Below are 144,179 nucleotides of genomic sequence, written 5' to 3'. Positions count from 1 at the left end.
TCTAGCTTCTGTCTGTTTAAATCTACCATTGTAAGTATCAGTTGTTTTTCCCATCTTTTCTACTTTATCCTTCACTTCCATGAGTTCTGTGATTTGTTTTTTCAGATTTTCTATTTCTTGTTTTTGTTCAGCCCATGTCTTCTTCATGTCCTCCCTCAATTTATTGATTTAGTTTTTGAAGAGGTTTTCCATCTCTGTTCATATATTCAGAATTAGTTTTATCAGCTCCTGTATCTCATTAGAGCTATCGGTTGTTCCTTTGGCTGGGCCATATCTTCAATTTTCCTGGTGTGATTTGTTATTTTTTGCTGGCATCTGGGCATTTAATCATGTTTCCCCTTGTGTGGGACCCAGCAGGTTGAAAGACTTTCCTGTGAAGTCTCTGGGCTCTGTTTTTCTTATTCTGCCAAGTATGTGGTGCTTGTCTGTCTGCAGGTCCCACCAGCGAAAGATGTTGTGGCTCCTTTAACTTTGGAAGACTCTCACTGCTGGGTGTGTGGTGGAGACAGTGGAAAGTTTGTAGGTAGGTTTTAATGGCTTCAAATTGTGCATCTTTGGGAACAACTGATCTGAGACTCCCAACTGGCCCATGAAGCCACACGTTGGGGAGGGTCTCTGGTCACTGGCCGCCACAGCTTTGGAAACCACTGATCCGAGGCTCCCAGCCGACCCAGGAAGCTGCATGTGGGAGGGCCACCACAGCTTGTGGAACCACTGATCCAAGGTTCCCAGCCAGCCAGTGAAGCCATGTGTGTGGAAGGGGCTCTGGTCACCAACCATTGCAGCTTGGGCAACTGCCAATCCGGGGCTCCCAGCTGGCCCAGGAAGCCACACATGGGGAAGGAGTGCCAGGTGCCATGGCTTGGGGAACTGCTGATCCAAAGCTCCCCGCCCACCTGGGAAGGAGGGAGGGGCTACAGCCACCAGCCTCCGCAGCCTGGGGAAGCACATACCTCTCAGGGACCTCACCACAGTGGAGTCTCTTAACCAGTTCAGCCATTCCAGAATGGGGTACACTGTGTGTCTGGTCTCTGTTGTGGCTCCAGGAGCTGTTCTGTACTGTTTCTAATTCTTTAGTAGTTGTTCTGGAGGAGGAACTAAGACCCATGCACCTTACTAAGCTGCCATCTTCTCCCCAATAATATTTTCGAGAAACTTGTTTGAGAAGTTATGAAAGCAAACCATTAGAAGCCTCCATTCCTGTGAAGTGTGACAATTCCTTGAGTAAATATAAATATTCCCATTCCACTGACAGTGAATTGCCCATTATGATACCTAAAACATAAATCCAAAAGTCCCTCAGCTATTCTGGAGGAGCTTACCCTTTCAGTTCCACAGTGATGAATGCTTCAGGGCTTGAATGAATTCCAGGGTTCAGGGTCCCTGCACAGTGATGAGTGTTCCATGGAGCCAGGCCAGCTGGTCCCTGTTCAGGTGCATTTGTTGTGTCCCTGTGAAATGAGAAACAAAGACACAGACACTTGTTGCAATCTTTCAGCAACCCCCTCGGAATGAGTCACACAGACATACAAGATGTACAAGATGACTGCAGCCCTGAAGAGCTCCAGCTGCTTTATTTTATATCATTTCTTACAGCTCTTTTGCTGACCAAGACTGTTTTTCAGTATATTACTCCCTTGTTTCTTTTGTTACTTTCAATCTAGCCTCCCAGATATCTGGGTAGCAAAAAGGGAATATTCCATACTTTGTGTGCAAAGGTAGGAACAAAACAAGTGTGTTTGCAGAACGTGTTCTTCCCCTTCATCCCCAGATAAGGCTCATGGCCAGGAGCTCGCTGTCTTCAGCAGAGCTCCTCAAGGCCACTCTGAAGCCAGTCAGTCCCAATAAATTCCAACAGGTTTTCTATTAACCCTTGGCTCCTACATCAATTACTTCTGCATTTTAAAAGAGGGAATGCTACCTGAAGCCAATTGACCTCAGAAAGCTGCTAAAGTGTTTAACATATATTTACCAAATGATTAAGCTTTCCTATTTTGGAAACCTGAGGAAATAAAAACATGTACATGTGTGAGTGACACACATTTATTCTCATGCAATCATTGCACACAATGCCCTAATTTGATGGACACATATCTCTCCCAAGAATGAAATAGGCAAATCATCAGTAATATTATCATTACACAACCATGGACTAAATCCTAAATGAGGGCCAGATGCACATACACAGAACAACACGGACGAAACACAAAGGAACATTTCAAACTCAAGTTTGAGGTCAGAAAAGAAAATGTCTGTTACCCTGGATTGTAGGAATGGGAATATATGGCTAAATTCATGCATGATGACAGAAAATCATTAAGAGTAAATATGCTTGCAGGTGGTTACTGATGGAAGGAAAAGATTTTAATTTCTAGATTCATGAAAATGATTACAGAGAGGATAAATTATGTGGCAGGACAGTGGGCAAGTGATGAATAGTTGGGAAATTAAGCCAATCATTCATTTAAGACCAGCCCATTTTGGTAACTTCATATTTAACTCACTGAGAGCTGGAAAGAATGATCATGATGGTATTATGCAAAGAATCACAGTTTCTTTCCAGAAAATTTGCCCTACTGATCAGATCACTGATCACCAGTCCCAACTGTCAGTTGCTGGTGCATTCTAGTCAGAATGTTTGTGAGTTTTTTCAGGTATGTTGTAGGGAGGTGGCACAATGGTTTCTGGACAGAGTCCTGTGGAGGCTTCAGTGCCTCAGAAGGAGTGTTAGACTCTGAGAAGCTTGTGTTTTCCATGATCACTGTGAATCTGAGAGAGTGTTTTATGTATCTGCTGACCAATGAACTGAGTCCAACCAAGACATTCAACCACTTCCCATGGGAGTCAGGAGTTTGCCTAGCTTTCTCTGGTTTGGGGTTGGTCCCTTACTGATCATTCAACTCATTCAAGCTCTTAGAAACTGGCTTCATTTAGGACATGAAAAGCAGCTTCTGGACACACTGGCTGAAAATATTGATGAGAAATTTCAGCACCTTTTCAACTTAAGTGCTATGCAGAAGCAGCCTGCAGTGACTCAGTCATGTCTACAGAAGACCAGTCTGAAGAAAGTGTCTTTAAACATGCCCAGCATTCTCAACAACTACAGAAAGACAAAGACAGCCAAAGTGATGCTGATGGAGGAATTTACTTGCTGGTCCAAGGATTAAAGGGAAACAGTCCAGAGGCCCCAGGCAAGATGAGATAGTAGAGATGCTTTAAACTCTGCAGCCCTAAGAATACATCATGGGAACCAAGACGACACAAGGTGCTTTCCCAAAGCCACTAGGCAATCACATTTCAGTGTCTCATGGTCTTCCCACCAGCATTGGGCCTGAGGGTTAAGAAACACTGACCTTCTGCTCTACTCCAGCCTCCTTTATGTCTACACAAATACCCAAGAATTCTCCGAGAATCTCTGAGAAGAAGCAATAGAAAGGAATCACTCCCATGGGCTGGATTTCTTCTGCATCTGCCCCCCAATCACTAAAACGATGATTTCCATGGACACTTCCAACTTCAATCAAAGAATATTGAAATTCCAGGGACACATCCTGAAATATATGTAGTGTATCAACAGAAAATAAATAGTGTGGCTTGGCCTTAACTAAGGTTCTACTCTTTAAGAACTTGATGATATGATTTAAGAGTATTCTTAAGGGTATACTGACATGTTTATAGGTATTCCCTGCCATTCCTTTCCTTCTGTATTCTTATGTTAATATTTTGGAAGTCATCAAAAATATATATGTATATCTATATATATCATAAGTATAATTTCAAACCACATGCCATTTAGCAGTGAGCATGTGAGAAATTGAAGCAACGTTCATTTTCCAGCATACATTCTCAGCATGCCTGATGTAAATAAACGTATTTACTGAAACACATATTAGTTGAAGAATTTAAGAAACAATGACAACTGGAAATACATGTCTCATTCGGAAGTATATTATGCTTGAGGGAACTCACTGAATTAAAGATATGCCAAAAAATTGTAAAAAGGATGTAAAATTAATTGATATGTGTGAATGGAAGTTTTATTTCCCACAATGTCAGGGTCTGTGGGGGGTCAGGAGCAGTAAATCAGGTAATAAATCAGGCCCTAGCATGAAGAAGGTATCTGGAGTCACAAGATCCATGACAGGAAGTTCCCAAGAGTTAAAAATTGAACAATAATCATTGTTAAGAAAAAAAAGAATGGGATGTATTGTGCAAGAGAAAATGGCATTTCTCTGCTTCTATAGATAAGATTGCTTGCTTACAGCTGTAAAGCAAGATGTGGCTCAAAAAGATAATGTCGGGCGGGCCGCGGTGGCTCAGCGGGCAAAGTGCTTGCCTGCTATGCCGGAGGACCTCGGTTCGATTCCCGGCCCCAGCCCATGTAACGAAAACGGAGAAACAAAATACAATAAAACAAGAAAATGTTTAAAAGATGTTTCCCTTTCTTCCTCTCTTCCTTCCTTCTATCCTTCCTTCCTTCTCTCTGTCTTTCCTTTAAAAAAAAAAAAAAAAAAAAAGATAATGTCCTTTTTCCTGCTTCTGTGGATACACTTGTGGTTTTTACCTTTATAAGCCCCCCTTGAGATCTCCTTGGGGCTCCTCTGATTCCTCCTTCTTGAGTTTCTGAGGGAGTCACCTACAGGCTAATAAAGACTCCTAATTGGCTTGCAAATTGCTTTGACTTGTGTAGTCTCTCTTTTTGTGTGCCCCACAACAGGTCCTGCATTGGATTTTTTCCACAGGTTTAATAACTCACTCATGGATATAGAAGGAAATGTCCACAACCCCAACCTCATCCCTTTTTTATCTCTCAAGTGGACACAACTCAGAAGAAACTGAGTGAAGCCCAAGGATCTTCTCTCCGAGAGACACATTAGACATGCCTAACACATGAAGGTTTAGTAAAACAAAAGGCTCTGGTAGAGATCACAAAATAGAGATTGTTCTTGCTGGTGGAGGACAGAAGAAATTCACAGTAAGAACAACGGGAGGATCCACAAAACACGAAATAGTGAGAGAGTAACATGAATTGTCTTCTCAACAGACAAAGAAAACAGAGTTTGGGCCTTTTGTTGCACCAGCGATAATGAGACAGTCCCTGTTCCTGCAAAGCAGATGAACTGAAGATCAGAGATGAAATTAATAGAATGTAAAATATGTCAGGACACAAGAGGGGTGATGGGGAAGCAATGAGTCGGGAAGGGTACAGAGTGCTTGATGCGGGGAAAACAACTTCTTGGTTGGAGAAGAAAGGAAAGGCTTCTGATGAGGAGATACCTAAGTAATGAGGGAGACTGGGGCAGCACTGAAGAATGAGTGGCTGGGATATGTGACACCCCATAGCAGGCACTATAAACAAAGTGGGCGTGTCAGAAGAAATCAGGATTGAGGATGATTTTGATCAGTAAATCATTATGCAAAGAGTCCTTTTTGCTTTCTGAAAGGTAGGAGAAGATAGGGAATTACCTGACATCTCTGAATTGGTTACCAAGTGCCTTTGATACCTGAAATAACTGTAAATGTAATTTACATGGACCTTTGTGATAGCAAGGGCTGGTCATTCTCTGGTAAACAACTATTCAAATGTTAACAGAGTCAGCCATTAATGACTTCCTCCCTTTGGTTTAACCTTTAGCATTGAAGTGATAATTCTGCTTTCCCTCCTTTCCCATTTAGGATCTCCCATGCAAGCCATAGTGAGAACACTTGTATTCATTTCTGCTTTGAACATTGCTCTCCAAAATGAACTCAACTCACCACTTTATTTTCATCCAATCTTTAGAACCCTGAACTCTTGGAGAAACGATGTTCCACCATCTATCTCTCTCCTCTTTTACTACATGTGTAGTAATAACAAACTTTCTCTCTCTTTGAAGCCACAGTGTCCCAGGAATTGGTTATCAAGTGCAGAAGGCTGAAGAATCCAAAGACTTTGCTGTTCACCACTGTGAGGATGAGCCTGACAGCAGAGGGGCTGGGAGATAGTGCAGGATGACCCAAGTGAGGCAGGTAGGGCCCTCACTGGTGAGATGACAGCATGCATTATCATCACAGTAGGGAATTTTATTTGAATTTGCAATAACTGTGATGCAATGTGAGGAGCAAAGGAAAGCAGACATGCTGGGTGAACACTTGGTGAGAGCCACATGTAGTTATGTAGTGTGAAAACCAGGAACGAGGCTGCAGACCTCCAGGAACATTCCACAAAGTTAGAACAGGCTGAGACTAAGAAACTTCAGTTTCAGGAAGTAGGTTTTATTAGCTTGTGTGCACGACAAGGGCCCAGCTAAGTCACCTCAAAAGTCTGATCCCTGAACAAAAGGCAACCTTAGCTTTTATAGACTTTTTGACATGATGAAGACAAAGTACACAATTGGCTGATTTAAGTTGAGAATGGCCCAGAGCTGAACCATTGAGGGCCCCCCACCCCAGGAATGTCTTCTTTTGCCTATGTGCATTTTTACCCGTTCCTGAAGTCTAGGGGAGGGGGTTTCTATACCAGAAAATGAAACTTATCTCACTTACCTGCAAGGAGAGGGGAGGCGGTTTTGGGATTTTCCACAGAGAGCACAGCTAAACCAGAAAGATGGCAAGGCCTGCCTGCTACATTTCCCCCCTTTGATGCTTACCCTGACTTTTAGAGTGGGGTTATAGCATCACTTATATTTCATTTTATTTATTTACTGCAAGTGCTGGTATGTTTGATCTGAGTGGGCATGGGAAACAATGTAGCAATGCAGGGTTTAGGCCCTAGTGAAATTGGGGAGGTAAAGGTCTGTGTTCTCCCTCTGTTGGCCTCATGATTTCTCCTGATGGCCCCTTTTGGACTGTGACTGTCTTAGGTTGTTCCTCCACTGAGTAACCAGCCATCTTCCAGGGCCAAGCAAGGTGGTATGAGTTGTGCATGTGAGGGAGCAGTAACAACCCCTGAGAGAGTCTGATCTGTCCCTTTGACAGTCTATGCACAGTACTGCTTTGGGTTTTTTTTCACCTGCTCATGGAGCATTAGCTTTGGTTACATGCTTTTGGGAGCCCATGTTTTTTCTTTTTCTTCAGTGAAGGCTTAGCTTCATAACTTTTAGGCAAGAAATAAAGTTAGCACCAGCTCCCAGGAGGAATTCACAGTTTTACCATTCTAGAGTAACAACAACAGCATTATTGAACTTGGTGAGGTGGAATTATAGTATACTGGTGCATATTTTTAGTCAAGTACAAAATTATTTACTAGCAAGAAAGATGATAAAGGTTGCTTGCATGGAAAAGCTATACAATACAAAAACAAGTTCTGGGAGGTAAATATTTCTAAGGCTAGGATGTTAATTTCCCTTAAGCAAGTCTTTTCCACACCTCATTGTGTTTTTATCTGCATATCTCAGCTTCTATTGCAGTTCCAGATCCTGAAATCCCAAATCTGCAGTTCCTCATAGACTTGTGTCTGCAAGCATGGGGTTAAACATCAAGCTCTTAACTTTTATAAACGGTGACTTACTTTCTATCCTAAAAACCTTTTTATAATATTAGTGTAGACACACACACTGAGCAGCAGCTAGTAAGGGGGAAGTTACCCAGGTAAGAGGGATTCCATCAAATTAGGGTCAAGTTGGTTTTCAGGAATAACTCCAGGAGACCTATTTCCAGGAGGACTAAAACTGCTAAATGAAAGACAAATACAAAAAACAAAAAAAGACAGTTAGTCCACAGACCCAGCAGGCTGGGATGTCCATGTGTTGATTTTCTAATTTTTGGCCCTGCATTGATCAGTCAGCTGCCGGAGTGACTGAGGCAGGGCTCAGAGGTCTCCTCAGACTTCACCCATGCATTAACTAGCTGCTTCCGGTGAGCTAGAGCAGGGCAATGATGGTCATACTCTGGCCTCAGTCACAGGCTGGTCAGCTCTTCTCAGCTGTGATGGAGAAGAGCACAGTGGCTCCCGGAGGATGGTGCATCTCAGTTGTTCAGGATCAGGGGTGCACTCCCAGGGGTGGTCTGCAGTGGCCCTTTTGACCTGAGAGTGGTGAATTTGTAGGATGCTCCTCATGGCTTTAAAACCTGTTGGAATTACTAAAACACCATTGTCAGGACCTTTTATTAAGACTGGAGGGAGAATCTTTTTAAAATGTTTTTTCCTCTTCAGCTTTTTACCCATACAATGTTTCCTGGTTTGACCTCAGGTAAGGGAGGGTAGATGCTAAAGACGTTTTTAATATCTCTGCTTTTAGTTCATTTAGAACTTTTCTTAACTTTGACCATAATTTTCTCTTCACAAACCTCTGATAACTTATTATATTCATTCAGGCATTGTCCCACATTTTTTCATTCTGCAACAGCCAGTTACTTCATGTTAGGACAAAACTACTGTTTTCCTCTCAGCAAAAAAAAATCCTTTATATCCTTCAAACTTAAGTTACCACTTCAAGCAAACATTTCATTATACACAATTATTATGAAAATTAAATTTGTTAGAATAATGTTCAATACACAAACACTCCAGTTAATGCACAACCAAAATTCCAACATATAAAAATTTTTGCTGTTTGTTCATTTTGACTTTTCCTTTTCCTGTATTCCAGTCTCCCATGTTTCCCAGCTTTGCCATTTTATGAAGTATCCCAGAGATGACTGTTTTGTAGCCACAGTATCAGCAGGGCATTGCTTATTAAACCTTTTCACAACCAATGCCAGAAAGCTAGAACTTTTTCCAGTTTGCCAATTAATTTTTTTAAAAAGCAATCTATATGATGGGGTTGGTGCCAATTTTTATAAATTTTATACAATTTGCATAGTTCAACACCATTCCTTCAGCCCCTGCATCAGCAATTTCGACCATTCAGATAGTTAATTTTTCCCCTTTTCTGATAAACCTTTTTTATTTAAAAATATTTTATTGTCTGTTTTATTCTATACATTAATATCCTACTTATCAGGGTTCTAATCACAGTGGCAGTGGGTAATACCATATGTACTTTTCCTTTGTTAATTTTACCTTATCCTTCTTACATTTGTATTGCACTATATGGGCTATGGCTCTCTCAGCTATTGATTGATAATTAAAACAATTTCTTCAAAAAATTTTTTTGATCCTGCAGTATTCACAGTTTTTCCTGTAATTCTACCAATTCCTTTTCATAGACTTATCCTGTTTTATTTTATTTTCCTAATTTTTTCAGGTTCTTGTGCATTTTGCTCATTCCTCCCAAGTAAGGAGTAGGGTAAATTATCCCATCCTGGGATATCTTGGTTTTTTAAATTTCATTTTGAACTTAGAGGATCTTTTCCCTAAAAAATGACATTATTTCCTAATCGATGTTAAATGCCCATGGCTTACTGTTAATTCACTTTAAGTAAACTTTGAAGAGGGTCAACTGACATAAAAATTCCCAAATGTCTTAAAGTACCAGAAAGTATAACCCAGGGGGGCAAAATATTTAAATTTAAAACAATTCTGCATACAAAAAGACGAGAAAACAGCAACTTTCAATTTATCAAGTATAGTCCTAATAAGGCATCACAATATTTAGAAGAACATATTCCACAGTTTCTGTATAAATTTTAAAACTTGTCTTATTGATCTCTATTACTATGAAGCCATGCTGAAATGCGAATCCTGCTCCCAGTGCCAATTTTGTGCATAAAAACAACGTGATATTTGGGACCATTTAAGTTATACGTTTGGATTCACAGACAACACTGACTCAGTTTCATAAAAATAGATTTTTTCAGGAAAATAAGTAAATAAAATAATTAAAAGATAGCAACTGAGAGTCTTAAAAAAATAGAGCATAGTTACACCACCAGGTAAGATGCCATTACCACCTGAAGAGAAGTGCTGGAAAATTTCAGAAGCAGCATTATAACCCTCAATAAAAATCCATAGCAATTTTGGTGACAGCCTTCAGAGTTTCCTTAGTTAAGATACATAGCAAAGCACAAGATTTTGATGAGGTACAGTCCCATTCTCATAAGATTTTTTTCTTCTTTACTCTTTTTATGATAACTTCACAGAGTAGTGGCCAAATTCTAATTAGCTTGCTTTACTAGGCCCAGTTTGGTCCTCTGGGAACTAGCTAGGGACCAAGAGGAGCTTCCTGGGACCTAGATATTTTTATTAAGGTACACCTCCTTCTGAGAGAATAGCCAGTTCTCCCAGCTAGGGTGCACATTTTAACTGTTTTGTTTGTTTTACCAAGGTTACACAATGGCAGTGTTAATTGTACAAAACAGACTCTTTATGAAACCAATTTTAAAACCCTTACATAGATGTTTTCCTTTTACCCTGAAATGTGTAAGATTTACTTCATAAGACAGAGTAATGATAAGCTGTAATATAAGAAAATTTCTTCTTTTTATTCTTCCTAAAAGTGGTCCACTTTAATTCATACAGTTTCCTAAGTCAGTCAGGGGTCAGCTTGATTCCCCAGTCATTAGTGAAAGCCTTTTTTAAAATTAGAAATCATGCATTTCAACTATGTCTTACTGACTTGACCTCTCACATCTGCAGCACCAATGATCAGTGGGAGGGCTTGCAGACAAACAGCAAAGGGTTTTGAATAAACTGTTACTTCCTTCAGTCTGGCTGTTCCCCCATGGGGACACTGGGAATCTAAACCACCAGCCAGCCCCTCCCCCCTTTCAGGGTTGCTCACCCTGAACCATAAGAGGTTTGCCACAAACTTGCAGCATCTGAACTCACTCATGGCCTGGTGTGCAGCCCAGGACTTCCTTCAATTCACACAATTCCACACACACAAACACACACATTCCAACATTACCCCCCTGCACTTCCCTTTCCAGAACCAGACCTGAAGACTTCCATTTTCCCTGGTCCTCCAACTGGAGACTGGTACTCACGTAGTTTGGGAGTTTATCAGGCTCCCCTTCCACTCAGGCCCCCTAGCCTTTTATGAGTGGACAGATAACCTGACACATTTGAGTGCTTACAAGACAAGACCGGTGGTGCTCCCAGAAACCTGGTTCCAGAAACTGTCCCAGATACATTGCCACTCTGGCAGTGACAGGCACCCCATCCAGGGAGTTCAGGAATACCAGAGCTGGGGAAATGCCCCACTGCCAGCACTGGATTCCATTGGGTCTCAAGTCAGGGCACCACCACCACCATGGGTGAGGGAGGTGACAGTACACCTGCCTCATATCCCAGATGAACCCCAGAAATGTAGTACAAAAACCAGGAATGAGGCTGCAGACCTCCAGGAACATTCCACGAAGTTAGAACAGGCTGAGACTAAGGATCTGCAGTTTCAGGAACTAGGTTTAATTAGCTTGTGTGCACAAGGGCCCAGCTAAGTCACCTCAAAAGTCTGAGCCCCCCAAAAAGGCAACCTTAGCTTTTATAGACTTTTTGACATGATGAAGACAAGGTACACAATTGACTGATTTAAATTGAGAATGGCCCAGAGCTGAACAGTTGAGGGTCCCCTACCCCAGGAATGTCTTCTTTTGCCTATGTGCATTTTTACCAGTTCCTGAAGGCTAGAGGAAGGGGTTTCTATACCAGAAAATAAACCTTATGTCACTTGCCTGCAAGGAGAGGGGAGGGGGGTTGGGATTTTCCACAGAGAGCACAGCTAAATCAGAAAGAGGGCAAGGCCTGCCTGCTACAGTTAAAAGTGGTGAGGGATGAATGAGGGGCAGCATGAGCCGAGATACCCATGTAGAGGTAAGGTTAGATGCACGATGAGAACTTAAGCCTGTGAGGCTGGCTATTGATGCATATATTCACACAAGAGATAAGCAAAAAGTTTGTCATGGGGTGTGATTTGGGCATCTGCATGAGTGCAACCATCCTCCATGAATAAGGTAGAGCTGGCCAAGGAGTGTATTTGATGGGATTTGAATAATATTTTGGTGGGAAAAGTAAGACTTTAGAAGACCATATGACATGAGATTAGAAATTAATGTGCTCAAAATAATAGAAGCAGATTGGGTACAGGGTGATCCAGGGATCCCAAAAATGTGTTGAGTCATCACTCAGTGAGATGATACTAACACTACAGACTTCTATGTCCTGGAGAGATAGTAGTGATGAAAATAGTGAATCAACTCTTTGTCCAGTAATCTGCATGCTTTCCCATCATCAAAGTCACTTGCCTTTGGAGTGCCAATAAGGTTTACCCAGCTTTGAATATTGAGTTTGCCTGAATCATCTCTCCAGTCCCTTTCTCCACCACGTGGAAGAGCAGGTTTCAGCAGCCCTTTCACCATCATAAAAAGTATTAAATCTATTAGCAAGGATAATCAGAAAATATGTTAATAGTCATGGTTCTAATGCCATCCATTCTGGCATGGTTGTTAACTATATCTCACCAGCACATGTTTCCACACATCCCAATATCATGCAGAGATATCTCCATAATATCCTCGCTTTCTGCTAATGTGCAGAATCTGCATTGTGGCCCATTCACCAAAGATGTTCAGGCTTTCTCTTTCTCTGGTGCATGTAAAGGGATTCAATTCTGATAGGTGTTCAGACCAGAACTTTGTGGTCTTTCTTGGCTTCCTACTTTTCACCTCACAGCTATTCTGCATGACCTTTCCACATCTGACCCTTCTCCCTTGTGTTTGTTATTTTCTACATTCACAGACAACTGCATCTCTGACACGATGACTGCATTTGCATCCTAAATGTGTTCCTCCTGCTTTTACTCTACAGTTCCTGAATATGTGTGTTTTAATGTTTCAACATTTGTGCACATGTATTAAGGATTTTCACACAATATATGCATCACAAAACATGTATTCAACATGATGATCTTTTTGTGTATAATCTGCTGACATTTTGCCTAATTATCCTGTCAACTTTTGAGAGAGTTTTTCCAAAATAAATGTTGTGATTTATGCAAGTCATATGTAGGTTTTAGCTCTAACTGTTCTTAAAGAAATGAATAGATGTTCAAAGCAAAGATAAATTTGCTAGGTTTTTTCCTGGAGTGGATATACTATTGCATCAGAAAAGATTTGCATGCTTGGTTACATTTTTGTGAATGTATGCCTTACTTGTATTGATGACCTTCTTCCATGATCCTATGGTCCTTGCACCTCGGGCCACCAATTTGCTTGCTGTTCAAATGTGGTCCACAATAAATGAAATTTAGCATTGAAATTATATTTGACAGTTCTAATTCAATACAAGGTGTATATTTCATATAATTCTGTGAATCTTTCAGTATAATCTACCTTCTTTATATGCAGATTGCATGGGTGTTCAAAGTTAAAAACTTATCAAGGAGCAGAACGGGTTACCTGACTCCAGTCCATGAATACAGTCATGAAAATCCCTTATTTCCTTTCTCATAGTTAAAGGTTGCTATGGTTGTTACTGTGGCTTCAGCTAAAATTGGTCAGCAAAGATATGATGACAGGGCATACAATGATATCGTCTAAACATGGCTTTAAGATAAAGTATTCATGTGTCAGACAGTCATAAAAGTAACCCATTCAAATATAGAAAGACACACAAAGACAAAGGTCATGTCAGCCCAAATCTTGTAAGCTTTTTCCCCTTCTGTAAATAAGAATGAGGAAGCAGGAACACATGATCTATGAGGAAAGAGGTAGAATGAAGGATGGAGGAAAAGTATGTGCTGGATCAGGAATGTGATGGAGTAAAATATGAAAGAAACAGAGTGTATATTAGAAAAAATATACCGATGCATTATAGTGACAAAATAAAATGTTGCATGAATTAAAATATGTGTATGTATTCATATAAACACACACACAAACACCACACACACTAATGACAGGCACAAAGTCATATATATATTTGAATACGGGCACATGGATATTGTTATCTGAATTAGAGAATATTGAGTCCATGGCTACTGAGGAACCACACTGACAGGGTTATTAAATTCATGTACTGAACATCTTGAAACTAGTAGGAAGGGAAGCCAAAAATCTCACCCTTGAATGCATTCAAGCATACCCCAGCTTTAAAGGTCTATGCATGCAACTGGCCTCATTCTGCCCTCTTGAAAGTTTACCTCAAAGACAATGTCAGGAAAGTAGCTTATCAAGGGCCCTCTGACACCACTAGCACAAATGGATTCAAAAGAAAACCTGTACATGTGAGTTTATGAAACTCATTTCACTGGTGGGTCTCACCTTCCATGGAATGTCAAGTGAACATTGGGTCTTGATCTCAAAACTGGTTAATTAGTGATAAATTCTATGATACTCATAATGAGAATGAGAGAAAATGTGGATACATAGCCTAGCTGTAAGTTAATTCCAAAATCTACATTAAGCACTCAGTCTCATAAGCTCTGATGTTTGGTGATCATATACATTTTAGAGGTCTAAGAAAGTCTACCAGAACTAATTTTGAATACCAGACCTAGAAATATTGAGTACTATAATTGATTCACAGGGGAAAGGTCAAAACTTGGGAATGAGCTTCCAAAGAATCCAGGCTGTGGATGATCCATAAATAGCAGCAATACAGTAGTGTCAAGAGTTTTAGTGTTCTTGAGTGTCAGTACAAAAAGTCCATTCCCAGAGAGACATATGAAAATAATGCCCCAGGTAAAACATTAGATGCCATGACCTTTCCATAGCCAAGTGCAAAATCATCATCCACTGCAGAAAATAAGTCTGTGGTTGTATAAGCACGTTTCCTCACCTCTTTGCAAATCTTTGTGCCTATATTCGCTATTCCTGAATAGAAAAGATGAATAGGGATTGAAGAAGGGGTTTGGAAAAATATAAAACCTATGTGTGAAGGTACTAGTGCTGGGATATTTCCATTCAAGAGTAGTGTGAAGGGCAGGCCAAAGTGAAGGAATGGTTGTGCAGATGAATAAAGAGAGAGAAGAATGTGGGTTACCAAAAAATTAGTGAAGGGAGCACTTCAAGTAGTGAAGAAGATACTCTTGTGTCAAGTACAGCTGACTGCAGTTAAAGTGACATGAAGGAAATTTGTAGGGTGGTTGAAAAGTCTGAAATCCATGTAGGGTGCTAACAATTAGCCTGAAACATACATCAATATTTAGACACATCAATTACTTCTACAGATTAATGCAGGGAATGTTACTTAAAGTGGATTAGACCTAAGTAAGTTGCTAAAGTGTTTAATATACATTTCCAATGTGATTAAGCTTTCTTTTTCTGAAAACCAGAGGAAATAAAAACATGTCCATGTGTGAATGACATATATGGATACTCATGTAATCATTGCTCACAATGCCCTTAGTAGATGGACACAAATATTCACCAAAAGTAAGATGGGGAAGGCTTCAGTAACATTATTCCACAACAATGGACTAAATCCTAAAGGACAGGCTGCTGCACATACACAGAACAACAAGGATGAAGCATAAAGGAACATTTCAAAGTCAAGTTTAAGGCCAGCAAAGAAAATGTCTGATGCCCTGGATTGTAGGAATGGGAATATTTGGCCAAATTGATGCATGATGACAGTAAATCAGTAAGAGTGAATATGCTTGCAGGTGGTTACTGATGGAAGGGAAGGCTTTTAATTTCTAGATTCATGAATATAAATCCGGTGGGGACAAATTGTGTGGCAGTTTAGGGAACAGGCCATGGAATGTTTGAAATTAAGCCAAACATTCAGTTAAGAACAGCCCATTTCTGTACTTTCAAATTTGCTCACTGAGAGATGGAAAGAATGATCATGATGATATTATGCAGAGTAGCACGATTTCTTTCTAGAAAATTTGCCCTACTGATCAGGTCACTGATGACCAATCCAGGCTGTCAGTTGCTGGTGTATTTTAGGCAGAATGTTTAAGAATTCTTTGGGATTTGTTGTAGGCAGGAGGCTCCATGGTTACTAGGCAGAGTCCTGTGGAGTCCTCAGTGCCACAGAGGGAGTGTCAGCCTATGGAGAGCTTGTGTTTCCATGATCATTGGGAATCTGTGAGAGTGTTTTTTTAAAATATTTGCTGCCTAATGAACTGAGTCCAGACATGAAATTCTACACCCTCCTGTCAGAGTCAGGAGTGTGTCTAGTTTTCCCTGGTGTTTGGGATGATCCCTTACTATTCGTTCAATTCATGCACACTCTTATAAATTGGGTTCATTTAATGCATGAAGAGCAGCTTTTGGACACACTGGCCCAAATGATTGAAAAGAAATATCTGAACTTTTTCAGGTTAAATGCTGTGCAAAAGAGGCCTGAGGTGACTCAGTCATCTCTAGAGAACACCATGTTACAGAAAGTGTCTTTAAACATGCCCAGTCATCTCAACAACTACACAAAGTCAGAGACAACCAGAGTGATGCTGATGTTGGAATTTACTTGCTGGACCAAGGATTAAAGGAAGAACAGTCCAGAGGACCCAGGCAAGATGTGATAAAACCCTGCAGCCCAAAGAAGTGGTCATTAAAACCAAGAGAGCACAAGGTGCTTTCCCAAAGCCACTATGCAACCACCTTTCACTTTCTCATGGTCTGTGCACCAGCATTGGGCCTGGGGTTTAAAACACCCTGATATTCTGCTCTACTCCAGCCTCCTGTATGTCTACATTCACACAACCAAGCATTCTCAGAGAATCTTTGCGAAGAGGTGATGGAAAGGAATCACTCCCATGGGCTGTATTTCTTCTGATTTTGCCCCACAGTCACTCAAATGATGATTTCCATTGACAGTTCCAACTTCAATCAAAGAATATTGAACTTTCAGGGACATGTCCCGAACTGTGGGGTAGTGTCTCTACAGAAACTGAATAGTGTGGCTTGGCTTCAACTAAGGTTCTGCTCCTTAAGAACTTGATGGTATGATTTAAGAGCACTCTTAAGGGTATGCTAAAATGTTAAAATGTATTCCCTGACATTCCTTTCCTTCTTTATTCTTATATTAATATTTTGGAATTCATCAAAAAATATATGTATATATCTATATATATCATGAGTAAAATTTGAAACCACATGTCATTTAAGAGTGAGCATGTCAGAAACTGAAGCAACATTCATGTTCCATCATACATTCCCAGCATGCCTGATGTAAATAAATATATTTACTTAAATACATATTAGTTGAAGAATTTAAGAAACAATGAAAACTGGGAATGCATGTCTTATTTTGAGGTGCATTATGCTTGAGGAGAACTCACTGATTTAACAATATGCCTAAAAATTGTAAAAATGATGGAAAATTAATTGATAAATGTGAATGGAGGTTTTATTTCCCATGATGTTAATGTCGTGCATTGGAATTATTTCCCAAGATTAAGAATTCACTCATGGATATAGAAGGAAATGTCCACCATCACAATTTCCTCACTTTTTTTATCTGTCCAGTGGACAAACCTCAGAGGAAAGCTGAGGGAAGCCCAAGGATTTTAACTCTGAGAGATGTATTTGACATTCTTAACATATGAAGGTTAAGTAAAACAAAGGCTCTAGTAGTGATCACAAAATTGAGATTGTTCTTGCTGGAGGAGGAAAGAAAATATTAACACTAAGAACAAAGGGAGGACCCACAAAACATGAAACAGTGAGAGAGTAACATGAATTGTCATCTCAACACACAAAAAATGGAGTCTGGGCCTTTTGTTACACCAGCAAAAATTAGAAAATCCTTGTTCCTGTAAAACAGATGATCTGAGGGTAAGGGATGAAATTAATTTTTCAAAAGCAGTCAGAATTTGGAGGCTAGGATCCAGGTATAAAGATTGCATGAGGAAAAAAGAAATTTGAAGGCTGAATTACCTTAAATTACTAAATAAAGGATAGTCTTGAATGCTAAATTGAGGCATCTTAATGTGCCTAATATTTTGATGGTATGGAAGGCATAGTTTTTCTGAGAGTGGATGGAGAGAGAGAGAAATAAAGATCCAGAATAAGCCAAGAGAGAGACATCCACAATTAGAGTTGAGTTGAAGTAAAGGAGCAATAAGAAATGATATGTTTGGAGTTATGTGAGAATAACTTATACCATACAAAGCTGTGAAGCTAAGGGAGATCATTCTTAGGTAGAAGAGAGAATTGCAGAGTCAGGTCCATATTAGCTTTGAGTAAAACATGAGGAGAGATAGAAACTTAACTCAGATTTCAGTGAGGATAGTCTTAAGGATATTATCTGATTGAAAAAGAAAAGGATAGAAAGGTAGTGAGAAAACGAAGGCAGCTTCCTATCTTCCAGAAGTTTGGCAATGAAGAAAAATAGAGAAAAACTTCCAAAAATGTTGGGATGAAATTTGCTTAATTGCATTTTGCAAATTCTTGGGGATTTTTATCTTTCATCTGTAGTTTGTCAAAAGTTATGATGGCTTTAAACATTTCCTGTTTTCTCAGATTTGGCACCCAAATCATGTTGGGAGTGGAGTTATCTTTGGATTTTGGGTGTGTGATGTTGCATGTTGGACCACAGATGCTACTCATTTCTATAAAGGTTTTTCATTAGTTTGCTTTTATTTTATTGTAAAAGTTTGCATTTCACCTTTCTCACTTTTCCCTCAGTTGTCAGAGATTACCACAGTGAGCTTAGATCTCTTAGCAGATGGTTCTCAAGAATGACTCCTGCAGAATCTCTAGGTTACAAGAAACCCTCTTCTATTTTTATTATTGTTATTTTTTTTACATGGGCAGGCACTGGGAATCATACTCCGGTCCTCAGGCATGGCACACAAACGTTCTTGCCTGCTGAGTCACCGTGGCCCACCCAGGAACCCTCTTCTTGATTTTACTTCTATAATTGAAATTCTTTGGCCTCCCTGCCCTATAACTATGGAGACTGAAGGGAACAACTTATATTTCCTAAGGGGAGCAAACAGACAACACTCATAAAGGCATTTGAAGCAGGGTTTCCCCTGAAGAGTCATCAAATTCTAATAATAGAACACAAAATAAATGGTACATATGGTGCTAAAGACTTTCCAAAATTTAAACTCTATTTTTATATCCTCTTTGCATAATCAAAAGTTGTTTTTTCTTCTTTCTCAAAATGCTTAGTTCAAAAATTAAAAGCATATTTTAGATGATATATACATGCAGATATATAAATACTTCTTTCCTTCAATATTTTGAAAGATATAATGCTCAATTTAAAAAGAAAAATAATTGTTTTTATGTTAAATGAAAGACAAGACAAAAGAACATTAATTTCAATTAGATTATTTGGTTTTCCTTCTTGTATAATATATATATATATTATTTACTGCTACCTAACATTATTCTCAGATTACTGGTTAAAACAACAAACGTATTGTATCATAGTTTCTGTAGGGCAGGGATCTGGATGGGACTCAGCTGGATGACTCTAGTTCAGGGTACCTCACAAGGTTGCAGTTAGGTTATCATCCAGGGCTGCCACCATCTCAAGATTCAGTTTAGGGAGAATCCAATTCCAAGTGCCCACATGTGTCTGCTGGCCCCAGGACCTCACTGGCTGTCAGTGGGAGACATTGCATTTTGTCAAGCAGACCTCTCCATAAGGGAGGTCACAACATGACAGCAAGCTTCCCTGAGATAATGAGCTAACCAGAAAGAGAGTGATAAAACTCAGAAGTGGCATTCTACCACCATTTCCATTCATTGGGAGCAAGTCACCAAGTCCATACCCAAGGAGAGAGGAATTACACAAAGGACATAGGAGTCATGGGGAGCCATTTTAGGGATACTTACTACATTTAATATCCAATAAAATAATTGTTTTTTACTAATTAAAAAATTTTACTTTTGAGAGTCATAATTTATACCAATACCTGTCCAACACAGACAAGGGAGCATGATTTTAATTTAATAAGGAAAGTGTGATAGTTCTTTTTCTTTTCTCTTGTTTTTTTATTTATTTGTTTGCTTTTTGTTGTTGTTGTTGTTTGACTTTAATCCCAAGGCTGGTAGCATTTTTCTGTTCTGATTCCACCTGATGTTGCCTATTTCATTACCAGGAAAAGTATAATGACATTTTATCAAAAAGTTCGTTAAAAACATCCATATTCTAGATATTCATAATACCTTTCCTTCATTTTTAAAGGTTTTTTTATTCAAATGATGTAGTTGGAGCATTTTTTAAAGATAAAGAAACATGAGAATTTCTTCAGCTTTATAGAATCTGAGATATTGCCTGTTTAGCTGTTAGCAAGTGGACAATCTGGGTGGCATTGGTAAGATGTTGAAAGCTCTGACTAAAAGTGCTGCTCAGTTAGAGAGGCTGAGATACAGTCTCTTGGTGAATCTAAGCTGGACATGAAGTACATGCTATTCCAACAGCCAAGGAAGCCATTTTCCTTGTTGACTTATTTCTGATGATCTGCTACAATTGTTGTCATTACTCCTTTGAGAGTAAGCTCTCTTGACCTCATAGTTACTTATATATATATCTGCAAAAAAAAACTATGAGAAATAGTCAGTAGCAAAGAGCGGTGTCAAAAAAGATGAAATTTTTAAAAATTATAGCTTTTACTGTTTTATAAAGAAAGTGTCATTGGTTCTTGCCACAGAAGTAACTGGATATATAAATAAATTCTAGTTTAGACACCTAACTACAAGAATTGATCATATTTAAAATGCATAAAATCAGATATTTTATATTTTTAATTTTATAAAAGTTTGTTATAATTATCTTAGACAAGTAATGGTAATCTGCTTTCCTAAATCAGGAAAATGGCAATAAAAGAGATCTGCCAGTGCATGGAAAAACAGGGAATACCATGATTATAACTTATAAATTTAGATCCTTAATATATATTGATAAATATTTATTTTTCTAAAATGGAATTAAGTTACAATCCAAGAACATCTTTCCATTTTGTATTAGTTTTTACTCCTGCTCTGAGTAGTGTAAAAAAACCTCATAGATAAAAAAGTAAATTTCTTATGTTTGCATGGTGCAGAAAATGTATATTTATATATCACATCATAAAATTATAGAAAGACTCATAATTCCTCCAAGCCTACTTCTACACTAAGCATCTTAATAAACTAGAGAATAAAGACGTCAAGTGAAATTCTGAAAGCTATACCTAAATAGCTGAAATAAAACCAAATTGTAAGTATTCCTTGTAAGTCTGTGCACACACTATCCTGTAAAAATCCTTGATGTCTTGCCATCATTGAAAATACCTTGCAGATCCTTTGCATAGAAGCACAGGATCAGAATAATTTTTAATTGCCTACATATAGCCAGTATGTACCTTCTCATCACAAATCCAATAGTGGAGCTCAATCTCAGCCTGTAAGTTTCCTTCATTTTATTTTTGGAACCCCCTTTGTTCTCTGTATTTAGCCAGCCCACTCTCTAATGCTTGACATTGCATAGCATTGTTCCTGTGAATTGAAAGTGGAGAACATCGTAGAGTTCCCATGGCGTCCCATCATTTTGTATACATACTTGGAGGTGGGGTGGTGGTATTGGAGAATGGCAGAAAAATAGTTGATTTTAAAAACTATGCAGATATTGGTGTAAAAGGTTAAGAGAGGAGAGCAGCCACAGTTACAACCATGGAGATGAAAAGAATGTCTTGAAGGTGTCATTCTCCTCTTCAAAAACTTCAGTACCATTCCATTCCTTATTTTAAAAAAAGGCCAAATTTCTTAACTAAACTTTTAAGGAAACTGAAGATGAAGATTTTCACTATTTTTTCTTTCTTTCCTCCACTCCACCTGAAATTCTCTCTCCTGACCTTTTGTTCTTTAAACAGTCTATTCTTTAAGGCCTTGTTCAGATGGTAACTTCTCCAACAAGACTTTCCTTTGGAGCCCAATAATTATGATCTCTCCCATCCTGGAGCTCTCCAACATATCTTTCCTTTCATTTTTTTGTGTTTTTCCCAAATCCATCATCAGATATTACCATTTATCAGATCTGGGTTATCTGTCTTCAGGCATTTGTATTTCCAGTGCCCAGCTCTGAGCTTTCACAAAGTACATGTTTAGTAAACACACATCATAGGACCAAGAGAATTAGTGGATCTACTTCTAGAATTGAAAGTACATCAGGGGCAACTGACTGTGAATATGTTTGTACAGAGGTCAACAGAAGTGGAGACAATGACCGGTTTTATATCTCTATTTCATTATTTACATCAGTTTCCAAAACCTAAAATGAAATTATTCTTATTGTGCTTAATTTTATCATGTTATGTATCAATAATTTGATAGATGTTATTCATATCACATTTATTTATAGCCTTATGTTATATGTAGTATCAACTGCCATATGCTTTTAAGCAAGAATCTTATTATCAAGAATTGCTAGACTAGTTATTGACAGTGTGTAACCAAGAAAGACATTATTATTATTATTACTAGTATCAAGGTGAATTTTATAATTATTGTTAATTTTACCAAATGCCTCACTACCTTTCACAGTTAAGAAGTGGCATAAGTAAAAAATATAAAACAGAGAGGAAAAATAGTCCTGTTAATGCTGCTGGCTATGCATGAATCAAATTATTTCAAATAGGTGATTATAAATTCATATAATGCAAACAGGAACTTATTCCCTATTTTAAAATTGGTTTCAAAATTTCAACTGAGGCCTCTAGTTTGTATAAAAATAAGAGAAGTCATTAATATTTTATGAGCCCTCAAGGCCCAATCATAACTCAAGTTGTTGCAGAGTTCTCAAAAATATGGAGAAACAGTCATTGCCTAATATTTAACTTTAAATTTTTACCCAAAGTAAGTTTTCTATAGTTTCATTAAAAGAAAGAGAAGCAAATCACTGTCACTCTTAATTTACTGTAATGTTTTCCTAATAGCTGTATTATTAGAATGTCTTTGGTTTTACATTATTGCTAAGGAACTGAAGTATTGACATGAAATGACATTTAAGGAGCTCTAAATGAAGGGCCAGTTTCCTTTTACCTAGTGGGACATACAGCACCATATTTCCTTAAATGTCTGTTGAAGGGGATATCTGAAGCCAAATAATTTTGAGAAAACTATACATTTTATCCCACTTTTGGAGATTTAGGAAGGATATTAGTATAACAGAAGCTTTTAAAAAATCTTGTTACACTTTAACTCAGCATTTCTTAAATTTGTATATTACTGCTTCTTTGTTTCAAGTAATAGCTCTTATCTTTCTGCAGAGTATACTTTGGAATTATTGGGAAAATAGGAATATACAAAATATTTGGGAACAGACGGGCTTGTTTTTGGAAATTTTTCTTGACTGCTTAATTATTAATCTCATGATACCTACCTAATCCCTGCAAGGTTGTGATGCTGCATTTGGCAAAATGGGAAACACCTAAAACAGTGTAGGCATTACAAATATGTTAACATGCTTCTTCCACAGTCTGTTTCCCCAGGGGACCACGAGTTCGATTGTTTCACATGACTTGGTTTTTCTCTCTTCTTGAGGAAGGAAACTGGTTGATTGTATGTTTTCCATACTCTATACTATCTTCATACTCTAGGTGTGGGCTATATTAGTTCAGCTTGGGTGAAAGCATTACAATATGATTTCATTATTTAGTTTAAATTCAGTATTTATCATATAAAAGTCATAATTATTATATTTGCTGAATATAATGTGTTTTTTTGTCATTAGTCCCAATTTTGAAGATCCAGTGTCACTATTCCCCTACATTAGTCATAAAAATTGGCTGTAGTTTTTTGGATTGTCTATATGTTCTTAATGTATTTATTTAATTTCCACATATTTTTTTTCCCCCTTGACAAAGTTTGGATAGCAGTTTCAAAGAAAATTTGTTTGACATTTGAATCCATTTCTCACAATTAGTCTAATGATCGATTCTTGCCTGGAGGGCCTCATTTGTGAGTTCTCTCCTTCTGTAACAACATGAAATCTTCTTGGAAAGAACAAGCTAAGTTTCTCTAGACTGAGGCCATCACAATAAAGAACAGGGAAAATTTTGTGCTTTGCTCTGTATGCAATAGATGAAATTACTCAAATTTCCTCTAGGTTAATGGGTACTGGGTGACATTTAAATGATATTGCAATCTTCTAATAATTTTCAGTGCGAATTAGTAGAATTCCAAGCCAGCAGTGAACATAATTAAAAACTTTTCCTCTATTTGAGTGTAAGTACCATAACTTTGTGCTAATCGAATTATAGATGTTCTGTTAAAGTTTATGCAAGTATTGACTTTAACTATAAATATTTTAATCAGTTATGTTTCAAATTTAGCAGCATTAGCTGCTTTCATTTCAGCCTACCCACTCAGGAAAGCTGGGAGCTGCTAAATTCTACACCCAGTTGAGCCTCACCTAGAGATGTTTAAGAATATAGTTTAACAATGTGCATAATGGGAACCTGTGCATTGTAGTCCACACAGCTTTGAATCTTAGCTCTGCAAATCACAGTTTCCTTCATTGTTCCACAAAATTTTAAAGAATAAAGTAGGATGAATACTGACCAAGTGCTTCTGGTATGGAAATAGACATATTTATTGATAATAGGTAATGTGGGCATATTATCTGTGGTTCTTAATTATCCAGACCAACTATCTTTTTCATTGGCATAGATTTTGTGAAGTTAATACAATACTTTTCTCATGAATTTGAAGCTGCTTTATGAATGCTACTGACCTTTGTGAAATATGATTTATAGATTGATTTTGTAAAAGATTAAATTGCAATCTCCACATCATTCTCCCCCTTTCCAGTTTAATGATAAAAAAGAGTAAGTTTTTAAGGATTACGTATTTTGCTTAAGATTTTGGAGAGCTCTGAAAGTGATAAGGTGTGAGTAATATATAAAACAAAAAATCCTTGGGCTGGAAAATTGATTTTATGCTTACAATAGATGAACACTCTACCAAGCCATAATAGGGAGAGTAATTTTTCTGTAAGAGCTACTATTTTCCTTTGTCAATGTAACAGGGGAGAATTATGCATAATTCTAATTTTTCCACTCATTCCCAGGATATAATTCTATGAGTAACACTGATACTCACACTTCAGAGTAGTCACATACAGAGACAGAGGCACCTGAAAGTTTCCTTCTTTTTGTTCTCTAGTGGCTGCTTAGGATTTTCTCCCAGTATTATAAATCTCTTCCTTTGCCAGATCTTTAATATGTTACTAAGGTATAAAGGCAGGTGACATATAATTTTTCAGAGATCTATGTAAAATGGAGTATATCTTAAATATAATGATCTCAAATTGCCTAATCATATACTTTCTATTATCCTCCCTCTTGTACTGGTCTTCTCAATCATCCTTATTTCAATCTACTCATGAACCATGGTCTCTTTATATAAAGTAAATTCCTATCAATATGCACCATACATTCATTACTTCCATAAGAGCTTTTGGTGTCCTTCCTGATCTCTTCTCCAAGAAATTTTCGAACTAGTTTGTGCCTCATTCATGGAACCTTGCCCTGTTTTGCCTGGGAAGTACTGATTTGAAAATTCTCTTCTGGGTTGACCCCCCTCACAGAACTTACCCTCCAGGCAAAAGTTGCTACAGACAAAGAAATGAGTGTTAAGCAACAACGACTATAGAGGCAAAAAAAGAATAAAAATAACAGATCAAAATTCCAGGAGAAAGAACAGAGGAAAGTAAGCATTCTCCTGGAGGTACAACAAATGCACAAAAAGTGCAATCTGAAACATTGTACCACATATCCAAATCAAGAGGTAGTCAAATAAGAGCTGAAAAAATCGGATCTGTTAAACATGAGCTATTCTAAAGGCTAGGATGAGTTTGAACCAATTGACAAAAAGGGCCTTAACACAAAGTCATTTAACAATAATACCAAAGGCAAGAGAGAGAAACCAATATTCAAAGTTAACTTTTAAAGATAATCAGACCTTTAGATATCAGCAAAAAAATCAATGAGGCATATTAAGAAACAGGAAGATAAGATCCAGTTAAGTGAACAAATTAAAACTTCAGAAGAGACAAAGAATTTGGAACAACCAATAAAAGATGTTTAAACAGTCTCCTAATTCAATTCATGGAGATGAAGGAAAATATGGCTAAAGAGATAAAGGATAATATAAATATAAATTATATATAAATTTATATAAATATAAATTATGGAGATGAAAGATACAATAGAGGGGATTAAAAATACACTGGAGACGGGCGGGCCGCGGTGGCTCAGTGGGCAAAGTGCTTGCCTGCTATGCCGGAGGACCTCGGTTCGATTCCCGGCCCCAGCCCATGTAACAAAAACAAAGAAACAGAATACAATAAAACAAGAAAATGTTTAAAGATGTTTCCCTTTCTTCCTTCCTTCCTTCCTTCTATCCTTCCTTCCTTCTCTCTGTCTTTCCTTTAAAAAAAAATACACTGGAGACATACAACAGCAATTAGACAGGGAGAAGAAAGAATCAGCAAACTAGATAACAGAACAATCCAAAGTTTATACACAGAAGGGCAGATAGGGAAAAGAATGGAAAAAATTGAGCCAAGTCTTGTGGATATGTATAACAATACTAAGACATATATATTATGGGTGTCCCAGAAAGAAAAAAGCAGGGAAAGGGATTAGAAAAGAATATTTGAGGAAAGAATGGCCAAAAATTTCTCAGTGCTTATGAAAGACATAAACATATACAAATCCAAGAAGCACAAAGTAATCCAAACAGAATAAATCTGAGTAAACTGACCCCGAGACTTTAATAATCAGAACATCAAATGCCAAGGATAAAGATAGAAAACTGAAAGCACCAAGAGAAAAGAGATTTGGCACATACGAGAGTTCTTCAATAAGATGGAAGTTCCAATTTCTTATTAGACTCTATGGAGTCAAGAAGGCAGTTTATAATATACTTAAAGCACTAAATTTAAAAAATACCTGCCCACCACAAATTCTTTATCTGACAAAACTACCTTTCAAAAATGAAGTAGAGTTTAAAATATTCACAGATAAACAGAAACTGAGAGAGTCTGTCAAGAAGAGAACTGCCCTATAAGAAATACAAATGGAAGTTTGGCACACTGAAATGATAAGACAAGAGAGAATGATGAAATAGTATGAAGAAATGAAGACTAACAGTAAGACAACTGAAAGGGTTAAAAGAGAGACAATAAAAGATATGACATAAAAACCAAAAAATAAAAAGGTTGAAGTAAGTTCTGTCCTTGCAATAATAACACTGAATGTTAATGGTTTAAACTCTCCAATTAAGACAGAGATTGTCAGAATGGATAAAAAAGCATGATCTAACTATACACTGTTTACAAGAGACTCACTTTAGCCACAATGACACAACTAGGTTGAAAGTAAAAGTTTGTATAAACATATTCAATTTAAACAGTAACCAAAAAAAGAGCTGTGGTAACTAAAATAGCATTGGACAAAATATACTTTAAATGCCAATGATCATAAAAGTCAAAGAAGGGTGCTATATATTTTTAAAAGGGTCAATCCACAAGAAAGAAATGACATCATTACTGTTTCTGCATATAACTGTTGTGCCCAAAATGGCATGATACAAATACTGGTAAAATTAAAGAGAGAAATGGACACCTCTGCAATAATAGATAGAGATTTAAGTGCCCCATTCTCATCAGAAGATTGAACATCTAGATAGTGCCTCAATACGAAACATAGAACTTGAATAATATAATAAATGAACTAGACCTAGCCATCAAATACAGAACTTTGCACCCCCAAAAACAGAAGGATATATATACTTCTCAAGTGCTAATGGATCATTTACCAGGATAGATCCCATGTTGGGTCATGAAACAAGTCTCAGTAAATTTTTAAGGATTGAAATTATACAAAGCACTTTCCCTGACCACAATGGAGTAAAGGTGGAAATCAATAACAGTTAGAGAACTCAAAATTAGAAAATATTTGGAAGTTAAAGAATAACTCTTAACAAGAAGTAGGTCAAAGAAGAAATTTAAAGTGAAATCAGTAAATGTCTTGAGACAAATGAAAATGCAAATACATATAAAACTTTATGGGGCACAAGAACAGTGCTGAGAGGCAAATTTATAGCCCAAAAGGCTCACATTTTTTAAAAAAGGAAGATCTAAAATCAAAGACCTAACTGTACCCTGGGAAGAAATAGAAAAATAACAGCAAACTAATCCCAAAACAAGAAGAAGAAAAGAAATAATAAATATAAGAACAGAAATAAATGAAATTGAGAATAAAAATAAAATTAACAAAACTAAAAGTTGGCTCTTTGAGAAGACCAATAAATTAAACAAACCCTTAGCTGGCCTGCTAAGGTAAAGAAGAGAGAAGATGAAAATAAATAAAATAAGAAATGAGAGGAGGGGCATTACTACTGATCTCGCAGAAATGAAGTGGATCATAAGATGTTATGAACAACAGTAAGCTAACAAATTAGGCAACTTAGATGAAACAATTTCCTAGGAACATATGAACAATGTACACTGACTCTTGAGGAAATAGAAGACCTCACAGATCACTTACTAGTAAAGAGATAGAATCCATCATCAAAACTTCCCCAAAAAGATGAGGCCAGACTTCACAGGTAAATTCTGCTAATCATTTCATGAAAAATCAACACAAATCCTGGTCAAACTCTTTTAAAAAATTTAACAGGATAGAACACTAAACTCATCCCTTGAGGCCAATATTACCCTAATACCAAGACAGATAAAGAGACTACAAGAAAAGAAAATTAGACAGTTTGTCTTATGAATTCAGACAAAAAAACTGTCAACAAAATACAATAAAATCTAACAAAATATTAGAAGAATTATGCACCATGATCAAGTAGGATTTATCACACGTATATAAGGGTGGTTTAACCCAAGAATATTAATTAATGTTAAACATCACATTAACAAAATGAAGGGTAAAAATCACATGATCATTTAGATTCTTGCAGGACAGACATTTAACAAATCCAGCACTGTTTCTTGATAAAAACACTTCAAAAGACGGGAATACAAGGAAACTTCCTCAACGTAAGAGGCATAGATGGAAAAAACTTGCAGTTGCTTGTACTTAATGGTGAGAAACTAGAAGTTTTCACCATCCTCACCCCACCACATCAGATGTGCTCAGGGTGCCCCTTGCCATGCTGCATGCAGCCCAACTCTTTGGGGTGCCTTCTAGCAACCTGCCCCCTCCTGCGAGGCCGACCCCAGCTGCTCCTGGAAACATGAACAGCCCATGGAAACACCATTGTACAGGTGCAGCTTTGCCCCACCACTGCTTCCAAAAGGCCAGTGCCCCCTGCCGCTTGGTCCCCTGGGCTGGGTGCAGCACTGTTCGGGGCCAGGCTCCAGCCTGGGACTGGGAAGTGACTCAGCAGGAAACCTATCCCTAAAGCAGGGATGTCCCACCCAGCAGGACATCAGACAGCCCTTTGCAAACAACCCTGACTTTGGCCGCATGCCTCCAGTCCTCTCAGGAGTCAGGGAGACCTTGCAGCTCTGCTGCCCTCAGCTCTGGCAGGAAAACCCAGCTGGCACCCCAGGTGTCAGCTAGCCCATCATGCTCTAGTTGTTGAGTGTCAGGTAGGATGTCCAGTGGCATCATTCCCTGGCAGCAAGATCGATGCCTTCATGCTGGACATGCCAATTGGCCTCCAACTGCCAGAAACCTGGGATTGTTTTTAGCGGTGAGGCCCCAGACCACCCAGGGGTTCCCTCGCCCACCACTGCATTGGTTGGGGGCTAGGCAGTGGGCATGTCTTCCTGCTCAGCTCCATCTCCTGCAGCCCCTGTCCTCGATTGTCAGCAATCAATGACCTTTGTGAAACAGGGGCTGTGGGCCCTATGATTTTTTCTCATTTTATTTTCTTTTTTCAAATACCAAAAACGCACCAAACAAATACAAACATTCTTGTTTCGATCATTCTGTTCTGCATATATAAGGAGTGATTCAGAATATCATCTCACAGTGGCATATTCATCATCATGATCATTTCTTGGAACATTTGTATCTGTTCAGAAGAAGAAATAAAAAGGAAACAGAAAAAAATTATACATACCGTACACCTTACCCCTTCCTTTCATTGATCACTAGCATTTCAAATTAAAATTGATTTTAACATTTGTTCCCTCTATTACTCATTTTTCTTCTATATGTTCTACCTGTCTGTTGACAGGGTAGATAAAAGAAGCATCAGACACAAGGTTTTCACAATCACACAGTCATATTGTGAAAGCTGTATCATTGTACAATCATCTTCAAGAAACATGGCCACTGGAACACAGCTCTACATCATCAGGCTTCTCCCTCTAGCCTCTCCATATCATCCTGCCAGTCATCATCATTTGTGGTTCACAGGGGCCTCCCCTCACTCAGTCAACTCAGCAGGGAATCCCCTTCCCCCCAGCTGCCTCCAGAACAAGCCCACAGGGGTCCAAATCTCCCTCGAAACATGGGACAGAACTCACTGGAAAAGAGAGTACCCAGCATCGAGGAAACGAGAAAGCCTACTTGACTCAAAGGGGAAGAGGGAAATGAGACGAAAGAAGGATTCAGGGGCCAAGAGATTTCATGCAGTCCTCATACTATGCTGTTGGTGATTCATTGGCATTCTATGGATATCCAATTTTCATTAATGGTGGAGTGGAGTGGCTGGAGGGAATGACCTGAAACTGTTGAGCCCTGTTCCCAAAGCCTTGACTCTTGAAGAAGATCATTGAGAGATTCAACTTTTACCATGGGACTGTGGTCTTTGGAAACCCGTTTTTTTCTGCTGCTCCTTTCATCCAGGGTATGGATTGATGTGCAAAAATGGTGTGGAGAAAGAATCAATAAATAATAGAGAGCATGAAGTTTAAAGCAATTTGCATCTTTGCATATACCAGTAGTGAATGGAAAGGAGGGAGAAAGGGCAGGGCTTGTATGGGTTCTTTTCCTCTTATTCGTTCTTATCATATTCTACCAAATGATCACAGTCCTAGGTCTACACCAGTGTGATGATGCTATGAGGTGTGTATTATCCACATGGATAGAATACACTGGTGTCAATGTTTAAGGACAAAAATAATTTTCTAAAAACTTAGAGAGAGTGCAGTTGATAAATGCAGATTCATTGCAAACTCACCACGCTACCCAGACTGGCACCCTCAGCACAGGTGTGGCCAGTTTGCAATCATTCAATTCCATACACAGGCAATACTGGTTATGAGTTGTCCGTCACCTTCAATTGAATCAAGAAACCCAAAAACAGATGCAAATGGCAGGGGTCTCCCATCCAAACCCAAACCTCCCCTGACCCTGCTTAGCTTTGCTCTTCAATTGCTAGCATACGCACTGAAACAATTTAGGAACTTTTCCACAAGGTCCACTACTGGCAATACCAACAGCCGAGGCTGGGGAGGGCTTTGCCCCCTCACCAGCATTGTGGTGAGGGGCCCTTCCCAACCTGCTGTCTGGCTCCTTATTGCCGGTTCCTGATGGCCACCAACCCTGTGCCAGCATATCCCTCGGTCGGTCTCCTACCTGCATCCTGCCACATAGGGAGTGCCCAGGGAACTGCACCTTGCCACCCTGCATGCAGCCAAGTCTCTAGGGTCTCTTCCAGCAACCTGACCCCTCCTGCCAGCTGACTCCCACCACTCTCGCCACCCTGCACTCCCAATGGACACACCACTGCCAGGGTGCAGCAACTCCCCACCACCACTCCCAAACGGCCAGTGCCCCCTGCCGCTGAGGCTGGGGAGGGCTGTGCTGCCTCACTGGCATTGTGGCGAGGAGCCCTCCCCAACCTGCCATCTGGCTCCCGACCACAGGGCCCTGCTGGCTGCCAACCTGTGCAAGTGTCACCCTCTGTTGGCCTCCCACCCACACTGTGTCACATCGGGCGTGCTTAGGGCACTGCACCTTGCCACACTGCATGCAGCCCAACTCTCTGGGGGCCCCTTCAGCAACTGATCCCCACTGCTCTCGCCACCCTGCACACCTGATGGAGACACCACTGCCAGGGCATGGCATTTCACATCACCACTCACAAACAGCCAGTGCCACCTGACTCTTGGTCCCCTGGGCTGGGCACAGCATCCCCCAGGGCCAGGCTCCAGCCTGGGGCCTGGGAATCAGCTCAGAAGTAAACCAATCTCTGAAGCGGGGACATCCCACCCATCAAAACAGCAGCCAGTCATTCACAAACAACCCTGACTTTGGCCATGTGCCTCAGGTCTTCTCAGGTGTAGGGGAGACCTCTCAGCTCTGTTGCCCTCAGCTCTGGCTGCAAAGCCCAGCCAGCATCCCAGAAGTCTGCTGTCTGGTTGTTCTGTTGGTAGTGGGTGTCTTGTAGGACAGCTGGTGGCATCATTCCCTGGCAGCAGAGGTTGATGCTTCATGCTGGGCATGACAATTTGCCTCTGCCTGCCAGAAGCCTGTGAGATTGGAGAGGTGGGGCACCGGACCCTCCCTGGGTTTCCCTGACCCGGAGTTGCTGCCACATTCACGTCAGCTAGGTCTGGGCAATGTGAGGGGCCTCTTGCTCAGCTCCACCTCCACGGCCCCTACTTCTGACTGACTGCGACAGACAACATGTGAGCAACCAAAAATGTTCTCTAGGGGTGACTCTTCGGCCTAATTTTAAGTAGGCTTAGCCTATTCTTTGCCAGGATATATTTCATATGAACAACCCCCAAGATTGACAATCAATATTTGGCCTATCAATTTTGCTGTCCTGTTTGCGAGAATATCAGAGATTCTCCATATGGGAAATTGAATTTTCCCTCTTTCTCACCATTCACCCAGGGGGACTTTGCAAATACTTTTTTATTCAGTATGCCAATCACTCTGTGATTTATCAGGGAAATACTGGACAAATCTACAAAATCTCATGGCTGACTCAAGGTTCCATGTACTTAGTGTTGTTCAATTAAGCTGTCCATATAAGTTATATTAGGTGATGCACTAGTCAAAATATAAATTTTGTACCAGGTAAGCATTTTTTTGCTTTTGTCTCACATGTAAGTTAACATTTTAAAATATGTATTTCCATCTTTTTTCAACACCCTGTAATATGGCATTCCTTTGTTCTACCTCATACAAAAACATTTTTAACTTGTACGTTTAATTCTTAAATATTTCATTATCAAATAATATGATTTCTTGCAAAGTGACTACATTTTGAAGGAAATATTCTAGTTTTCTAATAAGTACACATCTATAATTAACAAAGACTACTGTATTAAAATTTAGATAAGCACTAAACATTTCAAAAATCCAAAATGTTTAAAATAGTGGTACACTGAGATTTTACAAAATTGAATAGCTACATTTCACTGCTAAAAGGTTTTAAAAATTGATAAAATAATATTTCTCCAGAAATGCTTAAAGTATTAATGTGTTTCAATGGTTCTGAAATAGAAATGTCTGTACTGCTAATATTTGACTATTCATATTAGCTTTTCTGCTTAAGCTCAAACATTTCAGCAAGAAAATCAATATGTAGAATGTACAAATCAGACATCAAAATGAACTTAATAAAATGCTCTTCCTCCTTTCTGCAAATTGCATCACCATGTCAAGCTGTGGAAACTGAAACCCCATTAAATTGAATTACTTGGGCAAAAGGCAAACCATGAGCTTTAGAATAATACATACCAAAAACAAAGTTGCTTAGAATTTTTAATAGCTTATTAAAGTGTTTTATACCTCATGGCTAAATTCGTTTCCTTGGGGGTGTTTCTTTAAATTCTTATTGGTATCTGTTTTTCTTGAAGCAGGTGATATTGCTTTTTTTAATGGAGTTTTCTGACTTAATTCATTGTATATCAGTTGAACTTCCTGTCCAAAATCATTGAAATGATTGCCTAAGCTACTTACAGACAATTCACAATTTTCCTCCTTGGTCTTGTGGCTGTTTCATACATCATGTACATGTGTCAGAGATAAAGAGAACAATAAAAAATAAAAAAAACAGGATGTCACCATCTTTTTTAAAACTCAAGGTACCATTTATATAAATTGATGGAACCATTTAAATTTCATAAATAAAATAACCTATTATTTGTATGGCAGTCTTGCATTTTGTTTTTTTCCTTCTATACTTATATTTTTGTCATAGGTGTATGCTCTTAATGTTTGTACCAAATTTTCATTCACTGCCATGCTGCCTATTTAGAACTATTTTCTTTTCACTTAAATGAATCCCAGCAGTGCTGTGGGGTAGTCTGTGTGTATTGTCTTCTTTGCTCTGATATAACCCTTGTGGTAGTTAGATTCAGGTTTCAACTTGGGCAGATGAAGCTGCCTAGTTCTATTGCTGTAGACATGCGCCAATGTTACATGAACCTCATCTGTTGCTCATTACATCTGCAGTTGGCTAAGAGGTGTCCCTGCTGCTATGAATGATGCTTGATTTAATTGGCTGGTGCTTAAATGAGAGAGCTCCATTAGCACAGTCCAAGCAGCTCAGCATACCTCATCTCAGTGCTCATAGCTCAGCCCAAGCCTTTGGAGATGCAGAAAAAAACCCTGAGGAAAGTTGTTGGAACCCAGAGGTCTGGAGAGAAGGCCAGCAGAGATCACCCTAAGCCTTCCCTAGTAAGAAAGAACCTCAGTTGAAAGTAAGCTACCTTTCCTCTGAAGAACTATACATTTTTAACTAAATGAATCCCCTTTTATTAAAAACCAATCCATGTCTGGTGTGTTGCATTCTGGCAAGTAGCTAACTAGTACATCCTCAAGAAGAAAAACATTAGTTGCATGGAGGTGCCCTTTTAAAATATATTTCCCTTGCAGTCATTCATATGGTATCCCATGAAATTGCAGTCAATAGGTAATAAATTGCTTTTGTTTTACTACCAACTCTTAGTGATAACACAATAGCACATCCTGCCTTCTCTCAAACATTGGTACCATATATGGTGGCTGTTAATGTAAAAAAGAGACTTTGGTCTTGATTTCCTCGTAGTGCAGACTGAGAAAAAACTTCCCTACAACATAATAAGTGCTGAATAAATGCTCATTTAAGAATTTATGAATGCTCATTAATGAGTAAATTAGCACAGGTGATTTATTTGCTTATCTATTTTACCCAGTATTTTTTTGGCAAGTATGCAGATTTTATGTCATTTTTCTACTTGAACAAGTAAGTCAATTTCATTCTTTCAAAGAGTAATTACATATTTTTGAGATAAAGTTTGTAGAAAATAGTAAGACAAAGTAATAACCAGAATGTCACTTGGCCATTCTGTATCAGAGACTCCATATTTCTGTATGTGTGCATTTGTTTAGTTATGATAATATTGTCATTATTAAGCAGCTGTATCAGGACATAGGGATTCTGGATATGAGCAAGAACAAGTCACTCATTATTTAGTAGTAGTATTCAATATTTATATAAGTATATTATGTGCCAGGCACTCTTCAAGTGTCCCCATCTCTTAACTCATTTGATCTTCTCAACAACTCTCTGAAGTGGGTGATATTATTTTCCCCTTTGCATCAGTGAGAAATCACAGCCTAGCCAAATGGACACTAGCAAGTAGCAGATGGGCTATTTGAATCCCAGGATGCCTGGCCCTAAAAGTAGATATTCTACTCATAATACTATGCTGCCTGTCAATTGAGTGGTGATGGGACATCAGTGGAAGTCTTCCCTTTACCTCCAAGTACCATTCCAGCAATAAAATGTAGGTAGATTCCTTCTAAAGCTTCTGGTCCTTACCTGAACTTTTTCTTATGTATTCAAAATCTTTGTCATCTATTTGGATGAAGATAATTGAGGGGGTGTTCATTACATTTGCAAGTTACCTAAGACTGAGAGGAAGAAAAAGAATTTATGCCAAAGTATAGATGAGGGTACAAAAAGAGCAATGGGATAAATTCAACAATAAATGTCTCAGGGTTAAATGTAAGATATGTCCATTGAATCCAGTAAGTGATGAAATAGGTTGCAGTATAGAGAATAGCTGATTTAGGAACAAAGTAAAAAAGCTTTAGGAATTTTATGAGTCTAGCTCCAGTGTGGTATAGTTCCCCCAATAGAGTAAATCTAATCTTAGGAGAGGCTGCATTAATATGTTGTTCTTGATTTATTGAGTAGTCTTACCTTAGTTGGGGCATAAAATTGAAGTATTTTCAATCAGTGTTTTTGGCTATGCTCTATCTGTTAATCACTTTCCATGCTTTAATATCACTGAAGTGATGTTATATTTTTTACTAATCTATTTCATTACTAAAACTCTTCTCAGTTTAAAACTCACCTCAAATTTGACTTAAATTTCATGTCTTCCTCTCTACCCAGTGTACTCTTAAACAAAAAAATATATTGCATTCCAGATAAAATTTTTGTGATAATATGTTGTCTCAAAACCTCAAAAATATTTCCGGAGAAGATGGCAGCTTAGTAAGATGCACGGGTCTTACTTCCTCCTCCAGAACAGCAACTAAAGAAACATAAACGATACAAAACAGCTCCCAGAGCCACAACAGAGACCAAAAAGACAGTGCACCCCATTCTGGAATGGCTGAACGGGTAGGGAGAATCCGCTGTGGTGAGATCACCGAGGGGCATGTGTTTCCCCGGGCAAGGGTGGATGGCGACTGGGGTTCCTTCCACACACATGGCTTTCTGGTCTGACTAGGAACATTGGATAGTGGGGCCCTCCCACCACGCTTGGAGTCTTGGGCCGACTGGGAAATTTGGACTGGAACTCACCCAAGCTGCAGTGGCCACCACCCCATCTCCACATGCAGTTTTCCAGGCCAACTGCGAGATTCGGATTGACACCTCCCCCAAGCCCCTTCAGCTGGTGACCTGCCCCCACAGCAAAAGTTTTCCAAAGTTAAAGGAGCCACAGCAGGTTTTACTGGTGGGACCCACAAACATATGAGCGCATGAGTGCCACCTATTGGGCAGGATAAGAAAAACAGAGCCCAGAGATTTCACAGAAAAACCTTTCCACCAGCTGTGTCCCACACCCAGGGAAATCTGATTAAATGCCCAGATGCAAGCAGAAAATAATGGATAACACTCGGAAAATTGAAGATATGGCTCAGTCAAAGGAACAAACCAATAGTTCAAATAAGATACAGGATCTGAGACAACGAATGCTGAATATACAAACATAATTGGAAAACCTCTTCAAAAACCAAATCAATAAATTGAGGGAGGACATGAAGAAGACATGGGCTGAACAAAAACAAGAAATAGAAAATCTGAAAAAACAAATCACAGAACTTATGGGAGTGAAGGACAAAGTAGAAAAGATGGAAAAACGATGGATACCTACAATGGTAGATTTAAAGAGACAGAAGCTACAATTAGTGAACTGGAGGATGGAACATCTGAATTCCAAAAAGAAACAGAAACTACAGGGAAAAGAATGGAAAAATTTGAGCAGGAGATCAGGGAACTGAATGACAATATGTAGCGCACAAATATATGTGTTGTGGGTGTCCCAGAAGGAGAAGAGAAGGGAAAAGGAGGAGAAAACTAATGGAAGAAATTATCACTGAAAATTTCCCAACTCTTATGAAAGACCTAAAATTACAGATCCAAGAACTGCAGTGGACCCCAAAGAGAATAGACCCAAGTAGGCGTTCTCCAAGACACTTACTAGTTAGAATGTCAGAGGTCAAAGAGAAAGAGAGGATCTTGAAAGCAGCAAGAGAAAAACAATCTTTCATATACAAGGGAAACCCAATAAGACTATGTGCAGATTTCTCAGCAGAAACCATGGAAGCTAGAAGACAGTGGGATGATATGTTTAAATTACTAAAAGAGAAAAGCTGCCAACCAAGACTTATATATCCAGCAAAATTGTCCTTCAAAAATGAATGAGAAATTAAAATATTTTCAGACAAAAAGTCACTGAGAGAATTTGTGACCAAGAGACCAGCTCTGCAAGAAATACTAAAGGGAGCACTAGAGTCAGATATGAAAGGACCAAAGAGAGTGGCATGGAGAAGAGTGTAGAAAGAAGGAAAATCAGATATGATATATATAATACAAAAGGCAAAATGGTAGAGGAAAATATTATCCAAACAGTAAGAACACTAAAAGTTAATGGACTAAATTCCCAAATCAAAAGACATAGACTGGCAGAATGGATTATGACCCAGCAATACAACTGCTAAGTATCTACTCAAAGGACTTAAGGGCAAAGACACAAATGGACATTTGCACACCAATGTTTAGAGCAGCTTTATTTACAATTGCAAAGAGATGGAAACAGCCAAAATGTCCATCAACAGATGAGTGGCTAAACAAACTGTGGTATATACCTACAATGGAATATTATGCAGCTTTAAGACAGAATAAACTTGTGAAGCATGTAATAACATGGGTGGACCTACAGAGCATTATGCTGAGTAAGGCTAGCCAAAAACTAAAGGACAAATATTGTATGGTCACACTGATGTGAACTGACATTCGAGAATCAACTTGGAATATATAATTGTTAACAGAGACCAGAAGGAGTTAGAAACAGGGTAAGATAATGGGTAATTGGAGCTGAAGGGATACAGACTGTGCAACAGGACTAGATACAAAAACTCAAAAATGGACAGCACAATAATACCAAATTGTAATGTAACTATGTTAAAACACTGAATGAAGCTGCATCTGAACTATAGATTTTGTTGTTGTTTGTTTGTATCTTTTGTTTTTTTCTTTTTCCTTTATATATATATATATTTATTATTATATTATTGTAATTTTCTTCTCTATATTATCATTCTATATCTTTTTCTGCTGTTTTGCTAGTTCTTTTCCTAAATCAATGCAAATGTACTAAGAAAGTATGATCATACATCTATGTGATGATATTAAGAATTACTGAGTGCATATGTAGAATGGAATGACTTCTAAATGTTGTGTTAATTTCTTTTCTTTTTTTTTAATTAATAAAAAAATTAAAAAGAAAGAAACCTCAAAAATAGATTTGCTTTTTTGGAGTGGTTTCCTTCTGCTGGTAAAGTGGCAGCTTTGATTGGAGAAAGAGGTGGGATGTGGTCTGACTCCAAGATAAATCTTCTTCTCTCCTTGAACTCATGATTCCTCCATTGTGTCAGGCAGAGTAGAGAGAACTAGGTGCTTTGTATCTATTTATTCCACATTTCCTTCTATTGTTTTTTCTTTGTTGGTCTTCTCTGCTTTGCAATCTTCTGAGTGATTCTCATATGGGGCTCATATGTGAACTCTTTAGAGGCTCTTACCATATACCTCTCTGGTTTGGGAGATTCAATTTTTAAACCAACCTAGAACCATTAGAGCCACTAGAGTTAATTCTCAACTCTGTAATCTATAGCCCGTTATTGTTGGGATCCCCTCAATCTTCACTTTCCTAGTGACTGACTCCAATCCCTCTCTGTTTAACATGTTCAGTTGAATGAAAAGAAACTGATGGCACAGCAATTCTAAGTTTTCAGACTGCTTCATACAACACCTCACATAGATGAAAGGACTACTTGGGTGAAACGCAGAAAATATCAGTCACTGCCTGGATGATTTAAGCAGTGATTCTCAAATTTTTTCTTGTAATCTTTGTAGTAATGCAGTCCTAGATTTGCTCCTGCATCATTCCTTTTTGGATGCATCAATCGATCTGGGAAAACATCTGAGAATGTTGTTTTTTTCTAAAGCAACTCAGCTAATCAGCTAGAGTTGGGAAACACTGCATTTTATTACTTTACTTACAAATCTAAGATTTCGTGTACATTCATGAACATGATATTCAACATCTAAAAGCAAATATAAATTAGATATGCAGGTGTTAATACATTGAGTTTGCAAAAATAACTAAATATATAATAAATAAAAAAATATATTGCATTCCAGATAAAATTTTTGTGATAATATGTTGCCTCAAAACCTCAAAAATAGATTTGCTTTTTTGGAGTGGTTTCCTTCTGCTGGTGAAGGAAACTAGTCAAATGAAATAAATGTTTAAGACCCATTAGAGGAGAAAAAATCTTTAGAAGGAGGTATGGTGATATTTCTGAAGGTAAACTACTGGCATCCTAGTTAAGGGCAGATTATGTGCATCTATGTGAGTGAAGATCAGCTGAAAGGTGACGAGTGCTCTTCTGAGGTAGAACCCCTTTACATTTATTTCCCAAGCCAAGTAGTAGTTGCCCTTTCCATCACCCACACATTCCAATTATTTTCAACTTTTTGCTTTGTAAATGGCTGGCTATACCTCTTAGCTTCTATGGAAGTGCAATCAAATAACTAGACTTTTTTTCAATTTTATTATCTTATGTCCAAACTATTTTACGTGGAATGAGCAGCTCAAAGGTGTAATTAGATAAGCTTCTTTTAAGGAACAGCAATATTGATTTTAAATTTGAGTGAAATAATTCCTTCTAAAGTACTTCTTTGCTTTACTGTACACTAAAACATTATGCACTGAGGAATTAAGAAAGCAGTACATTAATAATTAATCACATGTGAAAACTGATATCTAAAAAAACAAAATTTATATAAATTAGAAAGTAAATGTTAACAATAAGGAATTTTTAATATAAATAAAATTATTATATCAATTAAAATTATATTTTGGTAAAACATTACTGACATATTGAAACATTTTATTAAAAACATTGCTCACACCAAAAAACAATTCTTTAAAACATACAAGAATAAATACTAATTAATGACTTTCTATCCTATTATTCAAGCTAAACTACTGTGAGCATTGTGGGGCCTTAGCCTCCAGTTCTTCATTCTATGATTAGTTATTTGTAAAGATTATTGCAGTCATACTGTTCATGTAACATAGATTCTCTAACAACTGACATTTTATCATAAATATTTTCAACATAACTACTTCTTCCTCATAACCATAATTTAAAATTATTATCCAGTATTTTATTAGACACCATTATTTAATTAGCCGTTTCTTTAGCAATTATATATTATATATGGTTTGTTCTCAGTTTTACTATTATAAATAGGACTGTTTTGGGCATCTATATGCCTAAAGTTTTACAATATTTTGGATTATTTCCCTAGTATAGATTTCTATAAATGAAGTTATTTGATGAAAGAGGATAGACGGTTTAAAGTTTTTTTTTGTTTCCTAATGCAAATTCACTTTCTACAAGTTATAGTGCTGCCAGCAATGTAGGCACATACCCAACTCAGACGTCTTTGCTCATCCTCCTTTTAAATCTTTTAAATATGATAGATGAAAAATGATTTTTCATTATTTCTCACATTTTTTGTTGAACTGAAAATATTTTTCCATATGTGGGAAATCTATTGTATTTCTCTTTTACACAATTTCCTTGGACACCTTTTGTAATTTTTAGTACAGTTTTCTTAGTATTTTTTTCTGATCAATTTGTATGGCTCTTTATAAAATAATAACACTTTATCTGCTATAATTCAAAAAATGTCATTCCTTGTGGTATTCTTTTTCATTTTTCTTACTTTTATTGATTTATTATACTCAAATTGTTACTTGTTCTCTGATAAAATCTATCTTCTCTTGTTGATGTATGTAACTTAAGCCAACTTCATTTATGTCCCAGTCAGAAATCTCTAGAGACTTCTTAAATCTTTCCTACCATTGTGTTTAATTTTGTAAGCCAAAACTTCAGTGCTCCAGTGGTTAGTTGGAGTAGTTTAGTCAGTGAGAAAAGTAGCCACCTTTTGGGAAAAGAATCTTTATCAAAGCACTTGGATCAAAGCTGGCTTTGAGGCTGAGAGAGAGCAATTAGTTTAAAAGAAAACTAGGATCTTGTCTCACAGTAACAGCATACAAAACATAATTCAACTTTCTTTAGAGTTTTTAATCTTATGTCATGAAGTAACAGATATGTCACACAAGAGAAATAATATCAGCTCTGTTTTCAAGTTTGCTAAGTTTGGTCACTGCTCCTTAGAAGCAAAAGGTTACATTCTACTTATCTGGGAAGATCATGCAGAGTCATTTTAAAAAAACAACAACCACCTTATCAAAAATTGCCCCAAATTCTGATAACATCTTATGTGTTGAGGCTCTATGGTGCCCATCTTAATGCCTGACATATAATAGGTGCAGAATCTACAAGTGCAAAATACTGAATGTATTTCACACAGTAGAATGAGGGGCATCATTAAGCATGCCTTTATAATACCTTTTGGATTGCCAAAAGACTTGCTAGAAGTGGAAAAAGAAATAGAAAGAAAATGATAGGACCTCAAAGGAACAGGGGAACACAACACAATGAGCACTGAAAATCAATTACGTGAAACTGGTCTGCCACTGAACAATAGTGAGGTGAAAATGGACCATTTTTGCCTTCATTGATTTTCACAGCTCATTGAGTTGTGTCTTCCTGTTCTTTGGTGTGCTTTATTCTCTGTCTTTTCAGCTTCACTTTTGTATTATTTTTGTTTTATTTTATACTGTGGTTCCTCTAAGGCAGATTCTGATAACAGAGTTTTAGCTCAATGAGACCATTTTCATTGACTTGATTTTTTTCTTTTTTGCTCTTGATGGTATTATTACATTTCCATAATCGTTTATAGTACTTTTCTGCATACAATCACCTATAAATATTTTGTATTTTACTTTTTGTCAATCGGGTTATCTCTTTTGATTAAAAGGTTGTCATAAATTTGAAGGTGAGAAAATTCTATTATATGAAAATTTGAGTTTATTAGTGTGATGATTCAAAACAGGTAACTGTTTCTGTCAATCCATAATTTAGCAATATAATTTAACAAACATATGTTCCACACCCACATATGCAATGAACTTTTGTAATCCTCAAGTATCATGATTAATATAGGGTCCACCCTTGGCATGCTGTAGGTAAAAGTTCTGGTTTTTGAGAACTGCAGAAATAGATTAAAGTAGGAAAGCTAACCTGACTATGGAGCTGGCCAAGAAAGAATGGAAAATGGTCCAGAGCACAGTATCCAAGACAACTGGAAAATAAGTATTTGAGTCAGACAGATTATTTCTGGATGAGATATTAAAGTAGGCACTTTTAAATGCTAATGATATTCATTATCATCAAAAGTTGCTGCATATTCACTCTAGATTTAGGGAAAACTGATCTTGAAATTTGAAGGCAGGGAGAGGGTAAGACCAACATTTTGAAAGACAATATTGAGTGAAAAAAATTTTGTGAGCTTTAGGGATTTACAGATTTTTGAGGGTATATAAGTCATTTACAATATGAAGACACACACACACACACACACACTCAAAAGATTTGCAACAAAGTACAGCTGATCTTCAATTATTTGAGAATAATAAATCCTGTTAAATTATAGAATTTTATAAATATATTTGTTCTAGCTTGCTAGCTGCTGGAATGCAACACACCAGAGATGGATTGGCTTTTAATAAAAGGGGATTTATTTTGTTGGTTCTTCAGAGGAAAGCCAGCAAACTTTCCACTGAGGTTCTTCATTACGTGGAAGGCACAAGATGGTCTCTGCTGATCTTCTCTCCAGGCCCCTGGGTTCCAACAACTTTCCCTGGGGTGACTTCTTTCTGCATCTCCAAAGGCCTGGGCTGAGCTGCTAGTGCTGAGATGAGGTATGCTGAGCTGCTAGGCTGTGCTACATTGCAATCTCTCATTTAAGCACCAGCCAATTAAGTCAAACATCACTCACTGCAGCAGACATGCCTCCTAGCTGACTGCAGATGTAATTGGCAACAGATGAGGTTCATGTACCATTGTTTTATGTCCACAGCAACAGGATTAGGTATGCTCACCTGGCCAAGTTGACAACTGAATCTGACTAACACACATGTTAAGGGAAGAGGCAAATCCTTTTCAATGTTAAAAAGAGGAACAATTCATTTCAACAAATATGCAGGAGATCATCTTTATTCTCTGCTTTAAATGAAGCCTCTTACTGACAATTCAGGACTTTCTAAGCTAAGAAAAGAGTGAGAGTGAATTCATGGAATTGAGGGGATACAACAGCATGCTAGGCAAGCCTAAATATTTATCTTAAAATATACCTGGAAAAGTTGGCTCTGTGAGGTCCTAGAAGATGAATTGTAAGGGTTTGGACCTTTTTATGTAGGCAGAGGTGAACCACTAGCAGTCAACCCACGATTAAGCTATCTCATGATTTTGATTTCAAAATTGTAAACCATGATTTTCTATGAAGGTGACGCTTCTATTGGTTATGGTTGAATCTCTATGTTAAACTTTTTTTGTTTACTTGATTGTCCCTATCACCTTTTCTCCTTCCTTTTTCTCATAAGCTCTCTCTTTATTTTGTCATTCCTGCAGACTTATAATAATCCCAAACACAGCTGCTGCCTAGTCTTTGTGAATGACTTTTAGCATCCATAAATGAAATTTTACAACTGATCTTTTAATTTTCTGTAAAAGTTTCATTAATCTTCTTATACAGGTGGAAATTACTTAAGCTATGTATAGGACCCTTATATAAAGGGTAACTTAGGAAAGCTAAATTATACTGACCTTTTCAAAAATTAAGACCACTGACTGTTTCTTGCTTAATGAAATCAAAATAAAGATTATGGCTTGAGGATAACATTATGTAACTGATAATAATTGCAAGTATGTATGCACTTAATCACAGCATGTACACTTTGGTCATAGGCAAAACATAATTAGGTTTCTTAGTGATACCTCCTACTTGATAAGAAAAATAGTAATGCATCAAACAATGGTACATGAGCATATAAATGGCGTGGCTTTCTTAGAGAAACAGATGATGAAAAATTACACATTGTTTGCTCTGGTAGTGATATCAAAAAGTCATAGCAAATGTTTTTATATGCATTTAAACAATGAGAAAATCATTGCATTTTTATCTTTTTACTCTGTGCAGTCACTTGGATTCTTAATTTTATCATTTATAAGTCAATCAGCAAGGAAAGCAGTGACAGGTGCCAGAGAGATGGAAATTAGCATGAAACAAAATGATAAATTTGTCCATGCCTTACAAGTTTTTGATAGAAAAATTTTCAAACAAAAGGCGCCTTAATATGGATTTTCTAAATGAATACAATTTGATAAAGTGAAGCATAGCTAAAAACTTATTGCATTTAAATAGTTTTTGAAAGACATTATGCAAATGTTGCATACATGTAAATGGTGTGTTTCCATGTGGCATGGGAAACATTCACAACAAATATGTATGGCTTTTCAATAATTTCACACATTTCACACATGCACATACACACACAATAAGAAAAATATAGCAACAAAAAGTAAAAGGTTGATTTAAAAATGACATTTGGTACACTTTTTTTCTCTAATTGGTGTACATTTTACTACATTTCTGACCATCAATGTTTTACAACTTCACAAGTAAGGAACAAAATCAGTCTTGCTTTTTTATGATACTGCTTATAATGCCTATTAATTAAAACACTCTTTAAGGGGAATTATTTCTCAATTACACTAGTGGAAATACTAGAAAAAATCCTAACAAATCATCCTTTAAAGGCCACTGGAATTGACGTAAAAGAAAAAATATTACCTGCATTTTTTTGGTATCATCCATGGTAGTGTTTTAGTCTGTTATTCATTCAAGAAGTGTTCATTAAGATTTATGGACAAAATATTATAAGTTGCTAGGCAAGCAATAGTGCTATGCCTTGCTCTTGTGGAACTTACATTCCAGCTTTCTTATATGCATCAAAAAACTATTTTTCTAGTTCTTTTACATTCTTCAAATGATCCACCACGGAATAATTATTTAATTAAAACTAGTAAGAGTGCAGGAAGAAAAAACTTATCATGTTAGGAGAGCTTATAACCTGGAGGCTAGACCCAGTTTGGGGTCTGAGGAGTTATCCTTGTGGGAGTGGTTTTGGAGGAAAGAGCTGAAGAATGAGGATATAGTAACAAGGCATAAAGATAGATGAAAAGTATTTGGGAAAGGAAATAAAAACATGGAAAACATCTTGTAAAGGGAGGCACCTGGACTTGAGAAATGAAGGAGAACATTACCATGGGCTTATGAATACAAGCAGAAAGTGAAGTAAGGCTGAAGTAGGGTGTGGAAGAATCTAAACATGTCCTAATTTAACAAATTCATGGTAAACTTTATTATATTTGGGGGAGCTTCATAGACCTTAGATCAATGTTTTATTAACAGCAGTAAATTGTAAGCTCCTAATGTGCTTATTACTGCCTGAGATCCTATTGATTAAATCACAGAATGTTTCTTCCCCAAAAGACACAACTTGCTGCCATCACATGAATTTTAAAAAGTTTCTTAATTAGCAAGTTTGTAAAGATTGTATCCTTTGTAAAATTCTCATTTGCTTGGAAATGGGTCACATCAGTTGATGGATGATACCTTGGAAGTTTAAAATTTTCTTCCATCTTTTCAAGTTCCTTAATTACAGTACAGTGGAAAGTTTTCTTTCTAAAGTGCTAAAGGTGTTTCTCAATGGAAGCAATAAGATGAACTTCTTTGGTGGCTCTCCCAGAAAAAAAATCCCTGTAGCATTTTTCGAAATGATGATGGGAAAGTTATAAGTAAACTGAAATAAATTCACATTAGAAGTTTGTGTGAAATATTATACAGTGTGTATTGGGAACCACATTTTTTCCCATAATACCTTTAAGATTTTGTGTCTCTATAAGAATGGGAAAATGCACTCCCAGGAGAAATTGGACATTAACATCAAATTCTGCAGTGAAAGATCTTGAATGGCACTATATATCAGTTTGAAATCTATTTTAAAAGTAAGACCTGGTGAGAGAGTGATAAGGTTTGATGATTAGATCTTCTGTTCTTCCTACTAAATTTAACCCACAATAATGGTGCCTGGTGAATACATTAGGTAGCTGAGAGAATGTAGAACTCATAGGAAAAAGTGGGAGATCATAAGGTCACCCCACATTAATGAGAAATAAAACACATATGTGAGGTATGGCTTTAAAGTGAAGGATCTAATTTACCTGTCACTTCTGGGATCTATACCATGTATTAACAGATATGTCTGATGCAGAAAGTGACAAGCAATTATGTAAGCTACAGCAGCATATAAATGACTGTGCATTAGTGGGGAATGCAGTTTGCATTTCTCATTAACTTGATATGATAGGCCCTAAGTGGTCATCCTATTTCTCTGTGTCTCCTCCATTGAATCTACATTAGGTACACATATATTATTCTTCTTAAATCACAGGCATAATATGCAAACTTTTTGTCTAGAATTCTCTAATGTTTCTTTTATGATTTATATATTAGGTATTAATGCATCTTCTGTTTTCAACCTGTCTCTCTAGGCTCATTTTTCCCACTCCCTATAGCTGGCATGAACTTGGTATTAGAGTCTATTTAAATTCCATGTGTCCTTACCTTTTAAACTTTTGCCCACATTATTATTTCTGCTTGTCATTTTATCTTCCCTCTGTCTCCTTTTCTTCATCACCTCAATTTCTGACTGCCCTTAAGACCAAGTTCGAATGGCTTGAATTCCATGGGTCCTTCCTTTATTTATGGAAAATAACTCTCTTCTTGTCAGAGAATTCTCTATGACACACATCAGCTATGCTAATTTTATAGCGCTTGTCACTGTTTTCATTGCTTATACTTCTTTGTTTTTATCTACTAGATTGTAAGGAATTTTAAGTCATGAATTATGCATAAGTCATTTATTTCAGTGCTTTGCATAGTAAATACACATTGATTTGCTGAATGAATGAATAAATGTATTATAATGCAAGATGAATCACTTCATATGCAACAAGTCGAATGTCTCACTGTGGGGAAGATTAAAATCCATCAATAATTTATCTATTCATCCGTTTTCATTTTTTGCACAATTATATACTGAGTATCAGCTATGGGCTAGGAATTTATATGAGTAGCTTATAACTGAAAAGTTGATATTAATCTGCATCTGAATTTTTAAAGAAAATGGCATTTGTATTCAAGAGAGGTTTAAGAGCATTTCACTCAAAGAGTAGAAAAGAAAGCACACTCAGAATTTAATTGTAATGAGCCTGTATCAATCAATATATGGAGTTTGTGTTGAAGTCTTGCCCCATCCCTTTTAAAAAAATCTCCACTATAAATTTTCATTGCTTTGAAATGAAAAATAATTTCTGCCATTGTTAAATTGTCATTGCAAATAATTTTAGCACCTCAAATAAATGAGGTCACTTTTCTGTATGCAACTATGACATACAGAAAAATCATGAGTTTAGTCATGAATGGTACAGTTAGAATAGCCTAAAGGACTTTTCTTTCAATGCAATTGATATTTTTGAGCTATACCTGGTTGAAAAATATTCATGTGTTTTCTTTTGAATAGTAGTGAAATGCTTTGTACTTTTTTTAACTTTCTCTCCAAAATAAACATTTAGATAAACCAAAAATTTTTTAATCTATCAGTCTACATGACATGCACAGAGACAACAGAATGGGATAGTGAATCAGATGATCTAAGTTCTAGGGCTGGCTGAGCCACTGAATTAAATCTGTGACCTTGGCCAATCCGTTGTAAATCTTACAGGCCTCAGAAACTTTATCTGCAAAATTTAGAGACTAGTTTTTAACAGTAATTTTTAAACTATAACCTGAAGACTCACAGTGGTTCAGTGGGGTCCCCTTAGGAGTTACCTGGCACGGAGAGAACTCATATGCCAGGCAACAGAATTATTAGTACTTCCATTTGTCTTCTGCTTGCCTTATCTATTATGACTCCCTTTGTGTCAGCAGACATAACAACAAACAAAATCAGAAATTCCCTGGATTGGATGCATATATTAACAATCTTAACTTTTACCTTCCAATTTGACATGAATAGTGGCAAGAAAAAATAATTATCATTTCATCCATTGATTTTGTCACTCACCAAACATTTATTAAGAAGTTGCTAAATGTTAAGGGCTGTGTCCAGTGTTGTGGGAAATTCAGAAGTGACAGAGTTCAAAATTTTGGGGGGAAATAAACACATAAATATCTTAGGAAAAGAAAATTGATGCAATAAGTGCTACCAGAATTACAAGCAAAGTCTCCTTGGAACATATAACCAGAGACTTCATACTTCTATATATTGAGCAGGTAAAAAAACCCACAAGAGCAGTTTTAGAAAATAGTAAATTTACTTTAATTACTTTGTTTTTTCATTTCTATGTGGGAATTGAGGATGCACATTTTATTTTAGGATTATTAATTTTAAGCAGATGTCTGGAAAAATGCTATTTTTTATTATATTTTCTATCTAAAAAACATGTCTTAATCATATATTACTTTATGATATAGCTTCACCTAGTATCTTCATATCTCTTGTTCCTGTAGCTTGCTGAATTTTTGGATGTGCATTTATAGTTTCAATCCAATTCAGAAAAATTCAATCATTATTTCTTTAAGTAATTTTCTGCCACCCTCACCTTTGTAGACTCCAACCATGATAACTTCTTAAAGTTGATAAAAAATGATAATTATTTTTTCTTGCCACTATTCATGCCAAATTGGAAGGTAAAAGATCACTGATTCTGTGGTTTTTTCAGCTATTTTTCCCTGTTTATTCCATTTTTATTAATTACTAATGAAAATTTCTTTTTCAAGTTTACTCGTTTGTTCTGCTGCAAACTGTTCTCAATACTCTAGTTGTCCTGTTAATTATAGGGTTTTCCAATATGGCATTAAGGACAATCAATATTCTCAGTCACATGTATTCTGCAATGAATGGTACTTCTAAACCTGTCAGATGGTGCTTTCTGCAGCCTCTGATATTTTACTCACACATGGAAGCTGAGCACTACACTGATCTATAATGGAGGAGACTCTGTAAAGATCTCTAGAGTCCTTTCTGCTAACTCTGCCTTCTTTCCGGAAACCTCGACCCATTTCCTATCACAGGGAATGTGCCAGCCTTCCCCCTTCAGTTGCTGATGTCTAGAATTTTTTCCAGTCTGTAAGTTAGGACAATTATTGGACTCACTTTGTTTTCTTTTCCTCCGACATCACTGCCCTTTACTGCCTGATGTATCTTTCTTTTTTATTAATCAAAAAAGAAAAGAAATTAACACAACATTTAGAAATCATTCCATTCTACACATGCACTCAGTAATTCTTGGTATCATCACATAGATGCATGATCACCATCTCTTAGCACATTTGCATTGATCCAGGAAAAGAACTAGCAAAACAGCAGAAAAAGATATAGAATGTTAATATGGAGAAGAAAATTACAATAATAATATACATATATATATATATATATGGAAAAAGAAAAAACAAAAACAAAAGATACAAGCAAACAAACAAAACTATAGTTCAGGTGCAGCTTCATTCAGTGTTTTAACATAGTTACATTACAATTAGGTATTATTGTGCTGTCCATTTTTGAGTTTTTGTATCTCATCCTGTTGCACAGTCTGTATCCCTGCAGCTCCAATTACCCATTATCTTACCCTGTTTCTAACTCCTGCTGGTCTCTGTTACCAATGATATATTCCAAGTTGATAATTATTCCAACTTGGAATGTCAGTCCATATCACTGGGACCATACAGTATTTGTCCTTTAGTTTTTGGCTAGACTCACTCAGCATAATGTTCTCTAGGTCCATCCATGTTATTACGTACTTCATAGGTTCATTCTGTCTTAAAGCTGCATAATATTCTATCGTAGACATACGCCACAGTTTGTTTAGCCACTCGTCTTTTGATGGACATTTTGGCTGTTTCCATCTCTTTGCAATTGTAAATAATGCTGCTCTAAACATTGGTGTGCAAATGTACATCTGTGTCTTTGCCCTTAAGTCTATTGAGTAGATAACTAGCAGTGGTATTGCTGGATTGTAATTCATTCTGCCAGTCTAGGTCTTTTGATTGGGGAATTCAGTCCATTAACTTTTAGTGTTATTACTGTTTGGATAATATTTTACTCTACCATTTTGGCTTTTGTATTATATAAATCATATCTGATTTTCCTTCTTTCTACACTTTACTCCATACCTCTCTCTTCTGTCTTTTCATATCTGACTCTAGTGTTCCCTTTAGTATTTCTTGCAGAGCTGGTCTCTTGGTCACAAATTCTCTCAGTGACTTTTCGTCTGTAAATGGTTTAATTTCTCCTTCATTTTTGAAGGACAATTTTGCTGGATATAGAAGTCTTGGTTGGCAGTTTTTCTCTTTTAGTAATTTAAATATATCATCCCACTGTCTTCTAGCTTCCATGGTTTCTGCTGAGAAATCTGCACATAGTCTTATTGGGTTTCCCTTGTATGTGACAGATTGTTTTTCTCTTGCTGCTTTCAAGATCCTCTCTTTCTCTTTGACCTCTGACATTCTTACTAGTGTCTTGGAGAACGCCTATTTGGGTCTATTCTCTTTGGGGTGCCTGCGTTCTTGGATCTGTAAATTTAGGTCTTTCATAAGAGTTGGGAAATTTTCAGTGATAATTTCTTCCATTAGTTTTTCTCCTCCTTTTCCCTTCTCTTCTCCTTCTGGGACACCCACAACATGTATATTTGTGCACTTCATATTGTCATTCAGTTCCCTGATCCCCTGCTCAAATTTTTCCATTCTTTTCCCTATAGTTTCTGTTTCTTTTTGGAATTCAGATGTTCCATCCTCCAGTTCACTAATTGTAGCTTCTGTCTCTTTAAATCTACCATTGTAGGTATCCATTGCTTTTTCCATCTTTTCTACTTTGTCCTTCACTCCCATATGTTCTGTGATTTGTTTTTTCAGATTTTCTATTTCTTCTTTTTGTTCAGCCCATGTCTTCTTCATGTCCTCCCTCAATTTATTGATTTGGTTTTTGAAGAGGTTTTCCATTTTGTTTGTATATTCAGCATTAATTGTCTCAGCTCCTGTATCTCATTTGAACTACTGGTTTGTTCCTTTGACTGGGCCATATCTTCAATTTTCCGAGCATGATCCGTTATTTTCTGCTGGTGTCTGGGCATTTGATCAGATTTCCCTGGGTGTGGTACCCAGCTGGTTGAAAGGTTTTTCTGTGAAATCTCTGGGCTCTGTTTTTCTTTTCCTGCCCAGTAGGTGGTGCTCGTGGCCCTCATCTGCCTTCAGGTCCCACCAGTAAAAGATGCTGTGGCTCCTTTAACTTGCCAATCTGAATCTCGCAGTCGGGCCTGGAAACTGCACGTTGAGGGGGGGTTGCCGGCCACCACGGCTTGGGGGAGTGCCAGTCCAAATTGCCCAGCTGGCCTGAGACGCCAAGCGTGGCGGGAGGGCCCCGCTATCCAATGTTCCCAGTCAGACTGGGAAGCCACGTGTGTGGAAGGGACCCCAGTTGCCAGCCTCCCCGGCCCGGGAAAGCATGTGCCCCTCAGGTATCTCACCACAGCAGATTCTCCCTGCCCATTCAGCCATTCCAGAATGGGGTACGCTGTCTTTTTGGTCTCTGTTGTGACTCTGGGAGCTGTTTCATATTGTTTCTGTTTCTTTAGTTGCTGTTCTGGAGGGGGAACTAAGACCCATGCATCTTACTAAGCCACCCTCTTCTCCGGAAGTTCCTGATGTATCTTAAGAAATGTTGTTTCATGTTTTGCTCAGTCTTTAGTTTTTCTGGGAGGCATATAATTCTGCCCCCTGTTTTTTCATATTGGCTAGAAGTGAAAAGACCTTACTCATTTTTAAACAAAAACTAGAATTTTTCAGTAATTTGGAATATCTTCTCTTACATTTCAAGCTCATTCACAAAATAGTTTTTTTAATTTTGAGTTATTAATGCTAAATATACATATTAAGAACAATCCTTTTCATGTTTCTTAGAAATTCAGTGATGATAAAATAATCCAATATTTTGTTTAATCTTTGAATTTTCTCTACAAATATTATTTTTACAAGAAATTGTAAAGGAATAATATAAGGTCAGTGTTTTATTTATTGCACTCAATGTTTCTGTCCAGTGCAAGTATATTAAAAAATTTCCTTTAAAAAAACATACTAAAATATGTCATGTAGGAATACATTTATTTTCAAATATTTAATTTATAGAAAAATAACAGTAACATAATATCTAGTATTTATTTTCAAATATATGAAATTTTAATATTCTTACAAGGATTCATTAAACACTGGCTTAACCACTATTATATTATCCAGTGTTGTAACTGTAAAAGTGAGCAAAATTGATGTCCGAGATATTTAAAAACATAAAAATAATAATTGGCCTGGAGATACAAGATTAATATAAAGTTTAATAGTTTAAGTAGTTACAATCCTTATGTGATAACTTAGTTAATATTTCATAGTAATTTTAGATACTGGCAAATTTTCTTTTAAAATGTTCTTTAGTAAACTTCATTTTTCTTTACATTAAGCTAGGGCATTATTCTAAAAGTTTTACAAATATTTTCTAGTTTAAGCTTCATAACCCATGGTAGTATATTCTCATATTATCATCAGGGAAGGAAACTGAGGAAATATATAACTTGTTCAAGGCCACAGAGTAAATTTTTATGCTATTTTAAAATAAAATTATATAATACACTTACATATCCTTAATACTGAGTTGTTTTGCTATCCAAAATGTTGGCAGTTTAAAAAAAATGACTAAAATATTAAATTTTTTAATAAGGAGATGTAATAAAATATTCTGAAATTTACTTTCATTAGACCATTTATTAAGTGAAACACATTTAGTACTATTTTCCTAAACACCATGATATATTTAAAGCTGTATTCCTAAAAATTTATGCATATCACATTATGATTTTACCAAATTACTAATACAACACGTAACCAAATATGGATGTTTAAAATGTGATATTGTAGAATGATAAGATTTTTTTAAAATTTCAATTCATTTCATTTAAGAATAAAAATATAATATGTATAGCTAAGGCTGGTTTGTATTTTTAAGAATGCCTTAAATTATAATTAAAATAAACTTGGTATAAAACATTGTTTTTGTTTGCTAACAATGCTGGAATGCAATATACCAGAAATGGATTGGCTTTTACAAAGGAGGTTTATTAAGTTACCAGTTCCCAGCTCTAAAGCCTTAAAAATGTCCAAACTAAGGCATCCAGAGAAGAATAACTTGACTCTGAAGAAAGGCCAATATTTGTCACATGGGAATGCACATGGGCTGGTGTCTGTTTGTCCTTGTTTCTGGTTCATGGCTTCCACCTTATGCACGCCCTCACTTTGCTTCTTTGGGGCAAAGCTCTGGATTTCATTTCTCAGCCTAGCAACTCCCAGGGCCAGAGATTTCTTATCTTCAGGTTTTGGCTATTTCTGTGGGTCCTTGCTTAACACCTAGGCTACTTCTCTCTCAGTCTCCAAGTGTCTGTGTCAGCCCTGAAATCTCTCTCTCCCTAAGCTCCCTTAAGTGGTCCATTAAACTAATCAGGACCCACCTTGAGTGGGCAAAGTCACATCTCCTTCTACTCAAAAGATCCCACCCATAATTGAGTGTATCACTCTTCTGTGAAGCAACCTGATCAAGAGATCCCACCCTACAGTATTGGCTCAGTATTGGAAGAACATAGCACCCCCACAAGAATGCATTAAGATTAAAAGAACATGTTTTTTCTTGGGTACATAACAGTTTCAAACCAGTAAACCAACTTTTCAGGGGGGGGTAATCCAAAGTGAACCACATAAAATGCCCCTTCTTAATAGGGCAGGAGATGGGGGGGGATAAAAGTGCAAAAACTGAGATGGCCAAACAATTTGATTCATATCCTTGAGTGTGTGCTTGGTTTTTGTTTGTTTTTTAGTATTGTTAAATGCATAGTGATGTACCTAAATCCTTTAGGCAAAGAATATTTTGTCATAATACCACAAATCAAGCACTACAGAAAATCTTACCTAACAGTTTTGAAAGTGTAATTGTTTTGCTCTGCTACTGTAGTGTTAATTTTCCCATATGCAAAGAAGCTTAAGGTCTCAATGGTTAACATTAGTATCCCTGTAGAGAGAGTGCCAATTTGACTTTGAAATCAAGTTATTTAGTTTAGAACAAAATGGACAGACACATTTTTGTAGTTCAAAACCAGTTTCCAGTGACCCAGATTGGGCATGTTAGTTTCATCATTCACTCTAAGTTTTTGAAATAGTGTTTATGTGCTTACTGAACCAGAGACAGCATGCTCAATATGTCATGTATATTTGAATACATTTAATATATGGTCCATGAATCCTATTTATCAATTATCACTCTAACTGACACACACACATATACACATCTCTTTTGACACTTTTCAAAGTATCACAAATACCTTAGGCTTTATTTTGGTTTCAATAAATATTGGAATATTTAAAAGAGAAATACTTTAAGCTCCATTTCTGCAGAAACCTAATCTTTTAAAAAATGAATTTGAATTTGTTAAAATATATCTAGAAATAGTAAATACTCAAGAAATATTTGCTGATTCAATGACTGCCTCAGTAAATGAAATCACATAAAATTATCTACCATCTTCGAAATTAATTGACTCTCATCCAACATCATAGAATAATGTTTTCGATATTGCTCTAATTGCAGTTTATCTTGTTTTCCTTAACACCCAATTTATTTATACAGTTCCCCTTGTCTATAATGTTCTCCTTCTCCATTTATCTGACACAAGTTGAACATACAGCTGAAATCTAAAATTTAATTTACTTTGAAGGGCTGTACCATGAGAGTTCCTTAGTTTGATAGTTTGATAGTGGCTTCATACCTCCACCCGCAATATTTCATATTTTCTACTTATTCTAATTATTTGTATGATTCCCATAAAATTTTATTTTAATAGTATAACTTGAAATTGTTGATAAATTAATGCAGCATTTTAATGCTACAAAATAGCTTAGTGTACATTTAAAGCAACATTGCAAATTTCATGGTGCATTTTTCTTTAGTGATTTTCTGGCACCATTGAATCATGTGTTCACATTTACTTTGAACGTAGCATGTAGTCTCAATTATTCCAGGTGCAATTGTGTTAATGGTGGGTAATTTAAGTAATATAGCCTAAATAACATCACTTTGTCCTTTCGTTATGACAAAAAGCAAAGCAAACCAAAATGCACATGGAATGTTATTGTGGCAGAAACACACTATTTTGTCATTGCCCCTAATATACTATTTTCATGTTAAATAGAATCCTATACATTGCTAAAGTAGACAAACTTGAGAAAAAGATAAGCAGATTTCTATAAAACGTGGAGAAAAGAGATTTGCATTGCACTACTTTCAACATAGTTTCTGTGAAATTTACAATTATTCCTCATTATTATATATAGAATATACATACAATAGGTTTTATGATATATATAATATAATATATAATCTTGAGGTATTCACATACAAACCACTATTAAATATTTGCTGAACAAAACTTGAATGCAAAAGCCATTTTTAAATTCCTTTTATGTATGTAATAATAGGAATGGTGTCCTGGACTATTAAGATGATCAAGACTCCTTATGCCCACAAGAAAGTAATGCATTGCAGTTAAACACTGAAAAGTATTCAACATGTTAAAAAGGCTTCCACACATTTTAGATTTCGATTTGCATAGCTTTCTTCAGGTTATCAGGTTTGATGTAATTCCTAATGGCCTTTGGGGAACACCTTCTTCATGACTTGAGCAGCCAAAGAAAAAATATAAAATAAATTTGGCCAACATGTCATGATTATATTTCCACAGCATCATTAAACCGATGGCTTGCTTTGGTCACTTTAACAACATAAATCTCTTCCCCTTTTTGTCACTCATACTTTTTTATCTCATCTTGATGAATGTTATCCTACTTCTGTCTCCTACTAACAGTCCAGTGTTCCAAATTTGGACTCACTTTCTGTCCACTTTTATGTACCTGAAAAGTTTTCTAATGATATTGCTACTGATGGAAGCATTCACAGGACTGCTTTGTAGGGAAAAATTTCTGATTTTAAGAACCAAAAGTTGGCAGCTGTAATGGCTTCCCAAGATTTCCCAGCTTTACCATTTTAGCTGGCTTACTTTGGAGTGCAGCCCCTTTTCAGAGAATCACCATATTGTCAACATGCATCCCAGAGAAGACTGTAATGAGAACCAGTGGAAAAGAAAAACATAATCCAAGCTAATCAATGTTTATTTAACAGTGTGATGATTTCAGAAGTAAATTAATGGAGGAAGACACTACAACTGGTCTATAATAATGGTACCATATTAATGGATAGCTTTCATGTTTATTTTGCACAAGCTAGGGAGAGATTTTCATGGCTATAAAGAAGTCTGACAGTCTATTCTGAGCTAATATGAATTAGGTTACTAGGGCCAAAGTGGGATTCATAATTAAATTTAACTTTCTAATACTGATGAACAATGAAAATGAGTCATAAGGGGATAGGAAAAAAATAGGAGGAACAGAAGTTAAATCTATTGAGTAGATGGAAATACTAGTGGTCAATGAGAGGGAGGGCAAGGGGTATGGTATGTGTGATTTTTTTAAATTTCTTTTTCTGGAGTAATGCAAATGTTTAAAAAAATGATAATGGTGATGAATATACTACTATGTGAATATATTGTGATCTATTGATTGTACACCATACATGGAATTCTCATATGTTAAGAATGTTCATGTTTGGATGCTGTTGTGATTTGATAATACAAAATAAATTAAATTTAAAAATATTTGACTTTCTATTTTACTAATTATGGTTATATGAAGAAATGTTTGAATTCTCCAATGAACATTCCTTAAAACATTCTTAATTTTTAAGTTTTTACTATATTAATCAATCAACAGATAGCTACAGAGCATTTACAACATTCCAGGTATGTGTGACTTTAGTGCATACATAAGCCCTTTAAAATAAATATTATGATATTGCTCATTTTACATATGGGAAAACTAAGGGTCAGAGAGTTTGATTAATGTGTCTTAAGCTCATGCACAATAAAGCACAGTTAGATTTTGAAAGAAGGTCTGGATAATAAATATGCTGTTTAGATGAAGAGTATAAAGAAATACTCATTAGACCTTTTCTAAAATTTAATTAATGAAATAGATCATAGGCTAATTGACAATTAGAAACAAAATATTCTACATGAGAAATAAGTCATTTCAGAGGAAGAAACTGCTTCAGTGAACTGGAAGGATATTAAAGGAAATGAAACTTGATCTGGACTTAAAAGATATCAGGAAGTAAGGATAATATTATCTATGTGTAAGTTAATATAGTATTCAGACAAATATAAAATATTATTAAAGATTTCATGAATGAAATTTTAAGGGTAGTAACATAAGAATCTGAATCTTTTAAACTTTGCTGCCCAAAGGGTAAAATTTTCCTTTATATATTGAGTATTATTATAGTTATTCTGGGGCACAACTTCCTTCTGAATAGTTTTTTTTTGCTTGAAATTTTTAAAAATTAATTAACAGAAAAAAAGAAATTAACCCAACATTTAGAAATCATATCATTCTACATATGCAATCAGTAATTCTTAACATCATCACATAGATGCATGATCATCATTTCTTAGTACATTTGCATTGGTTTAGAGGAACTAGCAACACAACATAAAAAGATATGGAATGCTAGTATAGAGAAAAGAAATAAAAGTAATAATAATAGTAAAAAAAACCCTATAGCTCAGATGCAGCTTCTTTCAGTGTTTTAACATGATTACTTTACAATTAGGTATTATTGTGCTGTCCATTTTTGAGTTTTTGTATCTAGTCTTCTTGCACAGTCTGTATCCCTTCAGCTCCAATCACCCATTATCCTACTCTGTTTCTAACTCCTGCTGGATTCTGTTACCAATGACATATTCCAACTTTATTCTCAAATGTCCGTTCACATCAGTGGACCATACAGTATTTGTCCTTTAGTTTTTGATTTGACTCAATCAGCATAATGTTATCTAGGTCCATCCATATTATTACATGCTTCATAAGTTTATTCTGTCTTAAAGCTGCATAATATTCCATCGTATGCATATACCACAGTTTGTTTAGCCACTCTTCTGTTGATGGACATTTTGGCTGTTTCCATCTCTTTGCAATTGTAAATAATGCTGCTATAACCATTGGTGTGCAAATGTCCGTTTGTGTCTTTGCCCTTAAGTCCTTTGAGTAGATAACCAGCAATGGTATTGCTGGGTCATATGGCAATTCTATATTCAACTTTTTGAGGAACCGCCAAAGTGCCTTCCACAGTGGTTGCACCAATTGACATTCCCACCAACAGTGGATAAGTGTGCCTCTTTCTCCACATCTTCTCCAGCACTTGTCATTTTCTGTTTTGTTTGTAATGGCCATTCTGGTGGGTGTGAGATGATATCTCATTGTGGTTTTGATTTGCATTTCTCTAATGGCCAGGGATATTGAGCATCTTTTCATGTGTCTTTTGGCCATTTGTATTTCCTCTTCTGGTAGGTGTCTGTTCAATTCTTTTTCCCATTTTGTAATTGGGTTGGCTGTCTTTCTGTTGTTCAGTTGAACAATCTCTTTATAATTCTGGATACTAGACCTTTATCTGATATGTCATTTCCAAATATTGTCTCCCATTGTGTAGGCTGTCTTTCTACTTTCTTGAAGAAGTTCTTTGATGCACAAAAGTGTTTAATTTTGAGGAGCTCCCATTTATTTATTTCCTTCTTCAGTGCTCTTGCTTTAGGTTTAAGGTCCATAAAACCGCCTCCAATTGTAAGTTTCATAAGATATCTCCCTACATTTTCCTCTAACTGTTTTATGGTCTTAGACCTAATGTTTAGATCTTTGATCCATTTTGAGTTAACTTTTGTATAGGGCGTGAGATGCAGGTCTTCTTTCATTCTTTTGCATATGGATATCCAGTTCTCTAGGCACAATTTATTGAAGAGACTGTTCTGTCTCAGATGAGTTGGCTTGACTGCCTTATCAAAGATCAAGTGTCCATAGATAAGAGGGTCTATATCTGAACACTATATTCGATTCCATTGATGGATATATCTATCTTTATGCCAATACCATGCTGTTTTGACCACTGTGGCTTCATAATATGCCTTAAAGTCAGGCATCACGAGACCTCCTCCTTCAGTTTTTTCCTGAAGATAACTTTAGAAATTCGGGGCACCCTGCCCTTCCAGATAAATTTGCTTATTTGTTTTTCTATTTCTGAAAAATAAGTTGTTGGGATTTTGATTGGTATTACATTGAATATGTAAATCAATTTAGGTAGGATTGACATCTTAACTATATTTAGTCTTCCAATCCATGAACATGGTATGCCCTACCATCTATTTAGGTCTTCTGTGATTTCTTTTAAGAGTTTTTTGTAGTTTTATTTATATCGGCTTTTTGTCTCTTTAGTTACATTTATTCCAAGGTATTTTATTCTTTTAGTTGTAAATGTAAATGGGATTCATTTCTTGATTTCCCCCTCAACTTGTTCATTGCTAGTGTATAGAAATGCTACCGATTTTTGAATGTTGATCTTGTAACCTACTACTTGGCTATATTTATTTTTAGCTCTAGTAGTTTTGTTGTGGATTTTTCCGGGTTTTTGACATATAGTATTGTATCATCTGCAAACAGTGATCGTTTTACTTCTTCCTTTCAAATTTGGATGCCTTGTATTTCTTTTTCTTGTGTAATTGCTCTGGCTAGAACCTCCAAAATAAAGTTGAATAATAGTGGTGATAGTGGACATGCTTGTCTTGTTCCTGATCTTAGGGGGAAAGTTTTCAATTTTTCCCCATTGAGGATGATATTAGCTGTGGGTTTTTCATATATTCCCTCTATCATTTTAAGGAAGTTCCCTTGTATTCCTATCTTTTGAAGTGTTTTCAACAGGAAAGGATGTTGAATCTTGTCAAATACCTTCTCTGCATCAATTGAGGTGATCATGTGATTTTTCTGCCTTGATTTGTTGATATGGTGTATTACATTAATTGATTTTCTTATGTTGAACTATCCTTGCATGCCTGGGATGAATCCCACTTGGTCATGATGTATAATTCTTTTAATGTGTGTTGGATACGATTTGCTAGAATGTTATTGGGGATTTTTGCATCTATATTCATTAGAAAGATTGGTCTGTAGTTTTCTTTTTTTTAATATCTTTGCCTGGTTTTGGTATGAGGGTGATGTTGGCTTCATAGAATGAATTAGGTAGCTTTCCCTCCACTTCGATTTTTTTGAAGAGTTTGCGCAGGATTGGTACTAATTCTTTCTGGCATGTTTGATAGAATTTACATGTGAAGCCATCTGGTCCTGAAATTCGTTTTGGGAAGCTTTTTAATGACTGATTCAATTTCTTTACTTATGATTGGTTTGTTGAGGTCATCTATTTCTGCTTGAGTCAAAGTTGCCTGTTTATGCCTTTCTAGGAAGTTGTCCATTTCATCTACATTGTTGTACTTATTAGCATGAAGTTGTTCATCATATCCCGTTATTACCTCTTTATTTCTGTGGGGTCAGTGGTTATGTCTCCTCTTCTATTTCTGATCTTATTTATTTGCATCCTCTCTCTTCTTCTTTTTGTAAATCTTGCTAAGGGCTTATCAATCTTATTGATTTTCTCATAGAACTAATTTTTGGTTTTATTGATTTTTTAAATTGTTTTCATGTTCTCAATTCCATTTATTTCTGCTCTAATCTTTGTTATTTCTTTCCTTTTGTTTGCTTCGTGGTTAGTTTGCTGTTCTTTCTCCAGTTCTTCCAAGTGGACAGTTAATTCCTGTATTTTTCCCTTTTCTTCTTTTCTGATATAGGCATTTAGGGCAATAAACTTTCGTCTTGGCAGTGAATTACTGATTATGTATGTTGTTTTAATTTCTTTCTTTATTTTTTAATTAATAAATAAATAAAAATAAAAAAATTATGACACCAATTTCATGGAAACCTAGCACTGTGGACTGAGATTTGTACACTATCTATCAAGCAAACTATTATTAAAATTAACTTTTAGAAATATTGTAATAAATGATAATTGAACAATTTTAGCAGGTGTATCCTGCTGTTGTGGGGTGTAATGTCCTATAAATGTCTAAGTCTAGCTCATTTATAGTAATATTAGGATTCTCTATTTCTTTATTGATCCTCTGTCTAGATGTTCTGTCCATTGATGAGAGTGGTGAATTGAAGTCTCCAACTATTATGGTATATGTGTCTATTTCCCTTTTCAGTGTTTGCAGTGTATTCCTCACATATTTTGGGGCATTCTGGTTCGGTGCATAAATATTTATGATTGTTATGTCTTCTTGTTTAATTGTTCCTTTTATTAGTATATAGTGTCCTTCTTTGTCTCTTTTAACTGTTTTACATTTGAAGTCTAATTTGTTGGATATTAGTATAGCCACTCCTGCTCTTTTCTGGTTGTTATTTGCATGAAATATCTTTTCCCAACCTTTCACTTTCAACCTATGTTTATCTTTGGGTCTAAGATGTGTTTCCTGTAGACAGCATATAGAAGGATTCTGTTTTTTAATCCATTCTGCCAGTCTATGTCGTTTGATTGGGGAATTCAGTCCATTAACATTTAGTGTTATTACTGTTTGGATAATATTTTCCTCTACCATTTTGCCTTTTGTATTATATATATCATATCTGACTTTCCTTCTTTCTACACTCTTGTCCATACCTCTCTCTTCTGTCTTTTCATATGTGACTCTAGTGCTCCCTTTAGTATTTCTTGCAGAGCTGGTCTCTTTGTCACAAATTCTCTCAGTGACTTTTTGTCTGAGAATGTTTTAATTTCTCCCTCATTTTTTAAGGATAATTTTGCTGGATATAGGAGTCTTGGTTGGCAGTTTTTCTCTTTTAGTAATTTGAATATATCATCCCACTGTCTTCTAGCTTCCATGGTTTCTGCTGAGAAATCTACACATAGTCTTATTGGGTTTCCCTTGTATGTGATGAATTGTTTTACTCTTCCTGCTTTCAAGATCCTCTCTTTCTCTTTGACCTCTGACATTCTAACTAGAAAGTGTCTTGGAGAATGCCTATTTGGGTCTAATCTTTTTGGGGTGCACTGCAGTTCTTGGATCTGTAATTTTAGGTCTTTCATAAGAGTTGGGAAATTTTCAGTGATCATTTCTTCCATTAGTTTTCCCCTCCTTTTCCCTTCTCTTCTCCTTCTGGGACACCCATAACACGTATATTTGTGTGGTTCATATTGTCCTTGAGTTCCCTGATACCCTGTTCAAATTTTTCCATTCTTTTCCCTATAGTTTCTGTTTCTTTTTGGAATTCAGGTATTCCATCCTCCAAATCACTAATTCTTTCTTCTGTCTCTTTAAATCTATCATTGTAGGTATCCATTGTTTTTTCCATCTTTTCTACTTTATCCTTCACTTCCATAAGCTCTGTGATTTGTTTTTTCAGTTTTTCTAGTTCTTATTTTTGTTCAGCCCATGTCTTCTTCATGTCCTCCCTCAATTTATTGATTTCATTTTTGAAGAGGTTTTCCATTTCTGTTTCATATATTCAGCATTAGTTGTCTCAGCTCCTGTATCTCATTTGAACTATTGGTTTGTTCCTTTGACTGGGCCATATTTTCAATTTTCTGAGCATGATCCATTATCTTCTGCTGGTGTCTGGGCATTTAGTCAGATTTCCCTGGGTGTTAGACACAGCAGGTTGAAAGATTTTTCTGTGAAATCTCTGGGTTCTGTTTTTGTTATCCTGCCCAGTAGGTGGTTATGCGGCACATGTTTGTTTGTGGGTCCCACCAGTAAAAGGTGCTGTGGTCCTTTAACTTTTGAAAAGTCTTGCCATGTGGGAAGTTCACCAGCTGAAATGGCTTGGAAGAGTGCCAGCCAGCCCGGGGGTCTGAACACGGGGATTGTCGCTGGCCACTGCAACCTGGGACAGTGCCCGTCCGAACCTCCCAGTCAGCCCGGGACACCAAGCATGGTGGGTGGGTGCCAACCACCGCAGCCCAGGAGAGTGCACCGTCCCCATCCAGAACAGGGAGTCACATGTTTGGTAGGGAACCCCCTCAGTAGCCACTCCCACTGTCCAGTGATTTCTGATCTAACTCTCTCAGTTGGTCCGGGGGCCTCACATTGTGTTGGCACCAGCTGCCATGGCTTGAGGGGACTGCCTGCCCAATTCTGCCCACTGGCCCGGGAAGGAGGAAGGGAGGGATTCTCACCACTCGCCACCCCGCCCGGGAAAGCCCACACCCCTCAGCAATCTCAGCAGATCTGGCTCTCTCAGACAGTCAGCTGCCCCAGAATGGGGCACGCCATCTTTTTGATCTCTGTCGTGGCCCTGGGAGCTGTTCTGTATCATTTCTACTCCCCTAGTAGCTGTTCTGGAGGAGGAAAGGCAACGGCAGCAAGGCTGTTGAGGATGGTCACAGAGGAGCCTGTGAAGGTGGAAGAGGGCATGGTGGTGGTTGGAGCGCCACTGGAGTAGGAGGAGAAATGGAAGGATAAGATGGTGGAAGGAGCGCCGCTGGAGAGGAAGGGGAAAGAGAAGGGCAAGATGATGGTGGAAGTGATGCTGGTGGAGAAAGAGGAAGAGGAGGGCCAGATGGCAGCGGGAGCACTGGTGGGGAAAGAGGAAGAGGAGGGCTGGATGGTGGCAGGAGTGCCGGCAGAGAAAGAGGAAGAGGAAGGCTGGATGGCGGCAGGAGTGCCAGCACAGAAAGAGGAAGAGGAAGGCTGGATGGCGGCAGGAGCACTGGCAGAGAAAGAGGAAGAGGAGGGCTGGATGATGGTGGGAGTACCGCCAGTGGAGAAAGAGGAAGAGGAGGGCTGGATGGCATTGGGAGTGCCGGCAGAGAAAGAGGAAGAGAAGGGCTGGATGTTGGCGGGTGTGCTGCCGGTGGAGAAAAACTTAGTTTTTTAATAATATTTTCCATAAGCAGAAATACAATAATTTCATTAAAAACATCTAAGTTCCATTATAATGGAAGTTTAATATTATCAGTATTATTAACATAAAAGAAAAAGAAATGGTCTGGATATACAAAAGGAAAAAATGGAAAGGGAATATAATTTAGCTGATGTTGTTGAAGTGAATGTCATTGCTTATGTGCTCTAACTATCTACAAATCACAATTGAATTTTCATAAGTAAGTTTGTAAGTCTTGGTTAATTGTGTTTTTGAGTTATTATAGTGTCATAATACAAAAATGTTTTAACATTTTCCTCTTAAGCAGGAAAGATTTATATAACAATGTGGAGTCCATCATTACAAACGCAAAGAAAATGGGACCATTTTTTGGCAAGTTTCCCTGCTTAATTTACTGGGGTTGCTGTGTGTAATGAGGTGAAGCATAGTTCATTATGGGAACACAGGCTCAAGTACCACAAACGCTTTCAGCAAATGACCAGGTTATTAGTCGTGCTGCACAAAGGTCCAGAAGAGCAAAGGAAGAGAGCTCATCATAACTGGGCTCCTGGGGAGGTCAACTGCTCAGGACAGGGTGTTGGTGGATGATAGCCTCTCACTACTTGGGTAGAAGAGGAATTAGTGATGCCTCAGGGCAGGATATTTCCACAAACCCTGTGGGATGGAACACTGCCACTAAGAGTTCCTGCCATGATAAGCAGCTGGAACGTCTTGTTCAAGGTTTTGGGTTCAAGGTATGGTCAGGCCATTCTATCAGATGCTGAATGTAAACGAATTGAAACATCTACACACAATAGAAAAGGAAGGGGGCTAGGCAATGGCTGGGAGATGGCCACTAGGTGTGTCAGTGACTTCACCAGCAAGCTGTATCAAATCATCAAAAACTTGAGTGCTTAAAACAACAGAAATTTATTATCCCATAGTGCTGGTGGTTAGTCATCAGAAAGCTGACAGGGCTGAGGCCCCTAAGGTCTCTAGAATAAAATTGATTTTTTTGCCTCTTCCAGCTTTTGGTGCTTATTGTCATTCCTTGATTTGTGACTACATCACTGCAATCTCTGGTCACATTACTTCCTCTCTTTCTGTTTGGTTCAAAGTTACCTCTACCATTCTCTTATATGACACTTGTTATTGGATTTAGAGCCAATTTGTATAAAACATGATTATCTTCCAATTTCAAAATTATCATTAACTTCATTGCTTCTGAAAAGATGCTTTATCTAACTAAGTTAATGTTTATGGGTTTCAGGTATTAAGATATGAATAAATCATTTTGTTGGGACATCATACAACACACTGAGGTCCCTATTTTCTTTTGACCTTTCCTCAAAACCCCTACTTTACCTCCAACTGATACTTTGAGCTCTGTAGTGAACTGTATGCAACTGTTACCCCACTGAAGCCCTAAGAAAATTGTCAGTTATCTTCATCACAAACCATTACAAACTTTCCAGGCTTGTAATTATTCCTGCATGTTATCTAGTTCACTGAGGTCAATATCTTACAAATGCACACAAGAGTGGTAACTTAACTGTTCTCCATACAATGGAATCATATTTTAAAACACAGTTAAAGCTCTGCTGTTAGGAAAATAGCACCAAAAGTGTAAATAATATTGGGAAGCAAGAATAAATACATCTGTTAATAGGTAAGTACACACACTTTGAAAATTAATTAACTTAAAGGTCTTGAGACACTTGTCTACAATCTTTCATTTCATGCACCTTTGTAAACTTCTATTTTTTTTCTGTTGTCCTCAGTATATTTCTAAACTTTATGGAAATAAATGAGTGTTGCTTTTTTTATTCCAACTATTATAAAGAACAAATGCAAGTTTCTCATCTCATGAATGCTGAGAAGTGAATACTCATTTAATGGAATGGTAATATTGAATGGCAATGAATAATAAACATTTTTAAGTTAATCTATTCTTTCTTCTCTCCCAGACTTGGACAAATATTGTCAAATTGGTCAAATGGAAATAAATGTATGATTTGATTTGACTGCTTCTAGTTATGTTAAGTGTCTTAGATAGCATGATTTTTTCACAGTTATAATGTACATTTCTTCAGTCCAGAATCAAATGCAGGTCACAAGAAATTTGTTTGCTCATCTCATCTTATAGCCTCTTCCCAAATCATATCCCATGAAAAGCTGTCCCCTAATTCTGTGCTATCACTGATTTGTCTGTGCCTAAGGGAATCCAGAGATAAATGTGAGTCTCCTAAGGGGACATAATATCTGCCAATTGATTCATGCTTTTTAAATTTTTTATTTTTTATTAGAGAAATTTACAGAACAATCATGTAGAAAATAGAAGGTTCTCCTAAATGCCCCAAACCAATGCTCATCTTTTCCAATTATTGAAATTTTGCATTACGTGATGTCTTTGTTATAGTCAATGAGATAATATTGTTTTTATACTATTAGCTCTAGTCCATAGTTCATATTAGGGTTCACTTTTTCTGTTGTACAGTACTATGGTTTTTAAAAAATATTTTATTCTACCAACATACATCTGACATAAAATTTCTCCCACAACTGTATTCAAATATATATTTCAGTATTGCTAATTACATTCACAATATTGTGCTTCCATTTTCACCATCCATTACAAAAACTTTTGCAACACAACAAACAAAAAAGGTGAACAGTACACTTCATGTCCTACCCTTCCCTGCCCCTGGTAATTTGCATTCTAGGGATTTTACACATTTACTTATTTTGGTTATTTTTTATTGATAAGACCCTACGATATTTTTCCTTTTGCATATGGTCTTTTTCACTCAACATGGTATCTTCAAGTTTCATCTATGTTGTCATATGTATGTATCAGATCTTCATTCCTTTATGGCTGAATAATATTTTATTTTAAGTATATGCCATATTTTGTTTATCCATTCATCTATTGAGGGACATTAGATTTGCCTCCACCTATTGGCAACTATGAATAATACTGCAATGTATATTATTGTGCAAATATCTGTTTACATCCCATGTACAATTCCTTGGCATATACAAAATACCTGGAGGTGAGATTACTGGGTCATGCTCTAAATCTATATTTATCTTTCTAAGGAACAGTCATATGTTTCCACAGTGGTTGTACCATTTTGTATTCCACCAACAAGGAACAAGTGTTCCTATTTCTCAACATTCTCTCCAACAGTTGTTATTTTCCATTTTCTGGAAATAAACCATTAATTTTTGTTGAAACCTTATCTCCTGGCTTTGACTTTCACTTACCTAGTGGCAAATGATGTTGGGCATCTTTTCACGTGCTTTTGGCCATTTTCATATATTCTTTGGAGAAATGCCCATTTAAATCATTTACAATTTTTAATTGGGTTGTTTTTCTTCTGTTTTTGAATTGTAAGGCTTCTTTGAACATTTTGGATATTAAACACTTCCTGGATAATTGGTTTCCAAATATTTTCTCCCATTTTGTAGATTCTCATTTTACTATCACAAGGAAATCCTTTGATACATAAAGCTTTGCAATTTGCATGAAGACACGTTTATCTATTTTTTTATGCTCAGTCTTCTGATGTAAAATCTGAAAAATATTGCCTAACATAAGCTCTTGAAGATGTTTCTTCATATTTTCTTTGAAGAATTTTATAATTTTTACTCTTATATTTAGGTTTTGATGCATTTTCTATTGGTTTCTGTATTAAGTATTATATGGTGGGTCTAGCTACATTCTTTGCATATGGATATCCAGTGTATCTCTACCAATTGAGATGGTAATGTGCATTTCATCTCCTCTCTTCTATTAAAGTTTTGTACATTATGTAAGTTAAAGTTCTTATGTTGAAAAGCCCTTATTTTCTTGCATCATAGTTTCTAATTATTTTAATGAGTTGTTGGGATTCATGTTGCTTGTATTTTGTTGAAGATTTTTGCATCATTATTAAAAGGAATATTGATCTGTAATTTTCGTTTTGTGTACTATCTTTATCTGACTTCGGTGTTAGGTGATGTTGGTCTCATAGAAAGAGTTAGGGAGTTTTCTCTCCTGTTCAATTTTCTGGAAATGCTTAAGCAGGATTAATGTTGGTTCTTAGAATGTTTGGTAAAATTCATCAATGAAACCATCTGATTCTGGTCTTTACATTGTTGGGAAATTATTGATTACTGAGTCATTCTCTTTGTTTGTTACTGCTGTGTTTATATGATCTATTTATTTAATTAGTGTGGGTAGTTTTCATGCTTCTAAGATTTTCTCCATTTCATCTACATTATCTACATTTTTGTTGTCTAGCTATTCACAATACCTTGTTATAATCTTTTTTTAAAATTTATGTTGTGTTTATAGCAATGGATCCCCTTTCATCCATAACTTAGCTATTAGTGTCCTCCCTCTTTTTTGCTTTGTCAGCCTAGATAAGATTTGTTTATTTTATTGATCTTTTCAGTAAACAACTTTTAATTTTGTTGATTCTTCCTATTGATTTTATTCTCTGTTTCATTTATCAGTGCTCTAATCTTTGTTGAGCCTTACTTTTTATTACTTGGATTTACTTTGCTCTTCTTATGGATCCTCCTGTTGTGAGGTGGGTCTCTGATTTGATATCTTTTGTCTTAATTTTTTTATTAAAGAAGTTATTAGTTAATAGAAAAACATGCATAAAATGTGTAGTTTCCTTATACCAATCTGTTAATAACACCTTTCATTAGTGTGATATTTTTGTTATAATTCATGAAGGAACATTTCTGTTTTTCTACAATAAACTATAGTTCATAGTTTTCTTTAATATTCACTGTTTGAGTTGCACTGTCCTAAGTTTTTTAAAAAAATTATTTTAACATATATACCACCCAAAATTGCTTCTGACCACATTCAAATATAGAACTCACTGCTGCTTGGTTACATTCACAATGTTGTGTTGCCATCAGCTCTATCCATTACCAGATATTTTCATCAATCCCAAATAGAATGTTCTTTTTTTAAACATTAAATCCCCACCCCCTATCTCTGTCTTAATCTTAGGGAACCTATATTCTAGTTTCTGACACTGTGAATGTGCTTATTCTAATTATTTCATATTGGTTAGACTATACAATAGTTTTCCTTTTGTGTCTGCCTTATTTCATGCAACTTGGTGTCTTTGAGGTTCATGCATATGGTCACATGTATCAGAACTTCATTTCTTTTTACAGCTAAATAATATTCCACATTTTATTTATACATTCATTGGTTAGTGGACACTTGGTTGTTTTCATATATTTGCATTTGTGAAGAGTTTCACTATGAATATCAGTGTGCTTACATCTGTTCAAGTTGCTGCTCTCATTTATTTTGCATATACACCTAGAAATGGGATTTCCTGGCCATGAAAAACTGCTATACTTAACTTTATGCAGAGTTGTCAAATTGTCTTTCACAGCAGCTGCACTCTTTGGCATTCCTAGAAAAAATGAATAAGTGTTCCTATTTTTCCATGCACTCTCCAACACTTGCAATTTTGCTTTTCTTAAAAAAAATAGTAGCCAATAATAGACAGGTGAAATGGTATCTCATGGTTTTGATTCTTTTAAGAGCCAATGATGTTGAACCTCTCCATGTGCTCTTAGGCCATGTGTGTATCTTCTTTTGGGAAATGTCTGTTCAGATCTGTAGCACATTTTCTTATTTGATTGTTTGTATTTTTCCTGTTGAGTTTTAGGATTTATTAGATATTTTGTATATTAAAACTTTATATGATTTCTAAACATTTTATCCCATTGCATAAGTTGTTGTTTCTCTTTCATGATAAAGTCCTTTGATGCACAGACGTTTTTAGGTTTAATAAGCTCCCATTTATCTATTTTTCTTTTGTCACTTCTTCTTTTGTGTAAAGTGAAAAAATCTGTTGTTTAACCCAAGGTCTTGAAGTTGATTCTCTACATTTTCTTCCAGGAGTTTTATAGTCCTAATATATTTATTTAGATCTTTGATGCATTTGAGATGACTTTCCTATATTTTGTGATACAGGGTTTCACCTTAGCTCTTTTGAATATGGATATTCAGTGTTCTCAGCACCATTTGTTGAATAGACTATTCTTTCCTAATTGAATGGAGTGGGCATTTGTGGTAGTTTGAAATTTTATGTACCCCAGAAAAGACTATGTTCTTTTAGTCCATTCATATGGGGTTTGATCTTTTGTAGGTGAGGCCTTTTGATTAGGTAATTTCAATTGAGATGTGACTCACTCCTTCCTTTCAAAGTAAGTTTTTCTCCTCTAACTGGAGACCTTTTTAAGAGGATAAAAGATAGGGAAATCCCAGAGGGAAGTTTAGAGATGATCCTGGAGATATGAAGAGAGGACCCACAGAAAACAGAAAGGGAGCTACTATAACCACAAGCTGAAAGCAATGAAATCCAGGAGTGAAGGACCAGCAGATACTAGCCATGTGTCTTTCCATGTGACAAAAGTCTCCTGGCTGCTGGAGGGTTGTCTTCAGATCCCAGTATCATCCTATTGATGTTTTCAGTTGGAGATTTTCATGGCCTAAGAACTGTAAACATGTAAGTTAATAAATCTCCATTGTAAATGCTAACCTATTCTTGTATATTGCAGTTCAACAGCTTTAGCAAACCGAAACAGTATGCTTTTCAAAAATCAGTTGTTCATAAATGTAAGAGTGGTTTCCTGAACTCTTCTTGTTTAATGTAATTTTTTATAAGTATAAATTTCCCTGCCAGTACTGCCTTTGAAGCATATCGTAAGTTTTGGAATGTTGTGTTTACAGTTTAATTTGCCTCAAATTATTTTCTAATATTCTGAGATTTCTTCTTTAATCCATTGGTTGTGCTAGGCTGTGTTATTGAATTTCCACCTTTGCAAATTTTCTCCCTAGATGATATCTTTGGCTGTTTGTTGGACATAGACACAACCAACTAACTTTCCGGATTCTTCACTGACTAGCAGAAATACAGAAAGCCTATGAATATGTTAAAATTTCTCCTGTCTTAAAAGAAAAACAAACAAAACTTTTCTTGACTCCACAGCCTCCTCCAGCACCACCTCATGCTTATCTTTATAGCAAATATTTTCAATGATTTATTTATTACTACTAATGTTGTAAGAAATGACCACATTGATGAATATGCAGCTATGTGATGATATTGTGAATTACTGATTATATATGTAGAACAGAATGATCATATATTAAGAATGTTTGTGGGAATTCCTGGAAGATGGCGGCTTAGTAAGATGTGCGGATCTTAGTTTCTTCTCCAGGACAGCTACTAGGGGAGTAGAAACGATACAGAAAGCGCCCAAAGCCACAACAGAGATAAAAAAGACAGCATACCCCATCCTGGAACGGCTGGCTGGCTGAGAGAATCAGCTCGGATGAGATCGCCAAGGCACGTTGGCCTCACCGGGCGGGGTGGCAAGTGGCTGGAGTTTCTCCCTTCCCCCTTCCCAAGCCAGCTGGGATAATTGGAGAGGTGGTCCCCTGAAACCAAGGTGGCTGGCGCCCACACAATGTGCAGCCCCCCGGACCAACTGAGAGAATTGGATCAGAAATCCCCAGGCTGTGGAGAACGGTGACGGGTGGGGGAGGCCCCTTCCAAACCCGTGACTCCTAGGGAACATGCACTCTCCCGGGTGGGCTGCTGCTGCTGGTGCCCTCCCACAACGCTTGTCGCCGAGGGCCAACTAGGAAATTCAGACAGGCTCTTTCCTGGGCTGCGGCGACCAGCAACCCTCCCTGCATTCAGACCCCGGGCTGGCTCAAGCTGCTTCGGCTAGCGAACCCCTCGGATGATGAGAGATTTCCAAAGTTTAAGGTCCCACAGCACCTTTTACTGGTGGGACCCGCAGACAAACGTGTGCCACGAGCGCCACCTACTGGGCAGGATAAGAAAAACAGAACCCAGAGATTTCACAGGAAAAATTTCCAAAATTTTGGATCCAATACCCAGGGAAATCTGTCTAAATGTGCAGACGCCAACAGAAGATAATGGATCACGCTCAAATAATTGAAAATATGGCCCAGTCAAAGGAACAAACCAATAGTTCAAATGAGATACAGGAGCTGAGACAACTAATGCTAAATATACAAACAGAAATGGAAAACCTCTTCAAAAACGAAATCGATAAATTGAGGGAGGACATGAAGAAGACATGGGCTGAAAATAAAGAAGAAATAGAAAAACTGAAAAAACAAATTACAGAACTTTTGGAAGTGAAGGACAAAGTAGAAAAGATAGAAAAAACAATGGATACCTACAATGATAGATTCAAAGAGACAGAAGATAGAATTAGTGATTTGGAGGATGGAACATCTGAATTCCAAAAACAAACAGAAACTATCGGGAAAAGAATGGAAAAATTTGAACAGGGTATCAGGGAACTCAAGGACAATATGAACCGCACAAATATACGTGTTGTGGGTGTCCCAGAAGGAGAAGAGAAGGGAAAAGGAGGAGAAAAACTAATGGAAGAAATTTTCACTGAAAATTTCCCAACTCTTATGAAAGACCTAAAATTACAGATCCAAGAAGTGCAGCATACCCCAAAGAGATTAGACCCATATAGGTGTTCTCCAAGACACTTACTAGTTACAATGTCAGAGGTCAAAGAGAAAGAGAGGATCTTGAAAGCAGCAAGAGAAAAACAATCCATCACATACAAGGGAAACCCAATAAGACTATGTGTAGATTTCTCAGCAGAAACCATGGAAGCTAGAAGACAGTGGGATGATATATTTAAATTACTAAAAGAGAAAAACTGCCAACCAAGACTCCTATATCCAGCAAAATTGTCCTTCAAAAGTAAGGGAGAAATTAAAACATTCTCAGACAAAAAGTCACTGAGAGAATTTGTGACAAAGAGACCAGCTCTGCAAGAAATACTAAAGGGAGCACTAGAGTCACATATGAAAAGGCAGAAGAGAGAGGTACGGACAAGAGTGTGGAAAGTAGGAAAGTCAGATATGATATATATAATACAAAAGGCAAAATGGTAGAGGAAAATATTATCCAAACAGTAATAACACTAAATGTTAATGGACTGAATTCCCAAATCAAACGACATAGACTGACAGAATGGATTAAAAAACAGGATCCTTCTATATGCTGTCTACAGGAAACACATCTTAGACCCAAAGATAAACATAGGTTGAAAGTGAAAGGTTGGGAAAAGATATTTCATGCAAATAACAACCAGAAAAGAGCAGGAGTGGCTATACTAATAGCCAACAAGTTAGACTTCAAATGTAAAACAGTTAAAAGAGACAAAGAAGGACACTATATGCTAATAAAAGGAACAATTAAACAAGAAGACATAACAATCATAAATATTTATGCACCAAACAAGAATGCCCAAAAATATGTGAGGAATACACTGCAAACACTGAAAAGGGAAATAGACACATATACCATAATAGTTGGAGACTTCAATTCCCCACTCTCATCAATGGACAGAACATCTAGACAGAGGATCAGTAAAGAAATAGAGAATCTGAATATTACTATAAAGGAGCAAGACTTAACAGACATTTATAGGACATTACATCCCACAACAACAGGATACACCTTTTTCTCAAGTGCCCATGGATCATTTTCAAAAATAGACCATATGCTGGGTCACAAAGCAAGTCTTAACAAATTTAAAAAGATTGAAATCATACACAACACTTTCTCGGATCATAAAGGAATGAAGTTGGAAATCAATAATAGGCGGAATGCCAGAAAATTCACAAATACCTGGAAGCTCAACAGCACACTCTTAAACAACCAGTGGGTCAAAGAAGAAATTGCAGGAGAAATTAGTAAATACCTCGAGGCAAATGAAAATGAAAACACGACATATCAAAACTTATGGGATGCAGCAAAGGCAGTTCTAGAAGGGAAATTTATTGCCCTAAATGCCTATATCAGAAAAGAAGAAAAGGCAAAATGCAGGAATTAACTGTTCAATTGGAAGAACTGGAGAAAGAACAGCAAACTAATCCCAAAGCAAGCAAAAGGAAAGAAATAACAAAGATCAGAGCAGAAATAAATGAAATTGAAAATATGAAAACAGTAGAGAAAATCAATAAGACCAGAAGTTGGTTCTATGAGAAAATCAATAAGATTGATGGGCCCCTGTCAAGATTGACAAAAAGAAGAAGAGAGAGGATGCAAATAAATAAGATCAGAAATGGAGGAGGAGACATAACTACTGACCTCACAAAAATAAAGGAGGTAATAACAGGATACTATGAACAACTTTACGCTAATAAATACAACAATTTAGATGAAATGGACGGGTTCCTGGAAAGACATGAACAACCAACTTTGACTCAAGAAGACATAGATGACCTCAACAAACTAATCACAAGTAAAGAAATTGAATTAGTCATTCAAAAGCTTCCTAAAAAGAAAAGTCCAGGACCAGATGGCTTCACATGTGAATTCTACCAAACGTTCCAGAAAGAATTAGTACCAATTCTCCTCAAACTGTTCAAAAAAATCGAAGTGGAGGGAAAACTGCCTAATTCATTCTATGAAGCCAACATCACCCTCATATCAAAACCAGGCAAAGTTATTACAAAAAAAGAAAACTACAGACCAATCTCTCTAATGAATACAGATGCAAAAATCCTCAATAAAATTCTAGCAAATCGTATCCAACAACACATTAAAAGAATTATACATCATGACCAAGTAGGATTCATCCCAGGTATGCAAGGATGGTTCAACATAAGAAAATCAATTAATGTAATACACCATATCAACAAATCAAAGCAGAAAAATCACATGATCATCTCAATTGATGCAGGGAAGGCATTCGACAAGATTCGACATACTTTCCTTTTGAAAACACTTCAAAAGATAGGAATACAAGGTAACTTCCTTAAAATGATAGAGGGAATATATGAAAAACCCACAGCTAATATCATCCTCAATGGGGAAAAATTGAAAACTTTCCCCCTAAAACCAGGAACAAGACACGGATGCCCACTATCACCACTATTATTCAACATTGTGTTGGAGGTTCTAGCCAGAGCAATTAGACAAGAAAAAGAAATACAAGGCATCAAAATTGGAAAGGAAGAAGTAAAACTATCACTGTTTGCAGACGATATGATACTATATGTTGAAAACCCAGAAAAATCCACAAGAAAACTACTAGAGCTAATAAATGAGTACAGCAAAGTCGCAGGTTACAAGATCAACATTCAAAAATCTGTAGCATTTCTATACACTAGTAATGAACAAGCTGAGGGGGAAATCAAGAAACGAATCCCATTTACAATTGCAACTAAAAGAATAAAATACCTAGGAATAAATTTAACTAAAGAGACAAAAAACCTATATAAAGAAAACTACAAAAAACTGCTAAAAGAAATCACAGAATACCTAAATAGATGGAAGGGCATACCGTGTTCATGGATTGGAAGACTAAATATAGTTAAGATGTCAATCCTACCTAAATTGATTTACAGATTCAATGCAATACCAATCAAAATCCCAACAACTTATTTTTCAGAAATAGGAAAACCAATAAGCAAATTTATCTGGAAGGGCAGGGTGCCCCGAATTGCTAAAAGCATCTTGAGGAAAAAAAACGAAGCTGGAGGTCTCGCACTGCCTGACTTTAAGGCATATTATGAAGCTACAGTGGTCAAAACAGTATGGTATTGGCATAAAGATAGATATATCAACCAATGGAATCGAATACAGTGCTCAGATATAGACCCTCTCATCTATGGACATTTGCTCTTTGATAAGGCCATCAAGCCAACTCACCTGGGACAGAGCAGTCTCTTCAATAAATGGTGCCTAGAGAACTGGATATCCATATGCAAAAGAATGAAAGAAGACCCATCTCTCACACCCTATATTAAAATTAACTCAAAATGGATCAAAATCTAAACATTAGGTCTAAGACCATAAAACAGACGAAAATGTTGGGAGATATCTTATGGATCTTACAACTAGAGGCAGTTTTATGGACCTTAAACCTAAAGCAAGAGCACTGAAGAAGGAAATAAATAAATGGGAACTCCTCAAAATTAAACACTTTTGTGCATCAAAGAACTTCATCAAGAAAGTAGAAAGACAGCCTTCACAATGGGAGACAATATTTGGAAATGATATATCAGAGAAAGGTCTAGTATCCAGAATTTATAAAGAGATTGTTCATCTCAACAACAAAAAGACAGCCAACCCAATTACAAAGTGGGAAAAAGACTTGAACAAACACCTATCAGAAGAGGAAATACAAATGGGCAAAAGGCACATGAAGAGATGCTCAATGTCCCTGGCCATTAGAGAAATGCAAATCAAAACCACAATGAGATATCATCTCACACCCACCAGAATGGCCATTATCAACAAAACAGAAAATGACAGGTGCTGGAGAGGATGCAGAGAAAGAGGCACACTTATCCACTGTTGGTGGGAATGTCAAATGGTGCAACCACTGTGGAAGGCAGTTTGGCGATTCCTCAAAAAGCTGAATACAGAATTGCCATACGACCCAGCAATACCATTGCTGGGAATATACTCAAAGGACTTAAGGGCAAAGACACAAACGGACATTTGCACACCAATGTTTATAGCAGCGTTATTTACAATTGAAAGAGATGGAAACAGCCAAAATCTCCATCAACAGAAGAGTGGCTAAACAAACTGTGGTATATACATACAATGGAATAGTGTGCAGCTTTAAGACAGGATAAACTTATGAAGCATGTAATAACATGGATGGACCTAGAGAACATTATGCTGAGTGAGTCTAGCCAAAAACTAAAGGACAAATACTGTATGGTCCCACTGATGTGAACAGACATTCAAGAATAAATTTGGAATATGTCCTTGATAACAGGGTCCAGCAGGAGGTAGAAACAGGGTAAGATAATGGCCAATTGGAGTTGAAGGGATACAGACGGTGTAACAGGACTTGATACAAAAACTTAAAAATGGACTGCACAATAATACCTAATTGTAAAGTAATCATGTTAAAACACTGAATGAAGCTGCATCTGAGATATAGGTTTTTGTTTTGTTTTGTTTTGCTTTGTTTTGATTTTACTATTATTACTTTTATTTTTTTCTCTATATTAACATTCTATATCTTTTTCGGTTATGTTGCTAGTTCTTCTAAACCAATGCATATGTACAAAGAAATGATGATCATGCATCTATGTGATGAGGTTTAGAATTAATGATTGCATATGTAGAATGGTATGATCTCTAAATGTTGGGTTAATTTCTTTTTTTCCATTAATTAAAAAAAAAGAGAAGGGATAATTGGAGCTGAAGAGATACAGACTGTACAACGGGACTGGATATAAAAACTCAGAAATGGACAGCACAATACTACCCAATTGTAATGCAATTATGTTAAAACACTGAATGAAGCTGTATGTGAGGTATAGGTTTTTTGTTTTTGTTTTTGTTTTTTTTTCTTTCTATTGTTTTAATTCTTATTCTGTTGTGTTTTTATTTCTTTTCTAAATCGATGCAAATGTACTAAGAAATGATGAATATGCAACTATGTGATGTTATTAAGAATTACTGATTGTACATGTAGATTGGAATGATTTCTAATTGTTTTGTTAATTCTTTTTTTAATTAATAATAAAAGAATGTTTGTGTTTGTTTATTGTTGTATTTTTTAATTAAAAAATTAATAAAAAAACACCATGACAGTAACCACTTTTAATCACTTTCACACATGCTAGCATGGTATAAGCCACAGTTATTTCAATTGGACATTTCAATAACCTCCTATCTGTTCTTTGACTTAGACCCTTCGCACTCTCAAATATCTGGGGAAGTTTTTTTTAAATTGAATATCTCTCATGCCCTGCTCAAAACCTTCCAAAGTTCTTCCATCTTACATGCAATGAAATAAAACCTTCTTTCCCAGGTCTACAACATTCTACTTCTCTCTTTTCGTCTTCTATACTTCTCTGTTCCTCTTCTCCAAGTAACCTAGATTTCTTGTAGTTTATAAATCGTGCTGTACCCATTCTTCCCCTAGAAATTTTATGCTTGCTCTTTTCTTAGCCTCTTCCTTCATAACTTTGTCCTTTCACATTATTCAGGACTCAATTAATATCAGATATCCTGTGAGGACCTCCATGTTCTCTCATGCTAAAATCACTCTTAGCTTTATCACTCTCCAGCCTGTATCATTCCTTGATTACTTCATAGCACATTCACTGTATGTAATCAGTGAATTTATTCCTTCATTTATATGCCACTCTCCATCTCTATAATACAACATCCTATCAGTGACTTTGTGTATTTACTGCAAAAGCTTAAGAATGGAATAATATGTGGTACCCAGAAAGTGCTTGATACATATTTGTTGATTGAATAAATGAATACAGTTCAAAAAGTGCTATAATGGAAGCTTATATTCAATAATTATTTCTGAGTTCCTACTATATACCAGGCACCTTTTCATTGAATATTTTAAAATGCATAAAACATAAACATTGTCCATAAAAAAGCATAGTCTTTTTTGAGTGTCAGACATAAGACAGTGCCCATAAAATGTAATGTCATCACAAAAAATGTTATTAAAAGTGAACAAATGTAATTACTTCTATCCAGGAAAAAGAAGAAAAATATGCAAGAAAGGTGGATTTTTGTATTGTTCTGTGGAGGAATTTACAATACAAGAAAGTCAGTGTAGCATATTACAGATGATAGAAGCCACACAGCGGAAGCATGCATGTTTGAAAGGGTTTTGTTGGAAGCAATACACATAGCTCTGCTCAAATTGAATGCACTATATGATAAGCTAAAGAGAGTGACTTGAGATGAGGTTGGAAAGGTTCACCCCATTTTCAAGAGTGTTACACAATGCTTGCCAGGAAATAATTGTGGCAAAAGTGATTGCATCAGTCTAGTTAAACAAACAAACAAAAAAATAAAGAAAAAATCCCCAAATCTTAACTAAACTAATTTTAAGGCAGATAACAATTAAGAACAGTATTAAAAGATCCTACAAATTTAGACCTTAATAGACAGGACTTAGAGATTAACTACATATTGAGCACAAGAAATAAGAAAAGAAATTATTCTAAGGTTTCTATCTTAGGTGCCAAGTAAATGGTGATGCCCTTCACACACACACAATGCATTGTAATGGGAAAGCATATTAGTAGCAGTGGAGTGGGCAATGAAAAATAGCAATTTTGGATTTCAGATGTCTAGAGTTTGAGCTATTTTCAACACACAAAATCTTTGTATCTGAGAAGTAGCTGGGAATATGCTCAGCAGTTTTCAAGGAAGACCCATACAGAAAATGCATGACTATAATGCTTCATGGAGGAGGCCAGTGAAATAATACAATAAAGATCCAGAATGCTGATACACATGATTCTGAGAACACAGAATCATCCAAAGGCCAAAGACAGAAGGAAGCCATATTGCAACAGATTAAAGAATGAATTGGTGGTGAAGAAATAGAAAGTCGACTACTCTCTCAGGGAGGCTGAAGTGAAATGAAGGAAGGAAAGTGACAGTAGTTTGAGTATGAGACAGGGATGAGAAAGTAGTAGAGGAAAAACCATTTACCCAGTGTAACCACAGGTATCTGAAGGATAAATACAGAACCACAGTAACAAGAAAAAGAAGAAGAGATAAAACATTTTATTACAGAAGATGAAAGGTTTTTCCAGATACAAATGATTCTAATCTTCTCTTCCTTGTTTTTTCTGTTATAATGTGATTATAAACTTGAAGACATTCCAAACTAACACATTGTCTCAAAAGATTTTACTGTTTATTACTTGACAATACCTTAAAGCTCTACAATCTCCAATTCCCAGTAGCCCCCATCAGTGAAAAAAGAAAAAATAATAGAAATATATTATTCCACAAAGGTAAGGGATGTATACATGCAGGAAAATCTTCCTTTCCTTAATCTAATCAGAAGAAACAACTTTTAATCTGTGATGTACTCAAACTTTCAACAATAATCAGTATCCAGCATAGCTGTGAAAATTTATATGAAACATAATTAATTAGCCATCAATGTTTCTTTTAATTATTTTGTTCATTCAAAGGAAATACGTGGCAAGTATACTATGCTATATGAAATAGCTTCCTTCTTTCTTATTCCTCTTGTTAAAATTTTCCTTGACACACTCTCTATTATAAGCTTCAGAGTCAGTTTTTGAATGACCACCCAGCCATGGTGCTACAGTTACTTACAATCTATTCAAAGATTTTAAAGTTTTTATTCTAATCTCCAATTTCTGGGAAAAGAGTTTGATTCCTTTCCCACAGAATCCTCTAAAATTCCACCACCATTTTCTGGCAGCAATCTGTTTATTAAAAACCAATTTAATTTCTTTTCACTGCATTTGTTTTTAAAATGTTGTATGACCTACTTCTTCAAATCCCTTAAATCTTTCTATTTCTAGAAATTCAGCAATATACACTTAACTGACCAATCATTCCAAAATAGAGATAAAAATGACTCCTTAATTTAAAAATAATTTCTTGACTTATTATATATGTTCATATTTTGCTAATCAATGTGCAAATACAAAAGCCTATCATTCCTACTTTAGACCTAGTTTATTTAATATCAATTAAAACCTATTTATTGCTCAATATAGTTACGGCCAGTTTGAATAATTCTTTACCTCTAAAACATATAAAGAGGTTTCAGGAAATGGTTGTACCATATTTAATTTACTGAAAGTCTTCCTCTGTGGAAAGTATTTATTTAGAAGCATTCAATATAAAATTCTGCTGAGGGCTGAGGTTATACATTGTACTAAAATATATTTTTAGTAAATATTTAGTGAGTGCATACCAGCTTCTCCTCTCCTCTTTCTTTTTACATCTGCCCCCATCTTTCCCCTCCCCTTCTTTTGATAAACATCTCCACAGGCAGACTTAAGCAGTACCTTCTGTCAAGCCTCCATCCCCTCTGTGTTCCTTCTCATCTACCATATAGTTTTCCACATACAAATGAAGAGCATGTGCAACACTCTGTGCATATATCTATTATAACCTAAGAATAAGCATCATGATCACTGCCTGAGCAGGTTTTATCACTGTACTGTGGACTCTTAATGATAAAATTAGGCACAGAACAGGTGCTTTATATATGTGATAGAAAAAAAAGAAAGAAGAGCTAGAGATGGATCTACCTTAACATTGAGGTGTTTTTGATATAACTCTGACTTCATTGTAATTTACCTTTTACTCAGCAGTAGCTCTCAGAATAGTCATTTTAAACATTCCCTGTCAAATCAAAAATATGTACAGAAATCAAAGAAATGAATGAATCATTTCAGTGTGCTCATATTTACTGATTGTTTCAAGAGTTTCAATGATATTCCTGAAGAGAGAATCCAAGTGTTGTGAGCAGAATGGCAATAACATCATATTTTATGAAGCTGTTCAAAAATCAACTCTGATTTATGTCTTGGGAAAGATGTAAAATTTTCTAGATTAACTGTACTACTACTGCCATCTTATAAGAACTTCATTATACATGTTTTCCTTTTCATGATTCAACATTGTAAACAAAAATTTTCCCATGCCATATTTAAGCTTATTAATATCAGTTTCAAGGTATTCTGGTATTAATCAAGTAGTTTTATTCAACTTATTCATCAATAAAAATATCCACACTGAAAAAAGAAGTCTGAATATAATTGCCTTCCATATAGGTGCCCATATTTTTGTTACCCAAAATGAAATTTTAAGTTTTTGCAGTTTTTGCTGATGAAACAAATTCCAGAAAAATTATTTAAAAAGAAGAGGCATGGAGATGAGACAGGAAGAAGAGACAGGATGAAGAGATGAGATGAGACAATGAGATGGGATGATATGAGGAGATGACGAGATGAAGCAAGAAGATGAGATGATGAGATGAAGGGATGAGATGATGAGATAAGACTACAAGATGAGATGATGACATGACATGATGAGAAGGGTTAATGAGACTGTCAATGAGACAGGATGATGAGAAGGAATGATGAGACAGGATGATGAAAAGATGGGACAAGGAGACAGAATGATGATATGAGATGAGACAATGAGACAAGAGAAGATGAGATGATGAGATTAGACAACAGATGAGACAAGATGAGATGATGGGATGAGACAATGAGATGGGACAATGAGATGAGATGATGAGATGAGATGATGAAATGACCAGAAAATGAGAAAGGCAGTGGGATGAGACATGGAGACGAGATGTGAAGATGAGACAGGACAACAAGATGAGACAAGACCATGAGATGGGAGGCTGAGAGGAGATGAGGAGATGAAGCGAGATGATGAGATGAGATGAGATGACAATACCAGGAGATGAGATGATGAGACAAGACAAGATGAGATGGTAAGATGAGATGATGAGATGGGACAATGAGATGAAATGATGTGATGGGATGATAAGAGGATACGATGAGATGAAGCGAGATGATGTGATGAGATGATGAGACGAGATGATGAGATGAGATGACATGAGATGATGAGACTTGATGAGACAGATGATGAGATGGGATGATGAGATAGGATGATGAGAAGGGATGATGAGATGAGGCTAGAAGATGAAGCAGTATGACAAGATGAGATGAGATGAGATGAGACAAGATGATATCATGAGATGAGAGGATGAGATGGGATGATGAGATGAGATGACAAGATGGGACAATAAAATGAAGAGAAAATGAGATAAGACTGTGGGATGAGACATGGAGATGAGATAGGAAGAGCAGACGGGATGACGAGATGAGACGAAATGATGAGATGGGATGATGAGAGCAGACAACGAGATGAAGTGAGACAATGAGATGAGATGATGGTATGATGAGATGAGATGATGAGATGAGATGATGAGATGAGACAGTGATATGAGATCATGAGACAGGAAGACAAGATGGACAATGAAATGGGATGACGAAATGGGATGATGAGACAAGATGGGGCAACAAGACAAAATGAAGAAGTGAGATGTGACAATGAGACAAGACAAGATGAGATGATGAAATGAGAGGATGAGATGGGACGATGAGATGAGATGACAAGATGGGATGATGAAACAATGAGACAATGAGACAAGACATTGGGATGAGACATGGAGACAAGACAGGAGGATGAGACTGGACAATAGATGAGAGCAGATGACAAGATGAGATGATGAGAGGAGATGAAATGTGAAGTGAGATAATGGGATGAGATGAGATGATGAGACGATGAGATGAGATGATGAGATGAGACAACAAGATGAGAAAACAACATGAGATGATGAGATGGGAAGACGAGATGGACGATGAAATGGGATGATGAGATGGGATGATAAAAAGGGATGACGAGATGAGATGGGACATTGAGACAGATTAATGAGATGATGAGACGGGATGATGAGATGAGATGACGTGATGGGATGAGGAAATGTCGAGTCAGTGAGACAAGGTGGTGGGATGAGACATGGGGATGAGATGGGAAGATGAGATGAGACAACGAGATGAGATGAGACGACGAGATGTGATGATGAGAGGAGACAACATGATACAGTGAGACAATGGGATGAGAAGTGATGATGAGAAGAGGAGATGAGATGACGAGATGATACTACAAGAAGAGATGATGACATGAGATGAAGAGATGGGATGATGAAATAGGATGATGAGACGGGATGACGAGACAAGATGGGACAATGAGACAGAATGATGACATGAGATGAGACGATGAGACGAGACAAGATGAGACAATGAGCTGAGATGATGAGACAGGATGATGAGATGAGATGATGAGTTGGGATGATCAAATGATGAGAAAATGAGACAAGACAGTGGGATGAGACATGGAGATGAGACAGGATGACAAGATGAGGCGAGATGATGAGTTTGGTTGATGACAGGAGATGAAGAGATGAAGTGAGGTGATGAGATGAGAGGAGATGATGAGACGATGAGATGAGAGGATGAGATGAGATGATGATATGAGACAACAACATGGGATGATGAGACAGGATGATGGGACAGATGATGAGACCAGAGGATGAGATGGCATGATGAGACAGGATGACAAGGAGAGACAGGAAAATGAGACAGAATGAAGAGATGAGATGAGACAAGATGAGATGATGAGATGAGATGTTGAGACAGGATGATGAGATGAGATGACGAGTTGGGACAATCAAAATATGAGACAATGAGACAAGACAGTGGGATGACACATGGAGATAAGCTGAGATAAGATGACGAGTTGGGTTGAGGACAGGAGATGAAGAGATGAAGTCAGATGATGAGATGAGATGAGATGACGAGATGATGAAAGGAGAGGACGAGACAAGATGACGATATGAGATGACAACATGAGATGATGAGATGGGATGATGGGATGGACAATGAGATGGGATGAGGATATGGGATGATGATATGAGACAGGAAAATGAGACAGAATGACGAGATGTGATGAGATGATGAGATGAGACAAGATGAGACAAAGAGATGAGATGATGAGATGGGACGATGAGATGAGATGAGGAGATGGGACAATGAAATGATGAGATGATGAGACAATGAGATAAGACAGTGGGAGGAGACATGCAGATGAGATGGGAATACAAGATGGGACAACGAGATGAGAAAAGACGATGAGACGGGTGATGAGAGTAGATGATGAGATAAAGCGAGACAATGAGAGGCGATGAGATGCCAAGATGATGAGATGAGTTGATGAGATGAGATGACCAGATGAGATGATGACATGAGATGATGAAATGGGGTAATGAGATGGACAATGAGACAGGACGACGAGATGGGATGAAGAGACAGGATGACGAGATGAAGCGAGACGATGAGACAACATGAGATGATGAGATGAGATGAATAGACGAGATGATGAGGTGAGCTGACGACATGAGATGATGAGATGGGATGATGATGTGGACAATGAGATGGGATGACAAGATGGGATGATGAGATGGGATGACGAGATGAGATGGGACAATGAGACCAAATGGCAAGATGAGATGAGACTATGATTCGAGACAAGATAAGATGATGAAATGAGACAATGAGACAGGATGATGAGATGAAATGACGAGATGGGATGATGAACTGACAAGACAATGATACAGGACCATGGGATGAGACATGGAGATGAGATGGGAACACGAGATGTGATGACAAGATGTGATGAGATGACGAGATGGGATGATGAGAGGAGACGATGAGAGGAAATGAGATGATGAGATGAGATGAGATGATGGGATGATGAGATGAGATGACGAGATGAGACTAAGAGATGAGACAATGAAATGAGATGATGAGACGGGATGACAAGGGATGATGTAACGAGATGATGATATGGATGATATGATGGGATGATAAAAGGGATGATGAGACAAGATGGCACAATGAGACAGAATGATGATATGAGAAGAGACAACGAGATGAGATAAGATGAGATGATGAGATGAGAAGATGAGACAGGTCGATGAGATGAGATGATGAGAGGAGACTGCCAGATGAGATGATGACATGAGATGATGAGACAGGATGATGAGTTGGATGATGAAAATGGATGACAAGATGGGAGGATGGAACGGGATGATGAGATGAGACAGAACAAAGAGATAGAATGACGAGATGAGATGATGAGACAAGGGAAGAAGAGACAATCAGATGAAATGATGAGATGGGACAATGAGATGAGATGTCGAGATGGGACAATGAAATAATGATACAATGAGAAAAGATGATGGGATTATACATGGTGACAAGATGGGAAGACCAGAAGGGATGACGAGATGAAACGAGATGACGAGATCAGATGATGAAAGGAGATAACGAGATGAAGTGAGACGATGAGACGAGGTGAGATGGTGAGATGATGAGATGAGATGACGAGACGAGACTATGAGATGAGATGATGACATGAGATGATGAGACAAGATGAAGAGATGGACAATGAGACAGGATGATGAGACGGGATGATGAGACGGGATGATGAGATGAGATGGGACCATGAGACAGAATGATGAGTTGAGATGACAAGACAAGACAAGATGAGACAATAAGATAAGACAATGAGATGGGATGATGAGATGAGAAGATGAGATATGACAATGAAATGATGAGACAATGAGACATGATGGTGGGATGAGTCATTGAAATGAGGCAGGATGACAAGATGTGACGATGACATGAGACAAGATGATGAAATGGGATAATGAGAGGAGATGAAGAGATGCCACGAGACGATGAGATGAGATGAGATGACGAGACAAGATGACAAGATAAGACAACAACATGTGATGATGAGACAGGATGATGAGATGGATGATGAGATGCGATGATGAGAAGAGATGATAGATGGGATGATGAAATGATGAGACAATGAGACAAGACGTTGGGATGAGACATGGAGATGAGATGAGATGAGATGATGAGATGGGACAATGATATGAGACGAGAGGATGAGATGGGATTATGAGAGGAGACAAGGAGATGAAGCGAGATGATGAGACCAGATGAGATGACGAGACGATGAGATGAGATGACGAGATGAGAAGATGAGATGAACTGACAACATGAGATGATGAGACGGGAAGACAAGATGGAAGATGAGATGGGATGACAAGATGGGATGAAGAGATGGGATGATGAAATGAGATGGGATGATGAGATGAGATGGGACAATGAGATATAATGACAAGATGAGATGAGACAACGAGATGAGAAAAGATGAGATGATGAGATGAGATGATGAGGTGGATGATGAGATGAAATGACAAGATGGGATGATGAAATGATGAGACAATGAGACAAGATGGTTGGATGAGACAGGGAGACAAGATGGGAAGATGAGATGGGACAATGAGATGAGACGAGATGACAAAATAGGATGATGAGAGGAGACAATGAGATGAAGCAAGATGATGAGATCAAGTGAGATGATGAGGCAATGAGTAGATTTGACAAAACGAGACCAGGAGATGAGATGATGAGACGGGATGATGAGATAGATGATGAGAGGGGATGATGAGATGGGATGATGAGATGGGCTGACGAGACGAGACGGGACAATGAGACAGAATGACGACATGAGATGAGGCGACGAGATGAGACAAGATGAGATGATGAGATGAGATGATGAGATGGGACGATGAGATGAGATGACAAGATGGGACAATGAAATCATGAGGCAATGAGACAAGATAGTGGGATCAGACATGGAGATGAAATGGGAAGTCGAGACGGAATTAAGAGATGAGATGCGACAACAAGATGGGATAATGAGAGGAGATGATGAGATGAAGTGAGACGATGAGACTAAATGAGATGACAAGATGATGAGATGAGAGGTTGAGATCAGATGATGATATGAGATGATGAGACGGGATGTTGAGACGGTCGATGTGATGGGACGACAAGATGGGATGATGAGACACGATGACAAGATGAGATGGGACAATGAGACAGAATAACAAGATGAGAAGAGATGATGAGACAAGACAAGATGAAATGAAGAGATGGGAGAATGTGATGAGATGATGAGATGGGATGATGAAATGATGAGACAATGAAACAGGATGGTGGGATGAGACATGGAGATGAATGAGAAGTTGAGACAGGATGACCAGATTAGATGAGTAGATGAGATGCGATGATGAGAGGGGATGACGAGATGAAATGGGATGATGAGCTGAGATGAGATACAATATGAAGAGATGAGATGAGGAGATGAGGGGACGAGATGTGACGAAGACATGAGATGATGAGATGGGATGATGAGACAGGATGACGAGACAAGATGGTACAATGAGACAGAATGACGAGATGAGATGAGATGACGACATGAGACAAGATGAGAGGATGAGATGAGAGGATGAGATGGGACGATGAGATGAGATGACAAGATGGGACAATGAAATGACAAGACAATAAGACAAGATGGTGGTATGAGACTGGAGACGAGATGGAAAGATGAGACGGGATGATGAGATGAGACGAGATGAAAAGATGTTATGATGAGGGGAGATGACAAGATGAAGTGAGATGATGAGACGAGATGAGATGACGTGATGAGATGACAATGAGATGGCAACATGTGATGAGGAGACTGGATGATGAGACAGAAGATCAGATGGAATGACAAGATGGGATGATGAGACAAGATGATGAGATGAGACAGGACAATGAGACAGAATGATGAGATGAGACATGATGGAACAATGAGATGAAATGATGAGATGGGATGATCAAATGAGAAGATGAGATGGGACAATGAAATGATGAGACAATGAGACAAGACACTGGGATGAGACATGGGGATGAGATGGGAAGATGAGATGGGATGACAACATGAAACTAGACAATCAGATGTGATAATGAGAGGAGATGAAGAGATGACACGAGATGATGAGATGAGATGAGATGACGAGATGAGATGACAAGATGAGACAACAACATGAGATAATGAGATGGGATGATGAGACAGATGATGAGATGGATGATGAGATGAGATGACGAGATGGGTGTGGGGAGCCGTTTATGGCACTGGCAGTGTGTCAGCCATCATCTTGGTGTCTGGCACCATCTACTGACCACTTTGTGATCCAACACCATCTTGGATACTAACTCAAGCTAAGTTTTTATCTCAAGTAAAGTTTCTATTTTCTCATACCTGCTCTGCTCTGCCCAGAAATCTGCTGACTAGCCTCGGCTGAGTCGCCTTTGCTATCTTAGTTTCTGTGGATTGGCCAAGCCACCGTGCAATGCCTATCACATGCTAACGCCTGATACAAGGCACTTCCCCTGTCCCACTGAATAAAAACCCTGGATTTGCCTTCAATAAATTGAGACTTGATCAGAATCCTGTCTTGTCTCCACTCTCTGTGTCTCTTGTCCTCCCAATTCTTACTCCCTCCCTCAGGTCCAGGTTTGTCTGTCCCATGTGTTGGGACAAGTGGCGCCTGAATAGGGACCTGAGTATGAGGGGTCCAGTGAAGAATGCTGACTGTGAAACCCTTGCTGGGTCGACATAGAAGAATAAGGCACAAATAATAGGCTCAAGAGGAGCAGCATAGATGACACTGCAGGGGAACCTGCCCTGCAGACAGGATCCTCAGTGAGTAGTCAGCACAATTATGGGACAAGCAATTAGTCAGCATGAACCTTTTGTAGAAGGTCTTACATGCTTTAAAGACATGGGGAGTAAAGGTTAAAGTTAAAGATTTGTTGAAATGTTTTGAATTTTTAAAAGAAGTTTGTCTCTGGCTCCCACAAGAGATAAGGCACCTTTGGAATTTGTGAGGGGCTTTCGGATTTATGTTTTATGTCACAGCATAGGAATATACCTTTACTGAGGAACTGAAAGTGTACATACCTCCCGGAATTTGGGAGGGCTTTTAAATTTAGGTCTTATAATAAGCAACTTACCATTGATACAATGGGAATATTTATCTTTACTTAAGAAATTGTTACACTCCACAGATACGGAGGTTTCTGATGCTCTACTTAAGAAACTTTTTAAACATGTCACACAAAAAAGTTATTGGCTTCAGCATAATGGCTATAATGTTTCCTATTATTATGATAGATTTACAATACTGCTTCTTTACCATACCTTTAGCAAAGAAAAAGTTCTTAATAAGCTGCCTTTATATAAAAATTCATATACATCTGAGTCAAAAAACATTCAATAGGATCACTGCAGAGCAAGAGTCAGTACTCATTAATGGTTCCTATGGAATTATAACAAATTAGTCCCCAAGCAGTATACAATTCAAGATTATAGTTCTGACTCAAAGTGTTCTGTTAAGTTACCTTGGTTTAATCAAAATAATTATTCTACTGAAATTTATACCAATGTTGCAGATAAAATCCTATGACTCAGAATGGGAATAGCAGCCCCATCTCCTTTTGTTAACTTAAATTTTCGACAAACAGCAATTTGGAAACTAGCCATGAGTTTAGCTCCTATTCATGTTTGAAAAGAAAAATATATTATCAGAACTTTAAAACTAAAAATTCTTGTTAAAACTATATATTAATATTTCAAAGATGCATTAACTAAAATATTCTAAGTATTTAACATTATTTTAACAAATTCAATTTTGATAGTAATTATATGTGGTAAAATATTTGTTTAAAATAATGATTTAAATATAAAAAAGAATGATGTATTTTTATTAATAAAGAAAATAGCTTTATCTTAAGATAAAATGAATAACTGTTACAAAATGATAAAAATGTAAGACAAAGTCTGAACTAATATAATAATTACTGAAATTTATAAAGGGGGAAATTATGGTCAAAATTAAGAAAGAGTTAATGAGTCAAAAACAACAAAATTTTCTTGGATTCTTAATAGATATAATTTTTTTTCTAAATAATCAGTGTAAAAGGCAAAGAATCTATGTTTTATCAAAATAGCTTACGTTAATTTATCATGTCTATCTGTATAAAATACACTGATTTTCTTCTGGGTATCATTATACTGGCAAAACTTTCTCTTAATCTAAGTAATATTGCTGTAAATAAATCTATTACTGACTAAATAATATTCAAATCATATAAATACCTAAATTCCTTTAAGTCAAAATATTTTAATGCTTTATCCAGTGTTTATATAAACTACTTAGGTATAAACTAAATTTATCCCAAAATAATTATGCCTTAAATTAAAAACAAATCAAATTAAAAGATAAATGCAAGAAAATATATATTTGTGGCATCTGTTCTATTTGCCTAATGTTGCCATTACATGCAGCTCATGTTGCTATCACATGACCTTGAAAAGAAATAATTACAATGTGTACTCTAGTTGAGAGGACTGGCTACCCTCCCAGAAAAAGATGTACTTTCATAAATATATCTAGGTCCCAGAAGTTCCTCTTGGTCCCTAGCCAGTTCCCAGAGGACCAAACTGGGCTCAGTCATGTAAGCAAATTGTAATTGAGCCACTATTGTAGAAAAATATCATAAAAACTGCATGCAAAAAATTTGAAATTATCAAAAACACACAACCAATTATAAAAAATCCTCATCCCTACATTCATTTTTAATCAATCTAATAAATTCATTTTACATCTAGTCAATTTATTATGGACATTTATCATTATTGACACTCTGCTTTCATTTTTTTTCTACCTGCCACTTTAAGAACTCTTAATTATATGTTACAGAACCCATTTAATATTTTACAAGGAGATTTTGGTTTATTAATCACATAGTGTGTGAACTCTGTTTACCTTCAATACTTTTTGACAATAGCGTTAAGTGACACTTAAGGACAAATTAATAATCATTTGTTATGTTAAAACTTTTATAATTTTAAAAAATGAACACAATGGATTTTGTCTAAAATAGTTCTGGCTTCCCTGCTAGCTATTACCATCTTTACTAATGATAATAATAATGGGCAGGCTGCACAACAGTTAATACAGGAACAAGTTAGTGCAGGTCATATTACTGAAAGTAATTCACCTTGGAATACAGCTATCTTTGTAATTAAGAAAAAAATCAGGAAAATGGAGGTTATTACAGGACTTAAGGGCGGTAAATAAAACTATGGTACTTATGGGAGCTTTGAAACCAGGATTGCCCTCTCCTGTAGCCATTCCTCTTAATCATTATAAAATCATTATAGATCTAAAAGACTGTTTCTTTACTATTCCCCTACATCCAGAAGATCAAAAGTGTTTTGTGTTTAGTGTACCATCCACTAATTTCAGAGAACCCATGAAAAGATATCAATGCAAAGTTCTGCCCCAAGGTATGGCTAATAGCCCCACCTTGTGTCAAAAATTTGAAAGTTCAGCCATTTCCAGCATTAGAGAAAAATGGGAGGCTCTCTATATTATTCATTATATGGATGGTATACTGATAGCAGGAAATAACGGTCAGGATATTTTACAATATTATCATGATCTAACTAAAGCTTTAGCATCTCATGAACTCCAAATAGCGCCTGATAAAATTCAGTTACAAGACCCATACACATATTTAGGGTTTCACTTAAGTGGAAATAAAATCATCAACCAAAAAATGGAATTAAGATTGGACAAATTAGTAACATTAAATGACTTCCAGAAACTTTTAGGAGATATTAATTGGCTCCGACCTTACTTAACATTAACCACTGGAGATCTCAAACCATTATTTGACCTCCTTCAGGGAAATTCTGATCCCAATTCCCCTAGGACCATCATCCCCGAAGGACATAAAGCAATTGATAAAGTAGAGCAAGCTATTCAATCACAATTTGTTACTTTTATAGATTATACTCAACCATTCGCTCTAGTAATTTGTTGAACAACTTATACACCTACAGCTGTGTTTTGGCAAAAGGCACCTATTATGTGGGTTCACTTTCATGCTTCTCCTATAAAGGCTATTTATCCCTACTATCAGGCAGTTGCTGGTATCATTCTTTTAGGTCGAGAACAAAGTGTTAAATATTTTGGTAAAGATCCAAACATAATTATTCAACCATATACTATGACACAGGTTAATTGGCTTTTCCAAACCACAGACTGTTGTCCTGTTGCTTGTGCTTCCTATTCAGGCCAAACACACAATCATTACACTAATAATAAACTTTTGCAGTTTCTTAGCTCTCATGACTTTATATTTCCACTTAAAACCTCCTTGCAGCCGCTTAAAAATGCCCTCTTAATTTTTACTGATGGGTCCTCATCAGGGATCGCCGCTTATGTTGTTAATGATACAGTTATTCAATTCTGAACACACTGTAATTCTGCTCAACTAACAGAGCTGCAAGCAGTTATAGCAGTGTTTTCAGCTTATCCAAACAGATATTTTAATCTTTATACACATAGTGCTTATATTGTTCAATCTGTGCCATTATTAGAAACTGCAGCTCAAATTAAAAATGTTTCTCAAGCAGCTTGTCTGTTTATTAATCTACAATCTCTTATTCAAAACAGAACCCAACAATTCTTTATTGGTCACTTTAGAGCCCATACTAATCTCCCTGGACCACTGTCCTTAGGGAATCAATTAGCTGATCAGGCTATGCGTGTTATGTGCTGTGCAAATATTATCCTTAGCAACCAATTACCTGACTTAGTCACAAAAGTTATTGAAGCTCATAAGCTGCATCATCTTAATGCTCGCATCTTATGGCTAATGTTTCACATCAACAGAGAACAAGCACACCAAATAGTTAAACAGTGTCCAAGCTGCATCACACATTTACCTACACCACATCTGGGGGTTAATCCCTGAGGTCTAGTACCAAATGCATTATGGCAAATGGATGTAACACACATCCCAGAATTTGGTAATCTTAAGTATGTGCATCTTAATGTAGACATCTTTAGTGGATTTATATGTGCTACACCCAAAATGGGTGAAGCAGGAAAACAAATTGTTGCACACATGTTGACAGCCATGGCTGTGCTAGGAATCCCTCAGCATATAAAAACTGATAGTGGTCCTGGGTATACAGGTCAAGTGTTTCAGAAATTCTGTCAACAGTTGCAAATTAAACACACCACAGGCATACCATATAATCCACAAGGACAGGGAATAGTAGAATGAGCACATTTATATTTAAAAACCACTCTTGGGAAATTAATAAGGGGGAGTGGTACCCCACTAAAAAGTCACCCAGAAATTTACTTTCACATTCACTCTTAAGTTTAAATTTTTTAATCTTGGATCGAGATGGACGTTCTGCTGCAGAACAATTCTGGTGCACAGAATCAAGAACACAGTTCTCCAGAGTCCTCTGGAAAGATCCATTGGATAACAGTTGGCGAGGACCAGATCCGGTCCTGATATGGGGAAGAGGATCAGTTTGTATATATTCCAAAGAATTTGATTCAGCCAGATGGTTCCCAGAGCGATTAATAAAACAAATAGATAATAACAGTCTGTCGAGGGCAAAAACATCGCCCTGAGAAAAGGCATTTTTCTCTCTTTCTTTCTCCAGCACAGCTGAAGCCACTAATAAACTGGCAAGCCCCACTATAACCTATTCAACAATGGCCAAGCTGACAGATTACTGAAGTCTAAGAATCCATCTACTGGTAAATACCCCCTCATTAAAATCACATGAATTCCTTGCTCTTATTGCCAATTGTTTCCCTTGCCCTCCTGTTTGCAATCGGACTAACGACATTCGCCCCTGAGGATTGGAATCCATTAGAGAGAATTCTGCTTGCCATAGCATATTTATGCACTGCAGGGTGCGTCATCCTACTAATCTGTTTTCCTTAATCAAGGAAACCAATAGCCTTTATCAATATGGTTTTGTTATACTTTCTGCCATTCAAAATTGCCACCCTACACTTTCTCCTACTACATATGCTCAAGAGCTTGGGTAACTCTTTCTATATCTCCAATTCCAATCCTCACCAGCCCTGGAAATGGACCTTGGCATGATGGGAAGATTCAAAAATTGTACAGACTCAGATCACAACAGGCCATCCCTCTTTCATTGTTTATGCTTGTGCTTTGATTCTGCTTCCAGGGGACACACCATGCCTTAACACAGCCCAGTACTACTTGTTCCTGTCCTCTAATCCAAGAAAACTGTATTTCAATGTTCCCAATCAGTATTATCGTCCATATTGGGGGTGTGAAACATTAACCACTGCCTGGAAACCCCCTTCTGCTGATCAATACTTAACTTTAACTTGGGCTCCTTTTGGATGCAAACCTCGTGACCAGTCCATTAATTACCTATATGATAGATCAAACTGTGATAAATTAAACTTTACCATACAGCTTCCTAATGATACCTCTTGGCTGATCGGTAGAATTGGGGCATCAGGATCTATGTGGAAGGGTTTTACCTGGGAGGTCTTATTATTATAAAAAAGGAAACAATACAGAAAACATCTACCATTGGGCCAAATAAAGTGCTTGTGCCCCTGCCTCCAACTACTCCTCACAAGTCAAGTAAGAGTCATCTTGTCTCCTCTCCTATTGTTACTCTTAATAAAACAGACTCTTTCACTGCACTTGGACCAGTTGATAACCCACTCTGGCCAGTGCTACAAGTTACTTTTCTTTCCATAAACTCCTCCTTTCCTAATCTTACTTGCAGTTGTTGGTTGTGTCTTTCTGCCCAGCCTCCTTATTATGATGCCATGGCCGTTAATGCCTCATTTAATATTTCTAATGAAGACAATCCCTCCCAATGCCTTTGACATAACAGAAAAATTGGTCTCACCATGCAATCTGTTTTTCATTCTGGGCATTGCATTGGTGAAATCCCCATCTTCCTAAAGAAGGTCTGTGCACAATCATTCTCTTCATCACAAGGTAAATACTATATTCCCCTAGTAGGGGCAAAATGGCTGTGTTCTTCTACAGGGCTTACCCCTTGTGTGTCAAGGAAGACTCTTGCTGAAAAAAGAGAAATGTGTGTTTTAGTAACACTGTTGCCCCATATCCTCTTAAATAACGAAGAGGACCTTTATCAGTACTGGGATACACAACTTCCAGCTATGCGGAGAGAAAAAAGAGAGCTCATCACAGCCATTACCCTTGCTTCTCTTTTTGGCATGGCTGGTCTAGGTACCAGCATCGCCTCAATCTTCCTTCAACAACAAAGCCTCTCCAACCTAAGAGCTGCAATAGATGATCACCTAACCCGCATTGGAACTTCTATAACCCATCTAGAAAAATCCCTTACATCCCTATCAGAAGTTGTTCTCCAAAACAGAAGAGGCTTAGACCTACTTTTTCTTAAGCAAGGAGGGCTTTGTGCTGCATTAGGTGAGGAATGTTGCTTTTACACTGATCATTCCGGCATAGTTAAAGAATCTATGACCAAGCTTAGGGAAGGAATTATGAACCATAAACGCGAGTGGTAAGCCTAAGAAACCTAATTGTTCATTACCTGCGATGGTAATGAACACCTATAAAAATTGTTTTATAAATCCCCATGGCTAACTACCCTGATTTCTTCCATCTTAGGACCCCTTCTTATCATCCTTCTCTTAATATTTATAGGTCCCTGTATATTCAAGCACCTTCTGGCTTTCATTAAAACCCAAGTTGATACTTTTCACATTATGATGCTTATGAAACAGTATCAACCTATCCCTCCCTCAAGTCCTATCCTGATGATGTTATAACTCAACTGTAATTGTTAAGCTGTTTATTTAAGATTCATTAAAGGCATAAATAAGAAGACTTAAAACATTGAAAGAACTTATAGGAGAATTATCCTGTGAACTACTGTCAATGCATCATCACAGACTATTGCCTTACCTTTACATGGCTTACTAATACTATTTTCACTAGGACCTATCCTCTTCAATAAAGTGATGGTCTTCTTGAAACAATAACTAAATCGCCATAAAAATGCAGCCCCTTCAGGTCTGCTATCTTAGACTCGTAATGGCAAAGTTGTGATGGTAATGAACACATATAAAAAACACTTCATCTGCACATCCCAAAGTGCAGGACTGGGTAGCGAATGATGGGCAACTGGACACATTAGTCTGAATAATCCACCACCTAAGACAGAGGCCTGGCTTTATGCTGCCTTGAACCTCCATGATGGGTAAGGTTGCAGATTGTCTACTTTGTGGTGTCCCGACCTAAGACAGGCACAGTCCCCTTGGGATAGGCCGTTGCTGCAGTCTCCATCTTTTTAAACTAATAAAAAATGGGGGCCTGTGGGAAGCTGCTTATGGCACCAGCAGTATGCTGGTCATCATCTTGGTGTCTGGCAACATCTACTGACCACCTTGTGGTCCAACACCATCTTGGATACTAACTCAAGTTAAGTTTTTATCTCAAGTAAAGTTTCTATTTTCTCATGTCTGCTCTGCTCTGCCCAGAAATCTGCTGACTAGCCTCGGCTGAGCTGCGTTTGCTATCTTAGATTCTGTGGATTGGCCTAGCCACTGGGCAATGCCTATCACATGCTAATGCCTGATACAAGGAACTTCTCACATCCTGCTGGTTAAAAACCCTGGATTTGCCTTCAATAAATTGAGACTTGATCAGAATCCTGTCTTGTCTCCATTCTCTGTGTCTCTTGTCCCCCCAGTTCACACTCCCTCCCTCAGGTACAGGTTTGTCTGTCCTATGGGTTGGGACAGATGGGATGATGAAATGATGAAATAGTGAGAGAAGATGGTGGGATGAGACATGGAGATGAGATGGGATGATGAGAGGGTATGATGAGATGAGACGAGACAACAAGATGGGAAGATGTGAAGAGAAGACAGGATGAAGCGAGATGATGAGGTGAGATGAGATGATGAGATGAGATTACGAGATGAACGATGACATGAGATGTTGAAACGGGATGATGAGACAGATGATGAGATGGGATAATGAGAGTGGATGATGAGATGGGATGACGAGATGAGATGGGACAATGAGACAGAATGACAAGATGAGACGTGAGGATGTGATGAGACAAGATGAGATGTTGAGCTGAGATGACAAGATGGGAAAATGAAATGATGAGACAAAGAGACAAGACAGTGGGATGAGACATGGAGATGAGAGGGGAAGACGAGGTGGGATGACGTGATAAGACAAGATGATGAGATGTGATGATGAGAGGAGATGACAAGATGAAGCGAGATGATGAGATGAGATGAGATGATGATATGATGAGATGAGATGATGAGACGAGATGACGAGATGAGATGATGACATGAGATGATGAGACGGGATAATGAGATAGATGATAAGAAAGGATGATAAGATAAGATGAGGAGATGGGACATGAAATGATGAGACAATGAGACAAGATGGCGGGATGAGACATGGAGACGAGACAGGAAGATGAAATGGGACAATAAAATGAGATGAGAGGACAAGATGGGATGATGAGAGGAGACAAGGAGATGAAGCGAGATGATGAGACGAGATGATGAGACAGTGAGAGGAGATGATGAGATGAGACAATGAGATGAGCTGACAACATGAGATGGTGATACAGGATGATGTGCTGGAAGATGAGATGGGATGACAAGATGGAATGATGAGATGGGATGATGAGACGAGATGGGAAAATGAGACAGAATGATGAGATGAGATGAGAAGACAAGACAAGACAAGATGAGACGATGGGATGAGATGATGAGATGGATGATGAGATGAGATGAAGAGATGGGATGATGAAATAATGAGAAAATGAGACATGACGGTTGGATGAGACAGGGAGATGAGATGGGAAGACAAGTCGGGATGATGAGATGAAACGAGATGATGAGATGGGATGATGAGAGGAGACAATGAGATCAAACAAGATGATGTGATGAAATGAGATGAGATGATGAGATGAGTTGATGACATGAGATGATGAGATGGGATGATGAGACTGATGATGAGATGGGATGATGAGATGGGATGATGAGACGGGAAGATGAGACTGGATGACAAGGTGAGATGAGATGAGGAGATGGGATGAGGAAAGGAGATGACAAGAAGCAAGATGGTGAAGTGAGATGAGATGAGGAGATGATGGGATGAGATGATGAGACAAGATGTTGAGATGAGACGATGACATCAGATGATGAAACGGGATGACGAGTCAGATGATGTGACGGGATGATGAGAGGGGATGATGAGATAGGATGATGAGACGAGATGGGACAATGAGACAGAATGAAGAGATGAGACGTGATGATGAGACGAGACAAGATGAGATGATGAGATGGCATGATAAGATGGGATGATGAGATGATGAGATGGGACAATGGAATTATGAGACAATGAGACATGATGGTGGGTTGAGACATGGAGAAGAGATCGGAAGATACAACGGGAAGATGACATGAGATGAGATGATGAGATGGGATGATGAGAGAAGATGAGATTAAGCGAGATGATGAGATGAGATGGGATGTTGAGACGATGAGATGAGATGATGAGACGAGATGATGAGATGAGGTGATGACATGAGATGATGAGACAGGATGACAAGATGGAAGATGAGACAGGATGATGAGATGGGATGATGAGACAAGATGGGAAAATGAGACAGAATGATGAGATGAGATGAGATGTTGAGACGAGACAATTGGAGATGATGAAATGAGAAAATGAGATGAGACTATGGGATGAGACGATGACTTGAAATGATGAGACGGGATGACGAGATGAATGATGAGAGGTAATGACGAGATGGGATGGTGAGATGGGATGACGAGATGAGACAGGACAATAAGACAGAATGACAAGATGAGAGGAGACAAAGAGACGAGACAAGATGAAATGATGAGATCAGATGATGAGATGGGACAATGAGCTGAGATGAAGAGATGTGACAATGAAATGATGAGACAATGAGACAAGACAGTGGGATGTGACATGGAGACAAGTCAGGAAGATGAGGCAGGATGATGACATGAGATGAGATGATGAGATGGGATGAAGAGACGAGATGATGAGATGATACAGGACTATGAGACAGAATGATGAGATGAGAAGGAATGATGAGATGAGACAAGATGGGATGATGAGATGAGACAATAAGATAGGACGATGAGATGAGATGACAAGAGGGGATGATGAAATGATGAGACAATGACTTCTGGAGAAGATGGTGGCTTATTAAGGTGCATGGGTCTTAGTTCCTCCTCCAGAACAACTACTAAATAATTAGAAACAGTACAGAACAGCTCCCAGAGCCAAAACAGAGACCAGACACACAGCATACCCCATTCCAGAATGTCTGGACCAGTTACGAGACTCCACTGCAGTGAGGTCCCTGAGAGGCATGTGCTTCCCTGGGCCACTGTGTCTGGCAGACAGAGCCCCTCTCTGCCTCCGAAGCACACTGGGGGCTTTGGATCTGGTTCTCCAAACTGCAGTGACCACAGCCCGTTCCACACACACGGCTTCCCATGCCAGCTGGGATCTTTGGATCTGCAGGGTTCCCAAGCTGTGGTGGCCAGTGACCCTCCCCCATGTGAGGCTTCCAGGGACAGCTGTTTGCCTCAGAACAGCGGCCCACCAAGCCACAGTGGCCAGCAACCACAGCACCTTCCACACATGTGTTCTCCCGGGCTGGCTGGGAGCATCAGAACAGCAGTTCCCCAAGGCACTATGGCTGGCAACCCTCCCCCACAGGAGACTTCCCAGAGGGAAAGGAAAGAGTCTCCAACAGTAGTAGAGACTGAGCACAACTTAACACCAATAGTGCCTTTAAGGTACAACTTCTGACTACTAAAAATAGGCCCTCAGCCCAGGAAAACTGATCATGGTGGAAGACGCTAATTGGGCTAACTACAAAAGAGGAAAGGGGGTGAAACAGAGCATTGGGTGGCTGTTTATATTGAGGCTTTGTTGCCTCTGGGATCAGCGCTGGTATTGCATAGGTTACAACTGCCCTGAATGTAGAAAGAGGCTGCTTTAAGGGCTCTATACCACCTGAATCTTCCCTGCAGGAGGGGTGAAATGCAAAACAGGTGGAATCCCTGTCTCAAGGAATTCAGATCCCAGGACTTCACAATTTGAAGCCATTAAAACCACCCTACAAACTTTCCTCTGTCTCCAGCACACACCCAGCAGTGTTCCAAAGTTAAAAGAGCCACAACATCTTTTGCTGGTGGGACGCACAGACAGACAAGCACCACATACCAGGCAGGATAAGAAAAACAGAGCCCAGAGACTTAACAAGAAAGTCTCTCAACCTGTTGGGTCCCACACTCAGAGAAATCTGATTAAATGCCCAGAGGCCAGCAAAAATAACAAATCAGCCAGGAAAATTGAAAATATGGCCCAGTCAAAGGACCAAACAAATAACTCAAATGAGATACAGGAGCTGAGACAACTAATTCTGAATATATGAACAGAAACTGGAAAACTCTTAAAAACCAAATCAATAAATTGAGTGAGGACATGAAGAAGGCATGGGATCAACAAAAAGAAGAAATGGAAATTCTGAAAAAAGAAAACACAGCACTTATAGGATTGAAAAACACAGTTGAAGAGTTGAAAATAAACAATGGAAACCTACAATGGTAGATTTAAAGAGACAGAGGCTAGAATTAGTGAACTGGAGGATGGAACATCTTAAATCCAAAAAGAAACAGAAACTATAGGGAAGAGAATGGAAAAATTTGAGCAGGGGCTCAGGGAATTGAATGATAATATGAAGTGCACAAATATACATGTTGTGGATGTCCCAGATGGAGAAGAGAAGGGAAAAGGAGGAGAAAAACTAATGGAAGAAATTATCACTGAAAATTCCACAACTCTTATGAAAGACCTAAAATTACAGATCCAAGAAGTGCAGTGCAAACCAAAGAGAATAGACCCAAATAGGCATTCTCCAAGACACTTACTAAACAGAATGTCAGAGGTCAAAGAGAAATAGAGGATCTTGAAAGCAGCAAGAGAAAAACAATCCATCACATACAAGGGAAACCCAGAAAGACTATGTGTAGATTACTCAGCAGAAACCATGGAAGCTAGAAGACAGTGGGATGATATATTTTAATTACTAAAAGAGAAAAACTGCCAACCAAGACTTCTATATCCAGCAAAATTGTCCTTCAAAAATGAGGGAGAAATTAAAACATTTTCAGACAAAAAGTCACTGAGAGAATTTGTGACCAAGACACCAGCTCCACAAGAAATACTAAAGGGAGCACTAGAGTCAGATATGAAAAGACAGAAGAGAGAGGTATAGAGAAGAGTGTAGAAAGAAGGAAAATCAGATATGATATATATAAGAAAAAAGGCAAAATGATAGAGGAAAGTATTATCCAAACAGTAATAACACTAAATGTTAATGGACTGAATTCCCCAATCAAAAGACATAGACAGGCAGAATGGATTAAAAAACAGGATCCTTCTATATGCTGTCTACAGGAAACACATCTTAGACCCAAAGAACAATATAGGTTGAAAGTGAAAGGTTGGGAAAAGATATATCATGCAACTAAAAACCAGAAAAGAGCAGGAGTAGCTATACTATTATCCAACAAATTAGACTTCAAAAGTAAAACAGTTAAAAGTGATAAAGAAGGGTACTATTTACTAATAAAAGGAATAATTAAACAAGAAGACATAACAATCATAAATATTTATGCACTGAAACAGAATGCTCCAAAATACGTGAGGAATACACTGCAATCTCTGAAAAGGGAAATAGAAACATCTACCATATTAGTTGGAGACTTCAATTCACCAATCTCATCAATGGACAGAACATCAAGAGAGAGGATCAATAAAGAAACAGGGAATTTGAATATTACAATAAATGAGCTAGACTTAACAGACATTTACAGGACATTACACCCCACAAAGGAAGGATATACCTTTTTCTCAAGTGCTAATGGATCATTCTCAAAGATAGACCATATGCTGGGTCACAAATCTAGTCTCAACAAATTTTAAAAGATTGAAATCACACACAACACTTTCTCGGATCATAAAGGAATGAAGTTGGAAATCAATAATAGTAAGAGTGCCAGAAAATTCACAAATACGTGGAGGCTCAACAACACAATCTTAAACAACCAGTGGGTCAAGGAAGAAATTACAATAGAAATTAGAAAATATCTCGAGGTGAATGAAAATGAAAACACAACATATCAAAACCTTTGGGATGCAGCAAAGGCAGTGCTAAGAGGGAATTTTATTGCCCTAAATGCCTATATCAGAAAAGAAGTAAAGGCAAAAATTCAGGAATTAACTGTCTTCTTGGAAGAACTAGAGAAAGAACAGCAAACTAACACGAAAGCAAGCAAAAAGAAAGAAATAACAAAGATCAGAGCAGAAATAAATGAAATTGAGAACATGAAAACAAAAGAGAAAATCAATAAGACCAGAAGTTGGTTCTATGAGAAAACCAATAAGATCCATGGGCCCTTAGCAAAATTGACAAAAAAAGAAGAGAGAGGACGCAAATATATAACATCAGAAATGGAAGAGGAGACATAACCACTGACCTCACAGAAATAAAGGAGGTAATAACAGGATACTATGAACAACTTTACGCTAATAAATACAACAATGTACATGAAATGGACAAGTTCCTAGAAAGGCATGAACAACCAACTTTGACTCAAGAAGAAATAGATGACCTCAACAAGCCAATCACAAGTAAAGGAATTGAATCAGTCATTCAAAAGCTTCCCAAAAAGATATGTCCAGGACGAGAAGGCTTCACATGTGAATTCTACCAAACATTCCAGAAAGAATTAGTACAACTCTGCTCAAACTCTTCAAAAAAATCCAAGTGGATGGAAAGCTACCTAATTCATTCTATGAAGCAAACATCACCCTCATACTAAAACCAGGCAAAGATGTTACACAAAAGAAAACTAGAGACCACTCTCTCTAATGAGTATAGGTGCAAAAATACTTCACAAAATTCTACCAAATCGAATCCAACAACACATTAAAAGAATTATACATCATGACCAATTAGGATTCATCTCAGGTATGCAAGAAGGTTTCAACATAAGAAAATCAATTAATGTAATACACCATATCAACAAATCAAAGCAGAAAAATCACATGATCATTTCAATTGATGCAGAGAAGGCATTTGACAAGATTCAACATCCTTTACTGTTGAAAACACTTCAAAGGACAGGAATACAAGGGAACTTCCTTAAAATGATATAGGAAATATATGAAAAACCCACAGGTAATATCATCCTCAATGGGGAAAAATTGAAAACTTTCCCCCTAAGATCAGGAACAAGAAAATATGTCCATTATCACCACTGCTATTCAACATCGTGTTAGAGGTTCTAGCCAGAGTGATCAGACAAGAAAAAGAAATACAAGTCACCAAAATTGGAAAGGAAGAAGTAAAACTATCACTGTTTGCAGACAATATGATACCATAGGATGAAAACCCAGAAAAACCTACAACAAAACTACTAGAGCTAATAAATGTGTACAGTAAAGTAACAGGTTACAAGATCAACATTCAAAAATCTGTAGCGTTTCTATACACTAAAAATGAACAAGCTGAGGGGGAAATCAAGAAACGAATCCCATTTACAATTACAACTAAAAGAATAAAGTACTTAGGAATAAATTTAACAAAAGAGACAAAGACCTATACAAAGAAGACTACAAAAAACTGTTAAAATAAATCACAGAATACCTAAATAGATGGAAGGGCATACTGTGTTCATGGATTGGAAGACTAAATATAGTTATGATGTCAATTCTACATAAATTGATTTACAGATTCAATGCAATACCAATCAAAATGCCAACAACTTATTTTTCGGAAATTGAAAAACCAATAAACAAATGTGTCTGGGAAGGCAGGGTGCCCTGAATTGCTAAAAGTATCTTAAGGAGAAAAAACGAAGCTGGAGGTCTCACACTGTCTGACTTTAAGGCATATTATGAAGCCAAAATGGCCAAAACAGCATGGTATTGGGATAAAGATAGATATATTGACCAATGGATTCGAATAGAGTGCTCAGATATAGACCCTCTCATCTATGGACATTTGATCTTTGATAAGGCAGTCAAGCCAACTCACCTGGGACAGAACAGTCTCTTCAATAAGTGGTTCCTAGAGAACTGGATATCCATATGCAAAACAATGAAAAAGGACCCGTATTTCACACCCTATACAAAAGTTAACTCAAAATGGATCAAAGATCTAAACATTAGGTCTAAGACCATAAAACAGTTAGAGGAAAATATAGGGAAATATCTTATGAAACTTACAATTGGAGGCAGTTTTATGGATCTTAAACCTAAAGCAAGAGCACTGAAGAAATAAATAAATAAATGGGAGCTCCTCAAAATTGAACACTTTTGTGCATCAAAGACCTTCATCAAGAAAGTAGAAAGACAGCCTACACAATGGGAGACAATATTTGGAAATGACAAATCAGATAAAGGTCTAGTATCCAGAATTTATAAAGAGATTGTTCAACTCAACAATGAAAAGACAGCCAACCAAATTATAAAATGGGAAAAAGACATGAACAGACAACTCTCAGAAGAGGAAATACAAATGGCCAAAAGGCACATGAAGAGATGCTCAATGTCCCTGGCCATTAGAGATATGCAAATCAAAACCACAATGAGATATCATCTCACACCCCCCAGAATGGCCATTATTAACAAAACAGAAAATGACAACTGCTGGAGAGGAAGTAGAGAAAGAGGCACACTTATCCACTGCTGGTGTGAATGTCAAATGGTGCAACCACTGTGGAAGGTAGTTTGGCAGTTCCTGAAAAAACTGAATATAGAATTACCATACCACCCAGTAATACCATTGCTAGGTATCTACTCAAAGGACTTAACTGCAAAGACACAAACGGACATTTGCACACCACTGTTTATAGCAGCAGTATTTACAATTGCAAAGAGATGGAAACAGCCAAAATGTCCATAAAGAGATGAGTGCCTAAACAAACTGTGGTATATACATACAATGGAATATTATGCAGCTTTAAGACAGAATAAACTTATGAAGCATGTAATAACATGTATGGACCTGGAGAACATTATGCTGAGTGAGACTAGCCAAAAACTAAAGGAGAAGTACTCTATAGTCCCAATGATGGGAAAAAAATTAGAGAATAACTTGGAATATGTCATTGATAACAGAGACCATCAGGAGTTAGAAACAGGGTACGTAATGGGTAATTGGAGCTGAAGGGATACAGATTGTGCAACAGGATTACATACAAAAACTTCAAAATGGACAGCACAATACTACGGAATTGCAATGTAATTATTTTAAAACACTGAATGAAACTGAGTCTGTGCTATAGATTTTGTTTATTTGTTTGTTTATATATATTTTTATTTTTATTTTTTCTTTATTTATCATTTTATTTCTTTTTCTGTTGTCTTGCTATTTCTTTTACTAAATTGATGCAAATGTACTAAGAAAGTACGATCATACATCTATTTGATGATATTAAGAATTACTGAGTGCATATGTAGAATGGAATGATTTCTAAATGTTGTGTTAGTAATTTTTTTTAATTAATAAAAAAATGACGAGACAATGAGACAAGACCATGGGATGAGACATGGAGACAAAAAGGAAGATGAGACGGGATGATGAGATGAGAAGGGATGACGAGATGGGATGATGAGAGGAGATGATGAGATGGAGCAAAACGATGAGATGAGATGAGATTCAGAGATGATGAGATGAGGTGATGAAACGAGATGATGTGATGAGATGATGACATGAGATGATGAGATGGGATGATGAGACGGATGATGAGAAGGGATGTTGAGACTAGATGGGACAATGACACAGAATGACGAGATGAGATGAGACAATGAGATGAGAAAAGATGACACAATGAGATGAGATGATGAAATGGGATGATGAGATGAGATGACTAGATGGGATGATGAAATGATGAGACTATAAGATTAGATTGTGGGATGATACATGGAGATGAGACAGGAATATGACTGGGATGACAAGAAGAGATGAGATGACGAGATGGGATGATGATAAGGGACGATGAGATGAAGCGAGATGATGAGATGAGATGAGATGACCAGATGATGAGATGAGATGATGAAATGAGATGATGTGATGAGATGATGACATGAGATGATGAGATGGGATGATGAGACAGATGATGAGATGGGATGATGAGACTACATGGGACAATGAGACAGAGTGATGAGATGAGATGAGGCAACGAGATGAAGCAAGATGAGACAATGAGATGAGACGATGTGATGGGACAATGAGATGAGATGATGAGATGTGACGATGAAATGATGAGACTTATAGTCTCCTGGTGGGATGATACATGTAGAGAAGAGAGGAATAAGCCAGGATGATGAAATGAGATGAGACAACGAGATGGGATGATGATAAGTGATGATGAGATGAAGCAAGATGATGAGACATGACGAGATGATAAGATGAGATGATGAGACGAGACGATGAGATGAGATGATGACATGAGATGATGAGACAGGATGACAAGATGGACAATGAGCTGCGATGACAAGATGGGATGATGAGACAAGATGAGGAGATGAGATTGGACAATGAGACAGAATGATGAGATGAGATGAGACTATGAGATGAGACAAGATGAAACGATGAGATGATACAATGAGATGGGACAATGAGATGAGATGATGAGACGGGATGATGAAATGATGAGACAATGGGACAAGATGTTGGGGTGAGACATAGAGATAAGATGGGAAGATGAGACGAGATGAAGAGATGAGATCAGATGACAAGATGGAATGATGAGAGGAGACGACGAGATGAAGCAGAGACAATGAGACAGGAGGAAATGATGGGATGATGAGATGAGATGACCAGATGCGACTATGAGTTGAGACAATGACATGAGATGATGAGATGGGATGATGAGATGTACAATGAGATGGGATGACAAGATAGGATGATGAGACAGGAGGATGAGACTGGACATCAAGACAGAATGACGAGATGAGAGGAGATGAGATGAGACAAGATGAGATATGAGATCAGATGATGGGTTGGGACTATGAGATGAGATGATGAGAAGGGACGATGAAATGATGAGGCAAGGAGACAAGACAGTGGGATGAGACATGGAGGGAGATAGGAAGACGAGATGGGATGATGAGATGAGATGAGATGACAGGATGGGATGATGAGACAGGATGACGATATGAGACAGGACAATGAGACAGAGTGATGAGATGAGATGAGATGATTGGACGAGACAGGATTAGACAATGAAGTGAGACATTGGACAGGAATAGAAGATTAGATGATGAGATGGGAGGATGAAATGATGAGACAATGAGACAAGATGATGTGATGAGGCATGGAGAAGTCTCGTGAAGATGAGACTTGATGACAATATGAGATGAGAATGTGTGATGGGAAGTTGAGAGGAGACAACAAGATGAATCAAGATGGTGAAAGGAGATGAGATGATGAGCCAATGAGATGAGATGATGAGATGAGAGGACGAGATGAGACGATGACATGAGATGATGAGACGGGATGATGAGATGGACGATGAGATGGGCTGATGAGACAGGATGATGAAACGAGATGGGAAAACAGACAGAATGATTAGATGAGATGAGACAATGAGATGAGATGATGAGATGGGACGATGAGAAGAGATGACAAGAAGGGATGGTGGAATGAAGAGACAATGAGACAAGACATAGGGATGAGACATGGAGACGAGATGGGAAGATGATATGGGATGATGAGATGTGAAGAGGCGATGAGATGGGATGATGAGAGGGGATGGTGAGATGGAGTGAGATGATGAGATGAGGTGAGATGATGTGATGATGAGATGAGATGATGAGATGAGACAACAAGATGAGATGCTGACATGAAATGATGAAATGGGATGAGGAGACAGACATTGAGACAGATGATGAGATGGAATGATCAGATTGGATGATGAGACAAGATGGGACAATGAGACAGAATGAAGAGATGAGATGAGATGATGAGATGAGACAAGGTGAGACAATGAGATGGGACGATGAGACGGAATGATGAGATGAGATGATGAGATGGGATGAGGAGAGGAGATGATGAGATGAAGCGGGAGGATGAGATGAGCTGAGATAACAAGATGATGAGATGATGAGACAAGAGTATGAGATGAGATGATGACACGAGATGATGAGACGGGATGATGAGATGGACAGTGAGACAGGATAACAAGATGGGATGATGAGAGAGAAGGACAAGATGAGATGATGAGATGAGACAAGTTAAGATGATGAGATGAGCTGATGAGACTGGAAGATGAGATGAGATGATGATATAGGATTATGAAATGATGAGATAATGAGACAAGAGGTGGGATGAAACATGGAGACAAGGCGGAAGACAAGACAGGATGATGAGGGAGATGAGAAGATGAGATGGTATGGTGAGAGTAGAGATGACGAGATAAGTGAGAGAATGAGATGAGAGAGAGATGACAAGACAAAGAGATGAGATGATGAGATGGGACAATAAAATGATGAGACAATGAGACAAGATGGTGGGATGAGACATGGAGATGAGACAGGAAGATTAGATGGGATGACAAGATGAGACAAGACAACGAGATGAGACAAGATGAGACAATGAGATGTGATGATGAGAAGGGACAATGAGATGAAATGACGACATGTGACGATGAAATGATGAGACAATGGGACAAGATGGTGGGAAGAGACAAGGAGACAAGACTGTAAGATGAGGTGTGATGACGAGATGAGAAGAAATGACAAGATAGGATGATGAGAGGCAACAACGTGATGAAGTGAGACAATGAGACTAGATGAGATGATGAGACGATGAAATGAAATGATGAGACAAGTCAACGAGATGAGACAATGACATGAGATGATGAGATGGGATGATGAGATGGACGGTGATACAGTATAATGAGATGGGATGATGAGATGGGATGACCAGATGAGATGGGACAATGAGACAGAATGACGAGATGTGATGAGACGAAGAGATGAGAGGAAGAGACGGGATGATGAGATGAGATGACTGGATGGGACAATAAAATGATGAGAAAATGAAACAAGACGATGGAATGAGACATGGAGATGAGATGGGAAGATGAGAAGTGATGATGAGGTGAGACGAGATGATGAGATGGGATGATGAGAGGAGACTACGAGATGAAGGGAAACGATGAGATGAGATGGTGAGACGATGAGAAGAAATGGTGAGACAAGACTACAAGATGAGACAATGACATAGGATGATGAGACGGGATGACGGGACAGATGATGAAACAGGATGATGAGATGGGATGATGAGACTGGATAATGAGACAAGACAGGAAAATGAGACAGAATGATGAGATGAGATGAGACAAAGAGATGAAAGAAGATGAGATGATGAGATGATGAGACAGGACAATGAGAAGAAATGATGAGATGGATGATGAAATGATGAGACAATGAGACAAGATGGAGGAATGAGACATGGAGATGAAATGGGAGGATGAAACAGGATGATGAGATGAGATGAGACAACAAGATGAGATGATGAGAGGAGACGACATGATGAAGCAAAATAATGAGATGAGATTGGAGGATGAGGAAATGAGATGGGATGGTGAGACAAGACTATAAGATGAGACAATGACATGAGATGATGAGACAGGATGATGAGACGGAGGATGAGAGGGGATGACAAGATGAGATGGAACAATGAGAAACAATGACGAGATGAGATGAGACAAAGAGATGAGACAAGAAGAGACAATGTGATGAGACAATGAGACAGGACAATGAGGTGAGAAGACAAGATGGGATGAAGAAATGATGAGACAATGAGACAAGATGGAGGAATGAGACATGGAGATGAGGTGGGAGGATGAGTCTGGAAAATTAGGTGAGATGAGAAGACGAGACATGATGATGAAAGGAGACGACAAGAGGAAGCAAAAGGATGAGACGAGATGAGATGATGAAACGATGAGATGAGATGATGAGACAAGACAACGAAATGAGATGAGATGTTGCATGGGATGATGAGAGGAGATGATGAGATGAAACGAGGTGATGAGATGAGGAGACATGGAGATGAGATGATGAGATGAGGAGACATGGAGATGAGATGATGAGATGAGGAGACATGGAGATGAGATGATGAGATGAGACTATGAGATGAGGTGACAACATGAGATGATGAGATGGGATGACAAGACGGATGATGAGACGGGATGACAAGATGGGATGATGAGACAGGATGATGAGATGAGAAGGGAAAATGAGACAGAATGACGAGATGAGATGAGATGACAAGATGAGACAAAATGAGATGATGATATGAGAAAATGAGATAGGAGGATGAGATGAAATGATGAGTAGGGATGATGAAATGACAAGACAATGAGACAAGACAGTGGAAAGAGACATAGAGATGAGATGGGAGGATGAATCGGGACAGCGAGATGAGATGAGAGGTTGAGATGGGATGATGAGTCGAGATGATGAGATGAAGCTAGACGATGAGACAATATGAGATGATGAGAAGATGAGATGAGATGACAAGATGAGACAATGAGATGAGATGATGAAATGAAATGATGAGATGAAATGACGAGTCAGATGATCAGATGGGATGACGAGATGGGATGATGAGACGGGATGATGAGACGAGACAGGATGATGAGACAAGACAGGAAAATGAGACAGAATGAGGAGATGAGAATAGATGATGAGACGAGACAAGATCAGACGATGAGATGAGATGATGAGATGGGATGATGAGATAAGATGATGAGATGGGACGATGAAATGATGAGACAATAAGACAAGACAGTGGGATGAGACATGGAGATGAGACAGGAGGATGAGATGGGATGACAAGATGAGATTAGACAGCGAGATAGGATGATGAGATGAGACAACGAGATGAAGTGAGGTGATGAGACGGGATGAGATGATGAGATGATGAGGTGAGATGACAAGAGGAGACTACAAGATGGACGATGACATGAGATAATGAGATGGGATGATGAGATGGATGATGAGATAGAATGACAAGATTGGGTGGTGAGATTCGATGATGAGGTGAGACAGGACAATCAGACAGAATGACAAGATGAGATGAGATGACAAGATGAGACAAGATAATATGATGAGATGAGATGATTATACAGGGCAATGAGATGAGATGACGAGATGGGACAATGAAATGGAGATACAATGAGAAAAGACAGTGGGGTGAGACATGGAGAAAAGATGGGGAGGTGAGATGGGAAGACAAGACGGGACGACAAGTTGAGATGAGACAACGAGTTGGGATGATGAAAAGAGATGATGAGAAGAAGGGAGTCGATGAGATGAGATGATGAGATGAGATGATGAGACAAGAATACTAGATGAGGGGCGGGCCGCGGTGGCTCAGCGGGCAAAGTGCTTGCCTGCTATGCCGGAGGACCTCGGTTCGATTCCCGGCCCCAGCCCATGTAACAAAAAACGGAAAAACAAAATACAATAAAACAAGAAAATGTTTAAAGATGTTTCCCTTTCTTCCTTCCTTCCTTCCTTCTATCCTTCCTTCCTTCTCTCTGTCTTTCCTTTAAAAAAAAAAAAAAAAGAATACTAGATGAGACTATGACATGAGATGAGATGGGATGATGAGGAGGGTGTTGGGATGGGATGATGAGATGAGACAAGATGAGATGATGAGATGAGATGATGAGACGGGACATAGAGATGAGATGATGAGTTGGGACGATGAAATGATGAGACAATGAGACAAGATGGTGGGATGAGACGTGAGTCAAGATGGGAAGTCGAAATGGGACGATGAGATGAGATGATGAGATGGGATGAGAGGAGAAACTGAGATGAAGCAAGATGATGTGACAAGATGAGGTGACGAGACGATGAGATGAGATGATGAAATGAGACTATGAGATGAGATGATGACATGAGATGATGAGAAGGGATGATGAGACAGGATGTTGAGATTGGATGATGAGACGGGTTGATGATACAAAATGGGACCTTGAGACAGACTGATGAAATGAGATGAGATGATGAGATGGACAAGATGAGATGAGGAAATGAGACATTGGCAGGGGATGATGAGATAAGATGATGAGATGGGAAGATGAAATGATGTGACAATGAAACAAGAAGGTGGGATGAGACAAGGAAGCAAGAAGGGAGGATGAGATGGGATCACGAGATGAGATGAGATGACTAGATGGGATGATGAGAGGAGACGATGAGATGAAGTGGGTCAAAGAGATGAGATGATGAGATGAAGCTAGATGATGAGATGAGATGAGATGATGAGACAAGATGAGATGATGAGATGTGAATATGAGATGAGACAATGACATGAGATGATGAGATGGGATGATGAGACGGACAATGAGATGGGATGATGAGATGATGAGACAATAAGACAAGATGGTGTGATGAGACATAGAGGTGAGATGGGAAGATGAGATGGGATGACGAGATGAGATGAGATGATGAGAGGAAACAAGATGAAGCAAAACATTGAGATGAGATTCGATGACAAGATGATGGGATGAGATGTTGAGACGAGATTATGAGATGAGATGATGACATGAGATGAGAAGGGATGAAGAGATGGATGATGAGACGCAATGATGAGATGGGATGATGAGATGGGATGATGAAACAAGATGGGACTTCAAGACAGAATGACATGCTGAGATGAGACAACGAGATGAGACAAGATGAGATGATGAGACGGGACAATGACATGACATGACATGATGAGATGAGACAAGATGATAAGACGGGATGATGAGATGAGATGAAATGATGAGAAGGAATGATGAAAAGGAATGATGAAGGAGATGAGAAAACAAGATGAAATGATGAGATAGGATGATGATATGGGGTGATGAGACAGGAGGATGATTTGAGATGAGACAACAAGATGAAATGACGAGAAGGGATGATGAGATGAGATGATGAGATGAAACAAGGAGAGAAGACAGGGATATGAGATGGGATGATGAGATGGGATGACAAGATGAGATGGTACAACAAGATGGGATGATGAGATTAGATGTGTTAATGAGATGAAACAACGAGATGTGATGAGGAGATGAGAAGACAAGACAAGAAAGTACAACGAGTTGAGATGAGAATACCAGACATGATGAAGAGATGAGAAGACGAGGTGAGATGAGACTATGTGATGAGGTGAAATGAGATGACAAGTCAGGGTGACAAGGTGAGATGAGAAAATGAGAGGAAACTATGAACCGAGATGACAAGATGATGAGATGATGAGAAGAGACGATGAGGTGGGGTGATAAGATGAGACTGTGAGATGAGACAGGGAGATGAGACAGGATGACAAGACAGGATGATAAGATGAGACAAGATGATGAGATGGGATGATGAGATGAGATGAGATGATGAGATGAAATGACAAAAATAGGGGATGAGTCGACGAGATGGGATGACAAGATGAGATGAGATGAGATGATGCGAATAGACAGGATAAAAACAAAACTCAACAAGACAAGATGAGATGATGAGATGATGAGATGAGATGACAAGATGAAATGAGGAGACGAAACAAAGAGATGAGATGACGAGATGAGATCAGATATATTTCATATATTGATTTTTGGTTTTTCAATGTAGTTAAAAATGTCATTAAAATTACAAAATCTAAAGAAAATGACTCAATCAACTCTCAGCTTTCTACCTTCTGTTGAGAATATGCCTAATGATTGGCACTGCATTGACTGGGGTAAAAACTAAAAAACTACAAAGGGTAGTAGACCCTTATTTGGAGGAGAGTTAACATCTCTGCAATATTGAATTTTCCAATTCATGAATTCAACCCAATAATGGATGAAAGGGAAGATGAGACGGGATGAGGAGATGAGATGATGAGATTAAATAACAAGTATAGAGGATGAGAGGGTGAGACAGGATGATGAGATGAGATGAGATGAAGAGACAAGATAATGAGACTAGACAGGATGATGAGACATGCAGAGGAGATGAGATAAGGTGATGAGATCATGAGACAATGAGATGGGATGAGGAGATGAGATAAGATGATGAGATGGGACAATGAGATGGGATGATGAGATGAGACGCCAAGATGAGACAACAAGATAAGATGATCAGACAAGATGGTGGGATTAGACAGGGAGACAAGATGGGATGATGAGACAGGTTGACAAGATTATATGAGATGTTGAGATGGGAAAATGAGATGAGATGATGAGTATGGACAACAAGACAGGACAACGGGATGAGATGAGATGACAAAATAGGGTGAGGATATCAATGAAATGATGAGATGGGATGAGATTAGACTACAAGATGAGATGATGTGATGGGATGAGGGAAAGACGATGAGATAGAATGACAAGACAGGAGATAGAGATGACATGGGATGATAAGGTAAATGATGAGATGCGATGATGAGATGGGATGAAGAGATGGGACGATGCAATGAGGTGATGTGATGAGATGGAATGAGATGATGAGATGGGACGATAAGATGGGATGATGAGACAGATGATGAGACAGGATGACAAGGTGAGATGGGTGATGAGAAGGGGAAATGAGAAGGGATGACAAGATGAGACGGGATGATTAGATGAAACTAAGATGAAAGAACGAGATGAAGAGACAATGAGATGAAACTTTGAAAAGAGAAAGTGAGATGAGATGAGACGACAAGATGACGAGAAGAGTCCAGAAGACAAGACAGGACAACAAGATGAGACAAGATGATGAGATGAAATTACATGATGAGACAAAGAGATGATGAGATGATGAGGCAGGACAATGAGTCAGCATGACAAGACGAGGCAGTAGATGAGATGGGATTAAGAGATGAGAAGGGATGATGAGACAGGATGATGAGAGGATATGAGATGATAAGATAAAATGACAAGAAAATATGACAAGATGATGAGACAGGATGACAAAATGAGACAAGATGACGAGATGAAATGATGAGACAATGAGACCAAATGATGAGACAAGACAATAAGATAAGCCGAGATGATGAGACAGGGAGATGAGACAGGATGACAAGATGGAAGATGAGAAGAGATGAGACGAGGAGATGGAAAGATGACAGGATGACGAGAGGAGACAAGACAACAAGATGAGATGAGTTGAGTTGATATGAAGAGATGACAATATGAAATGATGAGACGGGATGATGAGATGGATGAAGGGATGGGACAATGAGACAGGATGATGAGATGGGATGAAGTATTGTGACAGGACAACGAGATGGAATGACGAGATGAGATGTGATGATGAAACAAGAAAAGAGGGGACGATAAGATGAGATGAAACAGGATGACGAGACGGATGATGAGACGGGATCATAGGTTGAGATGGGATGATGAGATGAAACTATGAGATGAGAACATGAGACACAATGATGAGATGAGACGACAAGACAACAAGAAGAGACAGGAAGATGAGATGGGAGGATGAGTTGGGATTACAAGACGGGATGACAAGATGAGTCAAGATGATGAGATGAAATGATGAGAAGAGATGATGAAATGACAAGATGCTGAGACAAGATGAAGAAATGGGATGACAAGATGAGATGAGACGAGATGGGATTATGAGATGGAATGACAGGAGGGGATGACAAAATGAGACAAGACAATGAGAAAAGACTAGAAGATGAGACGATGAGATGAGATGATGAGATGAGATGAGAGGATGAGATAGGATGATGAGACGGAATGATGAGATGAGACCACATGATGAGAAGGGATGATGAGATGTGTGGCATATTATTTGGGATTGGAGCCTAGCAGTCCTTAAAAATGTTTCTAAATCTCACTCCCTATTCTTCTTACTTGCAGTCTCTCCCCCTCCTGTTGTAGACCGCCCATTTCCGTAGCCGACCACAAAACTCAAACCTTCCTGTTATGTTCAGCACCTGTTCCCCAACCTAATTCCTGCCCTAAGCCTAGCAACTGCTTCTTAACTTGTGTGATTGGTCAACCTCCTCTGACGTACATGCCCCGACTCCACCCCTCCTCCAAACTGTATTTAACCAGAGCTCACTGAGCCTCGGGGCCCTTCTTTGGCACTTGAGCCCCCAAGCACGCTAGCTAATATCATGTAACAATAAAGAAGCTTTGTGCCTTCAATTGGTATCTGGCTCAAGTCCTTGGGTCCCTCAGTGCCCTGCACTGAGTCCCGGCGCCATCTTAGACCCCAACCAAAGAGCTCTCGATCAACCACAGCAGCAGGAAGTTGCCCCCAAGCATCGTCCTCCACTGCCAGGGACGACAGCAAGATGGAATGACAAGTTGAGATGAGATGATGAGACTTGACAATGAGATGAAATGAGATGAGATGACAAGATGAGACAAGATGATAAGATGGGATGATGAGATGAGAAGATATGATGAGATGGAACAATGAGATGGGAGGATGAATGAGATGAGACAACAAGATGAAACAATGAGATGGGATGATGAGATTGGATGATGGGATGGGATGATGAGACAGGAAGATGATTGAAGATGAGATGACAAGGTGAAACGATGAGAGGACTAGATGGGACAATGAGATAAGACAATGAAATGAGACAAGATGACAAGATTGGGAGATGAGATGGATGACAAGATGGGAAGATGAGAAGAGACAAGATGAGGAGAAGGAATGATGACATGGAACAACGAGATGTGACGAGATGATGAGAAGAGATGAGATGAGACCAAAAGACAAGACAACAACATGAAACAATGAGACGGAATGATGAGACAGGATGAGGAGACAAGATGACAAGATGAGATGAGATGATAATATAAGAAAAGATGAGATGACAAGATGAGAGGATGGGATGGGAGGATTAGACAGAAGATGAGACAGGATGACATCATGAGATGGGACAATGAGGTGAAACTATGAGTAGAGATGATGAGAAGATGAAACAAGATGATGAGACAAGATGGCGAGATGAGACAGGGAGATGAGATGTGATGACAAGACGGGAAAACAAGAAGAGATGAGATGAGGAGATGAGATGATGAGATGAGACGATGCAATAGGATGAGACAATGAGATGACGAGAGGAGATAAGATGAAAAGATAGGATGACAAGATGAGATGAGATGATGAGATGAAACTATGTAAAGGGATGATGAGATGAGATGACAAGACAAAACAATGAGATGAAACAGGGAGACGAGATGGGATTGTGAGAAGCGGTGACAAGATGAGTCGGGACAATGAGATGGGATGACAAGATTAGATGAGATAACGAGATGAAACAACGAGATGAGATGAGGAGATGAGAAGATGAGATGAGACAGTACAACGAGTTGAGATAAAACAATGAGATGTGATGAAGAGATGAGAAGATGAGATGAGTCTGAGGTGATGAGACGAGATGAGATGACAACACAGGATGATGAGATGAGATGAGACAACGAGACGAAACTGAGACAAGATGACAAGATGAGACAATGAGGTGGTGTGATGAGATGAGACTGTGAGTCAAGACAGGATAACAAAATGGGATGATGAGGTGAAACAAGATGATGAGATTGGATAATGAGATGAAACTATGAGATGAGAACACAAGAAGAGATGATGAGATGAGATGACGAGATGAAACAACAAGAAGACATAGGAAATGAGATGGAATGATGAGCCGGAAACAGAAGATGGGATGAGAAGCTGAGTTGAAATGATGAGAAGAAATGATAAGAAGAGATGATGAGATGACAAGATGATGAGACGAGATGAAAAGACGGGATGACAAGATGAGATGAGAGGACGAGATGGGATGATGAGATGGGATGAAGAGAAGAAACGAGATGAGGAGATGAAATGATGAGATGGGATGATGAGACATGATGCTGAGATGTGACAAGATGAGGAGACAAGGTGATGACATGTGGTGACGAGATGAGACACAGAGATGAGATGATGAGATGGATGAAAAGATAGGACAATGAGATGAGACATGGTAACGAGATGAGATGATGAGATGAGATGGGATGACAAGATGATGAGATGAGATGAGAAGATAAGACTGATGAGTAGATGGATGATGTGAAGGGATGATGATATCAGATGGGCCTTTGAGATGGGACAATTAAATGAAAAGAGATGATGAGAGGATGATGATATGGGATGATAAGATGATGAGAAACCGATATGAGAAAAGAGAAGATGATGAGACAAGATGGTAGGACAAGACAGTGAGATGAGATGGGATGCCGAGTTTGGATCCCAAGATGAGAAGAGTTGACAAGATGGGATGACAAGAAGGGATTATGAGATGAGATAAAACAATGTGATGAGATAAGATGATGAGGCGATGACATGAGATGAGGGGATGAGATGAGACAATGAGATGGGATGATGAGATGGAATGATGAGATGAGACCAGACAATGAGAAAGGGATGATGAGATGGTATGACAAGTTAGGAGGAGATGATGAGATGAGAAAATGAGATGAGATGAGATGACGAGATGAGACAAGATGATAAGAAGGGATGATGATTTGAGAAGAGATGATGAGATGGAATGATGAGATGAGATGATAAAACAGATAAGCCAACAAGATTAAATGATGAGACAGGCTGATGATTTGAGATGAGACAACAAGACGAAATGAAGAGAAGGCTAGATGGGACAATGAGACAAGGCAATGAGATGAGACAAGATGACAAGACAGGGTGACAAGATGGGACGACAAGATGGGAAGATGAGAAGAGACAAGACGAGTAGTCAGAATGATGACATGGGAAAATGACATGAGATGAGATGATGAGAAGAGATGAGATGAGACCACATGATGAGACAACAACGTGAAACAATGAGATGGGACAGTGAGATGGACAATGAGACAGGATGATGATACAAGAAAATGAGATGAGATGAGATGATGACATGAGACAAGATGAAATGACGAGATGAGAGTATGAGATGGGATGATGAGACAAACGATGAGACAGGATGACACGATGAGATGGGAAAATGAGATGAAACTTTGAGATGAGATGATGAGATGATGAGACAAGACCATGAGACTAGAAGGTGAGATGAGACAGGGAGATGAGACGTGATGACAAGATGGGAAAACAAGAAGAGATGAGATGAGATGTGATGATGAAATGAGACTACCCGATGAGATGTGATGATGTGATGATGAGATGAGACGAGATGACAAGATGGGATGACAAGATAAGACTAGATGATGAGATGAAACTATGAGAAGGGATAATGAGACGAGATGATGAGCTGAAATGATGAGATGAGACAGGGAGATGAGATGGGATGATGAGACGGATGACAAGATGAGACAGGACAATGAGATGGGATGATGAGATTCGATGAGATAATGAGATGAAACAATGAAATGAGAAGAGGAGATGAGAAGACGAGAAAAAACAGTATGATGAGTTGAGATGAGATGATGAGACATGATGAAAAGATGAGAAGAGATGAGATTAGACTATGAGATGATGAGAAGAGATGAGAAGACAGGACAGGATAATGAGATTAGGAGAGACAACAATATGAAACTATGAGATGAGATGACAAGATGTTGAGATGATGAGATGAGATGATGAGGTGGGGTGATGAGATGAGACTGTGAGATGAGACAGGGAGACGTGAGAGGATGACAAAGTGGGATGATATGATGAGACGATACAACGAGATGGGATGATGAGATGAGATGAGATGATGAGATGAAATGACAAAAATAGGGGATGAGCCAATGAGATGGGATGATGAGATGAGATGAGATGAAATGATGCAACTAGACAGAACAAAGACACAAGTCAACAAGATGAGATGAGATGACGAGATGAGATGAAATGGGGAGACTAGACAATGAGATGGGATGATGAGTTGAGATGAAATGATGAGGTGAAAGGAGAGATGAAATGAGATGATGAGATGAGATGAGATATATTTAATATATTAATTTTTCTTTTTCCAATGTAGTTAAAAATGTCATTAAAATTACTAAAAGTAAAGAAAATGACAAAATCAACTCTCAGCTTTCTACCTCCTGCTGAGAATTTGCCTAATGATTGGCACTGCATTGACTGCAGTAAAAACTGAAAAGCTACAAGAAGTAGTATACCCTTATTTGGAGGAGTGTTAACATATCTGCAATATTGAATTTTCCAATTCATGAATTTATCCCGATAATGGATGAAAGGGAAGACGAGATGAGATGACGAGATGAGATGAGACTATGAGAGGACGTGATGAGATGAGATGCAAAGACAGGATGATGAGATGAGACGAGACAATGAGACGAAACTATGAGATGGGATGACAAGATGATGAAACAATGAGATTAGATGATGAAGTGGGGTGTTGAGATGATACTCTGAGATGAGACAGGAAGATGAGACAGGATGACAAGAGAGGAAGATGAGAAGAGACGAGATGTGGTGATGGAACATTGAGACAGAACAACTAGATGAGATGAAATGATGACATGAGAAGATGGCATGAGACAATGAGACAGGATGATGAGACAGGATGATGAGATGAGATGAGACAATGAAATGGGAAGATGAGATGAGATGAAGAGATGAGACAAGATGAGATGAGATGAGATGATGAGATGGGATGAGGAGACAGATGAAGAGACAAGACGATGAGATGAGACTGGCAATGAGATGGGTCAATGAGATGGGATGACATGATGAGACGGGATGATGAGATGAAATACAAGATGAAAGAATGAGATGATGAGATGAGACAGTGAGGTGAGATGAGACGACGAGATGATGAGATGAGTCCATATGACAAGACCGGACAATGAGATGAGATGAGATGATGAGATGAAATCATGTGATGAAACAAAGAGATGATGAGACAATCAGATGAGACAATGAGTCAGCATGACAAGATGAGTTGGGAGAGGAGACGGGATGATGAGGGGAGATGAGACAATGAGATTGGAAGATGAGATGAGATGATAAGCTGAGACAAGATGAGGTGATAAGATGGGATGATGAGATGGATGATGAAAGAGGACTATGAGGTGAGACAGGCAATGAGATCTGACAATGAAACAGTACAACAAGATGAGATGGGATGATGAGATGAAACTACGAGATGAATGAACAAGATGATGAGATGATGAGATGAGACCTTGAGATGAGATGAGGCAATGAGATGACGAGACGAGTCAAGATGACAAGATGGGACAATGAGATGAGATGAGATGATGAGATGAAATTACGTGATGAGATGAACAGATGATGAGATGATGAAAGAGGATGGTGAGTTGGCACAACAAGACGAGGTGGGAGACAAGATGGGATGATGAGATGAGATGGGATGATGAGACGGGATGATGAGAGGAGATGAGATGATGAGATAAAATGACAAGAAAAGATGACAGGATGATGAGATGGGACAATGAGATGAGACAAGATGATGAGATGAAACGATGAGATGATGAGACCAAAAGATGAGACAAGATGATGAGATGAGCTGAGATGATGAGACAGGGAGACGAGATGAGATGATAAGAAGGAGATGAGAAGAGATGACATGAGATGGAATGACAAGACAGGATGATGAGATGAGACACGATGACAAGATGAGATGAGATAAGAGGATGAGATAAGATGATGATATGAGTCGATGAGATGGGACAGTGAGACAGATGATGGGATGTGACAATGAGACAGAATAATGACATGGGATGAAGAGATGAGATGGGACAATGAGATGGAATGATGAGATGAGATGTGATTATAAAACAAGACAAGATGGGATGATGAGATGAGACAATGAAACAGGATGACGAGATGATGACGAGATGGGATGGTGGGTTGAGATGGGATGATGAGATGAAACTATGAGATGAGAACATGAGATGAGATAATGAGACAAGATGACGAGATGAGACAACAAGGAGAGAAAGGGAGATGAGATGGGATGATGAGATTAGATGAGATAGTGAGATGATACAAGACAGTACGATGACTTGAGATGAGACAGTGAGATGTGATGAAAAGATAAGAAGACGAGATGAGATGAGACTATGAGATGACAAGACGAGACGAGGTGCAAAGACAGGATGACGAGATGAGATGAGACAACAAGAAGAAACTATGAGACAGGAAGATAAGATGAGACGATGAGATGAGATGATGAAATGGGGTGAAGAGATGAGACCGTGAGATGAGACAGGGAGATGAGACAGGATGACAAGATGGGATGATGAGATGAGACAAGATGATGAGATGAGATGAGATAATGAGATGAGACGATGAGATGAAATGACAAGAGTAGAGGATGAGCTGACAAGACGGGATGATGAGTTGAGACGAGATGAGATGATGTGACTAAACAGGACAAAGACACAAGGCAACAAAACAAAGACAGATGAGACAACAAGATTAGATGATGAGATGAAATGAGGAGACGAGACAATGAGACCAGATAATGAGATGAGATGAGACAATGAGGTGAAAGGACAAGATGAGACAAGATGACGAGATGAGATGAGATATGTTTGATATGTGAATTTTTATCTTTTCAATGTAGTTTAAAATGTCATTAAAATCACAAAAATTAAAAAAATGAGTAAATCAACTCTCAGCTTTCTACCTTCTGTTGAGAATTTGCCTAATGATTGGCACTGCATTGACTGGGCTAAAAACTGAAAAACTACAAGAGGTAGTAGGCCGTTATTTGGAGGAGAGTCATTATCTCTGCAATATTGAATTTTCCAATTCATGATTTAAACCCAATAATGGATGAGAGGGAAGATGAGAGGGGACGAGGAGATGAGTTGAGATGACAGGATGAAATGAGAAGAATAGAGGATGAGAGAATGAGACAGGATGATGAGATGAGACGAGATGATGAGATGAGACAATGAGACTAGACAGGACGATGAGACAAGTGGAGGAGAAGAGATAAGATGACGAGATGACGAGATGAAATGAGACAATGAGATGGGATGAGGAGATGAGATGACGAGATGGGACGATGAGATGGGATGATGAGACAAGAAGCCGAGTTGAGACAACAAGATAAGATGATGAGACAAGATGGTGAGACAAGACAGGGAGTCAAGATAGGATGATGAGGCAGGATGACAAGATGAGAAAAAACAATGAGAAGAGATGAGACTATTAGATGACAAGACAAGACGAGGAGATGAAACAATGAGAGGGATTGATGAGACAAGACACCGAGATGTGGTGAGAAGATGAGACAATGAGATGGGATGTTGAGATGGAAGACAGGATGGGACGAGATGAGACAAGGTGATGAGATGAGATGATGAGATGAGATGGGATGACAAGAAGATGAGATGAGATGAGAAGATGAGATGGGATGATGAGATGGATGATATAAAGGGATGATGAGATCAGAAGGGCCTATGATGACAATGAGACGGGAGAATGAGATGATGAGAAGCCAAACTGAGAAAAGATGAGAGGATGAGACAGGGAGATGAGTTTGGATGTCAAGATGGGATGACAAGATGAGAAGAGCTGATGAGATGGGACAACAAGAGGGGATGATGAGATGAGAAAAGACAATGAGATGAGATGAGGTGATGAGATGAGGTGACAGGATGGGATGGTGACAAAATGATGAGATGAGACCAGATGATGAGAGGGGATGATGATATGGAATGACAAGATGAGATGAGAGGATGAGACAGGACAAGTTGAGATGGGAAGAAAAGATGATGAGATGAGGCAAGATGATAAGATGGGATGATGAGATGAGACGAGATGATGAGTCAGAATGAAGAGATGGGGCGATGAATGAGATGAAACAACAGGATGAAATGATAAGATGGGAGGATGAGATGGAATGAGGAGACCGAATGATGATTTGAGATGAGATGACAAGATGAAACGATGAGAAGATAGGAAGGGACAATAGGACAAGACAATGAGATGAGACAAGACGACAAGACAGGGAGACAAGATGGGATGACAACATGGGGAGATGAGCACAGACAAGACTATAGATGGAATGACAACATGGGACAACGAGATGAGACTAAATGATGAGAAGAGACGAGATGAGACCACAAGACGAGATGACAACATGAAACAACGAGATGGGACGATGAGACGGATGATGAGACAGGATGATGAGACAAGATGATGAGATGAGATGAGATGACATGAGACAAGTTGAGATGATGAGATAAGAGGATGAGATGGGATGATGAGACAGATGATGAGATGGTATGACAAGATGAGATGGGACAATGAGATGAAACTACAAGATGAGATGATGAGACAAGATGATGAGACTAGAGGGCGAGAGAAGACAGAGAGATAAGATGTGTGAAAAAATGGAAAAACAAGAAGAGATGAGAGGAGCAGATGTGATCATGAGATGAGGCAATGTGATGAGATGAGACGATGAGATGACAAGACGACTCCAGATGACAAGATGGGACAATGAGATGAGATGAGATGATAAGATGAAATTACGTGATGAGATGAAATGATGATGAGATGATGAGACGGGATGATGAATCTGCATGACAAGACGAGGTGGGAGATGAGATGGGATGATGATGAGATGAGACGGGGTGATGAGATGGGATGACAAGAGAAGATGAGATGATGAGACAAAATGACAAGAATTGATGACAAGATGATGAGATGGGATGATGAGATGAGACGGGATGATAATACAGGGTGATAAGATCTGATGAGATGATGAGATGGGATGAGATAAGACTACAAGATGCGACAATGTGATGGGATGAACAGACCACAATGAGATGGGACGATGAGAGGGTACAATGAGATGGGATGAGATGATGAAATAAATGACAGGATGGGATGATGAGATGGGGTGAGGAGATGGGACAACAAGATGAGATGAGGTGACAAGATTAAACGAGATGATGAGATGGGACAATGAGATGAGAGGAGATTATGAGACAGGGAGACAAGACGGGATGACAAGAGAGGAAGAGGAGAAGAGAGGAGACGTGGAGATGGAAGGATGAGATGGGACAACTAGATGAGACAAAATGATGAGACTAGATGTTGACATGAGATGACGAGACAGAATGATGAGACATGATGATGAGAGGAGATGAGACAATGAGATGGGAAGGTGAGATGAGATGACAAGATGAGACAAGATGAGATGACGAGATGAGATGATGAAATGGGATGATGAGACGGATTATGAGACAGGACAATGAGATGAGATGGCCGCTGAGATGGGACAAGATGAGACAGGATAATGAAATGAAATTATGAGATGAAAGAATGAGATGATGAGATGACAAGACGAGACTTTGAGATGAGACAGCGAGATGAGACAAGATGATGAGATGAGACAACAAGAAGATACAGGGAGATGAGATGGGATGATGAAATGGGACGACAAGATGAGATGACAAGATGAGTCAATATGACGAGATGAAATGATGAGAAGAGATGATGAGATGATGAAATGATGAGATGAGATGATGAGACAGGATGACAAGATGAGATGAGATGACAAGATGGGATGATGAGATGGGATGACGAGATGAGAAAAGACAAGGAGACAAGGTGATGAAATAAGGTGATGAAATGAGATGCTGAGATGGGATGATGAGATTGATGACAGGATGGGATGACGAGATGAGACAAGGTGACGAGTTGAAATGAGACTACGAGATGGGACGATGTGATGTGATGAGACAGGGAGATGAGACAGGATGATAAGATGGGAAGATGAGATGAGACAAGATGATGAGATGGGATGATGAGATGAGGTGAGACGATGAGATGAAATTGTAAAAATAGGGGATGAGCCAATGAGATGGAATGATGAGATGAGATGAGATGACGAGGTGAAAAGATGAGATGAGATGAGATGATGAGACAAAATGATATATATTTGATATATTAATTTTTCATTTTTCAATATAGTTAAAAATGTCATTAAAATTACAAAAAGAGAATGACTAAGTCAACTCTCAGCTTTCTACCACCTGTTGAGAATTTGCCTAATGATTGGTATTGCATTAACTGGGGTAAAAACTGAAAAACTCCAAGGGGTAGTAGACACTTATTTGGAGGATAAGTCAACAATTCTGCAATATTGAATTTTCCAATTCATGAATTCAACCCAATAATGGGTGAGAAGGAAAACGAGACAGGATGACAAGATGAGATGAGATGATGAGATGAAATGACAAGAATAGAGGATGAGAGGATGAGTCAGGATGATGAGATGAGATGAGATGATGAGACAAGAAAACGAGACTAGACAGGATGATGAGACATGCGGTGGAGATGAGATACGATGATTAGATGAAGAGAAAATGAGAAAATGAGATGGGATGAAGAGATGGGATGATGAGACGAGATACTGAGGTGAGACAACAAGATAACGTGATGAAACAAGATGGTGGAATGAGACTGGGAGATGAGATGGGATGATGAGACAGGATAATGAGATGAGATGAAATGATGAGAGGAGAAGGGACTATTAGATGATGAGACAAGACAAGTAGATGAAACAATGAGATGTGTTGATGAGACAGGATGATGAGATGAGATGAGATGTCAAGATGGGAAAATGAGATGAGAAGATGAGTAGGAACAACAAGAGATGATGATGGGATGAGATGGGACGACAAGACGGGGTGATGAGTTCCGATGAGATGACGAGATGGGACAAGATTAGACAACAAGATGTGACAATGTGATGGGATGAAGGGAGGACGATGAGATGGGACAATGAGATGGGACAATGAGATGAGATGAGGAGTCAGGACGATGAGATGAAGAGATGAAAAAGATAACATGATGGGATGATGAGATGGGCTGATGAGACAGATGAAGAGACAGGATGACAAGGTGGGATGGGCGATGAGATGGGGCAATGAGAAGGGATGACAAGATGAGACAGGATGATGAGATGAAATTACGAGATGAAAGAACAAGATGATGAGATGACAAAATGAAACTTTGAGATGAGAAAAAGAGATGAGATGAGACAATTAGGTGATGAGATGAGTTCAGATGACAAGATAGGACAACGAGGTGAGATGAGATGGTGAGATGAAATTATTTGATGGGATGTTGTCTCATCTCATCTCTTCATCTCATCTCATCATGATGGATGAAGAGATGATGAGATGATGAGATGGGATGATGAGTTGGCATGACAAGACGAGGTGGGAGATGAGATGGGATGACAAGATTAGAAGGGTCGATGAGACGGGATGACAAGAGGAGATGAGATGAGATAAAATGACAAGACAGGATGATGAGATGTGATGATGAAATGAGATGGTGAAGTGATGAGACAATGAGACTAGACAGTGTGATGAGACATGGAGAAGTGATGGGGAGACCAGATGGAATGAAGAGATGAGAATAGATGACAAGATGGGATGATGAGAGGAGACGACAAGATGAAGTGAGACAATGGGACAAGATGAGATGAAGAGATGATGAGATGAGTTGACGAGACCAGACTATGAGATGATATGACAACATGTGATGATAAGTGAGGATGGGATGGGGCGATGAGATGAGAGGACGAGATGGGATGAAGAAATGTTGAGACAATGAGACAAGATGGTGGGGTGAAACATGGAGATGAGACAGGAAGACAAGATGGGATGAAGAAATTAGAAGAAATGGTGAGACGGGATGATGAGGGGAGACAATGAAATGAAGCAAGATGCTGAGATGAGATTAGATGATGAGGCAATGAGATGAGATGATGAGACATGACTACAAGATGAGACATGACATGAGATGATGAGATGGGATGACGGGATGGACAATGAGATGGCATGACAAGATGGGATGAGGAGACAGGATGACAAGATGAGATGGGACAATGAGAGAATGATGGGATGAGATGAGATGAGATGAGATGATGATAGGAGACAAGATATGACAATGAGATGAGAAAATGCGACGGGATGATGAGATGAGATGATGAGATGGGACGATGGAATGATGAGACAATAAGACAAGATGGTGAGAAGAGATGGGAAGAAGAGATGGGATGATGAGAAGAGACAAGATGAATAAATGAGATGAGATGATGTGATGGGATGATGAGAAGAGACAACAAGATGAAGCTCGATGAGACAAGATGGGATGACAAGATGAGATGATGAGGAAAGACTATGAAATGAGACAACAACATGAGATGATGAGACAACATGATGAGACGAATGAGGAGGCAAGATGACGAGATGGGATGTTGAGATGGGTTGACGAGACGAGACAGGAAAATGGAACTGAATGATGAGATGAGATGAGACGAGGAGACAAGACAAGAAGAGAGGATGAAATGAGACAATGAGATGGGACGATGAGATGAGATGACAAGGTGGGACAATGACATGATGAGACAATGAGACAAGATGGTGGGATGAGACATCTAGACGAAACGGGAAGATGAGATGGGAGGATGAGATTAGATGAGATGATGAGATGAGATGGGTGATGAGAGGAGAGGATGAGATGAAGCAAGACAATGAGATGAGATGAGCTGACGAGATGATGAGATGAGATGATGAGATCAGACAATGAGCTGAGATGATGACATGAGATGATCAGACAGGATGATGAGATGTATGATGAGATGGGATGAAGAGATGGATGATGAGATGGGATAATGAGATGGGATGATGAGAGAGACGGGAAAAAGAGAAAGAATGATGAGGTGAGATGAGATGATGAGAAGAGACAAGATATGATGAGTTGTGACAGTGTGATTGGACGACAAAGTGAAGAGAAAATGAGAAAAGATGGTGGAATGAGACACGGAGACAAGATGGGAAGATAAGGTGGGATGATGAGATGAGATGAGACAATGATATGGGAAGATGAGAGGAGACAACAAGATGAAGTGTGTCAATGAGATGAGATGAGATGATGAGATGATGAGAGGAGACGATGAGATGGGACTAAGAGATGACAATGACATGAGATGATGAGACTGGATGATGAGATGCAAGATGAGAGGGGAGACGAGATGGGATGATGAGACAGGATGAGGAGATGGGTCAGGACAACAGGACAGAATGATGAGATGAGGTGAGATGATGTGACGAGACAAATGAGACGATGAGATGAGAATGAGACGGGATGATCAGATGAGATGATGAGAGGGGACAATGAAATGATGAGAAAATGACACAAGATGGTGGGATGAGACACAGGGATGTGATGGAAAGATAAATTGTGATGACGAGATGAGACAAGACAAAGAAATGTGTTGATGAGAGGAGATGATAAGATGAAGTGAGACAATGAGATGAGATGAGAGGATGAGATCGTGAGATGAGATGAGATGAGACTATGAGATGAGATGATAACATGAGATGATGACAAGGGATGAAGAGACGGATGATGAGATTGGATGATGAGACAGAATGATGAGATGAGATGGGACAACAGGGTAGAAAGATGAGATGAGATGAGACAATGAGACGACTCAAGATGAGATGATGAGATGAGATGATGAGACAAGATGATGAGATGGGACAATGAAATGATGAGACAATGAGACAAGATAGTATGATGAGACATGGAGACGAGATGGGAAGATGAAACAGGACAACAAGATGAGATGAGACAACAAGAAGGGATGATGTAACAGGATGACAAGACAAGATGGGACAACAAGACAGAATGACATTATGAGATGAGTTGACGTGATGAGACAGGATCAGATGATATGGGAAGAAGAGATTGGATAATGAGATGAAATGTTGAGATGGGACCATGAAATGATGAGCAAATGAAACAAGATGTTGGGATGAGATATGGAGACAAGAAGGGAAGAGGAGACAGGATAATGAGAGGAGGTGAGAAAACGAGTTGAAATGATGAGAGGTGCTGACGAGATGAAGTGAGATGATGAAATGTGATGAGATGATGAGACAATGAGAGGAGATGACAAAAGGAGACAACGAGATGAGATGACAACATAAGATGATGAGATGGGATGACGAGATGGATGGTGAGATGGGATGACGAGATGGGATGATGAGACAGGATGATGAGATGAGATAGGACAATGAGACACAATGACGAGATGAGATGAGATGACAAAACGAGACAAGATGAGATGATGAGATGGGATGATGAGATGAAGAGATGGGATGATGAGAGGAGATGATGAGAAGATGCAAGAGGATGAGATGAGGTGACATGATGAGAGAATGAGATGAGATGACGAGATGAGACAAAGAGATGAGATGACATCATGAGTTGATGAGACGGGATGATGAGATGGATGATGAGACGGGATGATGAGATGGGATGATGAGACGAGATAGGACAACAAGGCAGACTGACGACATGAGACAAAATGATGAGATGATACAAGAGGAGATGATGAGATGAGATGATGAGAAGGGACTATGAGATGAGATGATGAGATGGGAAGATGAAATGATGAAAAATGAGACAAGATGGTGGGATGAGATATGGAGACAAGATGGGAAGATGAGAATGGACAATAAGATGAGAAGAGAGGATGAGATGCGATGATGAGAGGAGATGACAAAATGAAACATGATGATGAAATGAGATGAGAGGATGAAACAATGAGATAACATGATGAAATGAGACGATGAGATGAGACAATGACAGGAGATGATGAGATGGGATGATGAGTCAGACGATAAGATGGGATGATGAGATGGGATGATGGGACGGGAAGATGAGACGAGATGAGACAATGACACAGTATGATGAGATGATGAGACGAGACAAGATGAGACAAGGAGATGAAATGATTGAATGGGATGATGAGATGAGATGATGAGATGGTGCGATGAAATGATGAGACAATGAGACAAGACGGTGGGATGACACATGGTGATGAGATGGGAAGACGAGATGGGATGATGAGATGAGATGAGATGACGAGATAGGATGATGAGAGGAGACAATGAGATGAAAGGAGATGATGAGATGAGATGAGATGATGAGACAATGAGATGAGATGATGACATGAGATGATGAGATGAGACAATGACATGAGATGAGAAGGGATGATGAGACGAACAATGAGATGGGATGACGAGATGGGATGATGAGTGGCATGAGAAGACGAGACAGATCAACAAGGCATAATGATGAGATGAGATGAGATGATGAGTTCAGACAAGATGAGACGATGGGTTGAGACAATGTGTTGGGAAGATGAGAGGAGATGACGAGAAGGGATGTTGAAATGACAAGACAATGAAACAAGACAGTGGGATGAGACATGTAGATGAGATGGGAAGATAATACGGGACGAGGAGATGAGATGAGATGACAATATGGGATGGTGACAGTAGACGATGAGATGAAGTGAGATGATGAGATGATATGGGATGAGGAGACGATGAGATGAGATGATGAGATGTGATGACGAGATGGACGATGAGATGGGATGATGAGACAGGATGATGAGATGAGACAAGACAATGAGACCAAATGATGGAATGAGATGAGATGACAAGACAAGGCAAAAGGAGACCATGAGATGAGATGTTGAGATGGGACAATGAGATGATGTGACGAGATGAGATGATGAAATGAGGAGACAATGAGACAAGAGGGTGGGATGAGACATGGAGATGAAGCAGTATAACAAGATGGAACAATGAGATGCGACAAGATGACAAGATGGGATGCTTAGAGGTGAAGAGGAGATGAAGTGAGACAATGCAACGAGATGAGATGATGAGACGATGAGATGAGATAATGAGATGAGATGACGAGATGAGACAACAACATGAAATGATGAGAACGAATCTGAGACAGACGATGAGGTGAAATGATGAGATGGGATGTTTTACAGGATGATGAGAAAAGATGGGACAATGAGACAGAATGATGAGATGTGATGACAGGACAATACAAGACAAAATGAGATGATGAGATGAGATGATGGGACGGGACAATGAGATGAGATGATGAAATGGGATGATGAAATGACAAGACAATGAGAAAAGAAGGTGGGATGAGACATGGGGACAAGAAGGGAAGATGAGACTGGATGAAGAGATGAAATGAGATGAGGAAATGGGATGAAGAGAGTAGAAGATGAGATGAAGCAAGAGAATGAGACGACATGAGATGATGAGAAGATGAGAGGAGATGATATGAGATGATGAGATGAGATGATGACATGAGATGATGAAATGGGAGAAACAGACAGACAATGAAATGGGATGACATAGAATGATAAGATGGGATGACAAGACAACACTGGATAATGAGACAGAATGACAAGATAAGATGAGACAATGAGGTGAGACAAGATGAGACGATGAGATGGGTGTTGAAATGACGAGACAATGAGAAAAGACATTGGGATGAGACATGGAGACATACAGGAAGATGACACGGGATGACAAGATGAGATGAGAAAAGGAGATGGGATGATGAGAGGAGACAACGAGATGAAGCGAGATGATGGGATGAGATTAGATGATGAGATGAGAAGATGAGTCAACACAGCAAGATGAGACGAAGACATGAGATGATGAGCTGGGATGATGAGTCAGAGAATGAGACAGGATGACGAAATGGAATGATTAGATGGGATGATGAGCCATGACGGGACAATGAGACTGAATGACGAGATGAGATTAGACAAGATGAGATGATGAGATGAGACAATAAGAAGGGACGATGTGATGAGATGAAAAGAACGGACAACGAAATGATGAGACAATACGACAAGATGGTGGGATGAGACATGGTGACGCGACAGGAAGACGAGATGGCATGACAAGATGAAACGAGACAATGAGATGGGATAATGAGAGGAGACAACGAGATGAAGCGAGACGTAAAGACCAGATGAGATGATGAGCAGATGAGATGAGATGATGAAATGAGAATACGAGATGAGATGATGAAATGAGTTGATGAGATGGGATGACGAGACAGACGATGAGACGTGATGATGAGATGGGATGCTGAGATGGGATGACAAGATGAGACGGGACAATGAGACAGAATTCTGAGATGAGATGAGATGATGAGATGAGTCAAGATGAGACAACGAGATGAAAAAAGATGAGAGGATTAGATGAGAGGATGAGATCGGATAATGAGTTGAGATGACGAGATGCAACAATGAAATGATGAGACAATGAGAGAAGAGAATGGAATGAGACACGGAGTCAAGACAGGAATATGAGATGGGACAACAAGATGAGACAAGATGAAAAAATGGGATGATGAGATGAAATGACGAGATGAAGCGAGATGATGAGACGACAAGTCAATGAGATGAGATGACAAGACGAGACAATGAGATGAGATGACAACATGAGATGATGAGACAGGATGACAAGATGGACGATGAGACGGGATAATGAGATGGGTTTATGAGACAGGATGACAAGATGAGACAGGACAATGAGAGAGGATGATCAGATGAGATGAGACGATGATACGAGACAAGATGAGATGATGAGATGAAATGATGAGACAGGATGATGAGATGATATGACTAGATGGGTGATGAAATGAAGAGAAAATGAGACAAGATTCTGTGATGAGAAATGGAGGCAAGATGGGAAGATGAGACGGGAAGATGAAATGAGACGGAACAATGACATGGGATGATAGGAGGAGAAGATGAGATGAAGAGAGACAATGAGATGAGATAAGTTGACGAGATGATGAGATGAGATGAGGAGATGAGTAGACGAGATGAGTCAATGACATCAGAAGATAAGACGGGATGATGAGACAGGTGATGAGACAGAATGACCAGATGGAATGATGAGCTGGGATGACAAGATGAGTGGGGAAAATGAGACTGAATGACACGATGAGATGAGATGACGAGACGAGAAAAGATGAGATGATGAGATGAGATGATGGGATGGGACGATTAGTTGAGATGATGAGATGGAACGATGAAATGATGAGACAATGAGACAAGATGGTGAGATGGGACATGGAGACAATATGGGAGATAAGATGAGATGAGATGACGAGATAGGAAGATGAGAGAAGACGACGAGATAAGCGAGATGATGAGATGAGATGAGATGATGAGATGGGACGATGAGATGAGATGATGAAATGAGATGATGAAGTGATGAGACAATGAGACAAGATGGTGGGATGAGACATGGAGATGAGACAGGATGACAAGTTGAGAAGAGAAGATGAGATATGAGGATGAGAGGATATGACGAGATGAATCGAGTTGATGAGATGAGATGAGATGACGAGATGTGACTACGAGATGAGATGATGACATGAGAAGATGACATGAAATGATGAGACTGATGATGAGATGGGATGACGAGATGGCATGATCAGATGGGAAGACGAGATGAGACAAGAGAGTGGGATAGAATGACGAGATGAGATAAGATGATGAGACAAGAAAAGGTGAGAAGAGACGACATGATGAGATGGGATTATGAAATGACGAGACAATGAGACAAGAAGGTGGAATCAGACATGGAGAAGAGACAGGAATATGAGACAGAAAGAAGAGGTGAGACGAGACAACGGGATGTGATGGTGAGAGGAGATGATGAGATGAAGCGAGATGATGAAATGAGATGAGATGATGAGACAGTGAGATGAGATTGTGAGACCAGACAATGAGATGAGATGATGACATTAGAAGATGATACAGGATGCCAAGATGGATGATGGGACAGGATGACGATATGGGATGATGAGATGGGATGACGAGATGAGACAGGACAACTAGACATAATGACGAGATGAGATGAGATGACAAGACGAGACAAGATGAGACGATGAGATCAGTCAAAGAGATGGGACAATGAAATGACAAGACAATGAGACAAGAGGTGGGATCAGACATGGAGATGAGACAAGAAGATGAGACGGGATGATGAGATGAGATGAGACTATGAGATGGGATGATGAGAGGAGACGATGAGATGAAGTGAGACGATGAGATGAGAGGAGATGATGAGACAATGAGATGAGATGACGAGATGAGTCAACGACATCAGATGATGAGACAGAATGATGAGACAGACGATGAGACAGGATGACTATATGGAATGATGAAATGGGATGACGAGACGAGTGGGAACAATGAGACTGAATAACACGATGAGATGAGATGACAAGGCGAGAAAAGATGAGACGATGAGATGAGACGATGTGATGGCATGATTAGTTGAGATGATGAGATGGAACGATGAAATGATAAGACAATGAGAAAAGATGGTGAGATGGGACATGGAGACAATATGGGAGATGAGATGAAATGAGATGACGAGAAAGGAAGATGAGAGGAGATGATGAGATATGCGAGATGATGAGACAAGATGAGATGACTAAACTATGAGATGACATGATGAGATGAGACGATGGGATGAGAAGATGACTTGAGATGATGAGACAGGAGGATGAGATGGATGATGAGACATAATGACTAGATGGTATGATGAGACAGGATGAGCAAAGAGTGGACAACAAGATAAAATGATAAGATGAGATGAGACGAGGAAATGAGACAATATGAGGTGATGAGATGAGAAGATGAGACGGGATGATTAGATGAGATGATGAAATGGGATGTTGAATTGACGAGAAAATGAGGTAAGATGGTGGGATGAGACATGGAGATGAGATGGGAAGAAAAGACAGAACAATGAGATGAGACAAGAGGATGAGATAAGATGATGAGAGGAGACAATGAGATGAAGCGAGATGATATGATGAGATGAGATGACGAGACAATGAAGGGAGATGATGTGACGATATGATGAAATGAGACAAAATGAACTGATAAGACAGGATGACGAGACCAACAATGAGACAGATGCCAAGATAGGAATATGAGACGGTATGACGAGATGAGACAGGGCAATGAGATAATATGACAAGACAAGATAGTACAACGAGGTGAGACAAGATGAGACAGTGAGATGAGACAATGAGACATGATGATGAGATGAGATGATGAGATTTGATGATGAAATGATGAGACAATGAGACAAGATGGTGGAGTGAGACAAGGAGACAAGACAGGAAGACGAGATGGGATGACAAGATGAGATGAGAGGATGAAATGGGTTGAAGAGAGGAGACAATGAGATGTATCGAGATGATGAGATGAGAAGAGATGATGAGAGGATGAGTTGAGATGACAAGAAGGGATGACAAGATGAGTTGATGACAGGAAATGATGAGACATGGTGATGAAATGGACAACGAGATGGGATGAGGAGATGGGATGATGAGACAGGATGATAACACGAGATGAGACCACAAGACAGAATGTAGAGATGAGATGAGATGATGAGACGAGACAAGATTAGTCAATGAGATAACACAATGAGATGAGGTGACAGGATGGGACAATGAAATGATGAGACAATGAGACAAGACAGTTGGCTGAGACATGGAGATGAGATGGGAAGATGAGATGCGATGATGAGACTAGATGAGACAATGAGATGGGATGATGAGAGGAGATGATGTGATGAAGTGAGACGATGAGATGAGCTGAGATACAAGACAAAGAGATGAAATGACGAGACAAGAAATGAGATGAGATGATGACATGAGATGATGAGACAAAATGATGAGACAGATGATGAGATGGGATAACGAGATGGGATGATGAATTGGGATGATGAGATGAGATGGGACAATGAGGCAGAATGACGAGATGAGATGAGATGATGAGACTAGACAAGATGAGACAATGAGATGAAAACATGAGATGGGATGATGAGATGAGTTGATGAGATAGGACAATGAAATGACAACAAAATGAGGCAAGATGGTGGGATGAGACATGGAGACAAGACAGGAAGACAAACAAGATGAGGAGATGAGATGAAATGACAAGATGTGATGATGAGATGAGATGACAAAATGAAGCAAGACAATGAAAGGAGATGAGATGATGAGATGAGACAACGACATGAGATCATGAGAAGGGATGACGAGATGGACGATGAGACGGGATGATGAGACAGGATGATGAGACAGGATGGCCAGACGAGATGGGACAATGAGACACAATATTGGGATGAGATGAAATGATGAGATGAGACAAGATGAGACAATGAGATGAGACGATGATATGGGATGATGAGATGAAATGATGAAGTGGGATGAAGAAATGACCAGACAATGACACAAGACAGTGGGATGTGCCATGGAGACAAGATGGGAAGATGAGACAGGATGATGAAATGAGATGAGAGGATGAGGTGGGATGATGGGAGGAGACAGTGAGATGAAGCGAGACAATGAGATGAGATAAGGTGATGAGACGATGAGATGAGATGACAACAAGATTCAATGAGATGAGACAATGACATGAGATGACAAGATGGGATGACAAGACAGACGATGAGACGGGATGATGAGATGGGAAGATGAGATGGGATTATGAGATCAGATGGGAAAATGGGACACAATGACAAGAAAAGATGAAATGACGAGATGAGACAATATGAGATGTTGATATGAGATGATGAGACGGGACAATGAGATGGGATGGTGAGATAGGATGATGAAATGACAAGGCAATGAGACAAGATGGTGGAATGAGACATTGAGACAAGACAGGAAGATGAGACAGGATGACAAGATGAAATGAGAGGATGAAATGAAGTGAGATGATGACATGAGATGAGATGATGAGATGATGAGATGCGATGATGAGATGAGAGGATAAGTTGAGGAGATGACATGAGATGATGAGACAGCATGATGAGATGGGATGATTAGATGGGATTACGAGATGAGACGGGACAATGAGACACAATTGTGAGATGAGATAAAATGACGAGATGAGACAGATAAGACATGAGATGAGACAATGAGACAGAATATTTAGATGAAATGATAAGATGGGATGACAAAATGATGAGACAATGAGACAAGACAGTGGGATAAGAAATGGAGACAAGACAGGAAAATGAGACAGGATGACAAGAAGAAATGAAAGGATGGCATGAGATGAATAGAGGAGATGATGAGATGTAGAGACAATGAGATGAGATGAGATGAGAAGACAAGAAGAGATGACAAGATGAGACGACGATATGAGATGATGATATCAGATGAGGAGATGGACAATGAGATGGGATGAGGAGATGGGATGATGACACAGGATGACAAAACAAGATGGGACAACGAGACAGAATGACAAGATGAGATGAGACGACCAGACGAGAAAAGATGAGACGATGAGATGAGAGCATGAGATGGGACAAAGAGATGAGGTGACAAGATGGGATGATGAAATGATGAGACAATGAGATAAGACATGGGCTGTGAAATGGAGATGAGAAGGAAAGATGAGATGGGACAAAGAGATGAGATGAGATGATGAGACAAGATGATGAGAGGAGACGATGAGATGAAGTGAGATGATGAGATGAGATGATGAGACAAAGTGATGAGATGATGAGACGTGACAATGAAATGAGATGATGAAATGAGATGATGAGACAGGATGATGAGACAGACGATGAGACGGGATGACAAGATGAGATGATGAAATGGGATGACTAGACGAGATGGGACAAAGAGAAAGAATGATGAGGTCAGATGAGATGATGAGACAAGACAAGATATGATGATGTGGTGAGACATGAGATGGGAGGATGAGATGAGATGACGAGATGGGATGATGAAGTGAAGAGACAATGAGACAAGACAGTGGGATGAGACATGGAGATGAGATGGGAAGACAAGATGGGATGACAAGATGAGAAGAGACGATGATATGGGAAGATGAGAGGAGACGACGAGATGAAGTGAGTCAATGAGATGAATGAGATGATGAGATGATGAGAGGAGATGATGAGATGAAACTAAGAGATGACAATGACATGAGATGATGAGACAGGATGTTGAGACACATGATGAAATGGGAGATGAGATGGGATGATGAGACGAGGCAGGACAACAAGACAGAATGATGAGATGAGGTGAGACAACATGAGGAGACAATGAGATGATGAGATGAGAATGAGATGGGATGATGAAATGAGATGACAAGATGGAATGATGAAATGAAGAGATAATGAGGTAAGACGGTGGGATGAGACATGGGGATGAGACAGGAAGACAAGATGGGATGATGAGATGAGATGAGACAAGGAGGTGGTTTGATGAGAGGAGACGATAAGATGAAGTGAGATGATGAGATGAGATGAGAGGATCAGAGGGTGAGATGAGATGACGAGATGAGGCTACGAGATGAGATGATGACATGAGATGATGACAAGGGATGAACAGACAGATGACGAGATGGGCTGACGAGATCGGATCATGAGATGGAATGATGAGATGACATGAGGCAATGGAACAGAAAGACAAGTGAGATGATATGATGAGATGAGTAAAGATGAGATGATGAGATGAGATGATGAGAAAAGACGATGAGATGAGATGACGAGATGGGATGATGAAATGATGAGACAATGACACAAGATCGTATGATGAGACATGTAGATGAGACAGGAAGATGAAATGGGATGATGAGATGAGACGAGGTAATGAGATGGAATCATGAGAGGAGATGACGATATGCAGTGAGAGGATGAGATGAAATGAGATGATGAGATGATGAGATGCGATGATGAGACGAGACTATGAGATGAGAAAATGACATGAGATGATGAGATGGGGTGACAAGATGAATGATGAGACGAGATGATGAGATGGGATGATGAGACAGAATGATGAGGCGAGATGGGATGATATGATGAGAAGAGACAAGATGAGATGAGACGATGGGATGGAATGATGAGATAAGATGATGAGAAAGAATGATGAAATAATGAGACAATGAGACAACATGGGAGATGAGCCATGGAGACAAGACGGGAGGTCAATATGGGATGATGAAATGAGACAAGATGACAAGATGGGATGAGGAGAGGAGATGATGAGATTAAGAGAAGATGAGATGAGAAGAGATGATGAGATGAGATGAAAATATGAGACTAAATATGAGATGACATCATGAGAAGATAAGACGGGATGACAATCAGATGATGAGACGGGATGACTAGATGGGATGATAAGACGGGATGATGAGATGAGATGGGACTACGAGACAGAAGGACAAGACGAGGTGAGATGTCGAGATGAGACAAGAGGAGATAATGAGATGAGATGATGAGACAGGAAGATGGGATGAGATGAGAAGATGGGATGATGAAATGATGAGACAATGAGACAAGATTTTGGGATGAGACATGGAGACGATATGGGAAGATGAGACAGCATGATGAGATGAGACGAAATGATGAGATGGGATGATGAGAGGAGATGATGAGATGAAGCGAGATGATGAGATGAGATGAGATGACAAGATGATGAGATGAGATTACGAGATGAAACGATGACATGAGATGATGAGATGGTATGACAAGATGGCAATGAGATAGGATGACGAGTTGGTATGATGAGATGGTATGATGAGATGAGATGGGAAACCGAGACAGAATGATAAGATGAGATGAGATGACGAGATGAGACAATATGAGATGATGAGATGAGAAGATGAGACAGGACGATGAGATTAGATGATGAGTGGGATGATGAAATGACATGACAATGAGACAAGATGGTTGGATGAGACTTGGAGATGAGATAGAAAAATGAGATTGGACGACTAGGTGAGTTGGAACACGAGATGGGATGAAGAGAGGAGATGACGAGATGAAGTGAAACAATGAGACTAAATGGGAGGATGAATCGATGAGGAGACGAGATGAGACTATGAGATGAGATGACATCATGAGATGATGAATCAGGATGATGGGACACATGATGAGACAGGAAGATGAGATGGGATGATGAGACGGGATGACAAGATGAGACGGGACAATGAGACAGATTGATGAGGTGAGATGACATGAAGAAATGGGACAAGATGAGATGATGAGATGAGGTGATGAGACGGGATGAGGAGATGAAATGACAAGATTGGATGATGAAATGATGACCCAATGAGACAAGACAATGGGATGAGACATGGAAATGAGATGGGAAGATGAAAAGAGATGATGAGATGAGAAGAGATGACAAGATGGGATGATGAGAGGAAATGACAAGATGAAGCAAGATGATGAGATGAGATGAGATGTTGAGACGATGAGAGGAGATGATGAGACAAGAAGATGTGATGAGATGATGACACGAGATGATCAGAAGGGATGATGAGACATGCGATGAGATGGGAGGACGAAATGTGATGTTGAGACGGGATGATGAGAAGAGACAGGACAATGAGACATAATGACAAGATGAGATGAAACAATGAGACAAGACATGATTAGATGATGAGATGAGAAGATGAGACAGGACAATGAGCTGAGATGATGAGAAGGAATGATGAAATGACAAGACAAAGAAACGAGACCATTGGGTGAGAAATGCAGATGAGCCGGGCAGATGAGATGGGACGATGAGATAAGACAAGACAATGAGATGAGATGATGAGTGGAGACTATGAGATGAGACGACAACATGAGATGATGAGATAGGATGACAAGATGGATGAGGAGCCGGTATGAAGAGATGGAATAATGAGATGGGATGATGAGATGACACAGGACACTGACACAGAATGATGAGATGAGATGAGATGAAAAGACAGGACATGATGAAATGATGAGATGAGATGATGATTGGGGATGATGAGATGAGATGTCAGAAGGGATGATGAAATGACAAGACAATGAGACAAGATGGTGGGATGAGACATGGAGACGAAACGGGAAGATGAGATGGGACGATGAGATGAGATGAGATGATGGGATGTGATGATGCAAGGATATGAAGAGATGAAGTGAGACAATGACATGAGATAAGACGATGACATGAGATGATGTGAAGGGATAAGAAGACAGATGATGAGACGGGATGATGAGATGGGATGATGAGATAGGATGACGAGACAAGATGGGAAAATGAGACAGAATAACGAGATGAGATGAGACAATGAGATGAGACATGATGAGATGATGAGATGAGACGATGAGAGAGGACAATGAGATGAGATGTTGAGATGGGACTATGAAATGATGAGACAATGAGACAAGACGGTGGGATGAGACATGGAGAAGAGATGGGAAGGTGAGAGAGGTCAACGAGATGGGATGATGAAAGGAGACAATGAGATGAAGTGCGATGGTGGGATGAGATGAGATGATGAGATGATTAGATGAGATGACGAGACAAGACAATGAGATGAGATGATGACATGAGTAAATGAGATGGGATGATGAGATAGACAGTGAGACAGGATGACGAGATGGGATGATGAGATGGGATGGTGAGACGAGATGGGAAAATGAGACAGAATAATATGATGAGATGAAATGACGAGATGAGAGAAGATTGGACAATGAGATGAAACAAGAAGATGGGATGATGAAATGAGTAGATGAGAAGGAACGATGAGACGGTAAGAAGAGACAGGATGATGAGATGGCATGGTGAGTGAAGACGAATAGAGGAGCAAAACGATCAGACAAGATTAGATGATGAGATGAAGAGATGAGATGAAGAAACAAGACAACGAGATGAAACGAGGACCTGAGATGATGAGACGGGATGACGACACAGACGTTGAGAAGGGATGATGAGATGGGATGATATGATGGGATGACAAGGCAAGACAGGACAATGAGAGAGAATAATGAGATGAGATGAGATTATGAGACGAGACAATGAGACAAGATGAGATGACAAGATGATGAGAATAGATGGTGAGATGAGATGACGAGAGGAGATGATGACATGAGATGATGAGATGTATAAAGAGTTGGATGATGAGATGGGATGATGAGATAGGATGAAGAAATGGGATTATGAGATGAGATGGGACAATGGGAGAGAATGATGAGATGAGATGAGATGATGAGATGAGTCAAGATGAGATGATAAGATGAGTCAATGAGACAGGATGATGAGACGAGAAAACGAGATGGGGCAATGAAATGAGATAATGAGAGAAGACAGTGGGATGTGACATGGAGACGAGAAGGAAAGACAAGATGGGAAGATGGAATGAGATGAGACAATGAAATGGGATGAGAGAGGAGAGGACGAGATGAAACGAGATGGTGAGACAAGATGAGATGATGAGACAAAGAGATGAGAGGATGAGATGAGATGACAAGATGGGACAATGAAATGATTAGACAATGAGATGTGATGATGAGATGAGACAACGTGATGAGACGACAACACGAAATGATGAGACAGGATGACGAGACGGACATTGACACAGGATAACGAGATGGGATGATGAGATTGGATGACAAGCCTAGACGGGAGAATGTGACAGAATGACGAGATGAGATGAGATGACGAGTCGAGACAAGATGAGAAGATGAGATGAGATGATTAGAGGGGATGAAAGAGA

The sequence above is a fragment of the Tamandua tetradactyla genome, chromosome Y, assembly GCF_023851605.1.
Source record: "Tamandua tetradactyla isolate mTamTet1 chromosome Y, mTamTet1.pri, whole genome shotgun sequence".
In the NCBI taxonomy this organism is placed as follows: Eukaryota; Metazoa; Chordata; class Mammalia; order Pilosa; family Myrmecophagidae; genus Tamandua; species Tamandua tetradactyla.
This window is presented reverse-complemented; position numbering follows the sequence as displayed.